This window comes from Carya illinoinensis, chromosome 8 (assembly GCF_018687715.1).
Source record: "Carya illinoinensis cultivar Pawnee chromosome 8, C.illinoinensisPawnee_v1, whole genome shotgun sequence".
NCBI classification, from domain to species: Eukaryota; Viridiplantae; Streptophyta; class Magnoliopsida; order Fagales; family Juglandaceae; genus Carya; species Carya illinoinensis.
Window position 1 is genome coordinate 6,234,419 of NC_056759.1, and position 131,981 is coordinate 6,366,399.

At 35.9% G+C, this 131,981-nt stretch overlaps 8 protein-coding genes and 2 pseudogenes across 16 annotated transcripts; 3 read left to right on the forward strand and 7 right to left on the reverse strand.

Annotated features, from left to right (window-relative positions):
* Nucleotides 1-1,027: 1,027 nt before the first annotated feature.
* On the forward strand, nt 1,028-15,593 carry LOC122317894 (GATA transcription factor 24-like). 4 transcript variants are annotated; one of them, XM_043134949.1, is made up of 11 exons: nt 1,037-1,597; nt 2,565-2,651; nt 2,742-2,875; nt 6,085-6,195; nt 6,308-6,422; nt 7,347-7,406; nt 8,295-8,360; nt 8,450-8,524; nt 14,210-14,290; nt 15,001-15,069; nt 15,180-15,593. In XM_043134949.1, the coding sequence occupies exons 1-10, from the start codon at nt 1,331-1,333 to the stop codon at nt 15,064-15,066; spliced, it is 1,062 nt and encodes a 353-aa protein (XP_042990883.1). In that variant the 5' UTR covers nt 1,037-1,330; the 3' UTR covers nt 15,067-15,069; nt 15,180-15,593. The 4 variants fall into 4 exon arrangements, 3 of the variants coding, with proteins under 3 accessions (XP_042990884.1, XP_042990885.1, XP_042990883.1); XR_006244678.1 differs by lacking the exons at nt 15,001-15,069; nt 15,180-15,593 and adding an exon at nt 7,803-7,998 and having other exon boundaries at nt 1,028-1,597; nt 14,210-14,278; XM_043134950.1 differs by lacking the exon at nt 7,347-7,406 and having other exon boundaries at nt 1,035-1,597.
* A 980-nt stretch (nt 15,594-16,573) lies between these two features.
* Nucleotides 16,574-36,462, reverse strand: LOC122318381 (E3 ubiquitin-protein ligase UPL2-like). Of its 3 annotated transcripts, none has more exons than XM_043135669.1 (17): nt 36,159-36,462; nt 35,818-35,951; nt 30,969-31,064; nt 30,679-30,885; nt 23,955-30,510; nt 22,715-23,805; nt 22,318-22,617; nt 22,074-22,209; nt 21,222-21,499; nt 20,840-21,132; nt 19,285-20,404; nt 19,026-19,172; nt 18,831-18,911; nt 18,515-18,740; nt 18,241-18,380; nt 17,020-17,126; nt 16,574-16,905 (listed from the first exon to the last, which is right to left on the reverse strand). In XM_043135669.1, the coding sequence occupies exons 2-17, from the start codon at nt 35,911-35,913 to the stop codon at nt 16,803-16,805; spliced, it is 10,977 nt and encodes a 3,658-aa protein (XP_042991603.1). In that variant the 5' UTR covers nt 35,914-35,951; nt 36,159-36,462; the 3' UTR covers nt 16,574-16,802. The 3 variants fall into 3 exon arrangements, with proteins under 3 accessions (XP_042991603.1, XP_042991602.1, XP_042991604.1); XM_043135668.1 differs by having other exon boundaries at nt 22,005-22,209; nt 36,159-36,461; XM_043135670.1 differs by lacking the exons at nt 35,818-35,951; nt 36,159-36,462 and adding an exon at nt 32,043-32,060 and having other exon boundaries at nt 22,005-22,209.
* Nucleotides 36,463-46,416: 9,954 nt separating this feature from the next.
* On the reverse strand, nt 46,417-50,096 carry LOC122318867 (transcription initiation factor IIA subunit 2). 3 transcript variants are annotated; one of them, XM_043136572.1, is made up of 4 exons: nt 49,941-50,096; nt 49,592-49,729; nt 49,432-49,482; nt 46,417-46,778 (listed from the first exon to the last, which is right to left on the reverse strand). In XM_043136572.1, exons 2-4 carry the CDS (start codon nt 49,718-49,720, stop codon nt 46,638-46,640), a joined length of 321 nt encoding a protein of 106 aa, XP_042992506.1. In that variant the 5' UTR covers nt 49,721-49,729; nt 49,941-50,096; the 3' UTR covers nt 46,417-46,637. The 3 variants fall into 3 exon arrangements, with proteins under 3 accessions (XP_042992506.1, XP_042992505.1, XP_042992507.1); XM_043136571.1 differs by having other exon boundaries at nt 49,592-49,740; nt 49,941-50,095; XM_043136573.1 differs by having other exon boundaries at nt 49,592-49,740; nt 49,907-50,036.
* A 2,661-nt stretch (nt 50,097-52,757) lies between these two features.
* LOC122318045 lies at nt 52,758-53,515 on the forward strand. The gene is made up of 2 exons (XM_043135173.1): nt 52,758-52,973; nt 53,322-53,515. The coding sequence occupies exons 1-2, from the start codon at nt 52,815-52,817 to the stop codon at nt 53,445-53,447; spliced, it is 285 nt and encodes a 94-aa protein (XP_042991107.1). The 5' UTR covers nt 52,758-52,814; the 3' UTR covers nt 53,448-53,515.
* A 213-nt stretch (nt 53,516-53,728) lies between these two features.
* Nucleotides 53,729-60,620, reverse strand: LOC122318044 (probable rhamnogalacturonate lyase B). Its single transcript, XM_043135172.1, has 15 exons — nt 60,176-60,620; nt 59,856-59,977; nt 59,636-59,695; nt 59,310-59,429; nt 59,092-59,211; nt 58,841-58,982; nt 58,477-58,647; nt 57,478-57,645; nt 56,659-56,765; nt 56,100-56,190; nt 55,611-55,752; nt 55,321-55,477; nt 55,095-55,211; nt 54,279-54,405; nt 53,729-54,159 (listed from the first exon to the last, which is right to left on the reverse strand). Exons 1-15 carry the CDS (start codon nt 60,212-60,214, stop codon nt 53,920-53,922), a joined length of 1,923 nt encoding a protein of 640 aa, XP_042991106.1. The 5' UTR covers nt 60,215-60,620; the 3' UTR covers nt 53,729-53,919.
* Nucleotides 60,621-71,630: 11,010 nt separating this feature from the next.
* On the reverse strand, nt 71,631-75,284 carry LOC122318778. The gene is made up of 3 exons (XM_043136385.1): nt 72,718-75,284; nt 72,518-72,605; nt 71,631-72,428 (listed from the first exon to the last, which is right to left on the reverse strand). Exons 1-3 carry the CDS (start codon nt 75,282-75,284, stop codon nt 71,631-71,633), a joined length of 3,453 nt encoding a protein of 1,150 aa, XP_042992319.1.
* A 6,069-nt stretch (nt 75,285-81,353) lies between these two features.
* On the reverse strand, nt 81,354-94,290 carry LOC122317945 (annotated as a pseudogene).
* Nucleotides 94,291-97,739: 3,449 nt separating this feature from the next.
* On the reverse strand, nt 97,740-104,453 carry LOC122317946 (probable rhamnogalacturonate lyase B). 2 transcript variants are annotated; one of them, XM_043135031.1, is made up of 15 exons: nt 104,072-104,452; nt 103,733-103,854; nt 103,544-103,603; nt 103,208-103,327; nt 102,955-103,074; nt 102,703-102,844; nt 102,363-102,533; nt 101,406-101,573; nt 100,569-100,675; nt 99,914-100,007; nt 99,232-99,373; nt 98,950-99,106; nt 98,635-98,751; nt 98,322-98,448; nt 97,740-98,201 (listed from the first exon to the last, which is right to left on the reverse strand). In XM_043135031.1, exons 1-15 carry the CDS (start codon nt 104,108-104,110, stop codon nt 97,962-97,964), a joined length of 1,926 nt encoding a protein of 641 aa, XP_042990965.1. In that variant the 5' UTR covers nt 104,111-104,452; the 3' UTR covers nt 97,740-97,961. The 2 variants fall into 2 exon arrangements, with proteins under 2 accessions (XP_042990965.1, XP_042990966.1); XM_043135032.1 differs by lacking the exon at nt 103,544-103,603 and having other exon boundaries at nt 104,072-104,453.
* Nucleotides 104,454-109,819: 5,366 nt separating this feature from the next.
* LOC122318957 (pentatricopeptide repeat-containing protein At1g09900-like) lies at nt 109,820-112,254 on the forward strand. The gene has a single exon (XM_043136739.1). The coding sequence runs from the start codon at nt 110,088-110,090 to the stop codon at nt 111,969-111,971; it is 1,884 nt and encodes a 627-aa protein (XP_042992673.1). The 5' UTR covers nt 109,820-110,087; the 3' UTR covers nt 111,972-112,254.
* An 8,644-nt stretch (nt 112,255-120,898) lies between these two features.
* On the reverse strand, nt 120,899-123,961 carry LOC122319205 (annotated as a pseudogene).
* Between the last annotated feature and the right edge of the window lie 8,020 nt (nt 123,962-131,981).

Below are 131,981 nucleotides of genomic sequence, written 5' to 3' on the forward strand. Positions count from 1 at the left end.
TAAATTTTATAAATTAAATTATGTCATGTGAATATTGTGTGGTGAAATGAGCGAGATGAAATGTGACGGTTTGGAAGATCAATTTTTAAATTTAAAATTTATAAATTAAATTATGTCATGAATGATGTGCAGACTGTGCAGTGAAACGGGAGATGAAATGTGACACAGAATGTTCCAATGCCACCGGTCTTAGCAAAAAAAGGGAGGATAAAAATTGATATCTATGTGTTAGACAGTCTCTAATTACCCAAGAAAGTCTTTTATTTATTTATTTATTTATTTTTTTCACGCTGCAAAATCCTTATTTCTTTATTCAAAATTTTTTATTGATGAAATGTCACAGGATTTTAAATTTTCCTTATTTATTTTTTATTTTCATCGGTGATAATTTTAGGCTATATTTGAATGTTGAGTTATATATGAATTGTAGTTATTTGAGATAGTGTAATAAATTGATATAGTGGAATGAGTTTTGTGAAATCTATCTAAGATGATTTTAGATGTATTTAAATGTTAAGATGATTTTAATATTATTTATAATAATTTAAAAATAATTATAGGTCTTACATGTAAAAAGATATTGAGTTGAAAAAAGATTGTAGGTCTTTTTTATAAAGAAATTTTGAATTGAGATGTATTTAATAATTTAAGAGTTAGGTTTAAACGTTAGATTAAGTTTAGAATTAGAATGGACTAAATTGATGTTAATGTATTTCAACAATTAAACAAATCCACGTTAAATCAAAGTTTTTTCACGTAATTCTTTTTTATCTTTTTATTTATTTCTCAGGTGGTGTAGGACCCAGTAGAATTTTTTTATTTTTTACCTCATGTATGTGAACTCATCTTTCTAAATCAAATATCCCAGCCGTCAGAGGATCCACCTGAACCATCACCATCGCGGGCCCCGCCAACATAAAACATAGTGGCCAATAAACCCCCACAGCCACGGGCCCACAAGGGCCACAAACAATCCGACTTTATGCACACGCGCAACACACATGAATATTTACCCCTCAATATAGTATAAAATTGAAGTGAAAATTACCGAATTGAGTATCTTCGAGGAAACAGAGTGACACACACTGCAAATTTTTAGCTATTTCGGGCTGGTATTTTTTATTTTATTTTTGGTTCTCCTTGTTCACTTCGATTCAAGACCTTCCTGAAGCTCCGAGTTCAGTCTTACTTTGTAGTTAGTGTTGGCGATTCTTTCTTTTGAAGGCCGTTACCAGAAGCCATGTTTCTTCTTTGATGGAATAGGTCCCGGACCTAGTAGGACTTGAGGTTGTCTCTCTGTTCCCATAGGGTTCTTGTCTGTAGAGTTCCGATGGCGGCTGTCAACCTGCAGGCGCTTCCTTTCGAGGACCACTTGCGGGGCCCCATACGGATCGACGAGGAGGAGGGTGAGTACGAGAATGGTGCTGACGACGATGCTATGGTCAACGTGGAAGAGGTCCACTTGAATTCTGTGAACGTTGCGGAGTGTTGCGGCGTAAGTGTTGGACGAGGAGTGAATATGGCGTCCCGGACCAGTGAGCTCACTCTCTCTTTCGAAGGCGAGCTCTACGTGTTCCCAGCTGCGACGCCTGAAAAGGTTAAATTTCTTTTTTTGCAACCAATTCGATGTTTTGTTTTGATTTTACTGTCAATCCTTTTTTGGCACAAATGAATAAGAACAACTTGGGTTTATTTTTTACGAACTTTTCCTATTTTCTCTTTTTCCCTTTTAATTCTTGTTGTGGGATTAGTGGTTTATGGAGAATTTATAAATCTTTTAAGAGGGAATTTATTTTTCGTTCACCGAATGGGTTTGGCATTTGGTACTTGTATTTACTGTTTGGATTGAACTTTATGGGAACGAGGTCCCAGCATAAAGAGAAAAAGGTTTCGGGAGTTTATTGGTGCTTAACGGTTATTTTTATATATTAATTTTGTTTGGATTGATTGGCTATGACTTTTATCATTAATTTTTAAAGTTTATAGTACCTTTTTTTGGGTATATTCATTCGTTTTCTTTACTAGTAATTCGAAAAATGTAAGTTCACTGTGCATCGTGTTTTCGAGTGCATCCAGCTGTGTCCTCTGGTTGTGGATTCCGTTGTGAACCGGGTGATTTTTATGGATTTATTTGTTAGAGTGAAGCAAACTATATTGTCCACTCATATTAAATATTTGAAGTTAATAATAGCATTTCAGCATGATTATTTTTTTGGTGAAGAAAATTCATTTCTGGATGACAAATTTGAAACATACCCTTTCCTGAGTTTTCCATCATATTTTTCTGGAAGTTAGATTTATTTTACAGTGCTCATGGTTATGATTGGTACTGCAAATGGTTTCAGTTTAATTGAAGTCTTTATATATGTTCTATTTCATGTTTCCTCCTGTCATCAGAGGGCTGATATCAACTGTCCAAATTTTAGTTGACTATTTAACCAGAATCACTCTTCAAATGTTATACATATTTATTAAAAAAAAAAAAAAAATCTCAACTGGCTTTTCTGGTTTTGGAGTGTGCCTGTTTTGAAGGATGCTTGGGTTTGTTGGATTGTACATAACAGGTACAGGCAGTGCTCTTGCTTCTAGGTGGACCAGATGTACCAACCAGTTTGCCCACAATTGAAGTATCTTGTAATCAAAATAACAGGGTATCATATAATTTGAAATTGCTGAAAGCACTAATCAACCTGTTGCACTTTTTGTGCTAATGCTCATACATTATCCACCAATATTTACAGGGCATGGGTGAGACTCCAAAGCACCCAAATCTTTCACGGCGAATAGCTTCCCTGGTCAGGTTTCGTGAAAAACGGAAAGAGAGATGTTTTGACAAAAAAATTCGCTATACTGTGCGAAAAGAAGTTGCGCAGAGGTAAGATTCATCTATTTTATCATTAGTTTTTATTAATTCCTAAATGTTTTATCATTAATTATGGCTGATTCAGCAGATTCACTAGGTTACAGGGATGAGATAGTACCTCCTGCAGTGGAAGTCAGTAATTGCTCGAGTCCGATCTCTTGTATACCAGTGGTTGTTGCAGATGTTTTCTGAAAGGAAGATGTGGCTAGCGAGGAGGTTTAGAATAGTTTATGAAGAGTATCATGGGGTTCACATATAAAGTATTAAAGCGTATCAAGGCTTATAGTAAAAATTTATTTTGATGATGGGGAGTAAATCCTAGATACATGACTCCACCCGCCAAAATCGAGGCATATAGAAATTATCAGGGGTTTCTTGTGAGGTGTTTGAAGAGGAAGCTATGAGGTTGTTTTCTGCTATTGTAAAAAGATGGTATGGTGATGAAATTACGATTGGAAACAAGAAAAAGAGATGGAAAATTATTGTTAGAAGTATTATGGAGTTGAAGGGATTTTCGCATATATTAATTTTTTATTTTATTTTTTTAATTGTGAAAACAGATTATTTTCACATCTATTAACTGTGATGTTAAGGAAGGTGTTGGCTGGTTGTGTGGGAATTCTACGGAAAGTGGCTGTCTGCTGGTTGGGAAATGAGTGTCAGTGGAAAATATGTTATGGGAGTTGAAGTGTCTCATTGCTTATTTATAGAGTAAGAAACTTGAATGTATCACCAAGAAGATTATTAGAGTGTTCTTGGAAGTCCTTTTATGGACTGGATTGTGGTTAAGGAAGGGGAAGTTATAGGGGATTATTGTGTCAGGTAGGTTCTCCAGCATAGGGGATGGATTAGATGGGATTTTTCTGGGATTTATATTCTAGGGAGGACAGAGCTAGATGAGGTTCGTGGGAGAGTATATTGGAGGGAAAGAAATGCCAAGCTTTTGATGTGACTAAAGTGTCATTATTTCTGAGATCATTTTTTTATTTGATAACAGGGACAATCTTTTTAAGTTTAGATTTTATCAAATGTTTCTTTCTTTTGGGGTATCTTTTGTATACTTCCTGTATATTGGGGCTCTGCTTTTTTATTTTGTCAATATGATGATATTACTTGCACACACATAACAGGTCAAGTACTGCATGCACACAAACGTTGGGTTTGTAAGTGAATTTTTGTGTCTTTTTTAAAGAAAACCAAAATTAAAATTTCTGTTTTTTGGATGCGGGATCATGATCACCAGAAATTTTTTTTTGTATTGTTTCAAACATGCCCTCTTATTATAAATTTAGAAAATAAAAAGTAGCAGACCACGTAACTTTTTACGAAGTTGAAACACCTCTCTAGAAGTATGTGGCTTCTATTTTGTATTTTCTATTATTTTCCACACTATTCGGGGCCTTTTGGCTAAGTATGGTATATGAACGTGAAAAATTAAAATATAGGAGACTGTGCTAACTTGTCAAAGTGGCAAACTGTTGCATTTGAGTAGGGTTGAGCACCGATTCAATTGGAGTTGGTATGCCTTAATTCTGACTCAGACTCCGACCACTGTAGACTCCGCTCCGACAAGTTGGAGTCGAAATCGGAGGGGTCGGATCCACAACCACCCAATCACATATCACAACCACCCAATCACTGAAATCACCCAAAAAAAAACCAAAATGCATATGTAAACTCAGATTAAAACCAACAAATTAAACCCAAAAAAATTGACACAGATCGAGAGGCAGAGGGTGTTGGTTGCTTGGGTTCCATATCCACGTGCTCCGCCGTTTGATCGGCTGCAAAAATATGGTTGGTTGTTCCGACGGTTCTTGATGTCTTGATATCCTAAATGAAACCGCAGATCTTTGAGAGTGAGTGAATCAGTCGGCAAAGGGCAGTTGATTGACTGCCGCACGGCAGGATAAGAGAGAGGTGACGGGCTGAGTTGGGATCTAATGTTTCTAAGAGAATCTGAGTGAGATGAAAATGAGGGTGAGGTCGGGTGGGGGTTGGGTAGAAACATAGTCAGTGTAGTCAAAATGGTGCCGTTTTGCTTCTTTTTTTTGGGGGGGGGGGGGGGTAAGAAGCATAGAAACCGTAGTCAAAACGGCGCCTTTTGACTTAATTTGGGCTGGGCAGCTTTGGTTTTGGGCTTCTAAACCCAGTTTTTCCCCCTGTTTTGGGCTTCTTTTTTTTTCTAAACCCTATTTTTTTAAACCCTAAATTTAATTTTAATCTTAATTTTTGTTTTAGCCCTAAGTTTTTTTATTTATGGTTTTTATAATTGTTAGCATTGATTTTTAGTAAATATTAATTCACTAGTTTCTAATTATATGTTATCATGCTATAGCTTGTTAGAATTGATCATTCTATTTACAGCTCTTATAAGAAAATTTATCACTCAATTTAATTCTTGGTATTGATTATTAACAATTACTATTTAATTCGTCTTGTACTATAGTTTTTAAATAGAATTTATTATACTAGTGTTATTATACATTAGTATTACATTTTATCAACTCGTTATACTTGTACTATACGAGTGTCTAACTTATTCATCTTTTAGACTTATACTATAGTGCTTAATTAGATGTTATTATAATAGTGTCTAACTTATGTCTAACTTAATTATATACTAGACTTAGTATTACTTGTTATTATACTAGTGTTATTATACATTAGTATTATACTTGTACTATACTAGTGTCTAACTTATTCCTATTATAGACTTGTACTATAGTGTTTAATTACATGTTATTAACTTCTTATGTTCATTTTTTGCATATACTAAACTATTATTATTACTTAACTTAGCCCATAATTCTCTTGTATACACCCAGTGTATTTGGTTACGCCTATTGATATTAATAAATTTATACTTATAAAAAAAAATGGTGTCTAACTTAATTATATACTAGCTTTAGTATTACATGTTATTATATTAGTATTACATGGTAGTAGTACTATGATGTTTATTGTTTACATATACTAAACTATTATTATTCAATTTAGTCAATTTATATAAAAAATATATAATTAATATATAGAAAAATATGTATATTTTTCACATGTACAATATTGGCGTCGGAGTCAGATTTTCGGATTTTTGCTCAGCCCTACATTTGAGACCTATGATATCTAAGTATACATGGAAGTTGCCATGTACTTTTGTACATCATTACAAGAGCTGTTGGTGCTAATTATATATGGTCCTGACTCTGTTATTCTACTAGGATGAACCGTAAGAATGGACAGTTTGCATCCTTGAAAGAAAGTTCGACTGCTACAAATTGGGATTCTTCTCCCAGTAATCTTCAAGATGGTACTCCTAGTGCGGAAACTGTGTGAGTTTAAAGTATATTCTGGTTGCTTCTTATTTCAAATTTTGTAATCTCTTTGGTTAGTTAATGGTACTAAGTTGTAAATTTTTCTTGTTTGCGAACATTTTATTTCCAGTTTACGCAGATGTCAACATTGTGGTGTTAGTGAAAATAATACTCCTGCAATGCGTCGTGGGCCAGCTGGACCAAGGACTTTATGTAATGCATGTGGTCTAATGTGGGCAAATAAGGTTTTTAATTATATTTTCTTTTTTAAACTTTTTGTGAAGTTGTAGGATTTCAACATGCTTCCTGTGCATTGAAAATGAGTATATTGGATGGTTGGGCATTTTTAATATCAATGGACTTTGAATTGTTATATGCTTTTCTTAGCAGTTGGTAGTAGGAGTGGATGTCACATTATGAATGATTGGAGGTACCTTTTTTTTTATTTTTATTTTTTATTTTTATTAAATCTTTGCTCTCTGTGCATGTGCGTGTCTCTGTCTATCTCTATTCCTTTATTAGCTTTTTCACCTAAAGCTGTGATAGTTGGTAGCTGCGAGAGTTTATGACGTGGTTATTTTAGGGGAGAGTGTAAACAACTCTCAATCTCTGTACCTTAAAACTGCTAGTTAATGTTGCCTTACTGGTTCTTAAGAGATATTTAGAGTTCTTTTTGTAATAAATAATGTTGGATTTGCTGATTTTACGTTGCATGTGTACTTAGTGTGAGTCTGTTCTATTGCCTGTTTGATTGGAAATCTCACACTGGAACGGGATATATGTATCGAGTTATTTGACATGTGAATGCTATACTTCTACTTTCTATTCTTTTAATTGTTTACACAATTTGTTTGGTACTAAATGTCTGTAGTTTGTTGTCTATGCTTTTTACTCTTCTAGTTGTCTGCAGTGTGCAATTGTGTGTGGGTGTCATAACAGGCCTCAGGCCTCATAGGCAGTAGATTATTAGAAAAAATAGTATGGATTGTTATTATCTGTGGGGCCAGTCCAACACACTTATGGTCTCCGGTCTGAGTGCGGTGACACTGTTTAATTATGATATATTCTGTGTTTGACTTCAGCTTGAGCTTTGCCGTTGCTAATATTACAGATATATTAATTTTGTCCTCAGTGTGATGTGTTAATTTCCTTACTACTCGAATGCACAGGGAACATTGAGGGATCTCAGTAAGGGGGCAAGGAATATTTCCATGGACCATATGGAACCTGTATGTACTATTAGTAAGAGCTGTGACGTTCTTTCTCCTGGATGCATATCATAATAACAAGGTTTCAGGATTTTCCTGTGTGTATTCGAGGTTTACTCCTTGGGGGTCGGTTTGAAGGATCCTTCTTGGCAAGGTTCCACATCATTAAAAATAAAAGATTTTCCTCTTCATTATGAACTTGAAATTGGCTAGAATATTATATTGTTCCTTTTTCTTTTTCATTTTTTGTGAGGACCCCAAAGTGAATTTCTTCATTTGATTGACGACTTTGGGGGAGATATTTTCTCTGGATAATGGAAGGAAGCAAGGCATATCAGTGATAAATCAGTGTTGCATGTGCAAGAAGAACAAACAGTGAACAATGGATCACCCTTTTTTTTTTTTTTTTTTGATAAGTTGAAACAATGGATCACCTTCTATTGCATTGGGAGGTTGCTACGTCATGATGGAAAGGGTAGCGAGGTAGTTGTCAGCATGCATTATTGTGGACCTTGTCCTTCTATTGTGGTGTATCTGGATGGAGAGAAACAACATTGCTTCAAAGATTGTGAAAGTTGGTGGAAGAGATCAAGTCATCATTTCTTATCACCCGGTAGCTGTGGATAGTAATCCAAAATAGTGCAACTTCTTCTATTTCTAATTTTCAATCATTTCTAGTGCCTTTTCCTTTTGCTGGTTTGGCGGATCTCTTGTGACTTCCTGTGTACTGGGGTAACACCCCTTTATTTCTTATTCAATAAAATTATCTTGTTTTGGGGGGCTCCTGTGGGAGGGAAGGGTGGTTGCATAATTATGGTCATATCCATTGAGATAATCTAATATTTATTATGCTAGTCATGTTGCTATTGTTGCCAAGACTGATTCCAAGGCTTGTGATGGGATCTTCAGGAAACCCCAGTTGATGTCAAGCCATCAATTACAGATGGAGACTTCTGTGACAACAAGGATGAGCATGTATTCTATCTTCTCACCTGTTCAAATACTTTGCAAGTGAGTTGAACAAGCTTGGTTCAACCTTCTAAGCCAATTGATGGTGCATGCAGGAAACTCCCGAAGACCTGTTTAAAAAGCCTGAAAACAAAGGATTCAAAAAGCCTCCTGTTAACCCCGATGAGGAAGTATGGATTTTATTCCACTAATTGTGAAACAAAACTAGTGAAATCATTTTGCCTTTGCCTTATCTGATATTGGTATTGACATCAATGAAATATTTTAATAAACTGTTAACTGCACCAGTTTGTTTGTACATGGGCACAATGGTATGAAAATTATACTCTTTTTTTTTATTATTATTAGTATGAAAATTATACTTAAGCAGATAGGTAGGGTAAATGTTATTTCTTTTGTGGATAAGCAGTTTTAGCTGTTGAACTAATGTAACGATAGTGTCTGAAAAGTACCTTGAAAATTGTTATTTGAGCACCCAACTATTAGTATTTTGTATGCGTAGCTGGCTGATAAAAGTAGCTATTTTTCCCACTATTTTTTTTTTATAAGTAAAAAGATATATATTAAAACATAAATAGGGCAAGGCCCGAGTACGCAGGGTGTATACAAAGAGCCTAGCTACAGACTAAGTGCTGCGAAGGGCAGCGTGAAGTTCAGTAAAGGTAGTGTCATTCAGTACAATAGAGGAGGCCCATAAAACTAGAGTGTGATAGAAGAAATCCCTAAGCCCTTCCTGTGAACGCTCCTTATCCTCAAAGCAGCGACTATTCCTTTCGTTCCAGATGCACCACAATACCACATTAGACAAAGTGGCACCATTTTTCTAAATGTCTGCAATTTGCCCCTTTCCCCGAACACCTCTCCAACATGCCAACAGATCAATCACCTTACTAGGCATTACCCATACCAAGCCTAATCTTGTAAAGATGTCATTCCATAAGACCGTAACTACTTCGCAATGTAGAAGTAGATGATCCGCTGTCTCACTGTTGTGTTTGCACATAAAGCACCAATTTGTTAGGTAGAGGCCACGTCTTCTTAGTTTGTCGATAGTCAGGATACTTCCATGGGATGCTAGCCAACCGAAGAAGGCAACTTTTAGAGGAGCCTTAGTCCTCCAAATGCACTTCCAAGGGAATGCAATGGAGGGGTGTGCCGACAGTACCTTGTAGTGGGAACGTACTGAAAATCGCTTGTTCCCCGTTGGCAACCAGAGCAGATGATCTTCTCCATCAGCTTGTAGAGTTGACACTTGTAATGCGCTGTAAAAATCAGCAATGTCTCCCAACTCCCAATCTTGTGCAGTTCGAGTGAATCTTACTGACCAATTGGTGGAATTAGAGAAGTTGTCCATATTGTCAGCAACTATGGCCTCCTTATCGAATGCAATCTTGAAAAGAGAGGGAAAAGTGATATTCAAGGCTACCTCACCACACCAAGTGTCATGCTAGAAGCTAACTTGGTTGCCTCATCCCATTGCCATTCTGCAATTAGTGAGAAAAGCTTCCCAACCATTGCGTATGAATTAGAAGCTAACTTGAGCCCCTCTTGCTACATTGGAACACCAACCTCCCCGCAGGCTCCCGTATTTGCCATAGATTATTTCCCTCCAAAGAGCATCTCTTTCCCTGTGGTATCTCCATAACCATTTACCCAATAGAGCCTTATTAAAGGTTCTCAAGTTGCGGAGCCCCAAACTTCCATTAGCCATAGGTGTGCATACCTTATCCCATTTGATCAAATAGAATTTTTTTACTTCCTCCGAGCTACCCCATAAGAAATCACGAAAGGTCTTCTCCAATCTATGTGCCACACCTGCAGGCAAGGGGAATAGGGAGAGAAAATATGTGGGAAGGTTAGAAAGCATGCTCTTGATAAGAGTGACTCTGCCTCCTTTGGAAGATAGAGTCGCTTCCAACCGCAAGTTTGCGTTCGATTTTCTCTACAACCCCATCCCATATAGTTTTGGATTTGTGAGGAGCCCCCAGAGGGAGACCAAGATACTTCATAGGCAAGGATGACACCTTACAACCCAGAAAACCAGCCAATTCGCTTAGATTATCCACCACACCAACTTGTACGATTTCAGATTTTGCGAGATTGACTTTGAGTCCCGAGACAGCTTCGAAGCATAACAAAAGAGCCCTTAGAGAGCGAATCTGATCAGGGTCCGACTCGCAAAAAATCAAAGTGTCATCAGCAAAGAGAAGATGGGAAACTGAGAGATTACCATGGGTGAAGTCGCTCATTGAGAAGCCCGAGATGAAACCACCCTCCACCATTCCAGTCAACATTCTGCTTAGAACATCCATTATTAAAATGAAGAGAAGAGGGGATAGAGGGTCGCCTTGCCGCAGACCCCGGGAGCTATTGAAGAAACCCTCGGGGGTGCCATTTACCAGGACAAAAAATCTGACTGTAGTGATACAATGTTTTATCCATTGGCACCACTTTTCCCCAAAGCCGTACCTGCCAAGTATGTATAACAAGAAGTCCCAATTTACATGATCGAAGGCTTTTTCCATGTCTAGCTTGCATAAAATACTTGGGTTGCCAGTTTTGACCCTGCTATCCAAGCATTCGTTAGCAATAAGGACAGAGTCAAGAATTTGCCTCCATTTCACAAAGGCGTTTTGGGATTTTGATATAATCTTCCCCATAACTATACTCATCCGCCGGGCTAACACTTTGGAAATGATTTTATAGATCCCACCCACCAAGCTGATGGGGCGAAAGTCCTGCACCTCAACTGACCTTGCCCTTTTTGGAATAAGGGCAATGAAAGAGGCATTGAGACTTTTCTCAAATTTCAAGAAAGAGTGAAATTCGAGGAATACCTTCATAATGTCCTCTTTGACGATGTCCCAACTAGTTTGAAAGAAAGCCATTGTGAAACCGTCGGGACCTGGGGCCTTGTCTTTATCCATCCATTTTAGAACAGTGTGCACCTCCTCCGCTTCGAACCGCCTTTCCAACCACGCTGCACTTGGTGCATCGATAGAGTTGAAAGTGAGTCCATCTACCTTGGGATGCCAAGGGTGTTGCTCTTTAAGAAGCTGTTCATAAAAGTGCACGATGTGTTCTTTGATGGCTATTAGAGATATTCCTCCCTTCGTTGTGTAGGACTTCGATGGCATTGGTTCTTCAATGAGAGTTGGCAACACGATGGAAAAAATTAGTGCACTTATCCCCTTCTTGCAACCAAAGGGCCCGTGATTTTTGTCTCCATGATATCTCCTCCATAAGCGTGATTTTTTCCAATTCAGCTACTACCACCGTCTTTCTTTCCTTTTCGTTCACCGTGAGAGCCCCCGTCACTTCTTTGTCCTCAAGTCTCTGCAATTCCTGAAAAAGGTTTTCTCTTTGATCATTTAGATTCCCAAAAATTTCCTTGTTCCATATCCTCAGATCATTTTTCAAGTTTTTAAGTTTCCCAGCTAAGACAAAGTTGGGGAAGCCCGAAATCTGATAGGAGGACCACCAAGATCTGATTTTGTCCAAAAATTCCTCCGTCTTCAGCCACATATTCTCGAATTTGAAGTATCTCCGCCCCTCGTGAAGACCCCCACAGTCCAGTAGGAGTGGAAAATGATCTGAGCAAAGCTTGGGGAGGCATTTTTGACATAGGATGGGAAAGTGTGTCTCCCAGCAGGGGGAGACAATAAATCTGTCCAGGCGAGACCATGCCCTCCCGTTTGACCAAGTGTAGTCGCCCCCCGCTAGGGGAAGGTCTACCAAATCCAGCTCAAAAACTAAGGTTGTGAAGTTGAATGACCCCGAAGTAGAGACCCCCGACCGTTCACTCGAGAACCGAGTGGTATTGAAGTCACCTCCAATACACCAAGGACCCTCCCACCAGTTGCACAAACCAGTAATCTCGTCCCATAGAAACTTCCTGCTAATGTCATTGTTAGGACCATACACGCCTGCAAAGCCCCATACAAACCCGTCCTCCAGTGACATAAAAGAACCTGCAACCACGAACTCGCCAATGTATTCATCCACCAAATCAACTACTCTCTTGTCCCACATCACTATAATACCCCCTGATGCACCCTTGGAAGGTAAGCTAGTCCATCCCGCATAAACGCAATTCCATAAGTTTCTAATAATTGACCTGTCCACAAACTTCAATTTTGTTTCCTGTAAACAAACGATATCAGCCTTCCAATCCCAGATTAAATTCTTCACTCTAAGGCGTTTGTTCGGGTTATTTAAACCCCGAACATTCCATGTGAGGATCTTGGGCTTCATGGATCCCCTAGATTCACCCTATCGACAGTCTTCTCCCTACTAGTGCTTCCTTCCCGAGAGCCATAATTTACGGAGCATGAGAGTCTTTTTAGTTCCCTTTCTCTTTTGGTGGCTGAACTGTTAAAGTGTGACTGCTCTGCTGCGATAGCTATGAAAAGAGCTGTTAGTTGATCCTCGAAACCGACACAAGAGATCCCTGCACAATGCCGAATATCTTCTACCTTCATCAACACCTAATCTGACTGTGGGTCAGACCACGGCAGTGCTGGAGGAAGAGAAGAAATGAGGCTAAGGTCGTCCCCTTCATTTCCCATTACCATGATAGGCACTATATGACCTGACCCACAATCACCCTCCTCTTCTTCCTCCTCTTTAGAGCTTAGAACTTCCTCTTCTTCAACAGTGCAGAGGACCCTTAAAGGGAAAATAGTGGTTTCGGTGAAAGGGTGGCCTGTGCAGATCACTGGAAGGGAGTGGGCTTCATCCCGTGCGTGCAGGTGGCCTCCCAGGGACACCAGTGGGCCGCTCGGCCCTGTCTGTGATGGACTCAATCCATCGGAGGCCTGGGAAACAATGCTTGTGCATTGTTCCTGGACACTTTTCCCACTATTAATCCTAGTAAAGATGCTTGTGCATTGTTGATGGAATTGCTTAGGTCTAATGTCATGTATAACCTTAAATTATAAGGAGTAGTGCTATTTGAAGGTCTTTACACCATACATCATCCACATGACATAATTTGATTTGTAGAATTCAAATTTTAAAATTTATATTCCAAATCAAATTATGCCATATGGATAGTATGTGGTGTAGAGCCCCTTCAAATAGAAATATTCTATTATAAATATTCGTTGAGCCCAGACCCACCCACACACACTAATACTATAAAGAATATCTTTTCCTTATGTGTCTTTTAATTATGTTCAAATGACATAGATTTAATTGAATCTGTTTGTATCTAGGTAAGATGGGAGCATGGATCAGAAGAAGGGAAAGAGTTTTAATTAAGAAACAAATCCGGGGCCGGCCTATTCATTGTGAAGACCTCCCTTCTACTAAACCAAATTTCTGCAACAACTGCAAAACTCAAGAATGAAAACTACCACACACGCACGCCTTTTACAACCACACCCTCATGCTTTTGGTTTTTTGAGAAAATTTGGTTTAATTGAAGGGAGGTCTTGATACATTGTGTGCCCATCCCTTTCATACATTAAGTCAGTTGCTCATAAGAATAATGAAAAAGACCCGATTTCTGATATCCAATGGTGACGTATCTTGTTAGAACATCTAAGATTCTCTTTTTACTTCGAAATTTTATGGAAAAATGCTTATGTTGGAAAATTTTATTGTAACATCCTAAGGAAGGCCTAGGTCCTATCTAGAGCCCCGTGAAATTCATTATAAAGGGCAGAACTTCATCTTCCCAATCAATGTAGGATCCTATACACCACCTTCTTGTACTCAATTTGAAGAATTACATTGTTTAGCCTATAAGAAGACCTCTGGCTTAATCTTCTTTCTCATCTCTTCGGATTTTTTTAAACCCTAATATTTATTTTATTGGTTTCCATGGTGACTTTAAATACTATGTGGAACAGGGTTTGCATGGAACTGCTGAAGATCTTTCAGATACTCTTCCCGATGGGATTGTTCATTCCTCAGTCAATGATGATGAGCAGGTATAATAGCTGTAGTACTCTCGGCTAATTATAAAATTCTAGTAATTTCTTGATCATAAAAGCATGTCAATGGATTCGTTTGAGTTTAACAAATTCCTCTTTTTTTTTTTCTTTTTTTTTTTTTTTTTAACTCTGTTTGGATTTAGAATTAGGTGCGTGTTGGGAAAGAATGGGAATGAAAGTGGTTGGAAGAGAGTTGGTTAGGGTCTTCACAATGGAATTTGGATACCCTGTACATACACTATATCAAGTGTAAAAAATGCCATTCCCAATCCAATGTTTACATTTGATTTAATAATTTATCACTATCAGGAAGATGAGACTGAACTCAATTCCGAGCACTTCTGGTGGCAAAGAATAAAAAATGTGGGTCTGGCGGAAAGTTTCACTCTCCCAAATGTCTTCATTTTCACTGCGATGCACTTCCCATATAATTTTTTTTAACTTCTCTTCCTTTTACTTCTCATCACTTCTCTCAAACCTATGCATATATTTTAAGGCTCCATTTCTGCCGTTCTTCAGTTCCATATTTGTCAAGTGCCCAAAATTTATTTAGCTCTCCTTTGCAATTTGCATAGTAATGTACATATTTTTGTGTTTATGCATATTGATTTGTTAACTCTATAATTTTCAAATGTAATCTGGTGATAATAGTTGTTTGAAGAGAGATTCTGGATGTATATTTTTTCATGAAGTTCTGGTGTCTGCAGGGTCCTTTGTTTGAGCTTGCTAATCCTTCAGATACAGAAATAGATCTACCCGATAACTTTGATTAGAAGGTACTGGTTCCTAATCTTATATTCGATTGCTAAAAATCAGTTTTGTCTTTTTCATAACCAGTTTGGCTTATATCAATTTGATTTATATCATGTTTTCATGCTTGATACAGGTCAACATTTGATGATGCTTGTAAAGTAGGGGTATTTAGGGATTTCATAGTTGCTATAAATTACAAACAATCGTGGAGGTGAACACCTGGTGCAATGATCATCTTGTAAATGGAGGATTGCACTGCAGATTTCAGATGACATTAGATTCTTGGCCGATAGTTGATGTTGTTGATACAAGTGGTTAGGAGAAACACTTTTACTTGTATGTGATTTATTTATTAGGGCTGTTCTGATTGCTTAATATTTTTGTCATTTTTCCATTTTTGTCTCATGTAAAAAGTGTCGATTGATTGTGGTTTTTGGATTGATCATGAATGGTCACGGTACCTTGATGTGAAGTGTATTTCTTTCTGTCTTCTTACAGAGGGTATACTTGCTCAGGATGAATTCCAATTTGATATTTGGTTGGCAAAGGATATTTTCTTGTACATCTGTTAAGAGGGAAAACCAATTTAAAAGTTAAAAAGTGAAATCGATGCAAGTTAAACAAGTAGGTAAACATGGGATATTTATGCTGTTACATGATAGTTGTAATGTTTTTGCATGATCAGTTTGGTTTGTTCATCATCTCTCATTGTGTGAACTCTTGTTTCCAACCAACCTTGTCGCTATATGTTTTAAGATATAACTGTTTACTTTTGCCACCACTATCATTGAAAAAAATAGCAGTTTTGTCATTTTGTTGCTAAAATTTACATAGCTTTCATGTCTATATCTTATATGCTGATATGATTTGAAGACATTTTGATTGCTAAATCATCATTAAACTTCCCTTTTCTCCATATTTTGCTTATGTTACCGGATTGGGTTCTTAACCGGATTGAGGGAGCATATGTCAGATTTTGGCTTGGTAGTTGGAAATGTTTCCAGAAGTTTGAAATAGGCTGTTCTTTTACTTCATTACCTGGGTTAGTTTTCCCAAATTGCACTTGGTTAATGACTCATAATAGCAACACAAGGATTTTTACTGCTTAGGATCTGTTTGGAAATATGACTGTTGTCAGACTACTTCATACTACTATTTACAGATCATTTGAGGTGCTATTCAAAATCCATTTCACAGCTTTAAAGTGTAATGACTAATGAGGGACATATCTTGCAGTCAAACTAGTACTTATGTTTGTTAAATCTCTGCGAAGCATCCACTTTAAAGTAGCATTCGGCCGACAAGGGCTTAGTTTTTCACTGCTAGCATAACCAGGATATGGTGTTTTCTGGTGGATAAAGAGTACGGCCGCAGTGTTGTTTACTCCTTTTATTTCCGTTTTAATAATTTGCGTCACACGAGATTACCAAACACAGAGAGAGAGAGGTGCAGTTGCACAAGTGAATGTTAAAAAGATGAGGGGGCTAATCACTTATAAATAAATAAATAAATAAAGAAGATTATGGGTAAATCAAAAACTGCCAGAGGCATTTCCAATAGAAAATATACGACTATACAATATATCAACCTTCATTACATTACCCCCAAAGTCCCACAATTAACACCCAATTCCACAACACCCCACACCCCCCCCCCCCCCCCCCCCCTTTCTTCCTTCCTTCCTTCCTTTTCATGGCAGCATTTGACATAATCTGTATTATCTACAAGGTTATCTTGATGCCTCCCATTATGATTCTCAACCGAATCCAAACCCCTCATTGCCTTCATGAATTGCAAGTAATAGCCTTTCCTCCAAGTTTTGTTTTGAAGGATATTCCGGTAGATCCAACTGGTTGAAACTGCATGAATCAAGAATTTTGAACCAATTAAACAATGCTACTACTCACAATAAACCAAGTACGTAAATAAATTACATCAAGACAATTAGGAATATTTTTTTTTTTTTAAATTACCAAGTATGAGCAGAAGGCAAGTGATCCGGGCTGCCATAAGCCTTGTGTATCTGAAACTTTTGTGAGCCTGAAATTCCTTGAAGTTCACGGAACCCTTCCAAAGGCACCTGGTAAAAAATTGGAAAGATGAGTGGAGTGCTCAAAGCCTCAAAACCATTACCATATTAACTTAAAAGGCAGTGTACCAAACAGGTAAGCTCAAACGTACACATTTTCCCAAATGTATCCACACAAAAATGAGGAGCATACATAAAACGCATCATTCGGTACAATCAAGGTACAAGCAAATGAAGTCTGTCCCTATTGTGGATCAATAAGATATGCATTGGATGAGAAGAGAGCTTTATAAGACCAAAAAGTTTTTATCGGTAAACAAAATTTTTATTGATAAAAAATTTAAGACCAGAAAGATTAGATATACACAGAAATTTGAACCACCTAGGTCATGGGAATAAACGAAATTAAGAATAAATGATTACATGGTTAAAGGATAACGTTTCTACTTACCCAAAAAAATGACAGTTTCTCAACGTGTATTAGGGACTTCAGATTATATCCCACCGATACAAGGATGGGAAATCTTGCCCCGTTTGGATTTAGAAAATATCTCATCTTATCTCATCATTACAACTTTTCCAAATTCCCACACAAAATATAATAAACAATTCAACTTTTTCAAATCCGAAAACAATAATAATATTAAAAAATAATATTCTAACAATATTTTATTCAACTTTCATATTTCATCTAAAACCTATCTCATCTCTGTATCCAAACCAGGCTAAAAGAGGGATCCCATACCCAGTCCCCTCCACCTGGTTGCGTAGCTCAGTCATTAAACCCAAAAAACAACTGTAAGTAGTGCAATCAAAGTACACTGCAATCAGTCCAACTTGATGCATAACATTTCTAAATAAGAAAGTACATTGTGACAAAGCTGATACTTTCGTGGACCCAACATTCAAACTTACAAATAGGATCACTTGATGATTAAACATGAATATGAAGTAACTTGTAGATTTATGCAATTATATGATAACATGTACGGGACCAACTGCTGAATAAAACGCCAACACACAAACAGGCTAATCCATGTGTATATTCAGACCAAGATGGTGTGTTCTGAAATAAAGAGTTCTGTTATTTGCATATGAAAATAAATAGTTATGTTATTTAGAAATCTCCCAGAAACTAAGTTCAAAAAATATTGAGGAAAAATACCTTAGAGGTGCCAGTCACAAACTGCAAAAGACGAGCCTTATCCTCCTTGCTGAAACCCTGAACAACTTCCCAAAACCACTGAATAACAGGAGATGCAGGACTGTACCCAGAATACTCAGTATTCACCCTCATATCATCCACTGAAAGACAGGTACAAAAACATTCTGTCAGAGGTGAATTATTTTGTACTTGTTACAGTCTTTTATGGGGGAGAATGACGGAATGCCTCTCTATAAGGAGACAAGGTGAATAAACTATTTTGAAGGAAACTTACAATCAATATCAGGAAGCCCACTAATCAGTAATTCAAGTTCCTTGTCATTGAAGATAGAAATTAATTCCCTGCAAATTAATTCATTGAATCCTTCCAAAAAGGCATTTATTTGAGGACGAATGGCAGTTGTCAACCGGTGCTTAGCAACTAGATCAACATACTGGTGTTTATTCTCCCCGGTAACCTTAATATTCCGTCCACCAGGAATGAGCTCATAGTCGGTCACCTGCATTAGATCCACGACATGTAAATATAAACACTAACATCTTTACCCAGAGAAAATGAAGTTCTTAAAGGAGTATGGAAAAATCATTACTTCTGTCCTCTCATACAATATCAGCTTCTCCTCATCAGCATCAATGCTAAACGTAAGATCCAGAACATCACTTATATCATTCTGCAAAGGCAAGCAAGAAACAAAGTAAAACAAATTGTCACTTACCAAACATGGAGGGAAACTCTGCACGCGTGCTCTCTCTCACACACACACACACGGTTGCATGTAGCCTACCTCAAGCATCCATTTAAGGTTTTTAAAGTAATCTGGATCAATGGCTTCAATGTCTTGATAAGTAACTTTTACCCCCAATATATGCTTGTAGAATGAACGAGTGAAATGAACATCCAAGAGTTGCCCATCAAGAAGGGCTTTCCCAACCTGAAAAGATGAGGAATAAGTAGGAAACATACAAACAATTCTCAATGGGATAAGAGCAACTTTAAAACATTCGTTTTTCACAAGTAATAGAGCAACTTTAAAACATACTTACCACTCGCCCAACAAATTTGAAATATGACAGATGTTCTGTTTGATACACAGAGTTAGGGTTTGGCTGAAATGTCGAGTCATTACCCACAGTTGTAAAAAGTAGTGCCCCCTTATCAAAGATAACCCTGGATAGCAATTGATACCACTCCCTTGTAAGTCCACCTGCATCAATACCTTCCTCTCCTTGAAAGTGAACTGTCAACCTCCCTTTCAAATCTAGAGTGGATCTCATACGCAGCTGGTTATATGAATCTTCAAGAATGTAAGCTCTTCTTACAGAAATTCTTAAAGGACTGCGACGATGGTCATGTTGATGCTTTATTTTTGATCTGAAGTGAGCACGCTTATTGTCAAAGTCAATAAATCTAGGAACCTTTAGCATGAGGGAGAAGGACTTCTCAAGCAACCCAGGGTTTTGCCTGATGAAAGCATTTAGCAGCTTCCTATGCTTCTCCGAGAACTTCACAAAAGCAAGGTGTTTTTCATCAACTTTCAAAGTATTCACCGAGGTTTTCTGCTGGCCAGCATAAGTGGTGGCATCTTCGACCTCTGAAACTAAAGCAATACTAAATTCATCATTAGACCCTGGCTGCATAGGATGTAATTTCTCACACACCACAAAGAAAGATTCTATATATGGCAAGATGTTCTGAGAGCCTGGAGGGAGTGGAGTCACTGCACCAGAGGGTTTAGAGGCTGACATTTTAGATGAAGTCAACAAATCAGGTGCCGAGTCTGAATAAGTCTCTATTTTGCTTATGCAAGTGCTCAGATCCAGCCACAGAGGCTCCAAAGCTGCATTTATGTCTCGCACCTGAGAAAGAGCGGCTGTATATTCCTTTTCAGGAATAATTTGTAGATCATTCTCTTTCTCACTCATTGAAGCAACAAGAGAGCTTAATGCCTGCAGAACCCTTAATATTGCAGCTCCACCAGAGGATGTTGTGCTGAGGAGTGCTTCCACAGCTTCACCAAACATGTGTAACTCATCTACAGCAGATGAAGTCAAGTTTTGAATGGCCCCAGTAAGCTCAGTAGCAAACAGATGACAATGAGTTGGAGCATTTGCCACCAACTTCTTCATTACCTCCGCCACTAGAGTATATGCATTGTCTGACAGTCTGGGTGTATCATGTAATTTGTTAAGCCAAATGTACAAGGTCAAAATCACATCCACTCTCAATGAAGAATTCAAACCAAATGTCTAATGCAGGCTGTCACAATGAATTAATAGAATCTACAGTACGGGCATCAGAGAATTATTTGTTGATTATGCATTGATTGTTGGATGAATAAGCAAGGAACATGACCACTATAAAAGTCTGGACACAGAATGAGTGATGTGTGAACCAAACAAAATACGTAACAGAAGCTTTCCAACAAAAATGTAATTGCCCAAACATATAGATGAATGTATGGAACTGGAAACAGAATGGACAATACTAAAAAATGAATAGAAATCCAACAATCAAGCTTTTGGTATTCAAAGGTATAACAATTCATACGATATAATACCACAAAAAATGAAATTTAATAGGCCAAAAGCAGCATCATACCCCTCTCGTGCAAGCAATGAGCATAGAAGTCGGAGTTCTGCTTGTGGTAGGTTAAGCAATACAGCTTGCGGATCAAATTCCTTGCACACACCAGTGGTGCTGAGCTTGGAGATATCAGTGTCCTTGGACGATGCTGCAACATCTGAAGAAATTTGACCAGATTCTCTACTTATTCCAACATCTGATGTTACACTTTCTGGACCAGATGGTTGCTCAGATGCAGATGCCCGAGATTTGTCAGATACTGATTTACTTTCAGCATTATTAATGATGACCTCCAATAAGTTAAGAAGCTGAAAAAGAACCAGACGGTAAAGCCTAATGAACACATCTAAATTAACAATTGTAAGAAAACCAAATAAAACTTCATGCAAAACATCACCTGTTCAAGATGGGCTATACTCCTCAAATAAAGGGGTTGATTTAAGAGGTTCAAAAGCAACGAAATGGATATATATCCTTTCCCATGATCACTCCTATCCATTCCATCATCTTCAACAACCATCACAGCTTTACCCCGTGCCCGATCAGTATTTTGTGTCTCCAGAACAGCAGGTCGAGGCAACCTAAACTGAAGCAAAATCTTTGCCACTGATGGGTGATTACGAGCCAAATAAGTAAGAGTTTCAAGAATACGCCGAGACACCAAGGGAGGAACACCTATAAGAACAAAAAGGTTCATAAGAAGCTAATGGCAAGTTGCATGCTACTGCCACATGTCAAAACCACTAAAAACATTAGAAATTTTTTTATTTATTTTTAATGCATAAATCCCTGATACTACAGAAAAGAAGTCTTTTGAACATCAGCAAAAATATATCAAGCATACAAACCAGAAAAAAAAAAATGAAAATACAAAAGAAATTTAATTTCTTTCATGCTTCTTTCCTGTCTATTTGAATGATAAACAAAGATTTAAACTCTCTCATGGCAAAACTCAAACTGGGAAATAAACTTGGATAAAACATCAGATATAACACCCTATTCAACACTGGGTGACCAGGGCAACCTTTGAGGCACCAGGAGCTCTTATCACATATATCTCCTCAACAGAAAATCCAAGACCATGTTCCACCCATTCTTGAAAACAGCTCGACTCTAGTAATTACAGGAAGGGCAACCAAAACTTGCCCATCAAAGGAGTAGATTAAATAAGGGGTCTTACCATCAAAAGACTGAGGACGTGAATACATCACATTACTCTGACAAGCATAAAGCCGATAAGAAGGCTCACCAGCACTCAAGTTGTTAACATGCTTTCTTGTATCAAGCATTAACATGTCCATGAGAATCTTCACCATAGAACTTCTGGTTTCATGATGAGCACATAAATTCAGAAGCAGCCTCTGCAGCTGACCTTTGTACAGTGGCTGCAATATTTATGTCCATAAATGCATAGTTCATAAAGAATAGACATATAGGACATATCTAAATACCTATAAAAAAAAAAGGGCATATCTAAATAACCAAGATTATACCTGCACTACACGAAGCAACCTAATCATGGCATGCAGAGCATCTGTATCAACTAAAGGAGCTCCATCGGCTTCAACTAGCTTAGCTCCCATTGACCTACGGGCAATGCTTCCCCCGGCTCTTTCCAGGCTGGACCCTATACCATCACCTCTTCTTGGAGTTTCACCTCTGCGATTCCTAGAGTACATACCAAAAAGGGTGCGACTGTAACGGTGTGCAAATCTTTCACGCAACCTGTTTGCCTCCGTAACAAGAGCTGGCGTCAGATTTGCAAGGATAGCATCAGATGAAGTTAAGAGAACCTGATGATAAAACAGACAAAAAATTGAAGAGGCTCATTTCAATTCTACATTTGGTTTTACGAGTAATGAATAAAGGACACTCCAAAAACCAATGTACCTCTTCTCGCAAATCTGAAGGAAAAGTTGCAATTATTGAGACCGTGTCCATTTCAACAGGTTGACCTTCCAGTTCCTGAGATTGATGTAGCCTTTGTGCTTGCTGCTGTGCCAGAACTTCTGCTCGTATGTCAGGGGGAAGGGCTGCAAGAAATTCTGGATCAATATCTCCGGAATTTTGTGGTTCAGCATTTGAGGGCGGAGCTGCTTGACCCTGTTGAGCTGAAAGAACCTCAGCACGCAGCTCCTCTGGAAGAGCATCCAGGAATGCAGGATCAATTGCTCCAGGACCAGCATCACGGTTGAGTTGCTGCTCTGCTGCCGGACCAGCCTGATCCGCTTCTAGGCTGGAACCTTCTGAAACTTCAGTCACACTATGAAGGGACACATCTCTTCCATCAACAGGTGTAGAATTCACAAAAGAGACATTTGTCCTTCTAGAGCGAGCTGCCTGTTGATCACCCAAGGGCATTCTATCTGCAGAAGCTTGCCTTTCTCCACCATCATCATGGCCATCGGCACTTCCAATTTCGACATCAAGGCTTCGAAGGCTCTCACCCAAGGTCGCCCCACTTCCACTGCTTGCTTGGCTCACAGCTTCAACATCCCGTACAGCTGCATCATTGTGTTCAAACTGCATTTCAACAGATTGCAATTGCGAGCTGGCTGCATCAGTTCCATGTAGAGGTTCACTTGCGGCAGGCCTCAGATCAGCATTGCCAGAGCTATCAATTTCAACAGTTGAAGGTGGCATGCTACTAGTTTCATTGTTTTCAAAAGAAAAGTTGGTCCTTGCACCTGCTTCTGTTTCTTGCAACTGGCAAACTTCATCTTTGTTTTTAGGATCCTGTGCCATTGTGTTCTGGTCAGAAGGCTGCTCAAGGGCTGGTCGTCTCAATTGGGAAACTAGCAGCTCTTCAAGGCCATGTGGCACTAAACCTGCATTTGATCCACCACTTGGCTGGTTATCATCCACCCACAAGTTCAAACGGTGTCCATGGCGCCCATCCCTCAGGGAACGGAAAATAGAATCCAAGCGTGACGAGGTGCTCTCCAAGTTCCTATCTGCAAAGACCATGTCACGTGCATTCTCTGCAGCAATGTGTTCCAGTATCAGAGACCAAGAATGCCAAATATTAAACCTAGAGGAAACAATTAAGCTAAAATACAGGTAACAACAGAAACTGTAGTAAGAATTCAATTATTTCAAGGTCTAAAAACCATCCCTAGAAGAAGCTTACCAGATTGCCGAGGAGCAGCTGAGTGCACAGATGAAGAAGGTGCCAGTAGAAGAGGATGCCTTGACGGGGTAACACTGTCACCACTTCTGCCCAAAAGACTGTAGATGGATGTAGTACGCCCTTCGCGTCTAGAACCAAAAACTTCAACTGGCATCACATGGAGAGCTTCATTGGAAAAACTATTGTCTCTACCAAAAGCCTCAATATGGTCTAAAACATTTATTCCATTTATGCCCTCCTCCAGCCTCAGTATTACTCCATCCTCATCATCCTCGTCATCCTCTTCTTCCTCCATTATTTCTTCATCAAAATCATCATCATCAATTTCATGATCATCTTGATCTGTGTCAGGATGGGGAAGATGGTGGACTTCATCTTCTTCCAGATCATTATGTTCCTCCTCATCCTCATCTTCATCTTCATCCACTTCATCCCCATCATCCCCAGACATCTCCTCATCATCATCTTCATCAATATTTTCTTGTCCACGACGGATTTCAAATTGTATTCCCACCGTATCAATTCCATTTTCAAGACCCCTCACATCATCAGAGGTTTCATGCATATAGTCATCCCCATTAGCAGGACCAAAACCTCCATCAAGATCTTGATCGTGTTCCATGTCATCTGTAACAGCCTCAGAGCCACCGTAAGGTTGGACAGCATTATACGACCCAATGTTGTCAGCTGGCACAGAATCAGGATTGAACTGAGCTGCAGCTTCCACAGACTGAGATACATCACCACTATTATCCATTCTTGCAGATTCAGTAAGATCGGGAGTTTTTGTTGAATTATCATCCTTCTCTATGTTGGAATCAGCAGAATGGATATATTCCTTTGTTACCAACTCCAGAGCTTTAATTAGACCAGTAACAACTTTAGGTGAGTCAGCATGGTCCAGATCCAAAACTTGAAGAGTTTGAGTCAATGACCTAACCAGACCAACATCTATGAAAGTGGCAGAAGCTTCTGCTAAAATGTATGAACCAGTAGGTGAACGAGCACCTAGTACATCATTAAGCAGATCGACAAAAGCTGGTATATTGTTTCCTGGCGGGCTAAAACCATTGCACGAATTAACAAAGTCATTGAATATATAATTGCTCTCTGTTAGAACTCTCCTTCTTGCTTCAGTGGAACGGACACAAGATGCCACCAAAAACTGGCTAGCCCTGGTTGCTAGTTTATGCCTCCAGTCACCATCTATTTTCTTGTCCTTTTTTAAACTCCGAGAATATGGAAGAAACTTGTGAAGAATGTGATGGAATATTCCACCAGCATACACACCAGCAGGACCTTTTTGTTGAGGACAACGGCAACTACTAACTTCAGCATCCTTCCGAAGCAAAATGTGAACAGATGAAGCATACATCAGCATAATCTCCGTCAAAAGCTTTAATATGAATACAATTTTTGCAAGTGACGCAGAAGCTTCATCCCCATTGGCTTGATTATTCTCTTCAGGCATAGTGGCAACGGCTTTTCCTTTCTCCTTAATAGCTGCAGCATCAATGTCCATGTCAGTTGACGATGGATCAAGGACATCTGAAACCACATCATCTTTCAGGGGAGGAACAAAAGTACAGACAGAATCTAAAAGAAGCTCAATCACGTTTATAAAGCTCTGTGGAGATTTTCTATGAACTTTGACACTCTTTAAATTTGTATCATTAAGTTTTCCATGCCCATTCCCAGAAGCAACTGGATTCACATTACTTGAAGCAACTTTCCCATCAGCAGTTTGTTGTTTATCTTTCTCCAGTGATTTCTCCTTCTCCTTCTCCTTCTCTTTGTACTTGTCTTTGTCATGATCTTTCAGCAAGACAATATAGTGCCTTTCACCGACCATCTCAACTTGGCAAACAGACTGAGCAGCCTGCATAAAGACCACTGGATCCCGTGAAATGACGGAATTTAAATTTGACAGGAAGTTACGTGCAGGGATCCTTCCATTCGTATGTCTATTGGTGGCAGCCACAAAGCTGTGCCTTATCTCAGATTCCATTGCTTGCTGTAGGGTTTGCGGATCTTCAAGAATATGACGGATGATATTAGCAGCCACATTATCAAACCCAGGAAAGAGGCTAATTGTTGGCAAAGAAAGCAGTAAACTCAGTCCCCCAGCATCAAGAAAACTAATAGCAACAGAATGAGTTCTAGTGAGAGTAGAGCACAGTTGGAGAACAGCATGCATTGTCTCAGCGGGAAGCTGGTTCCTGATACAACTGCAAGCAATCTCAATAAGTCTCTTCTGCTCATTTATATCAGTATGCTTCGGAACTAATCCCAATGCGGACCGCAACCTGGTTTGCTTATCCTCATCAATGGTGAGAGATGTTTGGTGGTTATTAGCAGTGTCCTGCTTCAACTGCTCCACAATTTCAGAGTTCAATTTTTTATTCACCTGCAACAGCCGATCAACAGCAAGAAAAGCAGTTGTCACCCACATAGGAACCTGGCATTTCTCCATTCCAACTGATCCAGAACACCATTGCAAAAGTAGATCTGCAGCAACTGCAACCAGACCATTCATTGTGGCAAGTTCTCGTGACACTTCATCTTCATGAAAAAGTAGAGCAAGAACATGAAAAAGACTAGATACCATGGCAGCATTTTCGCTTTCAGAAATCAAAGTACAATCCTTCAGCCGATCAACAAGAAAGGAGATGACATTTGACCTATATTGTCCATCATTTTGGGAGCATATCATCATGAGCAGGTCTCGAACTGGAAAAACAATAGATTCCTTCGTCTGCAGGAGCCGAGTACATGTAGATAACAACTCCTCAACAGGAGGAAGTTGCACCATCTCTTCTTCAAGCTGTTGAGTATCTTCATTTGTGCTCACTTCCTTTGTGTCTGATGCAGCATTCCCAAGGGACATGGCAAGTGCACGAGCAAGTTCGTCATCTTCTTGAGCATCCTCTGGATGGGAGAACAACCACTCCATTGCCAATTCCACACTATTTGACCCAACTCGCCTGAGAGCTTCCTCCGCACGAGACCTGGAAAAACCCATCTCTACAATTGTTGAAATATCAGTCTCATTAGGAGGAGGTCCAGTTAAGCGAGCACCAGTGTTGCTACTGACGTTTTTCACTTCAATCCCAGAATAGACATGCCTAATTATAGAAATTACCAAAGTAATTAAATCATTACTGCAATCAACAAAGTAGGGGTGAGTCCAAACAGGAAGCACTGCCTTCAGCACCATGGACTGGAGAACCTTCACAAAAATCTCAGCATCCCGTGGAAAGGGAACATTGCTATTTGTTAGAGGTTGGGCAAGCAAGTGTTTTGTAAACGGGGTTAATATAAAAGATGAGGTCACCAAGTGGTCCATGAGTTTCCCATAGCTAGATAGAGGACCATAAATCCATGAATTATCAGTAACTCCCTTTTCATCCTGCTTTAAGATCCCATCATCAGTTTCCATGGGAGATGCGGGAGTGCGGTTCACAGCAAACAGCAATTGACTGGTAGCTTCAAATGTTGTCAAAACTGATTGAATTACACCATGTCCATACAAGCAATTCAGTAAAACAGGATTACAGGAATCTGGCCTGTCCAGTAGAAAGCCATCAATGAAATCGATAACCTTTCCAAAGTATCGGCACTTTGTTGATATGGATGCCTCGGTTCCAGAAGGATTAACATGACCCCCAAAATTCATGTGATCCAGAGCAATAGATGCAACAGTAGAAGCCACTGATTTTGATGAAGGAGAAACATTCAAAATATCATCCCGTCGACGAGAGGGAAGCAACATTACCTTCCCCAACTCTTGAAACAAATGGGTAATGTGAAAAGAAAGAGACCTCATCATGTCGCAGCAAGAAGTATGGTAGGATCTCTGCTTACTAACATCTCCAGCAGCATCTGAAGAAGCAGAATGATGGACTTGATTACCAGCTCCAAATCGCAAGTTTGAAGAACTATTGGCACGTCTTTGTTGGGAACTAGAGGCACGACCAAGATCACGGTATGTGTTTAAAATGTCAAAAAACTGGGATTCAATACTCCACCCCGATGTCCTCCTCCTCAATAATGGATCGAGGAACTGCCTGAAAGAGTTGAATCTTTGGTCTTGAGTTTCATTTGTAACCAATTCAGACTGTTGTGAGTCAGATGTAGAAGCAGCACCATCATCCTCCACTTCAGGCTTGGCATCTTCAAGAAGAGAAATATGCCACAGAACTTCTCGATGGACCCTCCCAATATCTTCCAGAACATCCTTGCTACCATGTCCAAATTCTGCAAGCAACGCACTCGCCCAACGGTTGTCTTTTGAGGCAGCAAGAAATAGAAGGAACTCCACAAGAAAAAGTGCAGAAAAGATTCTATCATCCTGTGGCATATTTGGATCTGGCAAAAAGGTCCCTGAAACGACTACAAATCCAGTCAAAGCTATTTTTAGATGGTCTCTGAGAGAGGAACAGAAAGCATGTGCCAGTGGAGTAGAGTGATTCTGAGTAAAACCCTTGAAAACCATGGTGCTATGCAAAGCAATAGACATTGCATCAGATGACTGTGCAATACTAGGCCGTAAAAGAAGCATCATTAAGGCTTCAATTCCTGACTTCTCCACAAATAGCCGACATGTTTCAGAGTTTTCCATAGTCCTGTGAACCAGTACCATCAAATGAAAGATGCAAAGTTGAATGAACTGCTCATCGTTGATCCCTCCTGAAGCCGAATCAACTGCACCAACCAAACAGCAATGGCTTTCGTTGCCTTTGTCTTCAGAATCCATATCCATTGAAGTGCTCTCATTCAATTTCCCAGATGATCCTGAGCAGCTACTGTCCCCAAAAGAAGCAACTTTGTTAACAATTTCTATGATTGTATCAACACCAGTGCTTCTCAAAGAAGATACATGGCGCAAAAGCTCTTCCACTGCATTTGCCAAAGGAACAATAGCATCATTCATTGGTGTAACATATTTCTTACTGCTGAAAATGTCAACAAGGAACCGTAATGCTGAAGTTTCTTTCACTGCCTCTAAGCCTTTTTCATTAAGACAAATGGCACCAAGACCATTAGGAACACATGTAAGAGCCTTTGATGAAGGACGTATACCAGCTGCTATCGATGATAAAAAAGCAGCTGGAAGACCCATTTCAAACAAAACAGGAAAACAAGTTGGGTCTTTGTGGATCATCTCGCTCATAACAGTCACTGCTGAGTGATAAATATCACCCCCAAATTTATCTATATTGCCAAATATCAACGTAAGAGTAGCAGGTAAAGAACTATCATGGGAATGTTGGGATCTGGTAGTGTTAGTAGGAGCATATGTAGCAGATCCAAGCGCCTTCAGTGAAACCTTAATGAGCCTCTTCTGGGAGTACAGCTGATCATCACCGTTTCTGGAGCTCTCACTAATGATCATCGAGTTTTCAAGAGCCCCAGTCAAACCGATAACCCTATTTACTTCTATTTGCAGTCTCTGAGCCAAAAGCTCCACTCCCCCCAACTCTTTAAACAGGGAAACAGCTGAACTACTGTAATCCATGAGCTTTTGTAGAGTTTTAACAGCATAACAGACCAGATGCATGTGTGTAGGATCAGAATCCTCCAAAAATGGTAGGAACGTAGGAACCATGCCTGACCCCCTAATATTACTCCCAGAACTCGAGGATGAAACAACATGAAGCAAATAGAACTGAAGAAGTGCTTCAACAAAGGCAAGAGATGATGGATCATTGGAGACCTTCAGCGATAAAACAGCCCGCTGGAGCACATTCAGGAGTATCATCCGGTTACCGCCAGCAAAACTGATACTAGATCCACTCAAAATCCGTGCCCGCTCATGAAAAGACATGTATGCAGCTAATTGAGCTCCCAGGGCAAGCATTGCAAGTGTCCTAATGGTTCCAGAAACAGCTTCCTCAGACCGCACAATCCTGATTAACTCATTCGTATACTCTGGCTCATTAGCAAAAAATGAAACAAGGTCATCATGAGCATCACTAGACTGAACAAGCACAATGAATGCAAGAAGGCAAATCCTGCTGTACAGCCTGCATATTCTGCGAGAACGGAAGGCATGAGCATATCTAATTCTTGTCAACAATGAAAACCGTAGCTCGGTAGGTACATTATATTGCTCAATGCACTGTTTCAACAGTGAGAGATCATCCTCCTCCTGTAAATGAAGATCCGGTATATGTATAACTCTCAAGCTAGAAGTATTTTGATTGCTATTTTCCTTGCTTCTTTGAGCATTAAGCCCGTGCATCTCAAAATAGAGAGTAGAGCCTATCCTGCAGTTAGACTTGTCACAGTCATTTTCTAAATCAGCTGGGAACAAACAAAGCCCTTCTTCTTGGGTTCTCTCGTTTGCCATTACACATGAATACAAACCCAAACCCTCCTCCTTGCTTCCCCATCCTTGGGCTAGAGACAAGAGAGAGCTGTTTACTGAGCCACAACCAATCAACTTTCCCCCTCCATGCAACATAGAGGAGTTTATTTTCACTAGTGCAGATAGAGTTTCAAGTGTAGCTATAAGAATCTCTGGGTCAGTTGATGAAAGCAGGAGCTTGAAATTCTGAAGAGGACAAACAGTATAACATATCAGGCAAGAACTAGTAGCAGATGCTCATATAAGCATAATACCACCTAAAGCTAACATGCCTTGAAATAAGAGATCCAGGCAATTAGTTTCATACCCAAATCTAGACATTAAACATGACCTGTGACACTAAAATCAACATACCTCTAAGCCATCAAATGAACTCTTGTTATGGCAATTCTCAAGAATTGTTTGCATCACTCGTAAAATTTGTAGAACTGCCTGCTTGGGAAATAGACTATCACCTTCTAAAATTTTATCTGATAACAGGAGGTCATTCCTAGAAGAAAGGTATGTCTTGAAGTATGTATCAAAGTGCAGAAACAGCGGTCTCCAATGGTGAAAGTTACCCTGAAAAGCAACAAAAAAATAAGCAAATAAAAAAAAAAAAAAAACTATGCACAGCAGTACTAGCAGAAGTAGCATTCTATTACCTTACCATACTCCCATTGAAAACCCAAAAGAGGTATTGTTATATCTTGCAATGGACACTGGATCACCTTATCGATAAACAATTTGATTTTTGGAGGCTGCAAGCAATGATAAAGAGAAAAATTTTTAGCATTTTTTTGGTATACATATTATTTTTCTTTTAGCATGTTAAGGGTAAAATAAAAATAAAATGGACGCAAAGGGCCTATGCAACTTTATTCAATCCTCATAAGGAACCAATCCATTCTTACATCCATACATAAATATAATATATATATATATTGGATAAATAATCTCATCTAATACAACCCAAGATAATCTAGCAGTAGTCACTAGAGTGAAGGACCCAAAACTTCCAATTCCTGACGCCATGCAAGGGATGCACAGTCCAAGTACAGCTAGAAAACCTGCATACATCACTGCAATGGCATCATCGGTAAATTCAACACTACAGTAATGCCAATTTTCTGACTTTGTTTTGGTCATATCTAATAGTATGTGCAACAATCTTTTTCTTTTTTCTTTTTCAATTCAACTCAGCCACCCATGCCAGATTTAAATCACAATCACTCCAAGTGGAGGACAAGAGACCATTTGACCTGACAACCATTGGCAAAGACTTAAAAGGGAAAAAACCACCATCAATATGAGCTATTTCAGAAAAAAATGTGCCAGGTATACAATTTAACCCCTAGGGGTTGGCTCAAGTGGTAAAGGCCTTGGGCTTGGGGGTATGCTCCCCCCAGGTCTAAGGTTCAAATCCCCTTGATGCAAACAATCTCTAAGGGTCATCAGACTGGGGGATTTTCCCCTTGAATTACCAAAGGTGCACTTGCGGGAAACTCATTGCCAAGGGCCTACACACCCCCGGGATTAGTTGGGACACTGTTCCTAGACACCCGGTCCCAATCCAAAAATAAAAAATAAAAAAAACGTGTTGTCATTATGTTAAAATGACACCAGTTAAGTCTGAACTTACCACATTCCAAAGCTGCACGATCATGAATGGTTCAGAAGTTCATAAAATTAAAAAATAAAGAAAATAAATAAATCCTTAGCTTTAAAGCTGAACCTACCATTTTTCCCAATCTTGCTTTAAAGCTTTCAACTTGCTTGCCAACACAAAACTCAGGGGAACCATTGTAGTTTTATAACAGCTAACGCTGATCCACTTTTTGCACAAAGCCCTTAGCTTTTCGCCACATGTTCTCAAATTTGAAATACCCTCTTGCCTAGCTACACCATCACAGTCAAGTATCAAGGGAAAATGATCTAACCATAATCAGGGAAGCCTCTTCTAAGAATTCTTACTAGGTTTGGTTGGCCCAGTTATTGGACCACATAAAGCTGCCGCCTTCGAATGGAATACCCATAAGGTCTAGATCAAGTAAAAAATGAACTCATAAAATCCCATTTGAACGTGGATATAATGGTTAAACCCCATGCTCGAGAACCAAGTAATACTAATCAATGCCTATAAACCTCGAGATTGACCACTTCAAAGGAAAAGGAAAAAAAGAAACCACAGGATTGTCCAAGTCGTCAATCCAACCAATTCCTTCCAAAGTCATCTCCTCCCACTATCAATATTCGGCCCATAAACATCCATTCAAAGTTATCTTCAAACATTTTTCAATGTTCATACAATTGGGAGCTAAGAGTAAAATTCAAGGAAAAAAAAAACAATTGTATGAAAATACTTGCATATTCACCTACATATTCCTCACGCTCCTCCACAACCCTGCTATCCCACATAAGCACAATTCCTCCAAAAACCCTATTGACTACTACATAAACTACGCATTATGACCCTTCTCACGACTAGCAATTTAGTTCTTGGAAGCTCACAATATCTGCCTTCCATTCCTTGAGTTATGAACCTTCAATCTCTTCGCCCTATCATTTAACCCTCTCACATTCCATGACAAGATCTTGGCTTCATTTAAAATTCCTCAAGCCCCTTACCTTTTGCTTTGCCCTTGTTTGAGCTACCTCTTTTGAGATAAGAATTTAGAGAGCAAATCAAATTATTGATCTCCTGATTCCTTTGTCAATGGGATGATATTATTGAGAAAATGGAAAGGTGAATAGTTGGGCAGAATGCGTCTATATTTGTCAAAAGGGGCCAGATCGTTCTGATCAAGAACACTCTCTTAACTCAATTTTTTTCCCTCATTCCTGTCTCGATAGGTGTGGCAAAGCGTATTGAGAAGCTCCAAATGAAATTCCTATAAAGTGGCGTGGAGGGTGAGTATAAATATCATCTATTCAATTGGTCTTCCAATGGTTTGGGGTCATCAAAGACGTGTTTCTATTTACTCGGTCATTATATGGCAAGCGGTTGTCAGTCCATGCAATGAAGGAAATCTACTTGGAACTGTTTAGCATCTCTTCCTACAAGGAGGCATCAGTTGCTGAATTCTCTAAGTTACGAATGGTAATCCACATTGTAACATCTCCTTCATCAGATTTGTACAAGATTGGGAAGTGGAATTGGTCAGCTTGCTCCTCAATCTTCTATATTCACTAAGAATGAGGGTAAGTCATGAGAATGAAATGGGGCGGATCCAGTCCAAAAGAAGGAAGTTTGAGATCATATCATTCTATCATGAATGTTGATGAAAAGGGCCGGATCCATTCCAAGAGAAGGAAGCTTGAGATCATATCATCATATTATGTCCTACACTCCCCAGCTGTACATTCCTTTCCCCAAAAAAGTATATGGCAGAACAAGGCTCCCTAAAGAGTGGCATTATTTTGATAAGAATGGCCTAATTATTGAAATGAAATGGGGTTTAGCACTGCAGCTGATTTTGTTAGTACCGTCCAATCAAATCCAATCTAATGAATTACAAGTTCAATACATCATGTTTAGTAGAAAGATGGATATTCCTTGTTAATTACCAGACAATGGATAAGTTGTGGTGGGGGGGGAACAATAGTCCACTTGTTGCTTCAATGTGAAGTGTGTAGGGCTTATGGGCACCAATCTTCCAACTTCTTGGGATAGAATAGGTGATGCCACTCCAAGTGGTGGAGTTAATGGTTGCTTGAGTAGGTAAACCACACAGACATGAAGAGGATGGAAAATTGGTGCTGAATGTCAAATTTGGAAGGAACACAATGCCTATAACTTTGAAGATTGCAAAAGAACACTACCATGGTTAAAAGCTTCCATAATTAAGACTTTGTATGAGAGGACTACGGTCCACAACTATTTCTGCTTTGCTTCTTTTGTATATATTTTTTTTTTCAATAAACAACATTTTATTAAGCATGAAATAGACAAAGGCACAAGTATACGGGACATATACAAGAGCATCGCCAATGCATGCTAGTTTAGTGATACAATTAAGTTATGAAAAGATGTGCCATTAAAATCATTACAATTGACCAACGAAGTAAAGTATGGAAAAATAAAATTCTAAGCTCATCCATTGACTGCTCTCAATCTTCAAAGATTCTTGCATTCCTCTTCCTCCAAATACACCACCATAGACAAATTGGGACCATCATCTTCCACACTATTACAATCTGAAAGTTGCCCCGGATGCCTCGCCAAGAAGCTAGGAACTCTATTACCCTTTTTAGCATCGCCCAAGTTAATCCCATTTTACCAAGTGGAATTTAAACTCATCATTCATCCCCCCCCCCCCCCCCCTCTCTCTCCACCCCCAAAAAACAACACGCACACAAGAAATCCCGTTGAAGTTTCTCCATACGATGAGCCACCTTGGTGGGAAGCAATAAGAGTGACAGATAGTAGGTTGGCAAGTTAGAAAGGGTACTTTTGATTAAAGTGACCCTATCACCTCTGGTTAGATACATCTTCTTCCAACTAGCCAATTTTCACTCCATTTTTCTAGTACATCATCCCAAATCGATTTATACTAATTCTTGCCACCCTTCCCTTCCTTTGACTAGGCATTCCCCTTTAAATACATCCCATGTACTTAGGTTGCACCACTAATGCTTTTTAATAAAATGTGGTATCTTTACTTCATTTCTTTATTGCATAGAGAAATTAAAAACTAAATTAAACAAACATATTTGTACATAAATCACAAACTAAACTAAAGCCATCTTTGACAATTGGAAAGAAAAATTTGTGTTTCAAAATTGCCATATATTTGTACGTAGAAATGCTTTCTGAGATTTTCAAAAGGGTGGATGTTGCCTGCGTGATACCATTGAGAGTAGTGGATTTATTGGCCTGTTGGAAGGAAATTCAAAGCTGTCCTCAAGTTGGAATTTCAGAACTTTTTTATGCACACTTTAATGCTTTGGTTTTTAGCCATTGTACTTGACGGAAACAATGTTCATGGCTTTTCGTCTTTAATTTAGACTGTATTTAGGTGTTCTTCTGTATACTTCTTGTGCACATGGGCTATGCCTATTTCATTCATATCAATATAATTTACTTCTTATGTATCCAAAAAAAAAAAAAAAAATCCCAGTCACATGATATTAGAGAGAGAAGAAGAAAGCCTTTCAATCAGAATAAAATTACATCCTAAAAAAAGAAAAGGCATATGGCAGTAACATTTTATCCATATTTGAAAATTCATAGTACAAAAATAGCCCAATTAGATAAATAGTCAACAGAACCACCAGCCTAACATTCGATTACTCAATGAAAGGCATACAGAAAAAAAAAAAGTCCATGAAAAATGTTCTAGATAGAAGTTACATGACAGCATAAGACCACCTTGTATCAAATAGGAACGGTTCAGAATGCATAGGTTAACGAAAACCCTGACAATTCTCATAAAACCCTAATCAAAACCCACAGGCGGAAAGATACACACGCACATAAACACAATTTTCAGTATAGGAGGGACGAAAACTCACGGTCTCGGAGTCCAGTTTGACAGAGGGAACGAGGGAGCCCTCGCCGGACAAAAGTTGCCGCAGCCGCGATGGCAGGCTCGATCTTATGGTCGTCATCCCGCCCCGTCCTTGACTACTTTCTAACTCCTACTTTTCTGAGAAAGAAGCGAAAACAAATACACAAAACATTAAAAACAGAAGCAAAATCTAGGATGGAACTAAACCCTACAAAAATTAAACTTGAATTTGAAAAACCCAATAATATGATTCTAAAATTTACGGATAGATCGGATACTTAAAACTATGGATATAGGCATACAAGTATAAACAGACAGATGTGTACATAGAGAGTACAACGGTACCTGAAAGAGGAGAGAGAGGGGCGATTGCTGAATACACATCCGAGAATAAGAAAGAGATGGGATTTGAGAGTGAGGGGAGGAAGAGAGAGAGAGAGAGAGAGAGAGAGAGAGAGAGGCTAAACCAAGATTGCGGAAGGTGTGGAGCGTTGGGGTAAGAAGGTCGCTGCCTTTTCAATAAAAAATGTTGCTTTTCTTTGTTTGTATGTTCATGTCCTTGAAGAAGAAGAAAACGCGAGTATCTAGTGATAGCTGCGAGCCTGCGACACCCCCCTCTCGACGACAGGGTCAGTCTCTTCTGACTATGAATAATGTGGTTTTGTATTCAAAGCCCATCTCTTTTAACTATTCGTTTTTTTTTTTTTTTAATTTTAATTATAATTTTCTGTTTTTTTTTTCCTTTCAAAAAATGTTATTTTCAAACTATATTTAATTAACATTGATCGCATAGTTAATAAGACAAAGTTTAGCTTAATTTTATTTTAATCAAAAAATTAAGATGTCATTTAAAATTTTAAAATATATTTAAATCAATTGATATAACTGAAAATAATCAATCTAAAAGAAATAATACAAAGTGCTCCAATTCTTTCATTCTTTATATGTGCTTGCTTTCTCTTTTCTTGAATCTCTTATTTAGAAAATTCAAAGGAGACAAATTATTCTTCCAAATGTCATCCAGAGGAGACAAGTTTTTCTCCTTAGATCTGGGCTAGTTATGCAGCCCAGCCAAGCCCAAGCCCGATAATTGGGCCCGAATAAACACACCACATGAGCCATAACTTATAACCATGGCCCTATTAGGCTTGCAACCCGAGCTGCAATTATCATATATGTACCAAACCCGACCCGAATACATCAATTTAAGTTGATAACTCGATCCACACCAACCCATTAAAAATAAAATCGGGTCAAACACGTATGACCCGACCTAGTATTTGAAAATTTTGAAATTCATTTTCTGAGTCTCTACTTCTTCGAGACCCATCAAAACAAAATGCTTGTTTTATTTTTACCAACTGAATCAGCTAGCAATGGGGGTTTTTTTTTCCACCAAATGCTTTCCTCGATAAGTCTATGAAGCAACAGTCACGATTCAGCCCAAAAATCAAGTTAGCTCCTGATGCTGACATGGTAGCAGCTATGGAAGTCTCCAGGTTCACAAACCAAGAGCTCCTTGAAGATCGGGTGGCTCAGGTATGTAGCGCGCACCACAAATCTCTTGCAACTGGTGCCCACGTAGACTGCCACATATCCAGCGGTACGTCGAACAGAATGTGATTAGCTGACATGCGGGCCTTGTTGTGCTACCTCCGCCACATTGTGAGGGGTCTTTTATGCTAACTTTTTCTTTTGGAAAATTTTGCTACATTTTCCTAATCCGACTAACATTTTCTTAAGAAAGTGACAGAAAAATGTTAGACTTTTAGTTTTCTTAGAAAACTTTTGTCTTCCCTAAAGTGGTTCACTTCATCTAAGATGATACACTTCATCTATCAAGCATAGGTAATTGTCCTTCATAAATAAAGTGGTGACCCTTGCTATTTTTTTATGGATGAAATAATGAGGGTAGCCTAAAGGTTGTAGGAGTAATAAATGAGGATCCCTAGTCTTGCCTATATAAAGGGGCTTGTGTTTTCCATTAGAACCACCCAAAAAGTTCTAAGGCAAAAGACTAGAAGTCCCTTCCCTACAAAATCTCTAGTCTCTTTTGTAGATTTGAAGCTTTCCAGTTATCAAGCACAAATGGTCGGAGGTAAAAGATCCTATAGATCTTTTTTATTCATTACAACTTTTTCTTACATTTAGTATCAGAGCGATTGCCTTTCAGCTTTGTGTTTGAATTATTAGTATTTCTTTTGTTCATATAATGGGCTTTTGAAATCTAGTTTTGTTCTTTGCATGATCAATGTTTTTTGTCATAATCTATATTGTGAGAGAAAATCCAGGTCATGAGTTCAATCTTTTGTGGGCTCAATTTCAAGTTCAATTCATATTATTGGGCCTTTGGGCTAATATACAGTTTTTTAAGGAGATGTTCAGTTGTATTTCTTTTAATAATGAAGGTAATGCCACAGCATCCTTATTATTTAAAAGAATACATATAAAAAAATATATATATTGAAATCTCATTGTAATTAAATCATAGGTTTTAAGGATTTATCCCTACAGGAAAATCTTTAATTTTTGTGATTTAATTAGTATAAGAAAATGATTTTCGGTATTAACAGTTAAATTTATCTTCTGCCTACAGGTGTGGATAGTTTTATTTGTTAATATTTGGAATAATTTGTCTTATAAATAAAGATGAGTAAATTTATGCTGTTATGCAACCTTTTCCCACAGGAAGGTTAAAATTTACTTGAATTCATAGCATTAAAGTTTTTCTTGGTTTTGCAGCTGTTGTACCACAATCCTTAGCTGATGGTGTTTATTTTATTCCAATACTTGATGGCACTAATTTTTCTGACTGGAAAGATTCGGTTCAATTTACCTTGGGGTATATGGACCTTGACTATGCACTCCGAGTGGAGCAACCACCTACTGCCACTGATACGGATGCACAGGAAGTTATTGAAAATCGTCAATGGTGGGAGCGATCTAATCGCCTAAGTCTAATGCTCATAAAGTCTCGCATGAGTAAGAGCATTAGAGGTTCTATTGGTGATTGCGCTACAATTAAGGAATTAATGCAGGCAATTGAGGAACAGTTTATTCGCTCTGACAAGGCTTTAGCTAGCACTCTTATCAGACAATTCACTACTAAAGCCTTTGACAGTTCTAAGGGTATGCGTGCATACATTACAGAAATGAGAGATATTGTTTCTCAACTTAAGGGCTTAAAGATAGAGATATCTGAGCCATTCTTGGTCCATTTCATCCTTGACTCATTGCCATCTGAGTATGGACCTTTCAAGATCTCTTATAACACACATAAGGAAAACTGGTCAGTTACGGATCTTCTGACCATGTGTGTGCAAGAAGAGGAAAGGATGAAGCATGATCGACCTGAAAGTGCTAATATGGTCGCAAATGATAAAGTTAAGACCGAGAAGGGCCAAAGTGGACCTCAAAAGAAAAGGAAGCATAATGTGCCATCAAAATCCAATGGATCTAATGGCAAAAAGGTAACCTGCTTCTTTTGCAAGAAAGAGGGACATGTAAAGAAGAGTTGCATCAAGTATAAAGAGTGGCTTGAAAAGAAAGGTAACTCTATATCTCTTGTGTGTCATGAATCTTTTTTCATTGATGCTCCTAAAAATTCATGGTGGATTGACTCTGGTTCTTCAATTCATATTGTGAATACATTGCAGGGTTTTCTCATCAGAAGGAAACCAACAACAAGTGAACTTTGGGTTTTCACCGGAAATAAATGGCGTTCACAAGTTGTTGCAGTTGGAGTTTTTAGAGTGATTCTCAAATCGGGACATGTTTTGGATTTAAATAATATTTTTTATATTCCAGAATTTTGTAGAAATTTAATTTCTGTTTCCAAACTTGTTATCAAAGGATATAGTTTCCTTTTTGAAAATTTTATGACTGTTTTTAAGAATAAAATTCTTGTTGGTTCTGGAACTTTAGTTGATAACCTTTTTAAATTAGATATTCATCCCGATTTTGAAGAGAATTATCTATCTCTGCATTCAGTTGGCATTAAGAGAAACCTTTTGAATGAAAAATCTTCTCTACTATGGCATAAGAGATTGGGACACATTTCTATAGAGAGGATGAGACGGTTAGTAAAAGAAGAGGTCCTACAGGATCTTGATTTTACTGACTTCAAGAATTGTGTGGACTGCATAAAGGGCAAGCAAACCATCAATAATTCTAAGGTTCAAGAAGGAGCTCAAGTGTTCTTGAGATTATACACACAGATATATGTGGACCATTTTCTACCCCTTGCCTGAATGGTCAGAGATATTTTATCTCATTTATTGACGACTATTCTAGGTATATGTATCTTTATCTTCTGAATGAGAAGGCTCAAGCACTAGATGTTTTCAAAACCTATAAAGCAGAAGTAGAGAATCAAAGTGAAAAGAAAATCAAGATCGTAAGATCTGATAGAGGAGGGGAATATTATGGTAGGTACACAGAACATGGATAAATTAAGGGTCCATTTGCAAATTTCCTTCAAGAAGAATGCATTGTTGCCCAATATTCAATGCCTGGTACACCATCACAAAATGGTGTTGCAGAAAGAAGGAATCGTACGCTAATGGATATGGTAAGAAGCATGATTAGTAAATCTAATATGCAACTTTCCTTGTGGAGTGAAGCTCTTAAAACTGCAGTGTATATATTGAATAGGGTTCCATCCAAATCTATCTCTAAGACATCTTTCGAGTTGTGGAAAGGGTGGAAACCTAGTTTAAATCATATACACATATGGGGTTGTCCTGCTGAAGTTAGGATTTATAATCCTAACATAAAGAAGTTAGATCCAAGGACAACTAGCGGTTTCTTTATTGGGTATTCAAATAACTCCAAAGGATATAGATTTTATTGTCCCAATAATAGCCCTCGAATTGTTGAATCTAAAAATGTAAAATTTCTTGAAGATGTTGAACTTAGTGGGAGTGTGAATCCTCAAGAGGTCACTTTTGAGGAAACACCTGAACATGCTACTTTGCCTTCTTTTGGAGAAAGAATGGTTGTCTTAAGGCAAAATAGATCGCAAGATCATGTAATGACACCAATTTAAGTACAGCATGTTCCCGTACATGAGCTTCAATCTGAAGTTATTCCACATTTACAGTCTGAGCCAATTGAGTCATCTCCAAATGATGAAGTAATGGCTCTAAGAAGATCCTCAAGAATACGTAGGCCTGCTATTCCAGATGATTACATTGTATACCTAACTGAGTCTGATTTTAACATTGGACTTCCGGAAAACCCAATTACGTTTTCACAAGTCATGAGTGGAGATAAATCTACATTTTGGTTGGATGCCATGAAAAATGAGTTAGAATCCATTTATAAGAACCAAGTCTGGGATCTCGTCGAATTACCAGAAGGGGCGGCAACAATTGGCTGCAAATGGGTTTTTAAAACCAAACGAGATTCTTCTGGTAATGTCGAACAATATAAGGCTAGACTTGTCGCTAAAGGATTCACTCAGAGAGAAGGCATTTGGTAATGTCGAACGATATAAGGCTAGACTTGTTGCTAAAGGATTCACTCAGAAAGAAGGCATTGATTATCATGAAACCTTCTCTCCGGTCTCTAAGAAGGATTCGTTGAGGATAATCATGGCTTTAGTAGCTCATTTTGATTTAAAGTTACATCAAATGGATGTGAAAATGGCTTTTCTTAATGGGGATCTTGATGAAGTGGTATACATGAAACAACCTGAAGGTTTCAGTAACGACAGTCAGAAAGTATGTAAATTGAAGAAGTCTCTTTATGGACTAAAACAAGCTTCCCGTCAATAGTATTTAAAGTTTCACAAGATTATTATCTCATACGGTTTTATTGAGAATCTTGTTGATCAATGTATATACTTTAAAGTCAATGGGAGCAAATACATTTTCTTAGTCCTATATGTAGATGATATTCTTCTTGCAAGCAATGATTTGGGATTGTTACATGAGACTAAACAATTTATCTCCCAAAACTTTGAAATGAAGGATATGGGTGAAACCTCTTATGTCATTGGCATAGAGATTCACAGAGACAGGAAACAAAGAGTCTTAAGACTGTCTCAAAAAGGCCTACATTGAAAAAGTTTTACAGAGATTCGGTATGAAAGATTGTAAAGCCTCTGTAGTTCCCATAATCAAGGTGATAAATTTCATAAAGGACAATCACTCGAAAATGCATTGGAACAAGAGCAGATGAAAAGTGTACCTTATGCATCTGCAGTGGGTAGCTTGATGTATGCTCAAGTTTGTACCCGTCCAGACATATGTCTAGCAGTTGGATTATTGGGTCGCTATCAAAGTAACACAGGACTTCAATATTGGATAGCTGCAAAGAAGGTGATGCGGTATTTGCAAGGAATCAATAATTACATGCTAACCTACAGGCATACAGAAAATTTACAAGTGGTTGACTATTCAGATTCGGATTTTGCCGGTTGTGTAGACACCAGAAAGTCTACTTTTGGATATATCTTTCTTCTTGCTGAAGGAGCTATATCTTGGAAGAGTACGAAGCAATCTATAGTTGCTACGTCTACTATGAAGGCATAATTTATTGCGTGCTATGAAGCAACGACACAAGCCATATGGTTGAAGAATTTTATTTCTGGTCTTAAAATTGTCGATTCCATTCAAAGACCAATAAAGATTATTTGTGATAATACCGCTGCAATGTTCTTCTCAAAAAACAATAAGAGCGGAAGCAGAAGCAAGCATATTGACATAAAGTATTTAAGTGTGAGAGAGAGCATCAAATATAATGTGGTGTATATTGAGCATACCAGTACAGATTTGATGTTAGCTGATCCAATGACCAAAGGTTTACCGGTAAAACAGTTTCAGGGTCATGTGGATCGTATGGGTCTAACTAAAGTGTAATTTCTCATGTTACTATATAGAATAAAGTTGAATTCAGTTTTAGTTTTGCACATAAAGTAACGAATTCGTCATATCCATTGGGTGATTAAGTTGGACCCGAATGACTTTTAATAGTTGTTCATAAAGTATTTTTAGGGACACTATGTATTGTGACACATGGAAGGGAAATGTTCATTATAAAGAGCAATACCGCCATGGTTCGTATATAAGATACCTTAACAGAATTAAGAGCATTATTTTGGCCATTTCGATTTTACCTATTAAGTGAATCAAGTGGGAGAATGTTAGACTTTTGGTTTTCCTAGAAAACCTTTGTCTTCCCTAAAGTGGTTCACTTCATATAAGATGATACACTTCATCTATCAAGCATAGGTAATTGCCATTCATAAAAAAAGTGGTGATCCTTGCTATTTTTTGATGGATGAAATAATGAGGGTAGCCTAAAGGTTGTAGGAGTAATAAATGAGGGTCCCTAGTCTTGCCTATATAAAGGGGCTTGTGTTTTCCATTAGAACCACCCAAAAAGTTCTAAGGCAAAAGACTAGAAGTCTCTTCCCTACAAAATCTCTAGTCTCTTTTGTAGATTTGAAGCTTTCCAGTTATCAAGCACAAATGGCCGGAGGTAAAAAATCCTATAGATCTTTTTTATTCATTACAACTTTTTCTTACAAAAAATGCCCCTTTCCTGTTATTTGTTACTTGTGGGTTTCGATGCTAATTTTTCTTTTTTGAAAGTTTTGCTGCATTTTTCAAGTCCGGCTCACATTTTCTTTAAAAAAAAAAAAACTCATTTCATGGTACTTGTTGCTTGTGGGTTTTGATGCTAATTTTTTTTCTTTTTGACAAGTTAGAGGGATGAAAGAATCCATGACCTTCGCTTAGTTCTCTTCCTCCTTCAACCTCGGTAGTCGGTCAATTTAACACAAAAACCTAACCCATCTATGCTTGGTTTGATTGGTGAACTGATGATTAGTAATCCGTCATATATCAGTTTGGGTCGGATTGGGCCACTTGAGCAGCTTAAGGTATCAGGTCATTTGCATAGGCCTAGGCCCTATGACCGACGACTTGAGATCCTAACAAACTCCTAACGGCTAATGAATCTAGATAACTCTCCATAGATAAGATAACCCTCAAGTAACGAAAGGGAAATTTAAATAATGAGCCCCCAATCTGATTTCGAACGAAGGATGAGGTCGTTATAAGGCCAATAGGGAGCACCTATTACCACTCTATATATATCCATGATCCATCAACCAACACACTGGGAGCTACGCAAACAATGTTCTTATATTCGACTTTTGATACCAAGTTATTCTCCTAACTTATGTATTGGAGACGTCCCTATGCCTTGGAGCCTCTTCACTCCTTGTTGTAGGTTGCGAGTGACCAGGAGTGCAAACACGTCAAGAACATCATCGTTCATCGAACTATTGGTAAAAATAATACATAAACAGTTATTTTATGATTATTTTACAATTTTAATATAAATAAAGGATAATTGTGTAAAATTAAAATATGCAAATTAATAAAATTTTAACATTTTTTGTGAGGTATAACTATTATGTTGATTAAATGTAAAATATTATAAATGTATCATTATTTGATGGGTAAAATAATATTGCATTAGTCTTAATGGTTAGTCGATCATATTTCTTTGGTATTTTCAAGTTATAGCAAACTCAATGCAAAGTCTTTCATTCTAGTGGTGTTTTTTTTTTTTTTCCTTTTTTTTTGTTAGGCTTTTAACCTCTATTCCTTATGCTAATGTTTATTTTAAAATTCATTAAGCAACTAAACCCACTTGACACGTGTTTACCTCAATATTGTGCATTATTATTAAATTTTTATGCCTCGTCTATTTTGCATTGCACTCGAATGCGTGTCATATGCAATTCCTTTATTTATGATTTAAATCCTTCCACGTAAATTTATTCAATAATTTATGAAATTTTGCCTAAATTTAAATTGGTTCGACTGTGCTTCTGGATAGCCTTTTATTCAACATTTTTTTTTTCAATTCTTTTTCAAAATTTTATAAAAATTTTAATTGAAACTAATTTACTATTATTTATAAATTACCCCACTATTATTTACATATTTTTAAAATTAAACGATGGCTTAAAAGAACTAGACCCGGACCCGGTTGATTTTGGAATCGGATGCTAGCTTTGCTACGAAAGAAAGTTGTAGTTTCCCAATTCACAAAGTGCAAATGTCGCTCTAACAACGGCAACAATAGAGTTGATGCCCGATGTGGATTCCGAGATCACCATCAACCATCGACAGCAGGCCGAAAATTTGGAATCTATGTGAAAGAGAGAGAAGGAAGAGGACAGATGGGTCCGAAACCCGAGAAAGATCAACGTTGGACTCTTCCAAGTGCAAACTCTGCGGCCTTTGAGGGAGGGAGAGAGAAATAGATTATTACAGTGCATCTTTTAGACCCGACTCCGAGAGCTTAACAATGCAGGTAGAATAAAACACAGAAAGAATAAATAAATAAATAAATTATCTTACGCCACCTTATTTTATCTTATTTGATTATTATAATTTTTTTAAACTCTTATATAAAAATACAATAAACAATTCAATATTTCAAATTTTAAAATAAAAAATATATTAAAAATAATACTTTAATAATATTTTATTTTATTTTTACCTCATCTAATTTGTATAACTAAACAAAACCTTAAAAGGAAAAATTCTGAATGAAGTCTTACGCCATACATCTTCAGTTAAGGGTTATTTGGAAAAAATATCCGTCCCAAAATTCTTATATCATCATATCTCCTTCTCAAACATCACTTAAACATAAATACTTTTAAAGTAAACATTACAACATTTTCAAACTAATTACAACTTTCTTAAACTTTCAAACAAAAAATAAAAATAATTCAACATTTTCAAATCATCAAACAAAAATAATATTAAAAAATAATATTTTAACTTTATAATATTTTTAATTCAACTTTTACTATCTCATTTTTTAAAAAATAATTCCATAACTTAAATTATCTCATTATTATTTATAAATTATTTTATTACTATTTATAAAATTCTCATCTCATTTTACTCCCTAAGCTTGCCTTCCTTGTATTTTTGCCATTTAACCTTAATATTTAAATGTGTTTAAAGACAAAAATCTCAAATCACAAGGTGGAAGTGTGTTGTAAGTCTTCCTTGTAACTTTTGTTTTGTTATAAGTAACTTGCACGCACATACATACATATTTATGTGAAAGATTCTAATCGTCATCCTTACGCAACATATAATTTTTTTCCCTTATCAAATATGTAATTTATAAATAATGAGTAAAAGAACTCAATTAGTTTATAAAGAATATATTAAAAAAACTAAAAATAAATATAGTGTGTCATGTAAAGATAATGAGTAGCAAAACCTCTCTCTCTCTATATATATATTTCAAAAGTATAAGCTTACAACATATATTTTTGTTTTTATAAGTGAACGTGGAGATCTAAAATAAATTGCGCCTTATATATTTTAAATCTCCACGTTTACCTTCCTTTTGCATCTTACCGAATTCATCATTCGCCTAATACACTCTTGACGTCTTGTCGCTTGAATCGAGTTAAAGAAATTTGCGGGATAGAGCCAGCTAGTTGTGTTGCATTGTATCCTGCAAAATCTTTGGAATCAATAGTATCTCCAACATTTGCCGTAGCCTTTATGCCTTTTCTGATGCAGCAAGTTATTTAACCAAGGAAAAAAGGGAATGAAGAAAGAAGAATCGTCCCATAAACTTACACCATAATCCAGGTGACACCAAATAACTACAATCATCTAGGGTGGTAGCCAATTCATGATCAATCTCTGAAATTCACTGAGTTCCTACATGTAACAAAGAAACACCCACTTTCTTGCCACCATTTCCCTCAACTACCAACAAAGGACTGTAAAATTCTCCTTATTAAACAGACAACTGACCATGGGTATCTCATTGCGTGAGCAGTTTCGAATCACACGCCACAATTTTCACTCGGCCAATATTCTCCTGGCATTCCTCATTCTTAAACAAAGCATCCTGCAATATGAAGGTCCAAACATTGTCGCAAAATCTGTAGGTGTGCAGATGTCCCTGTAGTGGATATAAGGAAACAACAATGAGACTTGTTTTACACATCCACTAAGGAAAAAAATGAAAGAAGGTTCACTATACTCAGATTGATGGTCTCCTGCCAGCTGAAGAAGCAAATACAACACATGCATACGAAAAATTAATGGATCTGTGAGGTAGCATGGAGTGATTACTGATTCAAGTAGTTGAATGAAATGAAAACTTGAGAAGAAACCAATAAGCGAGTGCCGTTTAATATTAAAACGATCCATAACAGATTAACCAGTCTTACTTCAACATGACACCAGAAATTTTTAAAACTTACAATACCCATATCATAAGATGCATTTCATAAAGTAGCATGCTTAGCATTTCAAATACTAGTCTCACAATTCCAAGCAGTGGGTGGGCCGCCAACCACCATATTAGCGTTGACTCGATACAGCAGTTAAGGTAACAACTGTGTTCTATTCCAACATTCAGATAATCACTTTCATATTTAGCACAACAGGACAGATCAGATTCCTCTACTGTTAGGAACAACTCTTTAAGAGGTTTACACTTCAACAACTGTGTAATAATTTAATTATAAAAAAACCGTGTAATAGAAACCTCAAAGAAAATACACAAAGAAGCCATTAACTTTTAGCTAGTTTTGTTTTCAGATGCTATACCAAACCTATAGAAGAGATTTATAGATATTAATGAAACTATAATGAGATTTTGTAATAGATTAAGAAATTTAATTGCATCATGCCATCAACTCCTTTTTTATTAAATAGAACAACTACATCACATGGATGCATCTAGAATGGATTCTAATAAGTACCAAATCCCACCAGACTACCGCTACTTCTTCAGATAATGTATATTAGATAGTCAGTAGATGCATGTTCTAGTCCAAAAAACCTATCAGATACTTCTTACTAGACCCTCCCACAGGGTACACTCAAGCGTTAGAGTACTACAATTTAAGCCTGAAATATGAACACATTTCTATTTAAAATTCAGAATATGGGTTTACGAGGGACGAGAACTTCAATCATGGGATAGAGAATGGGTCCTAACTCTATTACTTTAGGGATGAACGGATGAGCAAATTATTTCAATTGACAACTACAAAAACAAAACTTAACCACCATTTTCCGATATCATTGCCCAGGTGAAAGAAATGGAAGCAAAGCAATGTGAATACAGAAGCGCTTCGGAACAGCCAACCTGTTTATAGGAGATAAACAGCCCGCTAATAACCATCAGACACGTAAGAAAGTAGGGATATTGCACAACAAACAAACACACAGTTGATTAAAACTGAAAAGAGAAAAAGACGTCCCCACCATCTACCCTCGAACCCGTACCCCTTTGGGCCTTCCCCATCGAAACCCCTTCCCTTTTCCCACTTCACAGCTCCATGAACGATGGCATAGAAAGGTGTGGTTGCCAAGAAAAATGAGAAATGCAAATTGCATTCTTCTGAATATTCAATACGCACGGTTGTCATTGGCTTTTGGAAGCTTCTAGTCTTGGCTTGATTTTGGGTGCTGAGAAAAACGAGTAACAAAGTAGTGCTTGTAAAGTGCTTTGTTTGCTCATCTCATAAACAATGACAATCCTCCAAGATTGTAATTTTGACCGTCTCCCATTTCTTTTCGTATTTCTCAACTACCAAACAGAAAATAAATATTTAAATATTTTCATTTACAGTGGTTATTGATTACTGTTGAAGCATAGCGCTTTGAGGCATGCACAGATCTTGTTGAGACTGAGGTGGTATTTTAATCCATTGTTCACATTTGGGCAAAGAGAAGTGGGTGCCTATGGAATTAGAAGGAGAAACTGGGGTGAGCATCCTAAGAACTTAAGAGTTAGCTTGCAATTTGCCCATTGTTTAGCTTATCTCACTTTGGTTTGGATGAGGAAGAGGACACCGGAGGCCTGTGAGTTTTTCTTTGGGGGTCGATCTCCATCAGTGGCAGCTGGAGGCCTCGAGCTCCATCCTACACCTGGCTTGAGGGGTTGAGTTGTCGTCGGGGATGAGTGTGGGGTCGAGATCTCAGTTACAAGTTGGGATGGAGTGAAAGATGAATACTGTGATGGAGGCACGGGAGGGTTGGGTTGTGATGAGTTAATCAGGTATAGGCAAGTCTACAATATGAAAAATAGAAAGCCGACGTGGAGGCCCATGCTATTGGGGGGCTGTTTATTGAATAACAACAGCTCGACCGGCTTCCAGGTTTTCTCATGTGCATAATATAGATACCATATAAGACCAGCATGAATAACGGCAAACAAGCGAAAAAAATAAAAAGCATGAACAACGGCATTTTTCCACTATAAAAATAGCAAAGAGCCTTGAAAGGCTACGACTGCAAAATGCTAATCAGGTGGAAATTTAGCGTCTTTCCCCGGTGTGTGTGTTGCAGTAAGTTCAACGCATAAACAATTATAAGCACCAAACCACGCATTAACTAGACGAACATCCAAAGCAGACACTGGTTTTAGTGTAATAAAAGAAGAATAGGAACCGAACAAAAAACACCAATAAAAAAATTAACTATAAAAAAGTAAGAAACAAAAAACCTGTTGGTCGCCTTTACAATTGACAAACCCAAAGTCGACAATAATATTAACTTCATTTGAAAAAAATAATAATCTGAGAGGGAGAAAAGCCCACCTTAATACTGACTTTGCTTTTCACTTGAGTTTCCAAAGCTTCAGTCATAGACTAAAATGATAATACGTTAAAAAAAGGGTCGATAAAGATTAAACGCCTCTCCCAAACACTAAATCCAAATTCGAGACGGTTAGCAAAGAGAACCCAGGCCTAGCTGTACCTTGTCGAACTGGACAAGAACTTGTATGGCCAGGTTTGGATTGAGAGCACCACTCTGGACCATCTCGTCCAAAGTCTCGGTCAGGCACATCCCGATCGTCGACCTCCGGTACAGTTCGAACGTAGCCATTCTCCGTCACTGCACACGATCTGAACAGTCACACACTTCAAAAATTGAGAATTTAAATACATACAGAAATCGAAGCATTTTGAATCGAAAAAAGAAAACACGACTATGAATAATGGAGAAAACCTAGCCGACTGTAGAGGTCAAAAGAGAGAGAGATTAGCAATCAAAGAAATGATAAAACGTAACAAATGGGAAAATTGATGGAGGAATCGAAGGTTACGAGAGGATCGGATGACGAGGATTTGGAGGAGCTTTTCGTCTGAAGCTCTCTCTCGTTAAACGTTTGCTCCCGCAGGAATTTGGTGGGAGTGATTTGGGGCGTTTTATACCCTAGCTTTTGTAGCTTGGGGGTATATATAGCCGCGAGAGATCTGGAAAAACGAAATGACGAACATACCCACAAAATTTATTCTAAGTAGGACTGTTCATACGGGCCGGATCCGGAACCCGGATAACCGGGATTCTGGTTATGGGTTTCGGCCCGGATTTTATCCGGGTTGGAACCCGCATTGGACAGACCGGATTTATTCGGTCCGGACCCGGGTTTCAAACCCGGGTTCCGTATTAGTAACCCGGTGTAACCGGGTTTGTATAAATTGGAAAGAAAAAAAACCTAACCCGTCTTCTCCGCCTCTCTCTCTCTCTCTCTCTCTCTCTCTCTCTCTCTCTCTCTCTCTCTCTCTCTCTCTCTCTCTCTCACACCGAAACCCACCCCTCTCTCTCTCGTTCATCTGTGTGAAGTGTTCTATCTCACACCGAAACCCAGGTCCCTCGGTTCCTCTGCAGTTTGATTGTTTCCGAGTTTGTGGGTTTCGTCTCAGTTGATGATGGCTTAAGCGCGAGGGTTTCGTCTCAGTTGATGATGGGTTTCGTCTCATATTTTGAACACCTCAGCCACCACAAGTGCAAAAGGGGGTTACCGAACCTATGCTTGATTTTTTTTTTTTAATCTTTTTTTTGTTTACTTCAAGTGTTGTTCAATCTCTACCTCTAAATGGAGCTTTTGGGATTTGTTTGTTTTGTTCTCCGTTTTGTTTTGGTTTAGAACCTGTCAGATGGGGTTTTTATGGGTGTGCTAATTTTGTTCTGTTTTGTGTAGATCTGGTGAACTGGGTCTCTTTTTTGTGTACATTTTGGTGCCATATTTTGATAAGGAGAAAATGTTTGCTTGAAATTAGTTTTGTCTCGAATTGATTTCTGGTGTTATATATGGTTTAGTGAATTTTGTTCTGATTGACCTTTACAACACTGCACAGTAGTCTCAAACAATAACATGCACCATCCCCAACTACCGTATTTACAAAAACATGATTGTTTGAACAAGAATTTGAGAGGAGCTGATTTGCAGGAACCCTCGAGTCCTCGACATCTTTCATTCAGAACAAGGACCAAAGTCAGTGATAAAACAGGGTGGACTCATAATTTTCTATATCCTAGCGATGGTAGTAGAGGTTTTTGGTGGTGTGAAATCCAACAGCCTTACAGTTATCACAGATGCAGCCCACTTGCTCTCTGATGTTGGAGGGTTCTCTTTTTACTGTATGGACTTCAAGTTTGGTGGCAACATCACAGTGCAATATTCATCTCGAGATTTTTGGTGCACTACTATCAGCTAGCGTAGCTCATATGGCTGATCTCTAGGATTTTTAATTTATGAAGTCATTGACAGAATACTTTACAAAAATGTAAAGATGAATAGAACACCCATGTTTACAATTGCAGTATTAGGATTTATTATCTTCTGTCTGATGTTTGCAGGGCTTGGTTACAATCACTACCACCAAAAAATTATGCTTTTAAAGCCTAAAAAAAAACGGGTTCAATCCGGAACCAAGAATCCGGGTTTTACCAAACCCGGGTTCATCCGGGTTCCGGCCCAAATCTGACCCGGATTAACCCGGTCCGGGTTCCGGCCCGGATTTCAAATCCGGGTTCCGGTTTGGGTATACCCGGGTTCCCGGGTCGGAACCCGGATGAACAACCCTAATTCTAAGGCCTAAAATCTTGTGATTAATAATAAAATATTTTGAGTTATTATTTTTATGTAATCTTTAAAAGTAAGAAAACAAATTTTAATCAAATATTTATAAATTAAAAGAGGATTATAAAATCTTTTTAAATTAATTTTGTAGAGCGAATCGGTATGAAAGAAAACGAAATAAGATGGTTCTAAAAAAAATAAATTATTTTTTATATTTTATTTGAAAATTTAAAAAAATTAAAATGATTAGATAATTATTAAATAAAAAATTTAAAAAGTTAAAAATTAAAAATATTTGTATTTAAATAATATTTAGATATTGAGATAAGATATACGAGAAGAAATAATTTAAAAGGTTTATAAAACTAAACCATGTCTTAATGATACAATCGGCCCAAAATTGTCTATAAATCTTTTACATCCACGCTGTTTCACGAGAGTTATAATTAATTAGGGCTCGTTTTGATGTTAAGATGATAAAAATTTTTATGAATAGTAATAAAATAATTTGTAAATAGTAATAAAATAGTTTAAGTTAAAATATTTTATAGAGTTTTAAAAAATTAGAGATAAAATATAATTTTTTCATATAATTTTTACTTTAAAAATTGAAAATGTTGAATTATTTTTTATATTTTATTTTGAAGTTTAAAAAAATTATAATAATTAGATAAAAAAATAAAGATTTATCTTGGAATGAATGCTATTTTAGTATTTAGTATTTAGTTTTTATTTTAATATTTAATCTATAAAAAAATTTTAAAGTGCGATACGTCAGCTAATATGACTGAATTTACGAACAGTGATATTGTTTTAAATTAAAAAAAAAATTAGTCCAATTCAAAACAAATAAAGAACAGTGATATTGTCTGATTAGGGTGGTTGGTCCAGCCCGAACCACTGGGCTAGATCCGCTAGATTCTTTCCAGCGAGGCCCACCGATTTTTATTCCACTGGCTCGAGAACGAATACGTGGGTCGGGTCTAAAGCTGACACGTAGAGGAAGAAGCTGCACGTACGTGTAGCCCTTGAGAAAGAAGGCAGTCAATACACGGTTTTAATTAGCTCTTCACCCCAATCCGTCACAGATTCGTTAGGGAGAAAGCGAGAGCGATGGAAGAGATCAGGTCTTCGCCACCGCCGGCGGCAGCCTCGGATAAGAGAAAACCACAATCGTCAGCAGCAATGTCAATAGTGAAGAAGGACTGCTTGTGGTTCGCAACTTCGATGCAAGAGGGTTTTAGATATGTCAAAGCCTCCTTCACAGGCCTGGTACTCATTTCGCTCTCCCCCTCTTAATTGTTTCTTCTGCTGATCTGCTCCCTTACCAGTTTCCTACATGTTTACCCACACGCATGATGGTATTCTCAATAGTTTGAAGTTGTGATCATGATAGGCAGGGAAAATTGATTCACACGAATATTAATTTCGATCGGCAACAATAATATTTGCAAAGACCTTATAATTATACCCAAAGTACAAAAGCAGCAAAAAAAAAAAAAAAAACAAAGATTTCAGATAATTAAGAGCTGCTGGATGTATACTTATACGTACGTGTGTGGGTGTGTTGTGGGTCTATCCGTTGTTTTGAATCTTTTGATATGTGAAAATGGGAAAAAGGCGAAGAAGATGACGGCAAGGAACGAGAGAGAAGCGAGCGAAGCAGACCTAAAGGCTGCCAAGATGCAGGTCGAAGCTACTGATGCTGCCGAGGAAACAAAGAAGAGGCTTGAAAAAACTATGTAATTAATGTATTGTGCATAACTCTATTTTGTATCCAAATGCTAAGTTAAATGTACTTTTTGAAGGCTTAATACTCTTGTTCATATGAAATGTATAGCCACCGACGGAGGCCATACATATATATATATATGCATGTGTGCAAATGTTAATTTACCTATTGACTTTTGTTACGTATAAGTAAAGTTGCATACTAATTCAAATTTTTTTATATTCAAAATTTAAATTAGTACTATTTTCAATTAAATTTACTTTTTAACCAATCATATACGGTTGTATCTGCAACTAGATTTTTCTAATTTTTATAAATAAATTTACAAACTGACGTAGTTTAATGTGATACTTCATACTATAAAGCACTCACTCGAATATTAAAGATGTGCATCCATATAACGTACACGCCAATAAACGACTGATACAAATCCAGGTTCTTTAACTTGTTGGAATACTAATACTATTTAAGATCATGAATAGCTAGCTAGGAAGGTGGGCCTTCAAAACGAATGTAGTCATACATAATCCCTTGAAGAGGGCCGGTGACCGATGTTTGTGTAAGGAAAATGGTATTGTCCCCAATCAGGAGCAAAGCTCCTGGTACTTCAACGTTGTACAGCCTATACAGTCCATGGATTCCATGCCTGGCAATTGTGTTGTCATGCCCAATTACTCCAGTTGTAAACGTGGGAGGATTTGCTTCAGGAGGATCGTTTACCCGAACCTTTTTCAAGGGAAATGGAAAATAAAATTAAGGCATAACATATTGGATTATTTAATGAATAAATCAATCAATTATGCATGTATATGCTCATCATGATTAACGCTGCTTAAGGTCCAAACCTGTAATTCAGAGTCATTCACTGTTGCAAGTGCTAATCGCAGTTTATAGACTCCAATTGTATCTACTCGGTGAAGTTGGAACTTGATTTGCCATGTGGTTCCTTGATATGTGTCATCATCTACTTTCCTAACATACTCCAACAAAAATTGACAAATGATAATTTGCAGTTCTAAAGTGTGTAAGTGTCGCACACTCCTTTTTAAAAAAATAGATAAGTATGAGATCAATTCACATTAAAAAAAATGGATAAGTATGAGACCTTACACCGCTTTAATCAAATTTAGCCTGTAGTGTATATTACCCGACCATACGTGCGGGGGGTGGGGTTTTCACACCCTCCCCCACATCCCGGGGGCGGGGTGCGAGGCAGAATTTTCATTCCGCCTCGCCTCATGTTCATTTAAAATGTGGATTACATTTTACTAAGTTTAAAAGTTATTTCTAGGTCCAAAAGTGATTAAAAATATATTTTTAGATCTAAATTGTAAATTTAAATTTGTAAATATGACTATAATTTAAAAATTATGATATTTTTAAATTTGCTAGTGCATATTTTGTTTAAGTTGTAGTATAGTAGTTTTTAAACTATATAGTTTTTAAATTTTCTAGTGCATATTTTGTGAATAAGTCTAACAAATTGTAATATACTTATTTATATATACATAATTTGTAAAAATATAAATATATATATATATTTATATATATAAATATTTATTTTTTTATATATAATATATATAAGGTGGGGTGGGGAGGAGTGCGAGATGCGGGGCCTCGCTGCCCACCACCAGTGTATACATGTGAAGAACTGTTCGTACCTGGTAACCTGAGCAAAAAACCAGTCTTTTCTATAATCATTAACGCCCACTCTGTAAACCAAATCTCCATTTGGATATAGATCTGCATATCTTTCCCACAATCCATATTGTCTAAACCTGTAAAAATGATGAAATATTTTAGTATGAAAAATAATATATATTTTTTCTAAAATGAAAGACAAGTATATATAAGAAAACGAAAAATAGCTGTATATATATAATATACCTGTCGGGATGATTCACATAAAGCTTATTGATATACTTTGGATTAGGATCGGGGATGTAGAATTCAGCAGCAGAGCAATTTGGAATCCCTATTTCCCACATTGTAGGACCATCTCTTGGTGGCTTAAATATTAGGTCTCCCAAGTTAATATCACAACCTGTACATATATATATATATATATATATATATATTTATATCTCACATTTATTTATTTATTTTATACAAATACTCTTGCTAAATAATTAAACAAATTTGTAATTAGAAAAGTTTTCCAAAAATAAGAATCGGACCTTCAGTTATGGTAATGACAACATCACGCCTATAGTCACCAATAATTCCAGGAATCCATGCATAAAGATTGTAATCGCCACTTCGTATGTGATTAATAGAGAAATGGCCACGTGCATCTGCCACGGTCCAAAATTGGTAACCCTAGTGGGACATAGTCATTTTTTAAAATAATGTTAGATACAATACTAACACATACAAGTACTACTCCATTTGAATAAAAATTGAGCCCTCCATTTAAAAATGAATTGCTATGTGCGAGTAAATTTGTCTACTTTCTTCAAAGACTGTACAAATCATTTCACTAAATTTTATTATATATCTTTAATAATACCAATTGGTATAATACATTTATAATGTCTTAAAACTTGAAGAAGACAAATCTTAAATAAAGAACAACCTTTTTCACAAAATAAATGATGTTATAATATCCGTTGTTATATATACATAGTAATAATGATTACATTAATACGATGAATTAAATTAAATACCTTGCATTCTGTTTGCCAGGATCCAAGCTCTCCAGGTGGTGCCAAGCCAACGTAAGCCAAGTTTGCGGGAATGCACTCGTCACTTGCATGCCTGCGCAAAGCATGCACCCAACTACATTAATCTTTGGTCCTTTCTAAGGTGTGTTTTTTTTTTTTTTCAATCATTCTATGTGAATATAAAAAAAACTTATATTTACAAATTTTGATAGATATTTATTTTGTAAAAGAATTTAATTTTAAACTTTTTTAAAATTAAATAAAAAATAGTAATTATAGACAAACTTTTTTTATATGAAAGTATTTTTATAAATATGTTATTAATTATTTTATATCTTGAATACCAATTTTGAGTGATTGTTTAAAATTTCTGAAAAAATATTAATCATTAACATGACGATGATCTCTTTTGATTTTACTAACCGAGATTATTGGAAATATATAGATCATGAGTCCGAAAACAATATAATTGTGTAATTATTATGATATAATCGCGGCCGCCAGGACTCGACACAATCATTAATATTGACATGAGTTGAAGGCGATTAAGGAACATATATACCTGTCTCGAATATGCAATCTACCACTGACCCTGCCCCTTTGATCAGATGATGGAAAATCCTCGGAAGCTGGAAAATGGTAGGGCCAGCTTTCAACTTCAATCTTCATCTGATCAAAATAAAATGATTTCACTTTAAATTAATTAGTGCTGTTAACTAGAAAATGTTTAGAGGGTAAAATGAGATGAGAATTTTATGAGTAATAAGATAGTTTATAAATAATAGTGAGATAATTTGAGTTGAGTATTTTTTGAGTTTTGAAAAATACAAGAGAAAAAGTTAAATAAAAAATATTCTAAATTTTTAATATTGTAAGAATATAGTTTTATAATATTATTTTTGTTTCGAGATTTGAAAAAGTTGAAATTATTTTTTATTTAAAAGTTTAAAAAAGTTATAATAATTAGTTTGAAAATTTTGTATTTAAATTATGTTAATCTGGAAATAAGATTAGATAAGATCAAATGAAATCAGATGAAAATTTTGTATCTCTCCCCAAACTTGCCCTAAGGTTATATATGTTGGCAGAGGCGGATTAGGATCATGATAACACAGTTTTTCTTTTTCCACAAATGTAAAACTATATGTAATAGAGTTCTTGCTAAAACTCAAAATATACATTATTTTTCTTAAAAATTAACATGTTGGCTTAAAAAAACTATAAAAGGCAAAAAATATATATATATTTTTAAATTCATAACATTGTGTATGATCTCTAGGTTGATAACTTCTTTTATTTTGATTGACATTTACAATTTCTTTTTGTATTGCTATCATATATAATAACAATCTCTATATATCCTATGTTATGAATTACTCACTCGTTTTTTAGCATCTTCCCAAAGGGAAAATGGGTCATGACTTGCATGATCATCTCTCGACTTAGAATTAAGGTACATGAAGATGGGGCCAAAAACTTTCTTCCATGGCTCGTTGGGCTTCAGTTTGAGCACAAGATCCTCTCCTCCATAATGAGCACTGAGAAACATCTGTTGTAACCATCTTTATTAGCTAGGTTTAACATTAATTATAGCAAAATCACATTCACAACAATTGAAAAATAATACACATGATACAGTCATTTTCACAATCTTTTACATAAACTATGTCTTAAATTATGAGTATTTTTGTGCAATTAGTTTTAACTAAGGTTGCATATATACAAATATTGCTACTATACTGTCCCAGTTATACTGTTCACTTTATCTTATTGACATGGGCATGTGATTTATTAAACAATTAAAAAAAAATATTTAAAATAAAATAGCGAAAATATGAAGATTGAAACTCTAAATTTCCTCTATTAATCTTTTTATGATTGTATTTTTAATTTTTTTTTTAAAATAAATCACATGTCAATAGGACAAAATGAAAGATATAATTGAGACAACATAGTATTAACAAAATTTCTCATATATATATATTTGCACACACATTAGTACTCCAAGTGGAAAACTCTACTCGTCATCTTCATACCACACACCACATAATTTTTTAATTTTTTAATTTTTTTCTTATTAAATATGTGGTGTATGGATAATGAATAGAAAAATTCAATCAGTTTATAAAGAGTAAAATAAAAAAAAATGAAAAAAAAAAAGCACAGCATATAATGTAGTATGAAGATGATGAATAAAAAAATTCTTCCACGTGACTACTCTCAAAATTAAGCCATTTTTTTTTAATACAAGAGAGCGGGAGATTTCAAATACAGTTTTTTTATTTGAAGAATCAGTATGCCATCATTGACCTTTCAGCTCTCGACAAATATTAAGCTTTTTGAACATGAAATATATATGCAACAAATTAATATTACTTACAGCAAGGTTGAAGGGCCCCACATGGGAAGTCAAGTTCTGTTTGATGGGTCCACCCGATCGAAACTCACTACTAGGTGTGATTTGCCAGAATCCCACGGGCGGGTCGGTGCAGATCCATCCATGGACCTTAAGATCTTTGTTCTCACATGAATACTGGTACTTGTCATCCACCTAAAACCATAATATATATATTCAACAAATTATTCCTATACACTATAACCTAATAATTAAGCAATTTCAATAATTTTTGTCTCTCAATTTAAAGAAAAAAAATTGTATTACTAGTTGCAAAGAAACTGCGAGAATTGTCTATCTAGACTTGTACAAATCATAATTAGTCCTTAAAAGAATTCATCATGTGTACCTCTCCCTTGAACTCCGGCTCCACAGGATCAACGAGCAAGACTGCTTCTGGTGTAGCCAGAGGTTCACCTCTTTCTGGTAACCGATCGTCCGGAAGAGGCATGAATCTTTGTCTGTTGTCCGCTATTGCCATGTAGTGAAACCTATATATAATTACATATTTTAAGAAACCAATATATATCGATGAGCATCGATCATGAGGTTCAACATATAATTAATTAATTAATTCATGTTAATTACATGTGTACGCACTTGTCTTTTCTGAGTTTGAAGACAATCCTGGTCTGTGGGAGGTTGAAAGGAGGCCATTCCTTTAAGTGATCGTAGATGGCGTAGGTATAGAAGCCCGGGGAATTACGTAGCATTATAAACCTGCAGATGAGCAAACATCATGCATGCATGTATACCTTTAATTAATTGCATGCTAGCCGTGGCATATCGGTCATGGCATGCATGCATGTAGTACGTACCTTTTGTCTATATTTAAGGGGACGAACTTTCCCTGAAGCGAGGGATCCCATAACCTTTTGAATGAGATCTCTACTTGTTCTTTCTTTTCTACTACAACCCTAAAACTTGTTCCTTTGATCCTGCATACATATATGGTAATATCATTTCTTGATGACCAGTTAACGAGAAAAGAATAATTAATTGGAGTACTTCAACTGCATTTATCTGCATACATGAAGAAATAATACCCATAGGACAAATTGATGACAGAAAAAAAAAAAAAGGCAAGGTGGTGCATATTTCTGGAAAAAAAATAAAGGCTTTTTTCATCGTTGCAGGTACATACACATCGAATGTACCCGTTGTTCCTGTACTTCCGGTTTCACTCCAGACAAGGTCCCAGTACCTACATAATATTTCATCCAAAATATGTAACATATCATATGTAGCTATATTTGTAAAGCACGATTAACAACCCCTCCTTTTCCTTAAAAGAAGGAAGAAAAACAAAAGAAGACCCAAAACAGAAAAATTTAGAGAGCAATTTTAATAACGAGATTACGTACCCTCTATTGACCTCCTCGTCGAGAACTTCAAGCAAATTGTCGATGCCATTATATTTAATCCCAGTCACAATTCCATCTGGATTTGATAATGTTACTTGGAGTATACCGTTATCCATCGTCACCTGTACAACATGCAAGAGTGAAGAGTCTGATGATGATCATTACCTAAACTTATAATTAAAATGTAATATTAATTACTTATAAGTTAGCATGCATATATGCAGATTGGTTGGGAAGTTGAGGAGCAAAATGAGTTTAGAAGTCCTTAATTGTGCATAAAATGGGAACTTATTTACCATCTATATATATACATGACTTACAAGGCTGTCCTTAATATGCAATTGCACCCCCGCAGGCATGGGGATGAAGCCCTTGGTTGTCTATCTCGGCGGTCTATTTTCCTTCTTTTCGCAGAACAAAAGATCAAGTTCTGAATTTTGGGATGCAGCTTGATCCGAATCAAGAAGGCTAGGATTGAACTCGATCTTTCAAGGAGCTAATAATATTATGAAGCTGGCAGTTTTTGCAAAAAAAGATGGAATCATGTGTTGATCAGGAGAAAATCTCTAGTATTCCGTGCATCGATGATCATGATCGATGATGATATATATATTGCGCCCTCCTCAGTCTGGAAATATTTGAAATTTAAAGCTAGCTAGCTAGGTAACTAGCTAGCTTACGTACTGGGGGATAATTGGGTAGGGTTTGCTTGAACTTTAGAGGAAGATATTCATTCTTTAACATTTTCTTTCTTGATTTCTTTACTCGGTTGCCACTGACGTCATAGACGTGCAGGAGTCGCTAGCCTTGTCTAAAAAAGCTAATGTACTGAAAATCATGCGTAGCGTGCGATCATGATGAGATTCTAATTATAAATACACAAGACAATGCTAGCTAGGTTACTGTCGAATGTGTAAGTGTGTACACCAGTACAAATCAAATTTTTTTATTTTTTAAAAATATTTTTAAATATCATTAACAATTAAGGAAAAAATAAAAAAATATAAATTCACTAATTAATAATCACCTCCTTAACTATTTTTAAAAAAATAAATAACGAATATTTGTGGCTTTTTTTATTTTTTTTTTATTTTTTATAGAGCTGGTTAGACTTGTAAATTAAATATTGCTCGTGATCACTAATTGAAACTGCTACATATAGATATAGATGCATATATATATATTTGTTGATCACGGGATGCAATATATAATATATGATGATATTGGGGCGCGGGCCATGCACCATGCATGGTCGTTAGGTACGTATGTAATCTCAAGTCTGGTAACGGGTCGAAAGAGAGAGAGCTAGAGAAGGTGCCAAGTCATGATAAGCGTGCTCACTTTTAAGCTATTAATAAAGCGTAGCACCATATCGAAACGAAGTGACATAATCATGTAAGATTTAATAAATGATTTCTATAAAGATCAATTTCGTACATGGATCTTTATAAAAAAGTAGATGCTGTCTTGAAAAAATATAAAAAATATATTATTTTTTAGCAGATCCGGCCACCATTTTATAAAGAGAATTTACTGAGCTTGTTTATTTATAAATTGTACCTAGCATTATTTATTGAGAAATATAAACGGTTTGTATAAATTTTAAATAGATAAACCTCGCGCAGACGTCTCTGTAAGAAAGTGGACTGTATTTTGAAAAAGTAAAAAAAAAATATCACTACAAAGGATACGTCCTGTTGCAGCTCTTGAATCCTTCGGAAATCACCCCATATTTCGCAGCTGATGGACTGTACCAACAATCGTGGCTTCGTCGCATGTTGGACGCCATATAATCGTTGCAACTGCTGGAACTCAGCTAATGTTGTGAATCGTTGGCAAAGCAGATGTTTTCCATCGTTTTTTACTGATGGGAAAAACAGAGAAAAGCCGATGCAACTGCTGTGGAGATTTCCGATTGTAATCGTTGCAGCTAAGTGTTTGGGTCGATTTACAACGTCGCAGTACCGCTACGATGCCGCTGCAATTTATGGGGTGCATCCTCGACTGAAATTTAAATCGCTGTAACTTCTAACGTTACGTCGGCAGCCCATCCACCACAAATACTCTGTTTTTCGCTGATGCTGTCCTTTCTCAACAAAGTTGAAAACTAACGGGATATTGTTCTTAAGTCGCCGGCAGAACCCAGCAGTTTGCGTCTTTGGAAAATCGCTGCCATGCCTTCCTTCTCAACGGAAAGAGCTCTGACGCATCAAGTTGGCTATTTTGCCCCCCTGTCTATTACCCAGCTAGCGTCCATATATTGCCGCTGTCCTACTTAAAAGATCTTTTTCGTCCCAGCTGTTGCAATCAATTTATTTGACTGGATATTAGAGGATTTTCCAGCAGGTATTAGTTTTTGTTGCATCGATTTATTTTACAAGATACGTGAATACGACGGAAACCATATTTTAAAACTATTGGACGTTGTTTTGCCCCTATTTTTGTGTACTACATTTCTCCCCACAGACTACAATATTGCATATTAACAGGCATTTACACGCTTTTGTAAGCTGCTACTTTAATTAATGCATAGATCATAATATTGTCAGTAGAGCATTTTACAAGATAATATTAGTCATTAATTTGGTAACATACTAAGTAGATCATATATATATACCAATATTATCATAAATATAAAATAAAAATCTGAAATGTGTGTTCTCCATAAGGGTTGAGAGAATTCACAGGTTACCAAATTTATCATTGCCAATAGAAGTCAATAACTGTTACTGGAAAAAGTGCTTAGTCAAATGAAGATCACAACAATCTTATATATTTTATATATCCATATATATATATATAATTTTATATATCCATATATATATAATTATATTTATTCATCTGTTTTTTTTCATTAATAAACAAGCAGATATATAGATTCCATGCTAATTGCTACAATAGACCACCTAAACCCCCCTGTTAAGTCATTCACTATGAAATTGCTATGTGGGTCTTGTAGCTCATGCAATAAATAGTCTAAAAACTGGAATTTCTTGAATTGTCTAGTGTCATATATGAAATCTGTAACCCCTTGCATAACAATTGAGCAATTGAAGAAACTAATGAACTTTCTCAATTCAACACATCTTGCAACCCAAACAAAATATTGCCATCCAAAATCCACAGCTTCATTGATCATCAAACTCTAAATAAAGTGCCATTTTGGTGGAATACATAAATGGCCTGTGTTTCCAGAACATTTTTCTTACTTCCTTCCAACTGCCCAGCCCCTACTAACTAGTCCAATCCCCACAAAGTACCACATGTATTTAAACACTTTCACAAATCCATTTATATACACTGGTGCATTCGGATAATTCACACATAGAAAGAGAGGAGAGACTGATTTCTTACAATAGATATATTGTAATTGAATGGTACTCAATTAACCTTCTGGTCCATGCCCTCTGAACTGTCATGGAGCACTGCAGCATAGCCCTACACATCATTGGGTGGAGTGGTAAGAACTGCTTAAGTTGGTCATATATAGCAGTACCGCAAAAATTCCCTAGCTGGCCGCCCATTAATACTGTAATTATTTCACATTACCTCCAACCACCTGCATTCCATAACCCATTTAACATCAATGGAGGTATAAATGCAGTGTAAAGATATAGTTAACTTAATTGTTAATGGTATGCAAAAATCACTTTTTCGACATAATTAACATGATTGCTTACATATTCATGTACTTGCCTAGTTGCAGTCGCTTCTGTCACTCACTTCCCATATATAACTACAGCAGTTATACGTCGCTATTATGATCCCCTTATAATACTAGCAATGTCAATTAACCCAGTGTAAGTTCTCTCGAGATCAATTATTTGTATAATGATCAAATCTGAGCATTATATATCAACCTAATTAAGTGTCCTATTTCTAGTTACTGAAGTTGGTCATGAAATCACAATAAACTTCTTGTCAAACCCTGAATATATTACCTGGATTTCGACTTCCTATCCAGCCACTGCAATAATAAACCCCAACCTAATTAGCTGTCATTCCAAGATCTCACTAAACCCAGCTATGATACAAATGTTCCTCTATTGGCATCTATGGTGTATGTTGTGTTCCTTTTAACTTAACACCTTTACATGAATAGACAATACTCATCCAACTATTACTTACAGTCATAAGTTGCTAGAAATCTGAGGTCTTTATGATCTTTAGTAGCCTTATAATTCAAATCATTTATAAGGGTATCATATACTATAAACCACTCAGTTTCAACCTACAAGATGAGAAAATGAATGAACACCATAGTTTAGGGCCATTTTGCTATCACTTTTTGAAGTAATAATCCCATTACTTCCTCCAACCTCTATCTCTAATCTGTGTAGACCACCCCGTATATTCATTTGGTATTAAAATTTGTCGATGATTCAAGTGCTGCCCCATATCTGTAGAAGCCAACATGCATCAGTCTTCTACACTATTGCACTAAGCATATATGAATGCAATAAAGGATTGCTAAACGGGAATGGCATGGTTATGACTAAATTAATATAACATGTTGATCTCTTTGGCATTCTCAACTTTTTCTTAAACTACAATGCATAACCAAAATGACAGCCAAAGTTTTTCCAAATTTGAGAAAAATTCTGTACACAGGCCCATCAAAGCACATCTAAAACCTATGCTCCCTCTATTTTTTTTTATGAGTATCCTATGCTCTCTTTATTTATCATAATATATTGATGAAACTTTTTCAATAGCATGAATCAACAAACCAACTCATAATCATCACTACAACACAGTCATCCCAACAGAAACATTAACTTTTGTAATTTTCCCCACCTTTCAGGGCAGTGATGTAACATATTTCCAGACATCTGCAACCATTTTCAAAACACTTGAACATTTCATTTTGGGATTTGCTGGAGATGTCGTCCCCCCATATTGCTGTCCAGTTGCCACAGCCCAAAGGCAACCAATTCCATCACTGCCCTCTATGTTGTACCTGCATACCAACATCCCTGTCAATGTGAGTGTAATAATAGAGAGAGTGTGATTGGGTGAATTCACGAGTTCCTGTGAAAAATATATATACTTACATTTTGAATTTTTTACTAATTCAGCTTTGAGTATGTAACCCATTGAACTTCTCCCCTAATATCCTAACTTACTAGCTTAAAACTGACATCTGCTCTGTTCATTAACCATGTCATATATGGCCAGCTAGAGAAATATTTGAACCTCCCCCAGCCATCCCACTGCATTTTGGCTTCCAAAAATATACTCCAGTTCGAACCCAAGGCATAGATAGACAGCAGTTTGCTACATATATATAGTTATATATTTATATGTATTCCCCCAGCCACCCTCTCCTCCTTTCCCAAAAAGCATGCAGTAGGCATGCACACAAATGACCCACAAAAAATGCACCCAAAATCTGTCAAAAAATTGCTAAAAGGTGTTTTCATGCAGCTCAGGGGTCACTGCCTCCCCCAAAGTGTATCTCCCTCGCGCGACTGAAATGAAGCCATGAAACTCCTCAACAGAGCATCAGTTTCAGTTTGACGCTCCACAACCACTCGCATTTCTTCCCTTACACGGTCTAGTTGACTCTTGTAGTCCTCTGCATCTTTCTTATGTTTTTCCACTAACAGGGCATACTCTTTAGCTTGTAACATGTCCTTTTCTCTTGTAGACTCTGGTATCACCATCTCTCCGAGGCCTCGTGCATATCCTGGCCTATGCCCAAGTACCTCCCTAAAGACAGCCTTAGCTGCCTCATCAGTACGATTCTCAGGGGCTAAGTCATCCATCTTTCCAGCCATCTCCTTCTGCACATAGTGTAAAATCAGTTACTCATCATGTTTCTGTTATGAAACCATGGTACAGATTTTCACCATTATTTTAACTATGCCTTTTAGTCTATCTGGCATGAAAGATTTGAGATGGCTTACATAAATATCTTCACTGGCATCTGTGACAAATCTATCATTCTTCTTTGACCAACGGACTGCTTTGTAGAAGTCCACTAAGTTTGCTCCTTCGGATCGCTATTTGTTAATAAAACATCCAATTTTGTTACATGGTTCAACAACCATAAGGAATAAAGGCCTTAAGACATATAGTACATAACAAATTCTGCAGTGAATAAATTAGTGTACAGCCACAGTTACAATATCATTTTCCCATTGACTAGATGTGCTTTGGATTTTTCATCAATTTTACAACACTTTGTCTTACCCTATGATTCAAATGTAATGCATATATCCATTGCAAGTTAATAATCTAGTGGCAAGTCTAACGTCTTCGATCATGTTTTTAACTATCACCTGCAACCATTTGTCCATGAAAATTCATAACAATACCATAACTGGTTGCACAGCTAATATAGACATAGCATCAACTCTTGTGGAAAACAGTGCTTTATTTTATCACCGTACATGCATCTGACAACAACCCCTTTGATCTCTCCCCCCCACATTGCGCATACCTGGAGGTACATAACCCCTAACCTAGCTTGTATATGGCCTTATATTTTTGCATGCCACCGTAATACACAAATATGCTAATCTCACATTTGTCCTATTTCTGATAAATCTAATCTCATCATTATATGGCTGTCTCTGGAAATTGCACATAAGTATGGCAAATCTTTGACCACATAATCCAGTTAGATTTTAAAACAGAATTTTTTAACATGCAAAAATCTGTTGGTTTACAATTACTGCAGCAACTTACAATTACTACCTCCAATCACTGATCGTAACAGAAGGCTGTGTGTTTAAAAATTTTCCACATGAAATTGTGATTTGCAGCTTAAGATTACCATAATCAGCTTGAATAAATTAGAAGCAAACCAACCCAAGCCCTATACCTTTTCCTCTAGGATCCTCACAAACGATTTCCGCCCTGCAGTGTGATTAATCTTCAGCTTCATACGATTCTCCTTATTTATGTTTGAGATTTTCTGCCATCATGCAAGTAAACAGGTTATTTTTCTGCCAACTATATGGACCTTTGTCAAGACTTTTCTATATTGTATATACAAAATGGTAGCCCAATAAGCAACAGCTTTAACATACCTTGAAGTGATCACTTCCCCATCGGCCACATAGCTTAACCCATACCAAGGGCTCGACCAAGCTTGTCCCACCAGCCAATGCCTCCTCATGGCTCGCATATGCCAAATACTTCTTGTGAAGCTCATGGTGGAATGCGTTAAATCTCTTACGCAGCTGCTTCCAAACTGCCAACCGATGGTTCTTAAGTTCCCAATCTAATTCAAAGTCACCCTACACAAAAAATAAACTATGGTCATCTAACCCATAGTTAAGTGGCCTTCCTTATACCAAGGCACCTACAGCTGTGTATATTGTCTTACCCTGACCCTGTCAATCAACTCATCCTTAACGGACTTGGGTACGTCCGTCCATCTTGCAAAGCTCATGTCCGCATGATGTTTTAAAATCCACGTTACTCGTGTTGTAAAGAATGAGGCATTCTCACAGCAAGGTGCTGTCTCCCCATCATTTATTCTCAAAGGTATTTTCCCGTGCCTCCTTAATTTATCGAACTCGGTACACTTAGCGGGCCCACGTCCACGTTTCTGTTGTCCAACATTTGTTACGGGAACTGCAGCTTCGTCCTCTGTCATTAAAATGTGAAAATAATGCAGCAATTATTTACTGACAACAATATAAAATTACCCAAAACAGCAGGCTGTAATATATTGTATTGCAGGTCACTTGATTCTAAAGGTACATGAATAACACAACTAATGCCTTACCAATATTGTCTCTAGTAGAAATGGCTCCTGTTATCGGATTGGTTCTGGGGTTATTAATTTCATGTATCGGTGGCTGTGTTGACTCATCATAGTCCTCTCCTTGACCCTCTCGCTGACTCCATCGCCAAATATTGTCTCTATTAGTGTCTGCTGTCGGTATTGGATTGGCGTAGACAGGATATCTTTCTATGGAGGGTGGCTGTGTTGACTCATCATGCATTTCCCCATTAACCTCTCGCATTATCCATCGCCAAATAGGGTCTCTATTAGTGTCCACTGTTGGTATTGGATTGCCATTGACAGTATTTCTGAATACGGATGGTGGCTGTGTTGACTCATCATAGCTCTCGCCTTGACCCTCTCGCTGACTCCATCGCCATATATTGTCCCTATTAGTGTCATGAGTCGATATTGGATCAGCATTGACAGTATTTCCTTCTTTGGAGGGTGGTTGTGTTGAGTCATCAAATCTCTCGTCTTGATCCTCTAGCTGACTCCATCTCGAAATACACCCTCTATTAGTGTCCGCTGTTGGTATTGGGTTGTCGTTTGCATGAATTCTTTCATGTAATTGTGGCTGTGTTGACTCATCAGAGCTCTCGCCTTGACCCTCTTGCTGACTCCATCGGCAAATAAGTGGAGGCCGTGGTCGGCCTCTTGAAAAAGGTCTACCTCGTCTTTTAAATTGTCGAACTCCTCTACCCCTTGCTCTCCCACTTTGTTCCATCTACTTATCCAACTTGATCTGAAAATCATTGATTGTCAATCAATGAAGTAAATCTCCTACAAGCCTAAAGGGTTATATTACTGAACCTCCCCCTTTAGGTGATTGAGTCAGTTCATGTATCAAAATAGATCATGCAATAAATATAAATTAATTCCAGGTCAAATTCTGTCAAACATTGCCAAAGCAACACCATGCAGCTTGCAATCAACCTACAGGTATAATAGTAGAGCAATATCAATAGAGTTTAGATTCTTAAGTTCCATTTACAAGAAGTCCTAACCAGTGCTTCCCTGTCTTAATACTATTTCTTAAGACAACTCAAGTAACAACTTACGGCTGTTTATGTTAGCTCATTTATTCCGTAATAACCCATATCAACCTATGCAGCAGAATAAGTTACTATTATCAAGTTGGCCTTATAGTCTTAATAGCTTCCCTCTATAGGCAAATTTACAGCATGTTATTTCAAAGTTTGAAGTTAGGCATGCAATATATGGTCCTACATCTGCACTTCCTCACTTACCATGCAGCTGAATAATCTCAACCTAACATAAGGAAAGTAGATTACCTCCTTGAATATTTTGTACTGGACCAATGCTGCTGTTGGTTAGGTAGCAACTTACCTGGTAGGTAATCCAAGGGTTGCCAAAATGAATCTGTCTTCTTGAAGTGATCGGATGGTTACTGGGCATGCAGCATGACCTGCCCAATATGATTCAGGCATCAACACTAGCTTCTGATATGGATCAAGATATTATAATACTTCAATTATCAGCATTTCAATTCACTAGTAAGCATACTTGACTATGATTTAATCAAAAAATATGTTAATATGTATGGAGTTCAAAGCCTGGCCTTTTATGCTAGTACCAAGGGTAAGAATAGGAACAAAAGTGTTGTTAAATGACCGTGCATTGCATTCTTCCAAGCCATGCCTCACCTGGATCGTAACAGGTTTGGTTAAGCTTAACCTTTTATATCACCATTTTTTTTGGACAAGATGTTGGACTATGTACTCAAGCATTTCACTCTCCATGTAATGGAGAACTCTCTATAGAGTTATACCACATAACTCTGAAGAATATATATAGTGTCCACATCATATACACACTGTCAAATCAGCCCACCCAACAGAAATCACGACAACCCTCTCAATCTCCAACTTCCCTCCCATTAGAAACTTCCAGCATGAATCGTAAAGAACAAGAAAAAGAAGAAATACAACGGGAAACCAGTAAGGAAATCATGAACAACATTTATTCATGTTGTCCAGAAAATGAAAGGATAGAAGCATGCCTATAGAAGAACAAACCAGCCTTTGTGTCTTCAAGAAAAGCTATAAATGAATACACAGAACAAGAAATACCTTCCTCACTTACCTTGAACCTTTTAACAGCAAGTTTGAAATTTAGCACCTCTTACCAAGTGGGTGTTGGCAGTTTTGCAGCAAGAAGGCCCAAACTTTCCTCAGAAATATGGAAGCCAAGAGCAGTAGCTGAATTCAACTGAGAAAACTAGAGTGGCAAGTTCTTCAGCTTCGAAATATGTATGATCAGCACCAACCGTGTACTTCATTCAGCTGATATGCAATAGTTTAAATGGGGCAACTTCCAAATTTACTGCTTTTCCAACTTTCAGTAAACAGTCTCCCGCCCAATAAAATCCAGCGCCAAAACTTTCCCCCCACCCCACTGATATTAAATCCACCTGTTTTCACATCAGGTTTTTATTAAGTTTACACTAAATAATTTAAGTTACCATTTACCTGAAATTAGCCTTTAAGTAAATCAAATTATTTACTTAGAAACGTCTCTTGATTCTGATGTATTGTGTTATAATACATCATGTATTAATTTGCAGTAGCATTAATTAATTCTTAGTGTTGATCTGAATTTTAAAGTTTACAGTTTTATAATACTGCCCACAACTGACACCATAATATATTATGCATATCTAATACTGGGAAGAAAGCTTGCAATTTGGATATATCAATTAACCAAAACCTTTAGTGCAGCTTCTCTGTCTGGGTGCCTGTTATCCATATGTTACCTTTGAATCAGCAGGTTTTTCCTTATCACCAACTTTCGTCAATTGAAGCACATTTTAGTAATTATTTAAGAACTCCCTTATATTGGCCCAAATGAGTCCAATTATTTTAATCTATGCTTGTCTCCCCTTGCATACAATATAGTAATTATATCTATATTACTTACCTCACTTTCCAATTGTCTATGGTCATCTGCCAATTGGAAAGTGCAACACAGCCATTTCAACGAATTAGTTTATTCTTGCTTTGGATTCTTTTAGTTTATTGGACAAGATTTCACCCACAGACTCTGTCAACTCGATTCTGGTCCTTATATGGAGCTAAAAATAACGGGCAAGTTCCACTATATTTATACCATGCATTAAGTGATCATCTCATTACAAGTTAATTTATCAAGAAAATCTTCCAATATATCGACGGTGAATACCCAGGCTAGCTCTATTGGGATAACTCAATTGTAATGCACTGCCCATGTAAAATACTCATGCAGTTCAGTTATGTGTATGGCACTAGAAGTATCATTAATATGAGCAATTGTAATTGTGCATGTTGTCTATATGGACTGCATTTTATTCTAATATTAAGATACCAAGCAATAAGTTATAAAAATGAGCTTCAGTTTGCATTTTCTCCATGCTCCTACTGCATCTCCACATTACTAATGGTTGCTACACAATGTCCACATTTTCTCTCTACTTATAACTTCATGCATTCTTAATTTTGGACATAATTATGGATGCAGTAAAAAATACGATTTTTACTCTTCAGACGCATCTCATTCAAGTTGCACATGGTTAGTTTATTAATAGTACATCACATGCACTATAGCATAGACTTAGTAGTCGACTTTGACCAGCTAACATTTAGCTACAACAGCAGGCTGTCGTGTTACAGCTTAGTTCATTTTATCACCTGCAGTAACAGCACACATCCATAACCATGGTTAGTACATGTGTTATGATGTTTGGCTAGAATCAACACAAAGACTCCAGCAACACAAGCAAGCAATAAATAACGGCCATTTGGCCACTTACTACCCAAGTTGCCCCAAGTAGATATTAAAGCGCCCTGCACAAGAATATTTTCATTACACTACAGCCATCAATAAATCGCACAGTACAGGATAATGCATTTATCATAGAATAGCTATCACTAATAAGTAGGATGATGACATATTAGTAGTAAAGGTTATGGCCATTGAAGTCCAGTAGTCAAATAATATGAATTCGTTTACCTTATATACAAAGCACATTTAGTGGTCTAATTCGACATTGACTCTTCATCTGTCGAGAAATATTCCTTGTCTGAATATTCCCCATCGCCATAACCATCTTCTGAAGCGTAAGCAAAGGCCTCATTGTTGATGAGATCTCTGGTATTCTGATCGTCACGGCCCAAATGCATAGCTTCTGGGGCATCAATACTTATAGGTTCTATATCAGTCCTACTTAGTGGAGTTATGACTGGATCATCATCACAATGCATAGGAGCATACTCATATGATGGAACATCATCTTGATAGGCATCATCGTCACTTGATTCGACATCCTTATCATCTAATGCCCTCGGTATTGGTGGAATGTCGTAAACATTCCTATTTGTGAACTTCTGAACAACATACCAATTCCCTTTCAACCGTAAATCTTTTACATAATAACATTGGGAAGCTTGGCATGCCAACACAAATGGCTCGTCTTTATACCAAGTGCGTGACATGTTGACACTAGTCATATGGACGTCCACTCGGACCCCCCGTCTTTGATCACTAACGTCAAACCAATCACAACTGAACAAGTAAACGTGACGCCCTCCCATATAGCGTAACTCCAGGACTTCATTTATAACACCATAGAAGTCTAGATTATTAGGCAAATTTTCCCCCTTTACAACAACACCAGAATTTTGTGTCCGTCGCCATGGTTCACGTTGTTTTGAATGGAACCTTTTCCCATTTATAATGCAAGCAGAATATGTTGCAACCCAAAGGTCAGGACCGCAAGCTAATGCATATAGATCTGCGGAAACATCTTGCGGGTTGACTATACGTTGGTCTTGAACCTGCCAGGATAAGGTGAACCGCCTCAGCATGTTAGGAGTTCGGTATTAGTGGGGGAAATATCTAAGTATTTAATGGATTTTGGACTTACACGTTTCTTGAACCAAGTTGGAAACTCATTCTTGTGCATGCGATCACAAGAATTTGGCGTATGCAACTTACACTTCTCGTAGTGCTCACTGCACACAAAACCCAAGGCCATGTATGTAAAAACCATGGGGACATAACACAAAATTACCCAAATCTGTGATTGGAAAACATAACTGTTTGAAATATATGAAGGATGCATACTCTATGTAGGGTTGAATCTCTACGTAGTTGTTAAGAATGTACCATCGAGCTGAGCTAAGGAGTTTATCATCTAATTTCACATTAGATGCTACGCCCAATGGACGAACATGTTGATTGAAAATTGAGAAACCATCTATGGTGTCCTCTCCTCCGCCATCAATGTTGCGATCAACTCGAGTGAACTTCGTCTCAACGTCTTGAAGGTACATTGAGCAAAAAGTTAGGCATTCAAGGTGAATATATGCTTCAGCTATTGAACCTTCTGGTCGTGCTTTATTCTTGACATACCGCTTGAATTTGCCGAGAAACCTCTCAAATGGATACATCCATCTATATTGTACTGGACCCCCAAGTATAGCCTCACGGGGTAAATGAATAGCTAGGTGGATCATTACGTCAAAAAAGGATGGAGGGAATATCATCTCCAACTTACATAGGATGATGACAATATCACTTTGAAGCTGGGATAGGTGAGTTATATCAAAAGTTCGGGAACACAACTTTTTGAAGAAACTGCTGAGCTCAGTCAAAGCCAAGGCAATGTCAGGTCGTAAGAACCCCCCAACTGCGATAGGAAGTAGGCGTTGCAAGAAAACATGACAATCATGGCTTTTAAACCCTAATATTTTGCAATCACGTACGGAAACACAACGGGCAATATTGGAAGCAAACCCATCAGGGAACTTAACCTCCGCCAACCATTCACAAAATTTATTTCTTTCATCTCCGTGGAGTGTGTACATTGCAGGTGGCAGCGTAAACTTCTCACCTGCATGCCTCAAATGTAATTCCTTCCGCATACCCAAAATCTCCAGGTCACGTCGTGCATTGATGTTATCTTTGGTTTTGCCAGGAATGTTCAATAAAGTACCAAAGATGTTATCACAAATGTTCTTTTCAATATGCATAACATCCAAATTGTGCCGAATCAAAAGAGTTGACCAATAAGGTAACTTGAAGAATATGCTAATCTTTGTCCAATTCAACTCTTCCGAAGTGCGTTTTCTCTTTCTACGGGATTTACCAAATTGCACATCCCCAACCATATGTAGTTGACTGACAATGTCTGATCCAGATAACACCCTTGGTGGAATACGGTGATCTTCTTTACCATTAAACAACCCTTTCTTCGATCTCCATATGTGGTCTGGCGGTAAGAATCGACGGTGTCCCATATAACATTGTTTCCTCCCAAACTTCAACCAATTTGATTCTGTATTGGCATTACAAGAAGGACATGCCAATTTTCCTTTAGTTGACCACCCAGAGAGATTACCGTAGGCAGGGAAATCATTAATTGTCCACATCAAAGCAGCATGCAACGTAAACGTCCCTTTAGTGGAGGCATCATATGTAGGCACCCCATGCTCCCAAAGTTCAACCAATTCATCAACCAATGGCTGCAAGTAAACGTCAATGTCATTACCTGGTGATTTAGGACCAGGAATAAGTAGGGATGTCATGAAGAATTGGTCTTTCATGCATGACCAAGGAGGCAAGTTATACGGCACGAGGATAACTGGCCAAATGCTATACGGTTTTGCTAAATTGTTGAAGGGGTTGAAACCGTCACTGGCCAAACCGAGCCTCACATTGCGAGCGTCCCCAGCAAACCAACTATGGTCTTTATCAAATGTCTTCCAAGACTCAGAGTCTGCTGGATGCCTCATAATGGTATCAGTTGTGACTCGTTGGTCTTTATGCCATCGCATATCAGTGGATATCTTTGTAGACATATATAACCGCTGCAGTCTTGGAACCAACGGGAAATGACGCAACACCTTTTGAGGAATAACTCGTGTCCCATGTGTAGTTGACATCCACCTTGAAGCCTTACAAACGGGACATTCATTCTTATCAGCATTTTCTTTCCAGAATAATATACAGTCGTTTGGGCATGCGTGAATTTTTTGGTACTTGAACCCCAACCCTCTCTCCAATGACCGTGCTTCTTCATATGACGATGGGCATGCAGCATCAGGAAAGGCAGCCCGCAACAAGTTAAGCAACTGGTCAAATGACTTAATTGACCAACCACCAAGGGTTTTGATGTGTAGCAACTTGACAACGAATGAGAGTTTGCTAAATTTTGTACACCCCGTAAAAAGTGGACGTCGGGCATCCTCTAGTAGCTGATCAAAAGAAGGTTTACATGAAGTTTCTGGTACGGAGGGGTGTGAAGTTGTTGGAATAGCGTCGCCTTGGCTACCTTGAGGGACATTATGGAATGTCCCTGCCCATACGTCATCTAACATATGGTCCATGTCATCGATGTATTCATCCTCATCAGTGAGATCGGGATTGGAATTGACATCAATCAAAGGGCGAGTTTCCTCCTCCCCATGAAATATCCATTGGGTGTAAGTAGGGTTGAACCCTTTAATGAACAGGTGAGTCTCCACCTCTCTGAAAGGCAAGAATAAATTATTAGAGCATAGCCGACAAGGACACCGGATTCGGTCACTTCCCATAGCATGGCTTCGTGCTACTGTGAGGAAGTGGTTCACCCCTTCGGCATATGCAGGACTTCGAAGTCTATCGGGCAAGTTCATCCAACTCCTATCCATCTAAAACGGGTTATACGACATAATTAGTTTATCTAAAGATTTCAACGCACTCTATAGGGAGAAGAATCACACCATGCAATGAGTACCAAATGACTGAAAAATTAAAGGCAAATAATATATTGTACAAGTGTGCTAGGTAGTTACCAATCATGTCATAATGAAGCATGCATTCATGTAATTGTAATTGCAAAGTAAAAACCATCAGCCATGTGTTTCTAAGCATTTATCAATAAACAAATATGCTAAATATAATTCTGATTCACATAATAATTAAACAACATTGAACTGTTGGAAACATGGCATATTTATAAATAAATAGATAAATCATTACAGCATGTAAACAGCTGATGGAACAATTCACAGCAGACTTACCACATAATATATTTGATCATGCTATGGACGTCATATTATAAGGTAAGGATTGATCACGATTGATGAACCTGAAATATCTTCCAATAAACGATTAGATCATGCAAACTAACTTGTGCCAACAAAATCGGGATCATGCATGTATCGTAGCTAGAAGAAATGGGCAAAGAATAAAAGAAGAAAACAGAAAATATTAATGGTTGAACCGTAATATCGACAGTAAGGAGTGACAATACTACAAATTTTTAGTTAATTTTCACAAAGAAAGAGTCAAAAGAGTGTATTTTATATTCATGATGAGTCTCCCATTTAGTTTTCAACTGGAGTAAGTGATACAGTTTCAATACTGTAACGTATATTACCTGTCCAATGACTTTCAGTATTTTGAAAGCTAGTAAGGCTAAGGTTTTTGGTATTACACCTATTGCATAAGGAATATCAGAATTGTATTGAACTCTTCATCAACACAAAGTTAGAAAATATTAAGAACTATAAATACAGGTTTTCTCTTGATCATGGATGAAGGATCGCAATATCATTGAAGAAACTATGACAATGCTATACATTAAAAAACCTAAGACAATATGTGAATCTGTCTAAGTTAAATTTAGCATGGATTACAAATGAATAGATGCTAAAAAACTGATATTCCTTATACATGCAGTGTGAGTTTTTTTATGTTATACTTTAAGCACATAAAGATATATTTTGTGCTCTCATTCTCTCAATTTTACAATGGTTTCCAAATAATTTCGTGTTGGGGCCTACTTAATGAACATGCCCCTTGCATATAATCTTTAAGAAAACACTTAAAAAGGAATGATCACAGTAGGGCAAAAATAATTATTTCTTAGTGCTTTTTTTTGCTTGAAGCTTCTAAAGCAAAAGGACATTGTGCAGTAAATTTGCACAACCCTCTAATGGTATGGATTTCGACATTCATTATACTGGCATTCCCAACCTAATTAACTGAAGTAATAAATATAAGCAGTATTATGGAAGCCCACAAGCTGCAATAAAGTGGCCACAGGACTTGGATTTAATGAACAATTTAGTTGTTTAACTTCCCCATGGTAGCCAAAACTTTTTGATCAATATGCAGTGAAGGTCATGTTCATTGATCAAACAATTCTCCCAGGTAGCTTGGCTAGAAGCATGTGTTTCAATGATCTTCACTTATATTGCAAAAGTTTTGGTCAATTTAATCAGTAGTCTCTGCACCTACAGGCCGATTTGGTCAAATTAATTGGATTTATTCTTAATTAAATTAAACGTATACGCATACTGCAATTAATTATAAGTAGGTCATTGAAAAAATATTCGGTCAGTACTACATACTGCCTATATATATATATATAGGGTATATATAGAATATCATGTTTTGATTATCGACTGACCTTAATCAACCTTAGAAATTTAAGTACCTCAAGTTTCAAACTATATATATTAACAACTGAAATTCATGGTGGACATGTGCTTTAAATACTTGAATGCAATGATCAGCTGCGAAACCGATCGAGACTAGTCATAATTTATATATGGCTCCCAATTAGCTAGGCACTAGATCAAATTCTTCATGCAGAGAAAAATCTCAAGTAACATATATATATATATATTATATACTTGAATTATATATATTGTTTCATATATAGCCATAGGTTTATATATATATATATATATAGTGCTCAAGTATTTTATATAAAAAGAACTTAAAATATTTTATAGTAATATTTAGCTAGGAAAGACATAATATTGGCTTTCGATGCATGTGCATGCAGGAGTGTACATGAAGCGTATGATCATGATCATAAAGTGGCCCGGGACATGACAACGTAAATTTTTGAGTATCTATTAGAAAAATCATGTCACTTTTTACCAATATGTATGATCTCGTACAAGCTAGCTAGACTAGTGCTTATTAAAGTATAGATCATCGAAGTACGTACTACTTATTAATTGAATATATTACGTGTGGTACGTACTACTTCCACATATATCAGTAAAAGCATTCCCAAGAACCCTGTATTATACATGCAGTGATATGCTGTATTATATCAATGATATGCTGTATTATATAGATAGTTAAAGATAAATGTCTCAAAGTCATGGTTGCTAGCTAGGACAGAGCTAGGGAGATCGATGATCTGAAAAGAACTCAAAAGAGGCCGGAGATGAATATTGAGCTCTTTCTAGAGGGGAAACTGGAAAACCTTTTGGACTCGTTTATTTATTAGAGTTGCGTGCCAGCTTTGCATGCATCATGTGGTGCATTACGGCAAAAAATAATCTAATACACTCTGATTCTCGTAGCTCAAACAGCAGAGACAGAACAACAACAATGAATGCAAAACAGGGGAACAAGCGGCACTAAAAATTCTGGGAAATCGGGATCAAAGTACAAGCAAGAAAAAAGGATCCCCTAACTCTGGCGTTATGCAACAAACTCATTAAGGGGGGGAAGAAAAATGCAAAGGCAACAATAGATTACCTGGAGCCTCGGTTTGATTAGCTATTCTGCCCAAAATCTTAGAAATTTCTCGAAATGGAGGGACGCAGCTTCAATTTGTACGGGAAGGTGGAAATGGAGGGCACCGATTGTGGAGATTTCGATCGGAGAGAAGATCGTCTGACCACTAGGGTTGCCGCGAGTGAAGGCCAAATGTTTGGGACTCGGAAAATGGGGCGGTTGCAAGGACGACGGAGTTGGCGCCGTGCGAGGTTACTGGGAACGGATTTGCTTGCATGCAACTGCTGTGGCCGGAGTCTGTTGGGGAAAGGGGTGGAAGTGCAGAGGGTCCTCGCGCGTCCAAAGTTGGGGAAAATAACCACTTTTTCTTGCTTGGCGCTCTTATGCTATAACCCGACGAAAATCCCTAGCTGGCAAAGCTTGTGTTAATCAGCAACGCACAAAGTCGTCATAAGAAAAACAATATTCCGACGCAACATGCATCTTAAACAACTCGGTTGGTTTGGGAATAAAGTGTCTGCAGCGACTTTTGGGTCGTTGTAAAAAACGACTACTTGCGTCAATTTCTTTTATATCGAACAAAAAATAGTTGGTAAAGGTTAGTTTTGTTGTAGTGTATATATATTATTTTTTAGTGGAACCCTCCTTTTTATAAAGGACCTGCGCAGAACTTGTAACTAGAAATTAATTAGGCTGATTGCAGTTTTGCTATGCTTGTGATCTTTGTATTCTATTTATTAAATTAGCAATACTATATATAGTCGTGGAATTGCAAATACCGCGCAATCGTTTTGAAAAAAAGTGGGGTCCACGATTAAAAAGTTAGTTTTTTCATGTGGGTCCCATATTAATTCATTTTTTTCAAAGCAACTGCACGCCGCTTGCATAACTACGACTGTAAATATAATTTCTCTTATTAAATTAAGTGACATGCTTGTTCATATATATTGGAAAAATTTTGGTTTACAGGCTTGCTCTGCCGAGGAAGGAGTTGGATTCTTCGGCATTCATTCACCTTTGGGATGGTGGATGTTTTGGGAGATATTATTAGTCCAAGGAATCGTGACTGGCTCAAACGCAGAGCCCAGAAGATTAATACATGATCCATATGAACAGTAGATTTTCAGATGATTTATGGTACAGATAAATAGAATAAGTAGCTACGGGAGAGCTATAATATCTAACAAAGAAAATACTTTAGTCATAAAAAGAATTAAACAAAAGTAAACTTACAAACTAATGTGGTTTGATATTATACGCTAGATTGTAAAATTATTTTTATTATAAAGTAAATCTAACGGATTCCATGAAATCATATCAGTTTGTGTGTTTATTTTATATAATCTTTTTGTGTCTTAAGCAGTTTTCATCTAACAAACGTTATCTCTCTCTCTCTCTCTCTCTCTCTATCATTCTCTCTCCTAAAAGCCTACAAATTTAGATATGGTTTTTTCACCGGAGATGAGGGGTTGGCCTCGACTTCCTCCTGATCATTTTCTTATTCCACCATTTATTGGCTTTGTTTATAAAGTTAGTTCTCTTTTCCTAGTTGTTTTGCTTCCTCCAAGGTAGAAAAAATCAGATCTGTAGTTCTTCAACAACATTCGAGAGACACACAAGGTACAAGAAGGCTCCCAAACTGTAAATCATTTGAAGAAAAGTGGCGATTTTGCGCGCATGGGTCTCACGTGAGGCCAACAATCGCATGTGGGCCTCACGTGCCACCCCTTCAGGGAGATTTTCTCGCCATACGCACTAGACCAACGAACTCACCAACATTAGATTTGACTATTATGGCTGCAAAAAGACAAGCGCGTGGTGCCCACATTCCAGTACAGATTCTGAAGTCTATCGGAGTTAGTACAAACTGTAATTCGTCCAGTTTTTCCTCTATCTTACTGTTTTTCTTACTGCTTTTCTCAAATTTTGTTAGGATATTCTTATATGTAAAGAGTTTAGTGAAATATTTGAACTATTGGTGCCTGATCACCACCTCTTATTTGGTCCCTTGGCGGTCTCTCTCTGCCACAACCCACGAGTTCCACTTTTTTTTTTTATCCCCAATGCAAGAATCACACGTACTCCTTTGAGAGAGTGTGGAGTTTTGTGGCAATGTATAACGAGATGGAGTTTGGATTTTTTAACTGCTTTTTTTATTATAAGAGTTATCTTATTTGGCCACAAGATTGTGAAGATGAAGTAGTGAACTTTCCCAATAGCCATTTTAAGATAAAATGCAGTCACTATAATCACCATGACCTACTGTCATGGAATTGTAATCCCACTCTCAAATTGTATAAAAATTGCCATTTTGTGTGGCTCCCTCCTAGCAGGGAAGGGCATGAAACATTTATTTGTTTCTAGAGCCCATTTTTTATATATATATATATATAGTGTTGCATTAGTTAAGAAAGAGTGTTTTGTTGGGGTCCCCTTACCCCTTACTCATGTATTTCTGTATCCTATAATTATAATATATCGAGCTTGCTTAGAAAAAACAAATAGAATAGGTATCTCTCAAGTACATTTACATATATAACTTAAAGAATAATATTAGGTATAAGCTTTAAATAGACATGCTCAATACAAATCCTTTGTAAAAAAGTGGGTCTCACTAATAAAAAATAATTTTTTTTACACTTTTTTAAGGTGAGTTTCATTTTTTTTTTTATAATGGCTTGCATGAAACTTGAGTATTTAAAACTTGTACAAATCATTTCTCTAACTTAAATCAGTATCTCTCTCTGCTGCTAGTTCATTTGATTGGTGTCAATCTCTGTCTAGAAAAGAAGAGATAAACAACACTACATTTTGAGATCTACTTCAATGTAAGACTTGTTTTTGTGAGACTTGCACTTAACATTACTCTTTAAAAAATTATCACATGACTTTTGAGAAAGCAATAAATACTTTTTTTTTTTTTTAATGAAGGGACATATGACATTTTTTAACTTGACCATTTAAAAAACACGTGATTGTCATATGCTCAATAACATTGATGACTTTAAGCATAATTGTTTAAATTATGGCTGAATAAGAAATCGAGCTGATGGTTTGTGAATTTTTTTCTTGTTTTTATGTTCTTTGGACTTTTAAAATAATTACTTTTCTCAGAGTTCATTTAGTACTGGAGAATTGATCTTGGGCTTTTGAATTGTAATTATGCTTGGACTTGACCATCTGACCCAATTCCCACGTCTCCTGGCTCTCCCACACAGTAACACCCGCTCAAATTGCAGAAACCGATAAAACATATACACAAAAATGGGATAAGCAACCCGGCGGCTATCCCTCATACTCACAGTCGGCCAATCTCTCAGTAAGCATTCCCTATGTCTCAGACAAGAGAGAGTTGTTTACTGAGCCACAACCAATCAACTTTCCCCCCCCATGCAACATAGAGGGGTTTATTTTCACTAGTAATAATAATATTTAAGATCATGATCAGTAGCTAGCTAGGAAGGTGGGCCTTCAAAACGAATGTAGTCATACATGATCCCCTGAAGAGGGCCGGTGACCGATGTTTGTGTAAGGAAAATGGTATTGTCCCCAATCAGGAGCAAAGCTCTTGGTACTTCAACATTGTACAGCCGATACAGTCCATGGATTCCATGTCTGGCAATTGTGTTGTCGTGCCCAATTACTCCAGTTGTAAATGTGGGAGGATTTTCTTCAGGAGGATCGTTTATCCGAACCTTTTTTCAATGGAAAGGGAAAATAAAAATAAAATAGAACACATTGGATTATTTAATGACTAGATCAATCAATTATGCATGCATATGCTCATCATGATCAACGCTGCTTAAGGTCCAAACCTGTAATTCAGAGTCGTTCACTGTTGCAAGTGCCAATCGCAGTTTATAGACTCCGATTGTATCTACTTGTTGAAGTTGGAACTTGATTTGCCATGTGGTTCCTTGATATGTGTCATCATCTATTTTCCTAACATACTCCAACAAAAAATGAGAAATGATATTTACAATTCTAGAATGTGTAAATTTCACACACATCTTTTATAAAAATGGATAAGTATGATATCCACGTAAGAAAAAAAAGTGAATAAGTATGAGACTAGACCGCTGTAATCGAATTAAGCCTGTAGTGTACGTATACGTGGGAAGAACTTACCTGGTAACCTGAGCAAAAAACCAATCTTTCCTATAATCATTAACGCCTACTGTGTAAACCAAATCCCCATCGGGATATAGATCTGCATATCTTTCCCACAATCCGTACTGCCTAAACCTGTAAAAACGATAAAATTTAGGATGAAAAACAATATATATTTTTTCTAAATTGAAAGATAATTATATAGAAATTAAACGAAAAATAATAATGTATTATGTACGTAATATGAAAACTCGAGTTAATGTTGATCATTTTGAAACACCCATGCATTTATATTTGTAGTAATTAATTATGAGCTGCATATATATAATATACCTGTCGGGATGATTCACATAAAGTGTGACGCCCCCAAATTCCGTTTGGGATCGGACGGACATTTGAAGCGTCGAGACATGCAACACAAGGTTACCTGCCCCCGTTCATGACATATAAGATGCAATATTCCTAACATGCATCTAACAATATGCAATATTCGCAGCGGATAAATTTTTTCTTTAGCAATACTATGCACCAAATTGAAAATATCCCAAATGCTTAAAACATACTTCATACATAAAAATCCATTGAACAACTAAGATCACAACACTAGTCCAAAATGGTTATGATCCAAAAAGTAATAGAGATGCAACTCAATCGTACAAGTAGTAATTTACGTTAATTACTATATCAACATTTATGTCGCACCGTCACTTAGTCAACTGTGTCTAGTTGATCAGCTCCTGATTCTCCTTCAGGTCCTGTAACAAGATCTACCATTCGGGGGGAATGGTAGTTGGGACTACCAAAGTGAGATTTGATTACAAATCTCAGCAAGTTAACAAAAAACTTCCATACAGACTAATGATACATGTATGACAGTAAAAGCATAAATGCATAATCAAATTCATAAGTAATTAAGCATAACTTAGCGTACAACATAGCATAATTGACATAGCTTAAATTGAATCATGAACTGAACTTGACTTGACATGAACTTGATCTGAAACTTGACTTAGCATGAACTTGCTCTGAAACTTGAATTAACATGAAAAATACATACTCCACAGTTGTTGTGGCCCCATGTATTCTACACAAACTTGACTTAACATTAAAAATACATACTCCACAGTTGTTGTGGCCCCATGTATTCTACACAAACTTGACTTAACATGAAAAATACATACTCCACAGTTGTTGTGGCCCCATGTATTCTACGCATCACAATTGTAGTAAAATACATACTCCACAGTTGTTGTGGCCCCATGTATTCTACACAAACATAATGTACTCAAGATGAAACGTGACTTGAACATAACTTGAAATACATGACCAACTTGAGATAGAAACATTTCGTAACATGGCATAACATATAATAGACAACATATTTAACATGACATACTTGCAACAGTGAATATTACATGACTTGACATACATGTAATAGATGGCATACTTAGCATGACGTACTTGTAATGTACAGTAATACATAACAGAATATATTATGTAACAGATAAAAATTGATGACAGAATAAATTCTGTATAATAAACAATTACGTGATAATTTGGCATGGCACGACATATATGATAACACACATACATACACTATAGTTCTTTTACTTAGCACACATACACAGTAGACTGCTAGTAAGTTAAAAGCTAACTTACCTCGATCTCCGCGTTTCTTATAAAACCTCAAGCGCGATCACGAGGAACTGTAATTAGTGATTCTTAAAGTTAGTACTAAATCACTAATAATTTGAAATATGGAAAAATACTAACTTAAAGAGTAAAATTTCCATTTTACTTCCTACATGTAGGAAAATGACCGTTTTACCCATAACTTAAGGATTTTGCATACTAACTCCAAAAGTCACCAAAATTTACATGCCTCATGTAAATTTTATCCTCAACTCAAATATCAATTTAGAAAAATTTAAAACTAATCACAACTATTAAAACTCCAAAAATAAACGTAATAAACTTAGTACTGAAAAATTCTAAATATTTAATTAAGCCTAGTGGTGTAGACTATAATGTATTCTGACACTTTTAACTATCTCAAATAATTAAAATCGCATTTCTAGCACCATAGTGAGTGATAACACTAACTATGTTGACAGGCTAAAATTTATGCGATTAGTCGATTCGTGTAAACTTACAGAGTTTTCACGAGGTTGCTAAAGTCAATAGAAATTCCTTAATTGAATTTCTAGCGGGCTGTTACAATCTCCCCTCCTAAAAAAAAAAGATTTCGTCCTCGAAATCGAATTAAATAAGAAGTAGCAATTTAATGAGGAGGTGTTGCTTACCAACCTATTGTCTATCCCGTATATATATATATATATATATATATATATATATATATATATATAAATGCCTTTGAGATTATGTCATTCCTTAACTCTCTTACTTTAATCAACAATTAGATTATACTTCTTTGCACAAGGTTGGCCAAGTTGTAACGACATACTCTCCAAACCTAAAACTTTAAGTAAATAATCTTTCGAAACTCTTCTTTAGAAAAGCATAGGTGATATACTTTAAATGTTCTTGTAAATACCATAGTAAAGAATTCATCAAAATTAAACCGTTAACCTCTCTCTTTTTAACAAAATCGGTGGCACTCTGTTTTAGACCAAATAAATCTGATCCGCGTGATTTTTATAGGTCTTCTGTAGTTGTCAGGCGCCGCATAGCTACGACACTACTTTGTTCTTCTGTAATTGTCAGGCACCGCAGCTATGATACTACATTGCTCTTGTCTCTTGTAGAGAAATGATTCACGAGAGGTGATTTGTCATAATTTTCTCTATAAAAGAATTATTCAGTTCATCTTCTTTCTCATCTCATCTTCTTCACTTTTCTGAAATTAATCTGCATTCTTACTCTGCAATCTCTTTCTGCTTACTCACTTTGCAATGGCTCAGCAATCTTCTCATTGCCAAAACATGAGGTATTCTGCACCTCGTTCCCCAGTTGTTTCTGCTTCTTCCATAGGTGCTATTATGCAATCAAATAATGATCTGACTAATAAGTCAGAAAATGAACTTATCTACGAGCTTGTGAGTCTCGGTACTCGATACTCATCAGCCATTGTCGCATATTCTCAGAGACTGCAATCCAGGACTGGTGGGGTTGACAAACTCCACGAGAGTATTTCTCTGCTTCAGAGGCTTCTTATGGAATCCAACATGAAGATAGAAGCAGTAAAGCGAGAGAACAGAGATTTAAAATCTTTGCTTAACTCTTCTTTTCGAGTGGCTACTCCTTTAGATAGGAGAGGCATGCAGATTTTTGAAGAGCAAGAACGTTTAAAGATTGAGGCAAAGAGCCTCAAATTTCTGTAATTTTGCTTTATGATAATAAAATAATACTTCACAAATATTCATATTTGTGTTTCTATCTTCTGGTATATGTTTTATGTACTCCATTTTATTTCTTTCAGGGATTTTCATATATATGACATGATCCAATGACTCGTATAAATATGCATTTAATCATGCATATCCAAACTCTCAGTAATCTTCAAGTTAATAAAAACCTCAAGGAGTTCTACTGGTCTAGGACTAACTTACTTCTTTATAATCGCAACAATCAGTCATCTTCCTAGGTGGTACTTTGATAACTGACCAGTTAATAACTTAAACTTGAAACTTTCTCTCTTATGATTGTCATAACTCTTCTATCCATCATAAATTATCAATTATTCTAACTCTAAATGATTTGTTCCTAATGTTCACATAAATCCTCAAGACCAAGATTTTACTCTCCATATAATAGTCTTCAAAAGAAGATCGATCTATGTATCCATAAAGATAGTGCTTTGCCAGAAATCATTTACTGGCGGCGTGGTAATACTATTATCATAAATGAATCCTACTAAGGCTAAAGCTTCTCCTAATCAAATTACTCTTCCAAACACAATTTCTATCGTATTTTTAAAATCAAAACAATTCTCCAAATATGTGGAATACCATTCATCAATCCTACATATCCTTTCTCATATTACTAAAATGTATTCTATATCTACATTGGTATGAACAATAATACTTCTAATGAAAATTTTTTACTCTTACCACTAGAGTAACAATTCAACTTCCAAGCTGAATTCTCAAGCACCACAATTAATAGAAACAATGACTCGTTTGAATCAAACAATGTACAATTTACCAACCCCAATGACTTGACCTACTCCAAAATAACAATAATGCAATACTACCATCAATTGCAATCAGATCAACGTTAACTATGTTTACCTCAACTAATCCTTCATCCATCGGGAAATTCTGATCCTCTTGATTATTATCTCCCTTAGGATTCCGAGGTATTCTATCACGAGTCATGTGTCCCTTCTTGAAACACACGAGTATATGTATAAAAACCACATACTACCTTTCATACCTTAAGAAATTCAAGCCTAATGTTTGGTGCATTTCCTAAGGACATGTGGATTTACTGCCCAGAGACGTATTGCTCTGATACCACCCTGTGACGCCCCCAAATTCCGTTTGGGATCGGACGGACATTTGAAGCGTCGAGACATGCAACACAAGGTTACCTGCCCCCGTTCATGACATATAAGATGCAATATTCCTAACATGCATCTAACAATATGCAATATTCGCAGCGGATAAATTTTTTCTTTAGCAATACTATGCACCAAATTGAAAATATCCCAAATGCTTAAAACATACTTCATACATAAAAATCCATTGAACAACTAAGATCACAACACTAGTCCAAAATGGTTATGATCCAAAAAGTAATAGAGATGCAACTCAATCGTACAAGTAGTAATTTACGTTAATTACTATATCAACATTTATGTCGCACCGTCACTTAGTCAACTGTGTCTAGTTGATCAGCTCATGATTCTCCTTCAGGTCCTGTAACAAGATCTACCATTCGGGGGGAATGGTAGTTGGGACTACCAAAGTGAGATTTGATTACAAATCTCAGCAAGTTAACAAAAAACTTCCATACAGACTAATGATACATGTATGACAGTAAAAGCATAAATGCATAATCAAATTCATAAGTAATTAAGCATAACTTAGCGTACAACATAGCATAATTGACATAGCTTAAATTGAATCATGAACTGAACTTGACTTGACATGAACTTGATCTGAAACTTGACTTAGCATGAACTTGCTCTGAAACTTGAATTAACATGAAAAATACATACTCCACAGTTGTTGTGGCCCCATGTATTCTACACAAACTTGACTTAACATTAAAAATACATACTCCACAGTTGTTGTGGCCCCATGTATTCTACACAAACTTGACTTAACATGAAAAATACATACTCCACAGTTGTTGTGGCCCCATGTATTCTACGTGTAAATACATACTCCACAGTTGTTGTGGCCCCATGTATTCTACGCATCACAATTGTAGTAAAATACATACTCCACAGTTGTTGTGGCCCCATGTATTCTACACAAACATAATGTACTCAAGATGAAACGTGACTTGAACATAACTTGAAATACATGACCAACTTGAGATAGAAACATTTCGTAACATGGCATAACATATAATAGACAACATATTTAACATGACATACTTGCAACAGTGAATATTACATGACTTGACATACATGTAATAGATGGCATACTTAGCATGACGTACTTGTAATGTACAGTAATACATAACAGAATATATTATGTAACAGATAAAAATTGATGACAGAATAAATTCTGTATAATAAACAATTACGTGATAATTTGGCATGGCACGACATATATGATAACACACATACATACACTATAGTTCTTTTACTTAGCACACATACACAGTAGACTGCTAGTAAGTTAAAAGCTAACTTACCTCGATCTCCGCGTTTCTTATAAAACCTCAAGCGCGATCACGAGGAACTGTAATTAGTGATTCTTAAAGTTAGTACTAAATCACTAATAATTTGAAATATGGAAAAATACTAACTTAAAGAGTAAAATTTCCATTTTACTTCCTACATGTAGGAAAATGACCGTTTTACCCATAACTTAAGGATTTTGCATACTAACTCCAAAAGTCACCAAAATTTACATGACTCATGTAAATTTTATCCTCAACTCAAATATCAATTTAGAAAAATTTAAAACTAATCACAACTATTAAAACTCCAAAAATAAACGTAATAAACTTAGTACTGAAAAATTCTAAATATTTAATTAAGCCTAGTGGTGTAGACTATAATGTATTCTGACACTTTTAACTATCTCAAATAATTAAAATCGCATTTCTAGCACCATAGTGAGTGATAACACTAACTATGTTGACAGGCTAAAATTTATGCGATTAGTCGATTCGTGTAAACTTACAGAGTTTTCACGAGGTTGCTAAAGTCAATAGAAATTCCTTAATTGAATTTCTAGCGGGCTGTTACATAAAGCTTGTTGATATATTTTGGATTAGGATCGGGGATGTAGAATTCAGCAGCAGAGCGATTTGGAATCCCTATTTCCCATATTGTAGGACCATCTCTTGGTGGCTCAAATATTAGGTCTCCCAAGTTAATATCACAACCTGTAATTATATATATATATATATATATGTATATATATATCTCACATTTATTTATTTATTTATTTTATACAAATACTCTTGCATGCATGCATGCATACTAAATAATTATACAAATAGAAAAGTTTTTCAAAAATAAGAATCGGACCTTCAGTTATGGTAATGACAACATCACACCTATAGTCACCAATAATTCCAGGAATCCATGCATAAAGATTGTAATCGCCAATTCGTATGTGATTAATGGAGAAATAGCCACATGCATCTGCTACGGTCCAAAACTGGTAACCCTAGTGAGACATAGGGGTTTAGAATTGTTATCGTGTTTTAAAATAATATTAGATACAATTTTAAGGCATACAAGTACTCCATTTGAATAAAAATTGGGTTCGTCATTTAAAAATGAATTGTTATGCACGAGTAAATTTTTCTACTTTTTTTAAAGACTTTACAAATTATTTCACTACATTTTATTATGTTTAATAATAGCAATTGGTATAACACATCTGAAAAAAATCTATTCATCATCTTAATTTATATCATCCTCTTATCATTCCATGATGATGCGACAATATATGATAAGTTCATAAGTGAAATATGATAAATAATCTCCAATCATCTTATATCACATCATAGGATAATGAAATGATTATAAAAATTAGGATAATAAGTAACATTACTCAATACATTTATAATGTCTTAAAACTTGAAGAAGACAAATCTTAAATAAAGAACAACCTTTTACTTAAAATAAATGATGTTATAATATTTCTTGTTATACATATATAGTAATAATAATTATAATATGACGAATTAAATTAAATACCTTGCATTCTGTTTGCCAGGATCCAACCTCTCCAGGTGGTGCCAATCCAACGTAAGCCAAGCTTGCGGGAATCATGCACTCGTCACTTGAATACCTGCGCAATGCATGCACCCAACTGCATTAATCTCTGGTCCTTACTAAGGTATTTTTTTTTTGAGAAATAATTTGTGCAGTCGGTAAGTGTAATTAGTGTACAGTCGCTTTGAAAAAAATGAATTAATATAGAACCTATATAAAAAAAAATTATTTTTATAATTTTTTTTTATTCATTCTGTACAACCATGAAAAAAATATATTTTTATAATTTTTTTATTTATTCCGTACAGCCGACTGGATTCCGACTGCATCTAGCAAAACCTTTTTTTTTGTCCAGCCATTCTATGTGAATATATATATATATATATATATATATAAACTTATATTTACAAATCGACTTAAAAAGTAGATAATTTGATATGATAGATATTTATTTTGTAAATTAATTTAATTTTAAATTATTTTAAATTAAATAAAAAATAATAATTATAGACAAACTTTTTACAAGAAAGTATTTTTATATAAAATTTGTTATTAATTATTGTATATCTTGGATATATACTAATTTTGAGTGATAGAAACATGCATGATGTTTAAAATTTCTGACAAAATAATCATTAACATGCATGATCGCGATCTCTTTTGATTTTATTAACCGAGATTATTGGAAATATATAGATGAGTCCGAAAACATTAATTGTGTAATTATTATGATATAATCGCGGCCGTCAAGACTCGACACCAATCATTAATATTGATACAAGAGTTAACGTAAAAGAATCATAAACGGGACATGAGTTGAAGGTGATTAAGGAACATATATACCTGTCTCGAATATGCAATCCACCACTGACACTGCCCCTTTGATCAGATGATGGAAAATCTTCGGAATCTGGAAAATGGTAGGGCCAGCTTTCAACCTCAACCTTCATCTGATCAATAAAATGATTTCGCTTTAAATTAATTAGTGCTGTCCCATATAAAGTCAGAAAAAGATTGAGGAGTGAGATGGGATGAAAATTTTGTAAATAATAATAAGATAATTTATGAATAGTAGTGAGATAATTTGAGTTGAATATTTTTTAAATTTTGAAAAATTTGAGAGAAAAAGTTGAATAAAAAATATTATAAAGTTAAAATATTGTAAAAATATAGTTTTATAATATTGTTTTTATGTGAGCATTTAAAAAAATTGGAATTATTTTTTATTTTTTATTTGAAAGTTTGAAAAAGTTGTAATGATTAGTTTAAAAATTTTATATTTAAATTATGTTTAAAAATAGGATGAGATGAGAATTTTATATCTCACCCCAAACCTGCCCTAAGATTACATATGTTGATAGAGATGGATTAGGATCATGATAACACAGTTATTGTTTTTCCAAAAATATAAAAATATATGTATTAGAGTTCTTGCCAAAACTCAAAATATACATAATTTTTCTTAAAAATTAACATGTTGGCTTAAAAAAAACTATCAAAGGCAAAAATATATATATATATATATTTTTAAATTCATAACATTATGTATGATCTCTAGGTTAATTCATGACTTGTTGATAACTTCTTTTATTTTGATTGACATGCATTTACAATTTCTTTTTGTATTGCTATCATATATAATAACGATCTCTATATATATACTATGTTATGAATTACTCACTTGTTTTTTAGCATCTTCCCAAAGGAAAAATGGGTCATGACTTGCATGATCATCTGTCGACATAGAATTAAGGTACATGAAAATGGGGCCAAAAACTTTCTTCCATGGCTCGTTGGGCTTCAGTTTGAGCACAAGATCCTCTCCTCCGTAATGAGCACTGAGAAACATCTGTTTGTAACCATCTTTATTAGCTAGGTTTAACATTCATTATAACAAAATCACATTCACAGCAATTGAAAAATAATACAGATGATACAGTCATTTTCACAATCTTTTACATAAACTATGACGTTTTAAATTATGAGTATTTTTGTGCAATTAATTTTAACTAAGGTTGCATATATACGAATATTGCTACTATATTGTCCCAGTTATACTGTTCACTTTATGTCATTGACATGGGCACGCGACTTATTAAAAAATTAAAAAAATATATATTCAAAATAAAATAGCGAAGACATGAAGATTGAAGCTCTAAATTTCCTCTAATCCTTTTATGATTGTATTTTTAATTTTTCTTTTTAATAAATCACAGGTCAATAGGACAAAATGAAAGATATAATTGGGACAACATAGTATTAACAAAATTTCTCATATATATATAAATATATATTTGCACACACATTAGTACTCCAAGTGGACAAACTCTACTCGTCATCTTCATACCACAAACCACACATAGTTTTTTAATTTTTTTCTTATTAAATGTGTGGTGTATAGATCATGAATAGAAAAATTCAATCAATTTAAAAAGAGTAAAATAAAAAAAATAAATAAAGTACAGCATATAATGTATGAAGATGATAATGAATAATAAAATTCTTCCACGTGACTAATCTCAAAATTAAGCCATTTTATTTTTTATTTGAAGAATCAGTATGCCATCATTAACCTTTCAGCTCTCGACAAATATTAAGCTTTTTGAACATGAAATATATATGCAACAAATTAATATTACTTACAGCAAGGTTGAAGGGCCCCACATGGGAAGTCAAGTTCTGTTTGATGGGTCCACCCGATCGAAACTCACTACTAGGTGTGATTTGCCAGAATCCCACGGGCGGGTCGGTGCAAATCCATCCATGGACCTTAAGATCTTTGTTCTCACATGAATACTGGTACTTGTCATCCACCTAAAACCATAATATATATATTTAACAAATTATTCCTATACACTATAACCTAATAATTAAGCAATTTCAATAATTTTTGTCTCTCAATTTAAAGAAAAAAAATTGTATTACTTTTTTTTTTTGATGGAAAAAAATTGTATTACTAGTTACAAAGAAACTGCGAGAATTGTCTATCTAGACTTGTACAAATCATAATTAGTCCTTAAAAGAATTCATCATGTGTACCTCTCCCTTGAACTCCGGCTCCACAGGATCAACGAGCAAGACTGCTTCACCAGAGGTTCACCTCTTTCTGGTAACCGATCGTCCGGAAGAGGCATGAATCTTTGTCTATTGTCCGCTATTGCCATGTAGTGAAACCTATATATAATTAAATATTTTAAGAAACCAATATCATGAGCGAGCATCAAGAGGTTCATAATATAATTAATTAATTAATTCGTGTTAATTACATGTGTACGCACTTGTCTTTTCTGAGTTTGAAGACAATCCTGGTCTGAGGGAGGTTGAAAGGAGGCCATTCCTTTAAGTGATCGTAGATGGCGTAGGTATAGAAGCCCGGAGAATTACGTAGCATAATAAACCTGCAGATGAGCAAACATCATGCATGTATGCCTTTAATTAATTGCATGCTAGCCGTGGCATATCGGTCATGGCATGCATGCATGGAGTACGTACCTTTTGTCTATATTTAAGGGGACGAGCTTTCCCTGCAGCGAGCGATCCCATAACCTTGTGAATGAGATCTCTACTTGTTCTTTCTTTTCTACTACAACCCTAAAACTTGTTCCTTTGATCCTGCATACATATATGGTAATAATCGTTTCTGCATTTATTGGAGTACTTCAACTGCATTTATCTGCATACATGAAGAAATAATACCCATAGGACAAATTGATGACAGAAAAAAAAAAGGCAAGGTGGTGCATATTTCTGGAAAAAATAAAATAAAAGGCTTTTTTATCGTTGCAGGTACATACACATCGAATGTACCCGTTGTTCCTGTACTTCCTGTTTCACTCCAGACAAGGTCCCAGTACCTACATAATATTTCATCCAAAATATGTAACATATGTAGCTATATGTGTAAAACATGATTAACAACCCCTCATTTTCCTTAAAAGAAGGAAGAAAAACAAAAGAAGACCCAAAAAAGAAAAATTTAAAGAGCAATTTTAATAAGGAGATTACGTACCCTCTATTGACCTCTTCATCGAGAACTTCAAGCAAATTGTCGATGCCATTATATTTAATCCCAGTCACAATTCCATCTGGATTTGATAATGTTACTTGGAGTATACCATTATCCATTGTCACCTGCAGAACATGAAAGAGTCTGATCATGATCATTACCTAAACTCATAATTAAAATGCAATATTAATTGCTTATAAGTTAGCATGCATATATGCAGATTAGTCAAGAAGTTGAGGAGCAAAATGAGTTTAGAAGTCCTTAATTGTGCATAAAATGGGAACTTATGTACCATCTACATATATATATATATATATATATATATACATGACTTACATGGCTGTCCTCAATATGCAATTGCACCCCTGGAGACATGGTGATGAAGCCCTTGGTTGTCTAGCTCGGTGGTCACTTTTCCTTCTTTTCGCAGAACAAGAGATCAAGTTCTGAATTTTGGGATGCAGCTTGATCCGAATCAAGAAGGCAAGGATTGAACTCGATCTTTCAAGGAACTAATAATTTTATGAAGCTGGCAGTTTTTGCGAAAAAGGATGGAATCATGTGTTGATCAGGAGAAAATCTCCACTACTCCGTACATCGATGATCATGATCGATGATGATACATATATTGCGGCCTCCTCAGTCTGGAAATATTTGAAGCTTATAATTTAAAGCTAGCTACCTAGGTAGCTAGCTAGCTAACGTAGTGAGTGATAATTGGGTAGGGTTTACGTGAACTAGAGAGGAGGATATTCATTCTTTAACACTTTCTTTGTTGATTTCTTTGCTCGGTTGCCAATGATGTCATAGAAGTCTCCAGCCATCTGTAAAAAAGCTAATGCACAGACAATCATGAATAGCCTGTGATCATGATGAGATACTAATTATTATAAATACACGAGACAATGCTAGCTAGGTTACTGTCGAATGTGTAATTGTGTACGTTAGTATAAATGAAATGTTTTTATTTTTTTTAAAATATCATTAATAATTAAGGAAAAAATAAAAAATATAAATTCTCTAATTAATAGTCACCTCCTTAACTATTTTTAAAAAAAATAAATAACAAATATTTGTGGCTTTTTTTTTTTTTTTTTCTAGAGCTAGTTAGACTATAAATTAAATATTGCTCGTGATCACTAATTGAAACTGCTACATATAGATATAGATGCATATATATATATATATATATATATATATATATATAAATTTGTTGATCACGGGATGCAATATATAATATATGATGATCTTGGGGCGCGGGCCATGTCCCATGCATGGTCGTTAGGTACGTGTGTAATCTCAAGTCTGGTAAAGGGTCGAAAGAGGCAGAGCTAGAGAAGGTGCCAAGTCATGATAAGCGTGCTCACTTTTAAGCTAATAAAGCGTAGCACCATATCGAAACGATTTAATAAATGATTTCCGTAAGTCTCAAATAGTTAATTTCGCACATGGATCTATATAAAAAAGTAGATACTGCTTTGAAAAAATATAAAAAATATATTATTTTTTAGCAGGATCCACCATTTCATAAAGAGCATTCATTGAGTTTGTTTATTTATAACTTATACTTAATATTATTTATTAAAAACTACAAATGATTTTTATAAATTTTAAATAGATAAGTTTCGCCCAGAGATCTTTGTAAAAAAGTAAACTGTATCTTAAAAAAAATTAAAAAATTTATTACTTTTTAGTAGGACCCTTTATTTATAAAGGGCCTGTGCAAACTTGTAACTAGAAATTAGCTTGGCTGATTGTAGATTTGCTATGCTCGTGATATTCGTATTCTATGTATTAAATTAAGTGACATGCTTGTTCATATATATTGGAAAAATTTTGGTTTAGAGGCTTGCTCTGCCGAGGAAGGAGATGGATTCTTCGGCATTCATTCTCTTTTGGGATGGTGAATGTTTCGGGAGATATTATTAGTCCAAGGGATCATGACTAGCTCAAACGTAGAGCCTAGAAGATTAATACATGAGCCATATGATCAGTAGATTTTTAGATGGTTTATGGTATAGATAAATAGAATAGGTAGTTATGGGATAGCTACAATATCTAACAAAGAAAATATTTTAGTCATAAAAGGATTAAACAAAAATAAACTTACAAGCTGATGTGGCTTGATATCGTACCTCAGATTATAAAATTATTTTTATTATAAAGTAGATTTAACAGATTTTCTAAAACCACATCAGTTTGTGTGTTTATTTTGTATAATCTCTTTGTGTTTGTAGCAGTTCACATTTAACATACGTTATATATATATATATATAAATATATATATATATATATATCTCTATCATTCTCTCTCCTAAAAGCCTACAAATTTAAATGTGGTTTTTTTGCCAGAGAGGAGGGGTTGGCCTTGACTTCCTCCTGATCATTTTCTTATTCCACCATTTATCGGTTTTGTTTATAAAGTTAGTTCTCTTTTCCTAGTTGTTTTGTTTCCTCCAAGGTAGAAAAAATTAGATCTGCAGTTTTTCAGCAACATTCAAGAGACATGCGAGGTACGAGAAGGCTCCCAGACTGTAAATCGTTTCAAGAGAAGTTGCAATTTTGTGCGCATGGGTCTCACTTGCTGCGAACAATCACATGTGGCCCTTACGTGCCACCCCTTAAGGGAGATTTTCTTGCCACACACACTAGACCAACGAACTCGCCAACATTAGATTTGATTATTGTGGTTGCAAAAAGACAGGTGCGTGGTGCCCACACTCCATTACAGATTCTGAAGTCTAGCGAAGTTAGTCCAAACTGTAATTCGTCCATTTTTTCCTCTATCTTACTATTTTCCTCACTGCTTTTCTCAAATTTTGTTAGAATATTCTTATATGCAAAGATTTTAGTAAAATATTTGAACTGTTGGTGCCCGACAATCACCACCTCTTATTTGGTCCCTTGGCGGTCTCTCTCTGCCACAACCCACGAGCCCCACTTTTTTTTTGGTCCCCAATGCAAGAATCACATGTACTCCTTTGAGAAAGTGTGGAGTTTTGTGGCAATGTATAACGAGATGGAGGTTGAATTTTTTAACTGGTCTTTTATTAAGAGAGTTATCCTATTTGGCCACAAGATTGTGAAGATAAAGTAGTGAACTTCCCCAATAGCCACTTTAAGATAAAATGCAATCACTATAATCACCATGACCTATTGTCATGGAACTACAATCCCACTCTCAAATTGTATAAAAACCGCCACTTATGTGGCTCCCTCCTAGCAGGGAAGGGCATGAGACATTTATTTATTTCTAGGGTCCATTTCTTTTTCTTTTTATATAGTGCCACATTAGTTAAGAAAGAGTGTTTGTCGGGGTCCCCTTAACCCTTACTCGTGTATTTTTGTATCCCATAATTATAATATATCGAGCTTGCTTAGAAAAAATAAATAGAATAGGTATCTCTCAAGTACATTTACATATATAACTTAAAGAATAATATTAGGTATAAGCTTTAAATAGACAAGCTTAATACAAATCTTTTGTAAAAAAATGGGTCTCACTAATAAAGAATAATTTTTTTTACACTTTTTTAAGGTGAGTTTTATTTTTTTTATAAGGGCTTGCATGGAACTTGACTATTTAAAATTTGTACAAATCATTTCTCTAACTTAAATCAGTATCTCTCTCTTTGTTGCTAGTTCGCTTGATTGGTGTCAATCTTTGTCTAGAAAAGAAGAGATAAACAGCACTACATTCTGAGATCTACTTCAGTGTAGGATTTGTTTTTGTGAGACTTGTACTTAACATTACTTTAAAAAAAAAAAATATTACATGGCTTTTGAGAAAGCAATAAATGCTTTTTTTTTTTATTTAATGAAGGGGCACATGACATTTTTTAACTTGACCATTTAAAAAACACGTGATTGTCATATGCTCAATAACATTGATGACTTTAGCCATAATTGTTTAAATTCTGGCCGAATGAGAAATCGAGCTGATGGTTTGTGATTTCTTTTCTTGTTTTTACGTTCGTTGGACTTTTAAAATAATTACTTTTCTTAGAGTACATTTTGTATTGGAGAATTGATCTTGGGCTTTTGAATTGTAATTATGCTTGGGTCTGACCATCTGACCCAATTCCCACCTCTCCTGGCTCTCCCGGCTCTCGCACACAGCTACATCCACTCAAATTGTAGAAACCGATAAAACATATACACAAAAATGGGATAAGCAACCCGGCGGCTATCCCTCATCCTCACAGTCAGCCAATCTCTCAATAAGCATTCCCTATGTCTCAGACAAGAGAGAGCTATTTACTGAGCCACAACCAATCAACTTTCCCCCTCCATGCAACATAGAGGGGTTTATTTTCACCAGTAATAATAATATTTAAGATCATGATCAGTAGCTAGCTAGGAAGGTGGGCCTTCAAAACGAATGTAGTCATACATGATCCCCTGAAGAGGACCGGTGACCGATGTTTGTGTAAGGAAAATGGTATTGTCCCCAATCAGGAGCAAAGCTCCTGGTACTTCAACGTTGTACAGCCGGTACAGTCCATGGATTCCATGTCTAGCAATTGTGTTGTCGTGCCCAATTACTCCAGTTGTAAATGTGGGAGGATTTTCTTCAGGAGGATCGTTTATCCGAACCTTTTTTCAATGGAAATGGAAAATAAAAATAAAATAGAACACATTGGATTATTTAATGACTAGATCAATCAATTATGCATGCATATGCTCATCATGATCAACGCTGCTTAAGGTCCAAACCTGTAATTCAGAGTCGTTCACTGTTGCAAGTGCCAATTGCAGTTTATAGACTCCGATTGTATCTACTTGTTGAAGTTGGAACTTGATTTGCCATGTGGTTCCTTGATATGTGTCATCATCTATTTTCCTAACATACTCCAACAAAAAATGAGAAATGATATTTACAATTCTAGAATGTGTAAACTTCGCACACATCTTTTATAAAAATGGATAAGTATGATATCCACGTAAGAAAAAAAAGTGAATAAGTATGAGACTAGACCGCTGTAATCGAATTAAGCCTGTAGTGTACGTATACGTGGGAAGAACTTACCTGGTAACCTGAGCAAAAAACCAATCTTTCCTATAATCATTAACGCCTACTGTGTAAACCAAATCCCCATCGGGATATAGATCTGCATATCTTTCCCACAATCCGTACTGCCTAAACCTGTAAAAACGATAAAATTTAGGATGAAAAACAATATATATTTTTTCTAAATTGAAAGATAATTATATAGAAATTAAACGAAAAATAATAATGTATTATGTACGTAATATGAAAACTCGAGTTAATGTTGATCATTTTGAAACACCCATGCATTTATATTTGTAGTAATTAATTATGAGCTGCATATATATAATTTACCTGTCAGGATGATTCACATAAAGCTTGTTGATATATTTTGGATTAGGATCGGGGATGTAGAATTCAGCAGCAGAGCGATTTGGAATCCCTATTTCCCATATTGTAGGACCACCTCTTGGTGGCTCAAATATTAGGTCTCCCAAGTTAATATCACAACCTGTAATTATATATATATATCTCACATTTATTTATTTATTTATTTTATACAAATACTCTTGCATGCATGCATGCATACTAAATAATTATACAAATAGAAAAGTTTTTCAAAAATAAGAATCGGACCTTCAGTTATGGTAATGACAACATCACGCCTATAGTCACCAATAATTCCAGGAATCCATGCATAAAGATTGTAATCGCCACTTCGTATGTGATTAATGGAGAAATAGCCACATGCATCTGCTACGGTCCAAAACTGGTAACCCTAGTGAGACATAGGGGTTTAGAATTGTTATCGTGTTTTAAAATAATATTAGATACAATTTTAAGGCATACAAGTACTCCATTTGAATAAAAATTGGGTTCATCATTTAAAAATGAATTGTTATGCACGAGTAAATTTTTCTACTTTTTTTAAAGACTTTACAAATTATTTCACTACATTTTATTATGTTTAATAATAGCAATTGGTATAACAAATCTGAAAAAAATCTATTCATCATCTTAATTAATTTATATCATCCTCTTATCATTCCATGATGATGCGACAATATATGATAAGTTCATAAGTGAAATATAATATATAATCTCCAATCATCTTATATCACATCATAGGATAATGAAATGATTATAAAAATTAGGATAATAAGTAACATTACTCAATACATTTATAATGTCTTAAAACTTGAAGAAGACAAATCTTAAATAAAGAACAACCTTTTACTTAAAATAAATGATGTTATAATATTTCTTGTTATACATATATAGTAATAATAATTATAATATGACGAATTAAATTAAATACCTTGCATTCTGTTTGCCAGGATCCAACCTCTCCAGGTGGTGCCAATCCAACGTAAGCCAAGCTTGCGGGAATCATGCACTCGTCACTTGAATACCTGCGCAATGCATGCACCCAACTGCATTAATCTTTGGTCCTTTCTAAGGTGTTTTTTTTTGTCCAGTCATTCTATGTGAATATATATATATATATATATATATATATAAACTTATATTTACAAATCGACTTAAAAAGTAGATAATTTGATATGATAGATATTTATTTTGTAAAAGAATTTAATTTTAAATTATTTTAAATTAAATAAAAAATAATAATTATAGACAAACTTTTTTATAATAAAGTATTTTTATATAAAATATGTTATTAATTATTGTATATCTTGGATATATACTAATTTTGAGTGATAGCTAGAAACATGCATGATGTTTAAAATTTCTGACAAAATAATCATTAACATGCATGATCGTGATCTCTTTTGATTTTATTAACCGAGATTATTGGAAATATATAGATGAGTCCGAAAACATTAATTGTGTAATTATTATGATATAATCGCGGCCGTCAAGACTCGACACCAATCATTAATATTGATACAAGAGTTAACGTAAAAGAATCATAAACGGGACATGAGTTGAAGGCGATTAAGGAACATAAATACCTGTCTCGAATATGCAATCCACCACTGACACTGCCCCTTTGATCAGATGATGGAAAATCCTCAGAATCTGGAAAATGGTAGGGCCAGCTTTCAACCTCAACCTTCATCTGATCAATAAAATGATTTCACTTTAAATTAATTAGTGCTGTCCCATATAAAGTTAGAAGAGGTTTAGGAGTGAGAAGACATCAAAATTTTGTAAATAATAATAATATAATTTATGTATAGTAATGAGATATTTGAGTTGAGTATTTTTTAAGTTTTAGAAAATGTGAGAGAAAAATTTAAATAAAAAATATTATAAAATTAAAATATTATAAGAATATAGTTTTATAATATTATTTTTATGTGGAGATTTGAAAAAGTTGAAATTATTTTTTATTTTTATTTGAAAGTTTGAAAAATTTGCAATGATTAGTTTGAAAATTTTATATTTAAATTATGTTTAGAAATAAGATGAGATGAAAATTTTGTATCTCACTCCAAACTTGCCCTAAGATTATATATGTTGACAGAGATGGATTAGGATCATGATAACACAGTTATTATTTTTCCAAAAATATAAAAATATATGTAATAGAGTTCTTGCCAAAACTCAAAATATACATAATGTTTCTTAAAAATTAACATGTTGGCTTAAAAAAAACTATCAAAGGCAAAAAAAAAAAAAAAAAAAAAAAAATTTAAATTCATAACATTATGTATGATCTCTAGGTTAATTCATGACTTGTTGATAACTTCTTTTATTTTGATTGACATGCATTTACAATTTCTTTTTGTATTGCTATCATATATAATAACAATCTCTATATATATACTATGTTATGAATTACTCACTTGTTTTTTAGCATCTTCCCAAAGGAAAAATGGGTCATGACTTGCATGATCATCTGTCGACATAGAATTAAGGTACATGAAAATGGGGCCAAAAACTTTCTTCCATGGCTCGTTGGGCTTCAGTTTGAGCACAAGATCCTCTCCTCCATAATGAGCGCTAAGAAACATCTGTTTGTAACCATCTTTATTAGCTAGGTTTAACATTAATTATAACAAAATCACATTCACAGCAATTGAAAAATAATACACATACAATCATTTTCAATCACAATCTTTTACGTAATGAGGCGTGCTACTATGCCGCCTCAGTTATACTGTTCACTCTATCTCATTGACATGGACACGTCACTTATTAAAAAAATAAAAAAAAAAATTCAAAATAAAATGTCGTTTGAAAATATAAAAAGAGAAAGATTGAAACTTGAAATTCCCTCTAATCCTTCTATTATTGTATTTTTAATTTTTTTTAAAAAAAATCACATGTCAATAGGACAAAATGAAAGATATAATTGAGACAACATGGTATTATAGAATTGCTCATATATATATATATATATATATATTTGTTCATGCATTAGTACTCTACGTGGAAAAATTCTACTGATCATGATCCTCGCATCACACATATTTTTTAACATTTTTCTCTTATCGAATATGTGGTGTATGTATAATGAATAGAAAAATTCAATTAATTTAGTAAAAATAAAACTAAAAATAATTTTTAAAAAATAAAATAATAAAAATAAGCTCACTTTGCTATTCATCATCCCCACACACCACACTTATTTTATTTTTTTATTCTTCTTAAAGTAATTGATTTCTTCGATCTATTCATCGTTCATAAACAATACATTTAGTGAGGAAAAAAATTAAACAAATAAAAAAAATTATGTATGATGTGTGATGTGATGATGATGATTAAAATTTTTCATGAATTATGCATGCAACATTACTTACAGCAAGGTTGACGGGCCCCACATGGGAAGTCAAGTTCTGTTTGATGGGTCCACCCGATCGAAACTCACTGCTAGGTGTGATTTGCCAGAAACCGACGGGCGGGTCGGTGCAGATCCATCCATGGACCTGAAGATCTTTGTTCTCACATGAATACTGGTACTTGTCATCCACCTAAAACCATAATATATATATATATATTTAACAAACTATTCCTATACACTATAACCTAATAATTAGCAATTTCAATAATTTTTGTCTGTCAATTTAAAGAAACTGTGCAATAACTTGTCTATCTAGACTTGTACAAATCATTAGTCCTTAAAGAATTCATCATGTGTACCTCTCCCTTGAACTCAGGCTCCACAGGATCAACGAGCAAAACGGCTTCTGGTGTAGCCAGAGGTTCACCTCTTCCTGGTAACCTGTCGTCCGGAAGAGGCATGAATCTTTGTCTGTTGTCCGCTATTGCCATGTAGTGAAACCTATATATATAATTGAATATTTTAAGAAACCAATATATATCGATGAGCATCGATCATGAGGTTCAACATAATATAATTAATTAATTCATATTAATTACATGGGTACGCACTTGTCTTTTCTGAGTTTGAAGACAATCCTGGTCTGTGGGAGGTTGAAAGGAGGCCATTCCTTTAAGTGATCGTAGATGGCGTAGGTATAGAAGCCCGGAGAATTACGTAGCATTATAAACCTGCGAGCAGATGATTATCAAACATCATGCATGTACGTATACCTAATTAATCATGATCATCATCATTAATTAATTTCATGCTAGCCGTACTGGCATATCGGTGACATGCATGAACATTGGAGTACGTACGTACCTTTTGTCTATATTTAAGGGGACGAGCTTTCCCTGAAGCGAGGGATACCATAGCCTCGTGAATGAGATCTCTACCTGTTCCTCCTTTTCTACTACAACCCTAAAACTTGTTCCTTTGATCCTGCATACATATATGGTAATAATCATTTCTTGATGACCAGTTAACGAGAGAATTAGAATAATGAATTGGAGTAGTACTTCAACTGCATTTATCTGCATACATATATGAAGAAATAATACCCATAGGACAAATTGATCATGACAGGAAAAAAAAGGCAAGGTGGTGCATATTTTTGGAAAAAAGTAAAGGCTTTTTTCATCGTTGCAGGGTACATACACATCGAATGTACCCGTTGTTCCTGTACTTCCTGTTTCACTCCATACAAGGTCCCAGTACCTACATAATATTTCATCCAAAATATGTAACATATCATATGTAGCTATGTAAAACATGATTAAAAACCCCTCCTTTTCCTTAAAAGAAGAGATCAAATTAAGAAGACCCAAAAATAAGGAGATTAAGTACCCTCTATTGACCTCCTCGTTGAGAACTTCAAGCAAATTGTCGATGCCATTATATTTAATCCCAGTCACAATTCCATCTGGATTTGATAATGTTACTTGGAGTATGCCATTATCCATTGTCACCTGCACAACATGCAAGAGTCTGATGATGATCATTACCTTATAAACTTATAATAATTAAAATGTAATATTAATTACTTATAAGTAGGCATGCATATATGCAGATTAGCTAGGAAGTTGAGGAGCAAAATGAGTTTAGAAGTCCTTAATTGTACATAAAATGGAAACTTATTTACCATCTATATATAAATAAATATATATATACACACACATGACTTACATGGCTGTCCTCAATATGCAATTGCACCCCTGCAGACATGGCCGGAGATGAAGCCCTTGGTTGTCTAGCTCTGTGGTCTCTTCCTTCTTTTCGCAGAACAAGTTCTGAATTTTGGGATGCAGCTTGATCCGAATCAAGAAGGCAAGGATTGAACTCGATCTTTCAAGGAACTAACAATTTTATGAAGCTGTCCGTTTTTGCGAAAAAGGATGGAATCATATGTTGATCACGAGAAAATCTCTACTACTCCATACATCGATGATCATGATCGATGATGATACATATATTGCGGCCTCCTCAGTCTGGAAATATTTGAAGCTTATAATTTAAAGCTAGCTAACGTACTGAGTGATAATTGGGTAGGGTTTGCTTGAACTAGAGAGGAAGATATTCATTCTTTAACATTTTCTTTGTTGATTTCTTTGCTCGGTTGCCAATGATGTCATAGACGTGCAGGAGTCTCTAGCCATCTGTAAAAAAGCTAATGCACTGACAATCATGAATAGCGTGTGATCATGATGAGATACTAATTATAAATACACGAGACAATGCTAGCTAGGTTACTGTCAAATGTGTAAGTGTGTAGATTAGTACAAATAACATTTTTTTTATTTTTTTAAAAATATTTTTAAATATCATTAACAATTAAGGAAAAAATAAAAAAATATAAATTCTCTAATTAATAGTCACCTCCTTAACTATTTTTAAAAAAAATAAATAACGAATATTTGTGGCTTTTTTTTTTTTTTCTAGAGCTGGTTAGACTTGTAAATTAAATATTGCTCGTGATCACTAATTGAAAGTGCTACATATAGTTATAGATGCATATATATATATATATATATATATATATATATTTATTGATCACGGGATGTAATATATAATGGAAAATGATATTTACAGTTATGATTGTGCAAGCGGCATGCAGTCGCTTTGAAAAAAATGAATTAATATGAAATCTACATGAAAAAAAAACTAACTTTTTAATCGTAAACTCTACTTTTTTTCAAAACGATTACGCGACATTTACAATTCTTATAACATTGCTCTATATAATATATGATATTTTGGGGCGCGGGCCATGCACCATGCATGGTCGTTAGGTACGTATATAATCTCAAGTCTGGTAAAGGGTCGAAAGAGGGAGAGCTACAGAAGGTGCCAAGTCATGATAAGCGTGCTCACTTTTAAGCTAATAAAGCGTAGCACCATATTGAAACACGAGTGACGGAATCACGTAAGATTTAATAAATGATTTCTGTAAGTTTCAAATAAATAAGTTTTGTGTATAGATGTTTATAAAAAAGAAAAAAGATCATACATTGAAAAAATATAAAAAATTTATTATCTTTTAGCAAGACCCACATTTTTATAAAGAGTATGCGCAGAGCTTGTATATATATTTAGGACTTGTACCTAATACTATTAGTTGAAAAAGAAAAATAATTTATACAAGTCTTAAATAGACAAGTCTTGTACATAGGCATTTGTAAAAAAATGAATTACATCTTGACAAAGTATAAAAAATTATTATTTTTTAGTAGGACTCGTCTTTTTATAAAGGGTCTACGCAAAACTTGTCTATTTAAAACTTGTAAGTAGAAATTAGCTAGACTGACTACATACTTGCTTTGCTCGTGATCATCGTATTATGTTTATTAAATTAAGTGACATGCTTGTTCATATTGGAAAAAATATGGTTTACAAGCTTGCTCTGCTGAGGAAAGAGATGGATTCTTCAGCATTCATTCACCTTTGGGATGGTGAAAGCATGTGTCAAAACTCCAAGGGAGGAGGCCACGGGCCATGCCTTGACAAGCACTTTGTCATGCCCAAACAACACATCAGGAGCACTTTTGGCATGGGTTAACTATCCACAGACTGAGCCCTTGGAGAATGTTAGGCCACGACCACCCTCAAGCAGGTAGTTTACAGTCGGCATGCTCACAATTTGCGTGTGTGCAAACAAGCTTGTCACACCTTGTTCAGTGCACAACCAGACTGCAAGTACTCCTAGTGCGCGCATAGTGCACATGCATGGCCTGTGCACAAGCATAACATGCATACATGGCCTGGGCGCTAATGCAGCGTGCGCAAGCACACCCTATTTGGAATTGACGACGTGACTGCCTAGCAAGGTCAAGCAGGCTGGCATGCCACTTAACGCCAAGGCCTTGGAAGGGCCATGTCGACCAACACCCAGACCCCACAACTTGGGCCATGTTGTTCAACGCCCAAGCCCCATTAGCTTGAGCCATGCCGTTCAACGCCCAAGCTTTATTAGCCTGGGCCATGCAGACCAATGTTCTGGCCTAGGCCATGTAACAGACTGCCACGCTCAAGCCCACAATGGCCCAAATTAATGACACACCAACAGTGCCTAGCCCACACAACCTAGGTCATCAAGGACCAACTAGGGCTAGCCCAAAAGGCCAACCTAAAGACCCATGCACACCAGCAAGCAGCCTATGCCGTAAGCTCATCCTGGCCACCCATGGCTCACCAACGGCATGAGGCCTCAGCCAAGAGGTGTGAACCTAGCAATCATTATCCACTTTGTAAATATTGTTATTTAAATTCTAGTATAAGTAAGGCACTAACCATTGCATTAGGATTATCTTTTATCATTTGGGCAATTTGGCTTGTAATCTTTTGTTGGCACTCTTGTGCTCTGTCACTTACGCTCCATTGGGTGTAATTTGTGAATTCCAAATGAGAATGCTATCCCTGTGCTATTCGTGAATCAATGTAACCTATTTTTATCTTTGTTTCCCTTATGTTAATGCAATTTCAAGGTATTTCAACATTGTGGCTTGTTATTTATTGCATTGCATTTGCCTTTACTTGCTTATCATTTTGCACTATTCGGGTGGGGCAACACATAAGGAAGCCACAAGTGGCCATTGAAAGGCACTCGGCCTGCACCAAGCCTCCATAGTTGAACTTGGAGCAAGGACAGGGACAAGCAAGGTGGTTATTGCCAACTGCCCAAGCCACACACCCACCCTTCAACACCTATTCACCATAACCATCTCCACACACCCAGCCTTATACACTTGTCCAGCTATAACTGCTTCCCTACCTTGTAGGGATTAACCACAAACACCATAAACTACCCAACCACCCACTCGGCCAACCCACATAACCGCCCACAACCACATGTGCTTCACAACTAGGGGCACGTGTGCTTCACTCGACCACTTCTGCCCACTCAACTCTTGCACATGCATGCATGAGTGCCTGGCCACAAGCATTGCTCCCAACAACATCCTTTAAACACTCATTTGAGTTAATCCAACACTATCTATAACCATCACAGTTAAGTAAGTGGTAGATCACTTCAATCATCAAGACACAAGGAGGGCCGCAATAGCTTAATGTCTAGGGTCTTGACTAAGGACCCTATTAGAATGTTTCGGGAGATATTATTAGTCCAAGGGATCATGACTGGCTCAAATGCAGAGCCCAAAAGATTACTACATGAGCCATATGGTTAGTAGATTTTTAGATGGTTTATGGTACAGATAAATAGAATAAGTAGTTACGGGACAACTACAATATCTAACAAATGTTATCTCTCTCTCTCTCTCTCTCTCTCTCTCTCTCTCTCTCTCTCTCTCTCTCTCTCTCTCTCTCTCTCTCTCTCTCTCTCTCTCTCTCTCTCTCTCTCTCTCTCTCTCTCTCTCTCTCTCTCTCTCTCTCTCTCCCATAAAAGCCTACAAATGTAGATATGATTTTTTTGCCAAAGAGGAGGGGTTGGCCTCGGCTTCCTCCTCCTTTTCTTATTTCTCCATTTTTCGACTTTGTATATAAAGTTAGTTCTCTTTTCCTAGTTGTTTTGTTTCCTCCAATGAAGAAAAAATCATATCTGCAATTTTTCGACAACATTAAAGAGACGCGAGCGGTACAAGAAGGCTCCAAGATTGCAAATTGTTTGAAGAAAAGTGGTGATTTTGCACGCATATGTCTCACGCGCCACCAACAATCACGCGTGGGCCTCACATGCCACCCATTCAGGGAGTTTTTCTCACCACACGCATTAGACCAACAAACTCACCAACATTAGATTAGACTGTCGTGGTTACAAAGAGACAGGCGCATGGTACCCACGCTCTGTCACAGATTCCAAAGTCTATCGGAGTTGGTCCAAACTGTAATTCGTCTATTTTATCCTCTATCTCATTGCTTTCCTTACTTCTTTCCTCAAATTTTGTTAGGATACTCTTATATGTAAAGAGTTTAATAAAATATTTGAACCATTGGCGCCAGACGATCACCACATTATCTTTGGTCCTTTGGTGGTCTCTCTCTGCCACAACCCATGAGCCCCACTTTTTTTTTTTTTTAAATTTTTATCCCCAGTGCAAAAATCACATGTACTCCTTTAGGAGAGTGTGGAGTTTTGTAACAACATGTAACACGATGGAGTTTGAATTTTTTAATTGGTTTTTTTATTATAAGAATTATCTTATTTGATCACAAGATCGTGAAGATGAAGTAGTGGACTTTCTCAACAACCACTTCAAGATAAAATGCAGTCACTATAATCACCATAACCTACTATCATGGAACTACAATCCCACTCTTAGATTGTATAAAAACCGCCACTTTGTTTGGATCCCCTCCTAGCAGGGAAGGTATGAAACATTTATTTGTTTCTATGGCTCATTTTTTTGTTCTTTTTATATAGTGCTGCATTAGTTAAGAAAGAGTGTTTGTCAGGGTCCCCCTACCCCTTACTCATGTATTTCTGTATCTCATAATTATAATATATCGAGCTTGCTTCGAAAAAAATAATATAATAGGTAGCTCTCAAGTACACTTACATATATAACTTAAAGAATAATACTAGGTATAAGTTCCATACAAATCCTTTGTAAAAAAGTGAATCTCACTAATAAAAAATAATTTTTTTTACACTTTTTTAAGGTGAGTTTCATTTTTTTTTTTATAAAGGCTTGCATAAAACTTGGCTATTTAAAATTTATACAAATTATTTATCTAACTTGAATAAGTCTCTCTCTCTCTACTGCTAGTCCACTTGGCTGGTGTCCATATCTATCTGGAAAAGAAGAGATCCAAATAAAACAGCACTACATTCTGATATCTACTTCAATGTAGGATTTATTTATGTGAGACTTGTACTTAACATTACTCTTTAAAAAAATTATTACACGACTTTTGAGCCAACGATAAATACTTATTTTTTAAATGAAGGGACACAAGACAATTTTTTAACTTGACCATTTAAAAAACACGTGATTGTCATATGCTTAATAACATTGATGACTTTAGGCATAATTGTTTAAATTCTGGCCGAATAAGAAATCGAGCTGATGGTTTGTGATTTCTTTTCTTGGTTTTACATTCTTTTTGGACTTTTAAAATAATTACTTTTCTCAGAGTACATTTAGGTTCGGTTTGCCACCTTAAAATTCTCATCTCAAACTTAAAATTCTCACTTTATCATTACAATTTTCTCAAATCCTCATATAAAATATAATAAAGAATTCAACTTTTCAAATCTTAAAATAATAATAATATTAAAATATAATAATATTTTATCTTAAAACTCAAAATTCTTATATCAAAATTCAAACTTGCTAAACTGAACCTTAGTACTGGAGAATTGATCTTGGGCTTCTAGATTTGGGCTTTTGAATTGAAATTATGCTTGGGCCTGCCCATCTGACCCAATTCCCACCTCTCCCGGCTCTTCCACACAGCTACACCCGCCCAAATTGCAGAAACCGATAAAACATGTACACAAAAATCGGATAAGCAAGTAAGCAACCCGGCGGCTATCCCTCATCCTCACAGTCGGCCTTCTCTCAGTAAGCATTCCCTATGTCTCTCTCTCAAAGCCTATTTTGAGTAGCTTTTGGTATTTCTTTCACACTTATCACCCTATACCAAAAACCTCCCACCACGGAGAAAAGTTCTCAATCTCTATTTTATCTTTTGAAGTATGCTTTTTGATTGTTGAGCTTTGGTTATACACAAGAAGGTGAAAACTATGGATTTCATGATGCCCACAAAGCACACCCCTGAAGGGTTTTGCTCATTTCCAGACTTTCATCGAGAGGCCACTAGAACTAGAAGTATTTGTAGTAATTTTGAAGCTAGGGTTAGTCGTAAAGTGCTTTCAGGCTTTCGTTCGGGGAGAGTCCATTTGGACTGCAAAGCTCGCCATGTCTTCCTGTCCGCTGATTGTATTCAGCGTAAACAACCCGACGGGACCCGGAAACTGCAACGACTTAATGTTTCTGCCGTTTCCAAGGTCGAACATCTTGGTTCAAATGGGAGATTACAGCATGTTGAGCTGAACCCACACGGGCATTTGAATGGAACAGAAAATGGTATAGGGTCTTCGTCGACCACAGCTCAGTCTTCCCGGAGTTTCGAGGAATCTGATAGTAACAATCACCTAAGAAAGTTGGTTAGGAATGGGGAATTAGAAGATGGGTTTAAGTTTCTCCAAAGCATGGTTTATCAAGGTGACATTCCAGATATTATCCCTTGCACGAGTCTAATCCGTGGGTTTTGTAAGATTGGTAAAACCAGGAAGGCTACTCGGGTCATGGATATCTTGGAAGACTCTGGAGCTGTTCCAGATGTTATAACGTACAATGTTTTGATCAGTGGTTATTGTAGGTCCGGTGAGATTGGTAATGCCTTACGGCTCTTGGACCGAATGAGCATTGCTCCCGATGTTGTCACATATAATACAATTTTGCGTACTTTGTGTGATGGTGGGAAATTGAAGCAAGCGATGGAAGTTCTTGACCAGCAGTTGCAAAGGGAGTGTTATCCGGATGTGATTACTTATACTATACTGATTGAGGCAACTTGTAAAGAAAGTGGAGTTGGGCAAGCAATGAAGCTCTTAGATGAGATGAGGATCAAAGGATGCAAACCTGATGTTGTTACTTACAATGTTCTTATCAATGGGATTTGCAAAGAAGGAAGGTTGGATGAAGCAATCAAGTTCTTGAACAACATGCCATCATATGGTTGCCAACCCAATGTAATTACCCATAATATTATTTTGCGGAGCATGTGTAGTACTGGTAGGTGGATGGATGCTGAAAGACTATTAGCTGAAATGCTTCGCAAAGGGTGTTCTCCTAGCGTTGTTACTTTCAATATCTTGATAAATTTCTTGTGCCGAAAGGGTCTATTGGGTCGAGCTATTGACATCTTGGAGAAGATGCCTAAGCATGGTTGTACTCCAAATTCCTTGAGTTACAATCCATTGCTTCACGGATTTTGCAAGGAAAAGAAGATGGATAGAGCAATAGAGTATCTGGATGTAATGGCATCTAGGGGCTGTTACCCTGATATTGTGACCTACAATACTTTGCTCACTGCATTATGCAGAGATGGGAAGGTTGATGTTGCAGTCGAGATACTTGACCAGCTTAGTAGCAAGGGTTGCTCTCCTGTTTTGATCACATATAATACAGTGATCGATGGACTTTCAAAGGTGGGGAAAACTGAACGTGCAATAGAACTTTTGGATGAGATGCAGGGAAAGGGTCTTAAACCAGATATAATTACCTACTCCTCACTTGTAGGAGGGCTTAGTAGAGAAGGAAAGGTTGATGAAGCAATCAAGTTTTTTCACAACTTGGAGGTATTGGGTCTCAAGCCCAATGCTATTACCTACAACTCAGTCATGTGGGGACTTTGCAAGGCTCATAAAACCTGCCGTGCAATTGATTTCTTGGCTTATATGGTATCTAGAGGATGCAAACCTACTGAAGCTACCTATACCATTCTCATTGAAGGCATAGCTAACGAAGGTTTAGCGAAGGAGGCTTTGGAGCTACTGCATCAATTGTGCTCCAGAGGGGTTGTGAAGAAAAGCTCTGCAGAACGGGTAGCAGCCAGGATGTAGTCTGTAATGCATTTAATCTTTTTCTCTTGGATGGCTGGTCACCGGTGGCTTATGCCCCTGGATTTTGTTAGCCTCAATAGTAATGATTCCTTAAGATTCTGAAGTCTGTTGGTTTCTTATTTGCTTTGCCGGAAGGAGAGAAATCGTAGATCAATTTTGGTGGATAGTCATGTAATCTTGTCGTCACTCTGTTTGATCCTTGGGTTATGCTTCCTCTACTTCTCATTAACATATATGCACTTCTTTTTCATATGAGTTATATATACTTCTGAAAGTTGCATCAGTCTCTTATAGTAAATATTGATGGTAATCATCTCAGACACTGCAGGAGCTTCCTATGATGACTTTTGCTAAATTATATAGTTGGCTTCCCACAATATCGTGATTGTATTTTATATAAGGAATCTTCAGATTTATCATTTTATTTTTACTTATATATATAATTAAAAAAAAAAATTATCATTCTATATCCTTGAGCAGAGCATTTGCTTCGTTTACCTCTAGATACTCTATTGGAGGTTACACGCATAAGATTATTGGAGGTGCATTGCTTGTATTGGAACGTACTCAAGTACGAGTTAGGTGTTATTTGCAGCACTCCTGCTAGTTGGTTCAATTCCAGTGACGTGTCGTGCTGCGATCATGTTGGTTTGTTTGTGTTTTGTATTTTTATGGCATGATAATATCACACAGATTTTACAAAAAATCCTGCAGCAGCGTGATTTCCTGCATGCTGATTTTTGGTGGCTCTTGCCAACTTCTTGGTGTGCTTGTCAATTTTTCTTATTATTTTTTTTTTTTTCTGATGTCTCAGAGTAGGTTAAAATTATTGCTGGTCGACATCATTTATGGAAGGTGAAAGTGCGTGTTCTTGTATTGCTTTCACAATGAATGTTTTGGAGTAGGCTTTTTTTTGCCTGACTTTACTCTGTTGATCCCTCTGCTGCCACTGGCAGGATGATTGGAAATTCAATTATTCAAGGCATTATGGCTAACATTTAAATATTCAATGTTCCTTAAGATTTTATGTTTAATATTTTTCAACACATCGTTATTCATGATATGTTCTCAAATTTTACACAGAAGTATGCAAGTTGAGAATAATGAGAGAATGATTAACAAAAGAATAATGAGGAGCATTATAAGTATTTGATAAGTTTTAAGTCTATAAGAAATAGGAGATGTTTTGAAGATAAAGAATGCTCTTTGGAAGATCTTAGGGATTTTTCTTTTGACTACTTTGGATTTTTGGGCGAAAGCTTATGTAATGGTGAATAATTTTCTGAACCCGTTTTAGTTCTTTGGGTTGTTTTCTTTTTGTTTTTTGAAAGTTGTAGGTTTATCTTTTATATACCTTGTGTGTACTTGCACTTATGCCTATTTCTTCAATAAAATTATTATTTATCAAAAAAAGTTTGGAAAAGTCTATATGCAACCGCAAGATATACCCTTCGCGGCCTCGCGTCTACGTGGCATAAAAGAAAACGATGCATTCTTTCGTACAAAATCCCTCCCTATTCTCTCATCCTTCTCCTTCAATTTTTTGCTCGTTGTTTCGTCGCATCACAGCAACCTCGCTGCCTAGCCTCATGTCAACCACCGAGAGCTTGCCAACTTTCCAGTAGCCTCCACGTTTTCCTTCCTCAGCCGCAGGCGAAGCCAATGCCACCATCACACATGGAAGCTAACGCCATGGACCACCGTCTGGAATCAACCATCTACCGTTGATCTTCATGCCAACTGCTCCTCCACGGTAAGACAGAACATGACCAATTAACTTTGTTTTTACTGGTTAAAAGCAGAGCAGCTTTTACATTAAGCAACTTCTCGGCAAGCTGCCCATCCTCCTCTTGCTATACGTTCACCGTCGCCCAGCTGCAGGACATGGCCAGTGGAGTAAAGAACAATATTTTCTTGTGTATTAACCAAGAAAATCCAAAACCCAAAACAAAAACCATGGATTTGTTTTATCTGGGTCAATAGTGAAGAGACTAACCCATTGGGGCTGAAATCGCGAGATTGAAGACGATAGAATTAACGTCTCAGTGAAGGACATTCTGAAATGGGATTCATCAATTTGTCGAAAAAGAATGCAAAAAAAAAAAAAAAAAAAAATTATGGATTTTTCTTGAAGGGATTTTTCTAAGGATGAGGACAATATCTGGGAAGTTTCTTGTGGAGGTCGATAAGTTGGTCTAGGCCTTGGAGTTGGAAGGGACCCGTTTCTTCAATGTGTTTTTATTGAATCTTGATACGGTTTATTGAGTGACTTCAGTAGCGTTTTCAATCTTGAGAGTATTTCAGGAGCTTTTAGTTCAAGGTTCTAGATACGTAGGCTTCTACTATAATGTGAACTGTGAAGCCCATGAGTTCATCTTCCTCATAGGAACTCACTGCTTAGTTTGTGCTCGCTTTATGCAGCAGATTTCCAAAACCATCGAATGGCTAGAAGATTAATTTATTTATTAAAAAAATCTCTATCAATCAATATCCCAAGAACTAAAAACATACATTTTTCTAATAAAAATAAAGATACTTAAACTAAACATAAAAAGACGTAATACTTCTCATTGAAGTGTGCCCAGAAACAAGAAATCCATTAAAGAAGAACAAAAGACTAGTTACTGTGAAATCCATCAAAGAAGACCCACAAACAAGAAAATGATCGTATATGTACCCACGAGAAATGCCCAGAGAAATGCCGATGAAGACCCAGTAATGCTGATGAAGACCCAAAAAATACCCAGAAGAAATGCCGACTACATCTCTCACCCACCCTGTTGCGACTTAGAGCAATGGGTACGTGATGACGGTGACCTCAACAATCGGATGGTTTAAGCGATGGAAGACGGCACGTTAGCGACGGCGTTCGATGTCTCTGCTTTTCATGATTTCTCTGTAATGTTTCATCAAAATAATTTCTTTCCTCCCGCAGCTTGTTTCTTCTTTTCTTTTCTTTTTCAATTATTATTTTTTTATTATTATTTTAATTGCCACAGCCCCGGAGCCGCGGCAGGGTTATTCCCCGGTGGTACGTAACAGTTCTAAAAAAGTTTTAAGTTTGTGCATAAATTTTACACATAAATTTCCATGTTCATATGATTTATGTTGCAATTAGATGTTGAGATAATTTCTGAATATTGAATAGTAATAAAGAAATAATAAATAACTTATAAATAATAGTGAATAATAATGAATTGAGACTACAAAAAACAGCTAATTTGTTGAATTTACTTTAAAATAAAAAGATTTTTACAATATGGCCCGACCAAATTAAGCTACCACGTAAACTTTTCACTGTAAAACTTTTGCGACGAGCAAGTGTTTTTTATATCACTTTAGGCGCTGTTAAGATACTGAGTTGAGATGAAATAAGTTAAAATAAAAGTTAAATAAAATATTATTATTATTTTAAAATTTAAAAAAAATTAAATTATTTATTATATTTTATATAAAAATTTAAAAAATTAAAAAATTTATATTAATAAGATAATGGAAATAAAACATTTTTACTATTTAAACAGTCCATTATTCCCTTATCAGTCTTGGCTAGGCTAATGAGTGATCATGACGAGCCTTCTCAAGCAAGTGATGACGAGCCTTCTGAACCACACACGGCTTGTCACAATAATCCACATGACGTGCGAGTTGACACTTGGCAAGAGGATGCTACAGATTTATTAATTCTATCCATATTCGATCTATTTTCTAGACCGATACCAAGACAGACATAATATCTGAATACTATATAGTATTGTATAATGTGATTAGCTAAAACAACTGTCTATCTTCTTACGTCGGATCAATCCATATTAAATTACTCTTTGACATGAGTACAACACGTGGTTGACTGGGATTGATATCAACCCTTTTTAACCTAAGTTTGGAATGTACGTGATTGCTGAAGCCTCCTGTTCAAGCTCGATGATCTGCGTACTCACAAAGTTTGGAATTAGCTTTCAATTAAATTAAATTCAGTTCTCTAGATTGATACTGTATATATTTCCCATATTTTGGATGACAACAGCAAATACTGCATGTATATTTGTCTTGTATTCCTGTTTGGTCTGATTCTTTAGATTTATTGTTGAAGATGTCCAATGGTACGAAGACAACCATGCGCATTCATGCGCACAGAGATTCTCTTGTCAAACCAAAATCAACCAAAAACGACAAATAATCATACCCTTCTCTCCCAAGTATACCGACCATTGGGCCTCCCTCCTTTTTTCTCTTCCACACACTATAAATCCTCAACAGAACCAAGAAAATGGAGATAGAGAGAAAATCCCCACGACCCTTTGAATTTATGATCATTATCCATCTTATATATACATTTTCCAAACTCGAAAGTTTCTTTTCAAAAAGCTCGATCTCGAAAATTATGGAGAAAATTACGTATCCCAGAAGCGCAGATAATGAAGGGTTACCTTCATGCTGGGGCTGTCTCAAGCTCAAGCTTCCATGGACACGACAGAGAGCTGTGGGAAGTAGTACTTATACAAGAAAGAGAGGTCATGTGGATAAACTTGGTGGCAGATTTAGGTACGACCCTTTTAGTTATGCTCTGAACTTCGATGAAGGTTGGGACGACGACGATGAGGAAGTTTTCCAACGTGGATTCTCTGCAAGATATGCTGCACCTTCTTCAAAAGCGCCAGAAGATAAGTACAAGGTTTCCTCGAGAGCAGGTTAATGGTGTCATAGTACTACGTACGACGTTTATTGCTGAACGAAACATCAAACTGTATTGGGTAGTTTCGATGGTTTGTAATTTTCTTTTCGCTCAGAGAATGGTAAAAGGCAATACATGAGATTACAGAAATCTTAATGGTACCTATGCATTAATCATGCAGTTTCATGAAATTTTGTTATGATCAGTAGCATTAATTATCATCTGCCTGCAGATTGATTTTTCCTTAATATATATATATATATATATATCTGTTAGAAGGATTCGGCACTTGGATTCTCTCCTCTGTATCTATTTATCTAGCGGTTTGTGTAGCCCAGTTTTGTGAGATCGATCAATTTTTCTTTGAGACCGATCGATAAATTTGTTGGATAAAGGTGAGCAGTTATGTTCATGTTCTTCGACCCTGTGCTTGCTGGGGAGTAGTCCTCTGCCATGAAATGGACGTTTGACCAATATATTACTGTTACTGGGTTTGTACGTGCGCAGAGTGATCATCGAGCGATTTGAAGTATAGCAGCGAGCAGGAGATCATTGCACGTTGTTAATTAGTATTGGTTGTATTAAATTTGTAGGAAAAATTAAATTATTTTCTCACATCGGACTAATTTTTAATATATATATATATATTATGTTTTTTCACTTTACCGATAAGACATGCATGCACAAATTACATGAAAAATAATTTGTATAATTTTTAAATAGATAAATTTCAGATAAGTTCTCGTAAAAAAAAAAAATAGTAGATAACACTTTAAAAAAGTGTAAAAAAACTATTTGTTATTAGTAAAATCTACTTTTTTATTAAAATCTTGCACGGAACTTGTACTTAATATTACTCAATTTATATATAATAAACAAGGCTACTTTATTTCCTATATATTGAGAAAGAAAAACATTTAACGTCACTTATTTTCTATTCAAGAAATGATTTAGTTATGAAAAAATTTCATAAAAATAAATTTATAAATTGATATGATTTTATGCAATTTAGATCTACTTCTCTATTTGATTTACCTTGACAGTTATGACCTTGACAAATGGGAAAAATGAACATTTTAACAAACTTAATTAAAGGCCATATTAAAAAAAATGAATTATAGTTTGAGAGATGGTTTATGAATGTAAACTTAAACCCTTTTTTTTTTTTGCCTAAAAGTATTTACCTAGTCCAATTTCCTATATAAAGTTGGTTTAAGGTCAATAATATAAACTATTGTTATGGTTTCAATATTCTAGACTTGTTTAATTACACAAAACGAAACTATTTCATTTCATCTTATCTCATATAATCATTATAATTTTTCTAAATTTTCATACAAAATGTAATAAATAATTTAATTTTTTTTCTAAATTTTAAAACAAAATTAATATTAAAAAATTATATTATAATAATTTATTCAATTTTTAACAAAACATCTCATTTTATCTCATTACATAATCAACCAAATAAGTGATTATATTTTCTACACCAATTGTAATTAAAGGATTGACTGTCCAATTAGTTTAAATTCTAAAGTCTGTTGATTATGCTGAGGCCAATGATGAAGTACTTGTCCCTAACATTTAAACCTACGCTACTCATGAGCATGTATAGTGAAAGTGACCTTTGTCGGGTGAAACTTAACCCCAAAGATTCAAAAAGTAAACAAAAATAAATACAAAAAAAAAAAAAAGAAAGAGGGTTTCCTTTTAACTGAAAATTGCTTGCTAGCACTTGTAGCGCAAGAGTTCTCTCATTGTAATTTAAGAAAGTCTTTCACAGTGGTTATATAAAAAGCTATTAAAATGATTGTATATATTTTAAATTGTTATAATTTAAAGAGATCTTATAAAAATAAATTCATATATTGAGATAATTTTATACTACACTTATATCTATTTTATAATAGAAGTCACTTTATAATTTAAAGTAAAGAAATTCTATTTATAATTCTTAAGTGAGGACTATATGTATAGACTCTTTATTAAATGAGAAAAAATCATTTTAAGGTTGATATTTTAATAATTTTAAAAAATTTTAAAAATAAAATTATCTATGCTTACATTGTAGTCCTCAAATAGAGATTGTACGTAGCATTACTCTTTAAAATAATAATGTCAAATCACGTTAGTTTATACTTTATATGAATTTATTTTTATAAGCTCTCTTTGTAGATAAAATATTTCTATATTTTAGTGGATAGCTTTAATTTGAAACAAAAATCCTAAGATATTTACTTGAAGAGATATGCTATATATAATCAATTTTATATATTTTTTATACACTTTACCGATGTGATGGGTTAAAAAAGTTATTTTATATTTAAAAAATTATTGCAATTAATTATACTAATGGAGTGTTTAAGAAGTACGTAAAATTAAATACACATTAAATTTTTGTTATTTGAAATATAAAAGATATTTTTAAGTAAATCATTGAGGATGTATATACTCCAAGAATAATTCTAAACTCACCGAGGATCCCCCGCGAGAATGAGTTCCAATGGTTTTATTTATTTATTTAATGATTAAAACAAAATTAAAATAATATTTTAAATTTTCTTTTTAAAAAAAATATTTAAGGATATGAACAAATAAATAAAAACTTCAGAAAAAACCAATTTATAACTTGTCGGTAGCCGTCTCGTACCACACCCACAGAACGGCATCACTCCAAACACTGTGAATGGGACCTGTCTGGAATTTCCCCTGAATTAGACAAGATTTATGCTTTCACGAGATGATGATTGCGAATGACTGAGCACGTGAGACGTAGATTTTGCGATTATACTAAAATTCATATTCAAATTATGCACACAAAAAAGGATTTTTAAGAGGAATAATAATATATATATATACAATCATATCACTTGTATATTAAAAGCAGTTATATGAGATGAACAAGAATGAATAGTGAATTTTGTTTGACACTTTTTTTCTCATTTATGCCCTTGTGTGGGTGGTTCTCATTACGATTTTGTTCTTTGCTCTTGTATTTGACTTTCCGCACGTGCACTTTCGTGAGCCATTGTTTTTATGGTTTTGCCCATGGTTCATGTGTTATTTGATTTTTTTTCCATTAATGCCCCTGTTTGATTGAGTATTATTACATTTTTACCTCTGGTTAGTATATAATGCCCAATCGACTTCTTCCATCTGTTACGTTTATGTCTCCAGTTCTGTTCATTTCTTGTTCGCAAAATGTCGTATCGTCCCTGTATGACCAAATATTAGTTTGTGTTTTTGGTATCCCTCATTCGTTTCCAAGATTTATTTTGTTCTTTCAGTGATGGTTTTAGTTCTTGTTCACTGGATGTCGCGCATGGTCTAGCTTTTCTCATGAGTAAAGCTTAGGATGATCCTCTTGTCCCCTATACATTTAACTTTCCGGCTTCACAATTTTTTTTATTCTTCCAAAATCTATGACATGAATGATTCTAATCATTTTTTTATCTCGTAATCATCGCAATGTATTAAGTTATAAATAGACCCAAGCACTACATTTATATTTGTTCACCATACTTTATATGTTCTATATTAAAATGCTCCTAAATCTTTGATAACCATGTTTCAACTCCAAATTCATTTCATGTAGAAACATTTACCTAATATCCAAAATATTGCAACATTGTACTTAGAAAAAAAAAATAGATCATACAATTGGGTGTAAACGTAGATCAACTTCAAAAGTAGTGTCACAAAAATTTCAGTGTTCTCTCTATAAATATTATGAATGAAGAGAACACACCATCGATGAATGCATAACCCCTAAAACTTTTTAGCTGCTACTTCAATGGCGAGGAAAACAATTCTATGATGTTTAGTCGTTTAAGGAAGAGACTCTAATATGAATTCCAAAGATGATCCTTTATTTCCCAAATTTGCTTGGGCCAATGGTTTGTTAGATGTTTGAATTAGTAGTTTCTAACTTGAATGAGCTATATTATTCTTGTTTACCTTATCATTAAGTTTTTTTTCTTGTACACTAAATGTTTATATTTTAGAACAATTTTTTTTTTTTTATAGGAATATAGGGCAAATGTGCCTCGCACGTATCCCCACTGCTAGAGTGTGTGTGTATATATATATATAAAATTCTCAATCACACATGTTGATATAATATATTTTAAGTAATTATCTATTTAAGTTATTAATATATATAAAATCACTTAAAATATGTTGCATCAACCTATGTGATTAAAGATGACATAATTTAAGATGAATAACCTTGCTCATAATTAATAATGCCTAATTATCATATTCTATACATAACATACCACTGCCAACGATTTCATTAACACGTGAGGATGAAAACAATTTTTGACACGATAAAAGTTTAATGGAATACGATATCCTTTTTTTTTTTTTTGGGTTGAAACCAGAAACGGATATCAAGGAATACGATTTTTCTTTTTTTTTAGTTGAAACCAGAAACGGATATCAATTTAGACTACTGAAGTCTCCACACGAACACCGTCCATTAACAAATTTATGAAGCCGCTTGCTATCTCGAACGATGATTTCCCTAGCAGTCAGTAATGGAATGTACTCAACAAAGTTATGGCAGTCCCTGCACATAAAGACACTCTTTATAACATGTATTGGCGCAGCATTCGGTGTGTTCAACAGCCCAAATGCAACGGCCAACTTTTCACTGTGGTAAGCCTTAGAGGAGGATATCTTTTCCTCAGTCTCATTAGCTACCTCCGAAGTTTGTAGTGATTCATATCCAAGACTATTTGCTTGTTGAAGCAAACTCTCCAATGATCTGTAAATATCTGCACTGTGAAAATGGGACTTGTCCTTTGGTTTAAATGAATAAACACTGTCCTTGATGTTAATCCAGCTCCAATCCTGCAGTTTTCCAACTTTCTTTTCTTTCATCATTTTTCTCACCCTAGAAACATCCTTCCATCTACCTGCAGAGAGGTACATACTTAACAACAAGACATAAGTTTCAGTATCTTTTGGCTTGAGCTCGAGTAATTTTTCAGCAGCATAAAATCCCAATTCTAGATTCCCATGACTTCGACACCCAGCTATCAAGCGTGACCAAATAAACTCGGCAGGTTCAAAGTCCATTTTCTCAACAAAATCAAAAGATTATTTCAAGTGACCCAACCTAACAAACATATCAACCAGACATGCAAAATGGTCCGTTACAGGCTTAATCTTATATTCCTTTTGCATCATCTCGAAGTAAATGAGTGCTTCACTGACCATTCCAGCCTGGCTACAAGCTGATAGAACACCCACAAAAGTAATCTGGTCTGGTCTAACTCCAGCTAGTCTCATATCCTCGAAGAGCTGTAGTGCTTGCTGAGACTAGCCTTCCTGAGAAAAACCTGTAATCAAAGAAGTCCACGATATCATGGTTCTTGTATCCATCTCCACAAAAGATTTACTCACTTTCTCAATGCTTCCACATTTACGGTACATACTAATTAGTGCAGTGCCTACTACCATATCTGACAAAAACCCAGTTTTAAGGGTCTGAGCATGAATTTGTTCCCCCTGTTCTTGGGCCACCAATCTGCTACATACAGTTAAGATACTTGAGAAGGTGAATAGATCAGGTTTCATCCCTGAACGGTTCAATTTAAGGAAAATTCTAAGTGCCTCATATCCACTTTTGTGTGCTGAATGATCATCCCCCACAAAATCCATCGCCTGGGCGTGGCCTGCAATCATTGCATTCCATGTAACCAAGCTAACAGCAGTTTCCATTCCATCAAACAACTTCTGAGCCTCCCTAATCCATCCACATTTAAGGTATAAATATATGATAGAATTTTTAATGTGTAGATATGATTCATAGCCAAGTTCACTGCTAAATGAGTGAATTTGGGGCCCTGCACCCAAAGACAGTGTTGTACAACACAAGCTCAAGACACTAGTCAATGTAAGCTCATTGGGTTTGGCGTCCTTAGTCAGCATCTCCATGAAAAGCCTTGAACCCCTTGCAGCTTCCCCATTATTGCCAAGGCAGATATAACTGCAGTCCATGAGATCACATTCTTTTCCCTAATCCCCTGAAAGGCTCTAATAGCAGATTCCAAATTGTGAGGTTTGCAGTAAAAGCTACAAGTGGCATTGCCAACACTTGTTTCAAAGTCAATGTGGTATTTGATAATGTAGGCATGAAATTGATTCCCCAAACTTACGGAGTGCAAGGAAGAACAAGCATTTAAAGCCGTTCCTAGGGTGTAATTCGTAGGATAAACCCCAGGCTCCAACTTTTGTTGGAAAACCTGGATGGCAAGCTCTGGCTGTGAATTGTGAACATAACCTGTCATCAGGGTTGTCCACGAAACAACATTTCTTTCAGGCAAATTATAAAATACTTTACAAGCATATTCCATGGTTCCACATTTTGCATAAACATTGATTACGAAGGTCATGATGAACAAATCTCCTTGTGTTCCTGTCTTCATAATGTGACCATGAACAATTTGTGCTTCCGAGATCAAGTTTTTCTCAATGCATTCCTGCAAGAGGGGAACACAATAAGAGGACTCAACCTCTGTTCCCTCTTTTATCATAGAAAGCGCTTCTCGGAAGCCCAGAGACCTAAGTTTTGAACTCCCGTCCAAATGGGTTTTCTGATTTTTCTGATATGAGATGTTTGGACTCTGATATAAGATATGCAGCTTTAGGATCAATCCCATGCGTGCTGATACAAATTATACAGGGTTATAAAATAAAGGCACGAAAGTGTTGAATTTAAAATTGCCTGAGGCTTCAGCTAATATATAGAAACCTTAAATCTTAGCATCGTGCAGTGGTCAACATTATCAGATGATTCAGCTTGTAAAAGCAAGCATTTCAAGCAAGTAGACGTATTTCGGAAATGCTAAAATAGACGTCCTTTAATAGCTTTAATATCTTTTATAATTTTTATTGTATGCGACAGCAAAAAATGTAAAACAACAAAAAAATGGAATTAGAAAACACAGAACATATATGTATGAAACGAGTTTTATGAGGTTTCTAAAAGCAAAGCATGTATAAGTAAGTTAGATATATAAGTTTACCCAAAGCGAAACATCCATATATCTTCAACCATTTAAAGAAAAAAAAAATATAGGGAACAATTACGAATTCATGATATATTCAAAGAAGAAGAAGAAGAAGTACCTTTTCCGTGGCAGGAGAACTAGTGGTGGGGTGCTTCCTGCATTCTGGGTCGAGCTTGAGAATGCGATCAGCAACCGACGACAAAGAAGCCATGAAGGATTTCCGGGATAGCGTGCGTCTCCGATCATAGAAATTGCTACAGGGGAGTCCACTTATCCTGTTCGGCTCTCTTGTGGAGGGAGGAGGGTGGCATTTTTAAGATGCTGACTAGCACCGGCTGGCATGCTGAAAATAATAAAATAATAAAAATAAATTATTAATTATTGTAAATCAATCAAAATAAAGAGAGAGTTTCAAACATAGAGAAAGAATGAGAGAGAACTCAGAGAGGTTGAGAGAGAATAAGAGATGTTCTCTTATTGATCTGTATATCAAACTTATCAATTTCTTAAAGAATTCAACGATATATATAGGCGTACAAAGGGGACTATGCTAGCTCACTATGCTAGCACTATGCACTATGCATTTGACGACTAGATAAATGTGGTCATACAATTCAAGATAGTTTATAACACTTCCCCTTTGGATGACCATATTTAAAGAATATGCCTCGTTAAAACTTTGCCAAGGAAAAACCCTGTGGGAAAAAAACAATGACGAAGGAAAAAGAGTACAGTATTCATATGTATCGCCGAGTGCTTTAGGATTGCCTCATTAAAACCTTGCAAAGGAAAACCCAGTGGGATAAAACCTTAGCGAAGGAAAAAGAGTACAATCAGCACAAGTCTTCAAGACATTACTTCCCCTGAAAAGTGCATGATAACAGGTCTTCAAACCTCCACATTCCAATGTTCTGCATAATCTTCTTAAATGTTGCAGTTGGTAATGCTTTAGTGAATAAATCTGCCAGATTTTTTTACTTGACCGTATCTTCTTGATATCAATTTCAACTTTCTTCTCATGAATTGCAATGATCTTCTTGTGTGTATCTGAAAGATAACTCGCATTTGTATATCCAACTAACTGTGGACTTGATCCATGTTGATAAAATAATCACAACTGGATCTTTCTGCTGATCACTACTCTTCTGGAGTTGTACTCTTTTGGAGTTCTTGTAAATAACACAGTTAGTGGAGAATTCATCAACATTAAACCGCTAACCTCATTTTTAATAAAAACGGTGGCCAGCCTTTTGAGATCAGACAAGCACCGCAGATTTTCAACTCCTCTGTAGGTGTCAGGCGTGCTGTCAGGCGCCTCAGCTGTCAGGCGTGCTGTCGGGCGCCGCAGAGCTATGAAGCTATATTTCGTCTCTTTTCTCTTGCTTCACGAGAGATGTTGTATCATAATTTTCTCTATAAAAGAGATATTTAGCTCGTCTTCATTCACATCTCATCTTCTTCACTTTTCTGTAATCATACTGCATTTTTACTCTGCAATCTCTTTCTGCATTTTTACTCTGCAATGGCTCAGCGATCTTCTCATGGCCAATATATGAGGTACTCTGCACCTCGTTCATCAGTTGTTCCTGCTTCTACCACAGGTGCTATCATGCAATATAATGATCTGACTCGTAGGGCAGATAATGAAGCTATCTATGAGCTTGTGAGTCTCAGTACCCGATACTCATCATCCATTGTCGCATTTTCTCAGCGACTGCAATCCAGAACTTATGGAGTTGACGATCTCCACGAGAATATTGCTATACTTCAGCGACTTCTTCTGGAGTCCAACATGAAGATAGAATCAATAAAGCAAGAGAATAGGAATTTAAAATCCTTGCTTAAATCTTCTTTTCGATTGCCCACCGCTTTAGATAGGGATGCCATGCAGATTCTTGAAGAACAAGAGCATTTGAAGAATGAGGCAAAGTGCCTTAAATTTCTGTAATTCTTGTTTTAAGATAATAAAATAATATTTCACAAATATTCATATTTGTGTTTCTATCTTTTGGTAAATGTTTTGGGTGCTTTATTTCTTCTTTAATAATGCACATTTCATATCAAACCCATAATATGAATCTGAAATACTAATTATATTAAAAGATGGCATTTCATGACTAATAACATCATCCATCTTCCCCTTGAAGCCGCAAGGGTTTCAGATTTATATTTCAAATATGTGCAGTTTTTATGAGCTCTTCTGGAGTTTCAATGACATTTAAATCATATATATAAACTGCAATAATAGCTTGTTTTCATTTGCGTTTGGATTGCTTTAGATCATATAAGGATCTTTGAAACTTGATAGAATACATATTTCCAGATGTATTTATATTAGAAGTTTCAGACATTTTCTATCCTTCAGGGATTTTCATATATATATATATATCATGATCAAATGATCCATATAAATATGCAGTTAATCATGCATATCCAAACTCTTGGTAACTTTCAAGCTAATAAAAATCTCAATATGATTTCAACCACTTTAAAAACATATCAATATTGTTTCTTCGAGAAACTAACTTGTGATCTCTATATCACATTTTCATATTAAAAGCTTCAGGCTTTTTATATCATGTATATAAATATCCACTGATATTTAACAAAAATCACATCTTTAGGTATTTAGACTTCAAGTCAATATTTATCACATTTTATTTAGTGATATCAATTCTGCATATCAATTCTGCAGGAATTGAGAAACTGACTCGTGATTTATATATCACATTTTTATTTCCTTTCTATAAATACCCACTGACATTCAACAAGCATCACCTCTTTAGGTGTTTGGACTATAAGTCCCGATGCATCATATTTTACTAGTGAATCAATTCTGCAGGAATTGTTTCTTTCAAATTTGGCCAATATTTTACGTCGTATTCTTCGACGATTCTTGATTCACTTTCATCATTACTTCTGGTAATGTCAATTGCCATCTCATATGGAAATACGTTGTTGACAACGATTTTATTTCTATTCATAATTTCTCCATTATTCATGAAATGTAACGAGATCTCGTTATTTTCAGGTACCTGTCCCTCTTCAAGGGAAGACATTTTCATGATAAACCTCTTCAGGAGGCACTCTTCAGGAGATTTGTACTCTTCAAGAGTTTATATAGGAGAATTTTATACAGAAAATTTGGATGGACTTTATTGCTTGTTTCGTGGGTATGGCCTCTTCAGGAGCACCAATTATTTGTGTCTTTCTCTTTTTGAGATACTCTATCTTTTGTATCAATAAGTCTCACATGTCTTTAGACATGTCTTATGTTCATTAGACTGCTGAATTTCTTAATTGTCCTTCAGGGACTTCAATCCTCGCTGGGATTTTAGCAGCTCGAATATGAGACATTTTTATCTTATTGCATCCATAATTTAATTATCATATGAACTTCTGGTTCACATATGATAATCAAGATAACGTCGAATTATTTCATCTTATTTGCTTCTGACAAATTTTTCTTTCCACTTCTGGTGGTAAGACTTTGTAGTAAAAGAATCTTCTGGTTCTTTTATGGACGTCCATATGAAAATCATTCGCCTTATCGTAATTCATTTTAGATTATCAAGATAATCATGAAAAGATACAAATATTTTGAATCATATCACTTTTTGATGCATCATAATATTTGATTCAATAATTGTATAATATCATCTCAAAGAGAAAGTTTATAGCTTTTCCAATACGAGCTTCTGGCTTGAAAAGATATTCATTATCACGTTCAATCTCTTAGTTTCTTTGAATGAAACGCATCATTATTTTCACTTCAGGAAATAGAATGATATAAATTCATTATCATTCACTTCAGAGAATGATATAGATCTAGTAAGACGTGACTAATGATTCTTATCAAAAACTCATTATTTTGCTCAGTCACTGAAAGACCTGATACAAATTTAGAATATATTGTGAACGCTTGCATTTCATATTGCTACTTCAGGAGCATACTCGATATTGCTACTTCAGGAGCACATTCGAGATGTTCATTCAAATATATATTTTTTTCACAATTTCAATTATGCAACTTTAGGTGCATAAATCATAATGAGCTTTTGGTACACGATCCTTCAGGGATGCTCTATTTTCATTCTAAAATAAATTATATCATCAATAATTCATAACAAGTACAAAAAGAATAAATAAAACTTGTATCTAAACTATGTGAATAAAATTATTCATAGATATAATTGATATGTAAATTATGAAAATTTTAATTCACCAATATTTACTTTAAAGATTTCAAATGATATATTGAAAAACTTACTTGAAGTAAAAATGCCCACTGAATCCTGTTCGAACTCTGTCATATAGGTTTACTTTGAACTCCACCGAAAAGGATTTTAAATTGGCTTGATGGTATCTGGACCCCACTCCACATGATTTACCAGGCTGCCTGTCCTTTGCTAGCAACTTGCAAAACTGAGTAGGAAAACTTTATAGCAACACTCACCTCACAACACTAAGTTGCATGCGTAGGTATCCACCGCACTAAATAAATCAAACTTTTCTTTTTATATCTATACTTTTTCAAGATATAATAATATAAAATAAAAAAATATAATAATATAAGAAAAGAGGAGTTATAATGGACGTCTTCTTCCACCCATCCATTTTTAACTTTTATCATTTTTTATTTTATTTTCATCAACAAACGCCCCTTTTTCTGACTTTTTTTTCTTTTCTTTTTTTTTTCTTTTTTTTTTCAAACTTCCACGTTTCCTTTAGTGACTTTGTCGCATAAAGCCAAAATGATAAAAATTCACTCTTGTAAATTGTATGTGAGATTTATTATCAGTGAAGTCGGCCACGTTCATGGACTCCAGCACCCTTATTCAAATGCTGCCGACAAGCCCCACGCCTTTAACTTTGTCGACTGAGCAAAAGAAATCAATAGCTGACATGATGTCATCACCAAACTCCTCATTGATAATCTCCTTGATGCTCTTACCGAAATGCATGACCGCTGTCTCTAGTAAAGTGGGGACCACCCAACCATTATTGCAAAAGCAATAATAGTCGTAATTAAGTACCTACAGAAGCATTAGTTCCCACCAACCTACTTTTCACAGTTCTTTCACAGTTCCCACCTACCTTTCACAGTTTTTGTTCTGCATGTATCGGTGAAGGGAGAAGTCGGTGGCCACCATGGAAAAGTACCGGACCCTTACTCAAAGAGTTCTTCTTCATGGGTTCCGAGAAACTCGGAATTCATGGCGCCACCAAATCACTTTTCTGGCAAATCATGTTTATCATGCGGTTGCACCTGACCATGATACATCTTGTGGGCGACCTCATAGGCCTTTTGGACCAGAGGTCGTAGTTTCGACAGTGGTGTTTGGCTCAGTGCCATGGGGTTTTCTTTCGTTTCCGATCAGTCTCTATCTTTACAAAGCTGGAAAAAATATATATATAGAGAGAAAGGAAGAGAAACGGATGATGTAGTTGATCTCACTGTGCTTGTGTGTTGGTTTCTTCTCCATCAGATCCTCATCTGATCTGGGTTCACCGTGAGAGTTTAGCTTCGCTCCGGTGAGAGCTTTGTTCCAGTGAGAGCTCAGACGATCGACGAGCTTCCTGCGGTGGGTCACCGGTGGGGGTAGAGAGAGAGGAAAGAGAGCAACGGAGTTAATCTCCTTGTTAGTCTTCTGGCTGAACCAGTACAAGCCCAACTGCATCATCAGCACAGCGTCGGCACCTCCCGAGTTGCTTTGTCTGCATCACGAGGTCGTCGTTTTCCTTGGCGCATCCCGATCAAGTTTGCAAACGTGGAAGCGTGGAGCTTGTCAATCACCACAGGCCCAGGATTTGCAAGAATGAGCTGGGCTGCCAATCTTTGTTTCCGTTTAGGGGTTTTCATGCTCAAGTGCTATCGATCCGTGAAGCTGATGCTCCGACTGGCCTATTAGCTCAGTTGGTTAGAGCGTCGTGCTGATAACGTATTGTAAATCAATCAAAATAAAGAGAGAGTTTCAAACATAGAGAAAGAATGAGAGAGAACTCAGAGAGGTTGAGAGAGAATAAGAGATGTTCTCTTATTGATCTGTATATCAAACTTATCAATTTCTTAAAAAATTCAACGATATATATAGGCGTACAAAGGGGACTATGCTAGCACTATGCACTATGCATTTGATGACTAGATAAATGTGGTCATACAATTCAAGATAGTTTATAACATTAATACATATATAGGAATTCTTTTTTAAAATGCCAAGTACGTAAAAAGATCTTAAAAAATTTAATATTTAAATTGACATGAATTAATGTGATATATTAAATTTATTTTATAATAATTTTTTTTTACAATCTAACACATTATTTCATATCACTTATGTTAGTTTATTTATATGATATATCTTTGTAAACAGTAACACTTCTCTTTCTAATGCTGGTTTTGTCGAGGTAATTATTTTCTTTAAATTTTAAATTTAATGATGAATTTTATATAGTTATGTAAAAGTAGTGAAATTCATTAAAAATATTTGTAGTTTATGAAAGTTTTTTTAGAAATGTTTTTCATTGGAATTTAAAAAATGGAGGACTCGATTGAAAATACGAAGGGAAAATAAATTTATGTGATACTTCAAAAAACAAAAAACAAATTGTGGGATTTTTTTGTTACAAAAACTAAAGTAAAATGTTTTCATAATTGAGATTATTTTGATATAAAAATAATTGGTTAGTGAATAGGAAACTTTTGAGAACCTTTGGTCGTCAAACATGCCCACCTAAGAAGCAATTTTAGATTATTTGAGCACCTATTTATTTTATGTTAATATTTTATCTTTCTATCTCTCCATTTATAAATGAGTAATTCTACATGAATTATGCAAGCGTCGTGCAGTCATTTTGAAAAAAAGTAAGATCTACTATTAAAAAATTAATTAATTTTTTTTATATGAGTCTTATATTTATTCATTTTTTTCAAAATGATTGCGCGACACTTGTACGCTCGCGATTGCAAGTATTATTTCTATTTATAAATTAGATGCTTTTTGTGGAGAAATATGTTGTGACGCCCCTAAATTCCGTTTGGAATCGGACGGACATTTAAAGCGTCGAGACATGCAACACAAGGTTACCTACCCCCGTTCATGACATATAAGATGCAATATTCCTAACATGCATCTAACAATATGCAATATTCGCAACGGATAAATTTTTTTTCTTTAGCAATACTATGCACCAAATTGAAAATATCCCAAATACTTAAAACATACTTCATACATAAAAACCCATTGAACAACTAAGATCACAACACTAGTCCAAAATGGTTATGATCCAAAAAGTACTAGAGATGCAACTCAATCGTACAAGTAGTAATTTACGTTAATTACTATATTAACATTGATGTCGCACCGTCGCTTAGTCAACTGTGTCTAGTTGATTAGCTCCTGATTCTCTTTCAAGTCCTGTAACAAGATCTACCATTCGGGGAGAATGGTAGTTGGGACTACCAAAGTGAGATTTGATTACAAATCTCAGTAAGTTAACAAAAAAAACTTCCACACAAGCTAATGATGCATGGATGACAGTAAAAGCATAAATGCATAATCAAATTCATAAGTAATTAAAACATAACTTGGCGTACAACATAATATAATTGACATAACTTAAATTGAAACATGAACTGAACTTGATTTGACATGAATTTGATCTGAAACTTGATTTAGCATGAACTTGCTCTGAAACTTGAATTAACATGAACATGATATGAAACTTAACTTATCATGAACTTGTTCTGAAACTTGACTTAACATGAACGTGATATGAAACTTGACTTATCATGAACTTGTTCTAAAACTTGACTTAACATGAAAAATACATACTCCACAGTTGTTGTGGCCCCATGTATTCTATGGAAACTTATTCTTTAACTGCTTAAATACATACTCCACAGTTGTTATGACCCCATGTATTCTACGTGTCACAATTGCTGTGTCTCACGTAGTGTATGCATCACAATTGCTGTGACCCCATACATAAGTAATCAAGATGAAATGTGACTGGAATACGAAAGGACTGAAACCCTGATGTAACATAACGTGACTTGAACATAACTTGAAATACATGACCAACTTGAGATAGAAATATTTCGTAATATGGCATAACATATAATAGACAACATATTTAACATGACATACTTATAACAGTGAATATTACATGACTTGACATACATGTAATAGATAGCATACTTAGCATGATGTACTTGTAATGTACAGCAATACATGACAGAATATATTATGTAACAGATAAAAACTGATGACAGAATAAATTCTGTATAACAAACAATTACGTGATGACTTGGCA

Coding starts and splice junctions, on each gene's coding strand:
- LOC122317946 (XM_043135031.1), bottom strand. CDS start 104,110: ATGTCTGCAGGGGTGCAATTGCATATTGAGGACAGCCAT. Junction 103,855..104,071: donor TGCATATTGAGGACAGCCAT/GTAAGTCATGTG, acceptor CATGTTGTGCAG/GTGACAATGGATAATGGCAT. Junction 103,328..103,543: donor ACAACGGGTACATTCGATGT/GTATGTACCCTG, acceptor ATATGTATGCAG/GATCAAAGGAACAAGTTTTA.
- LOC122318381 (XM_043135668.1), bottom strand. CDS start 35,913: ATGACGACCATAAGATCGAGCCTGCCATCGCGGCTGCGGCAACTTTTG. Junction 18,381..18,514: donor TGGGCTTCCTGATATTGATT/GTAAGTTTCCTT, acceptor CCTGTCTTTCAG/TGGATGATATGAGGGTGAAT. Junction 17,127..18,240: donor TTGTGACTGGCACCTCTAAG/GTATTTTTCCTC, acceptor ATTTTTTACCAG/GTGCCTTTGGAAGGGTTCCG.
- LOC122318044 (XM_043135172.1), bottom strand. CDS start 60,214: ATGCCTGCGGGGGTGCAATTGCATATTAAGGACAGCCTT. Junction 59,430..59,635: donor ACAACGGGTACATTCGATGT/GTATGTACCTGC, acceptor ATATGTATGCAG/GATCAAAGGAACAAGTTTTA. Junction 57,646..58,476: donor TGGGGCCCTTCAACCTTGCT/GTAAGTAATATT, acceptor TGGTTACAACAG/ATGTTTCTCAGTGCTCATTA.
- LOC122317894 (XM_043134949.1), top strand. CDS start 1,331: ATGGCGGCTGTCAACCTGCAGGCGCTTCCTTTCGAGGACCACTTGCGG. Junction 6,196..6,307: donor ACTCCTAGTGCGGAAACTGT/GTGAGTTTAAAG, acceptor TTTTATTTCCAG/TTTACGCAGATGTCAACATT. Junction 8,361..8,449: donor GTGACAACAAGGATGAGCAT/GTATTCTATCTT, acceptor TGGTGCATGCAG/GAAACTCCCGAAGACCTGTT.
- LOC122318957 (XM_043136739.1), top strand. CDS start 110,088: ATGGATTTCATGATGCCCACAAAGCACACCCCTGAAGGGTTTTGCTCA.
- LOC122318867 (XM_043136572.1), bottom strand. CDS start 49,720: ATGGCTACGTTCGAACTGTACCGGAGGTCGACGATCGGGATGTGCCTG. Junction 49,483..49,591: donor TTCTTGTCCAGTTCGACAAG/GTACAGCTAGGC, acceptor TTATCATTTTAG/TCTATGACTGAAGCTTTGGA. Junction 46,779..49,431: donor AAAGCAAAGTCAGTATTAAG/GTGGGCTTTTCT, acceptor TATCCACTACAG/GGACATCTGCACACCTACAG.
- LOC122318778 (XM_043136385.1), bottom strand. CDS start 75,284: ATGGATAGGAGTTGGATGAACTTGCCCGATAGACTTCGAAGTCCTGCA. Junction 72,606..72,717: donor GAGATTCAACCCTACATAGA/GTATGCATCCTT, acceptor TTTTGTGTGCAG/TGAGCACTACGAGAAGTGTA. Junction 72,429..72,517: donor CAACTTGGTTCAAGAAACGT/GTAAGTCCAAAA, acceptor TTATCCTGGCAG/GTTCAAGACCAACGTATAGT.
- LOC122318045 (XM_043135173.1), top strand. CDS start 52,815: ATGGAAGAGATCAGGTCTTCGCCACCGCCGGCGGCAGCCTCGGATAAG. Junction 52,974..53,321: donor AAGCCTCCTTCACAGGCCTG/GTACTCATTTCG, acceptor AATGGGAAAAAG/GCGAAGAAGATGACGGCAAG.